Source organism: Leptosomus discolor, chromosome 8, assembly GCF_034619465.1.
Source record: "Leptosomus discolor isolate bLepDis1 chromosome 8, bLepDis1.hap2, whole genome shotgun sequence".
NCBI classification, from domain to species: Eukaryota; Metazoa; Chordata; class Aves; order Leptosomiformes; family Leptosomidae; genus Leptosomus; species Leptosomus discolor.
In genome coordinates, this window is record NC_141398.1 from 46,844,990 (window position 1) to 46,989,168 (window position 144,179).

The following is a 144,179-nucleotide window of genomic DNA, read 5'->3' on the forward strand; positions in this document are numbered from 1 at the left end:
GTAAAGATTTTGCACAACTGTCTAGATTGCCTGTACAAGTATAAATGGCACGATTCAAGAATGGATCATCTGATAACCTGAAAATGTTGACAGTTATGTTTAAAAATCTATTGTCAGCCTGCTTGCAGTACTTTTAGTACTGTCCCTGTTCCAAATAGAATTATTATTAATATATACCTCTCATATTTCGTGCATACATATTATATATATATATATATCTATATACAGTAATAAATGAAATGCCCTGGCACATGCAGGGTAGAATACAGTCGTCTTACCTGCTGATCTTTTCCCCTATAAATTACACAGACTTATCTGTCAAGGTCTACCGTGTATGCAACTGGATGGATAACTGACACTGTCAGGATTTTGTGAAGACCAGTAACCCTTGTGACAAAATTAGTAGTTCATGAGAAGTACACAGGGTGCACTCCTTCATTAATTCTTCCTCTTATCTGCTCTTAGGTTATAGATTAATCAGTTATAAGGTCTTAATTCAAACTGCTCCTTAATTGCTGACAGAGAACACTTCTTTATGAACATACTTAAGCTAAAAAAAAATTGTATTTGCACTCATTTAGTAATATGTATTTAATAATAAAATAACTAAATCTTTAGAAGTTGACCTGGAATATAACCATTAAGCAAATCTTGTCTGTAAGTAGATGCAGCTATAACTTCTTTTGTTTTACTGGAAGTGCCTAGATGGAAACTGAACTCTGCCTATGTAATTCAGTTTGTGGAGACAATTACATTGAGAATTATATTGCAAACTAAAATTAAGGTCTACAGGTTGCTTATTTATTACATGGCCTGACTGTATTGTATCTGTAGATATCTGCCCTAATGTCTTTTTGTTTTCGGGGAATATAATACTTTGTATCAAAAGCGTAATTTCTATGTTATGATATGATATAATCTCTATTGACTTCTTTAAAATTATACAAAGAATACATTTGAATATCCTTTGCTTCAGAAAATGCATGTCTCTTCTTGAAGCATGATCCATGTCATTAGCTACCACAATGGATCGTAAATAAGCAATTTATTCAGACCATTGTAGTACATTGAACCGCCTGAGAGGAGGTTGTAGTGAGGTGGGTGTCAGTCTCTTCTCCCAAGTAACAAGCGATAGGACAGGAGTTACTGGCCTTGCGTTGTGCCAGGGGAGGTTTAGATTGGACATGAGGAAAAATTTCTTTACTGAAAGAGTAACAAAGCATTGGACCAGGCTGCCCAGGGAGATAGTTGGGAGTCTTCATCCCTGGAGGCGTTCGAAAAACGGGTAGATGTGTGATGCTTCAGGGCATGATCTAGTGGGCATGGTGGTGTTGGGTTGACGGTTGGACTTGATGGTCTTAGAGGTCTTTTCCAACATAATGATTCTATGTATGGCCAAAATGATCTTTCAAGGGGATTTTAACATCTCAAAGCAAAGCAGCTGAATTTTTAGGCAGTTCTGAAGAAATGAGAGTGAAGTAGTCGTCTTAAAGCAGCAAAGCGAAGGGAATCCTCTGCATGCTTACGGTAAGATCATCAGGCTCTGATTAATGATTATTAATTTAATAGGAAAATTAATTGTGAAGTGGAAAAAGTTACCTACTCAGAGCTGGTTTGCATGTAGATGCTCAGTAATGACATTTGTTAGTTCTCTTGGCTAGTTTGTGCCTTCTGTATCATGTGATATAATGCTCCTGTTAATGTATCTCATACTATATTTTTTTTATCTTTGCAGTTGTTTATCTTGTTGTTTATAATAAAGTCCACATTGAGCCATGGCAGGATAATTGAATGTATCTTAAAGGGAGCTAGGATATTTTGCTCAATCACTTGTATTGTGCAATCTGATTCAAGGGAGAGAGGGGATTTTGTACTGACTGTGAACTTCATCAGTTGTAATCTTATGCATCATATCTAAGGAATTCCATAAAGTGAAAACTTAAAAGACCTTTCTTTGAGTGCTTCCTGTTAGTGCACAGATCTTTATTTACTGGGTTCTATATTGCAAACTGCAACATTGCTTTACTTTTTGCAGTTAATTGCTTATACAGACTTAAAAATATTGGGGTAGATATTTAGCATGGTGGCTAATTTTTTCAAGTCAAATGTGGCACATAGTGGCGTAAGAATGGTGAGTAAATTTTTCTTTTCAGTGACAGTGCAGCTGCTTTCTTCAGACATGGGTATTTTTGCTATACTTCAGTCTCTTCATAAATCTATGAAGAAAATGTAGCTCTGGTCTTTTTCAGGTCTTTCAGTTCTGCTGAATGCTTTGCAGGAAAATGATTGGCAAAACAATATATTTTATAAATAACAAGAAGTTATTTCAGGAGCTATTGTTTTAAAAACTGCTGCTGTAGGGAAATCAGTGTAAATTTACATACTGTTCAACAAAAATTCTTTACCCTAACCAGTAATCAACAAATGTGGTATTTAGAAAAATGTAACGCCAGCCATAAGAGTTCTGTTCTTAAAATCAAGGGTAAAACAAAACTACATGCAAAACTAAGTTTAAACAAACTTTACCTGTCTGTGGCAACATTTACCATTCCTAATTCCAGCCTGGTGTCTGAATGAAACCTCTAGTCATCCTTTCCAAGCTGAATAAGATTGGAAGGACAAGGGAAGAAGAAATAAGGAGGAGAGAAAGTGCTTATAAACTACGCTATTCATGAGTCCTTTGTGTGGCTTTGGCTATGGAAGATGTCATCCCTTGACCAGACTTGCATCAAGACTCAGATGGACTTTGTCTCTTTCTTTTCTCCTTCTGCCTTTTACTGTAATGGAAAAGCAACAGTGTGGCATCCTGCATGTTAATCCACTTCATAGACCGGTAAACATGAGAAGAGAACATGCATGCACAAGGCTTTAGTAATGCAATACTAATAGAGGAAGAATAATATTGATACTGATCAAGACTTAGCGCAGGTGTACGTGCCCAGGCAAATGAAAATTGTGATGTTATTTTTAGCTATATTTCTCTGTAATATTTTCACCTGTACAAACCTGGCAAAACAGTTTGGCATTGCCTGTAACAGGACTAACAGCTACAATCTAGAAAGAATAGTACAGCAAAAACATCGTAACTAAGTGGTTAAGGTGTCTCCATCTATAGTGAAGCATGACATTTTTTAATGTCTATATAAATCAGCTCTATGGTTTTTGTAGTGGTTTCAGTTGTTAAGGATGAGATCAGACGGTCTTGTCCCACACTTGAGGAATTTAAATATTGGTTGAAATATTTGGTTTTCTTCAGTGCATTCCATTGCGGAGCATCTTGGTTTGCTTTTGCCTCTCCCACTTCCTTTCAGAATTGTACCAGCAGCCTACAGGCTTGTTCAGCATTTCAAAGGGGCAATATGATTCACAGATCAGAATGGTGTCAACAGGAGACAGTCTGCCTAGTGTCATTTTTTTTTTTTGTAAGTTGTTTCTTTGTTTACACTGCGAAATAAGAAGGAGGGAAAAATCGAATTGCACACAATTGGCTCCAGTAAATACCAAATGACAGTAAATGCCTTGTTTATTGCCTGGGGCAGCCTGGTAACTTGCTGAATTTCCATCAAGGCTCCTTCGTAAAGGAACAGGGCTCAGATCTCCCTTGAAGCTGGTTATGCAATTGATGGGGCAGGGTTTTGGCTTCTGGAGCAGCAGGCTTGCATAACATGGTTTACAATCCAGCACTCCCTTCCCAGCCTGAAAGGACCTTTTTCATAAGGCATTTTCTGTAACAAGAACTGCTTCCAGATTTCTACACAATTACTGAAATAACGGTACCCTAACTCTTTCTTAAATCTTGTACAAGAGATTCTTGATCTGATCTTTATGTATATGGGGCACCTCTTTTTTTTTTTTTTTTTTTTTTTACTTTTTTCAGATAATGATTCTATTTATAAGGACTTTTTTTTTCCATACCACGAAGGAAACTTTGTCTTTTATTAGCAGAATTCTTGTTGATATAACACTGAAGAAATTGAATTACGCTGACTAAGAATTTCTTGGAAGCTTTAACACAAATAAGCTGGTTTCTGAGTGTTTAGTTTTTCTTGTATGACCTGTATATGAAAGCATAGGTGGCAAAACCTGCAACTAGAAGGTTTAGTCTATGTACTTGGGAGTGGAAGGCCTGAATAATAGCGTGATATTAATGCCACAAAGATGTTGTCTGCCGAGATGGCTGCAGTGGTTACTTAAGGACAATGGGAATTGGGATGTCTTGTTCTTTATTGCAGCCTAGGGGCATGCATTCTTCTTGCTTTAACAAGAAACTTCCATCTATTATTCTTCAACTCCCTTCATAACATATGCTACCCATCTCCAGATGTGTGATTACTCTCTGCATGTCCTTACAGAAATGTATGCGTCTCCCCGTTAGCTTTGTTGAAAATTCTAGAGCAGCCAATGAGTGGTATTTGTGTGTTGCAATCCGGGTCCTACACTGCTTTGTGGCCCATCTGTGCAAACTTGTATTTAGGGTCCTTAGGGTCAGTAGGAGGACTCATGCAGCATAAGGTGGCATAAATGTTTATATTACTATTTTATCTGCCAGTTGATCGAACAAAAGACAGAACTGTAGGAAAAAGGTGAAGATAAAGTCTCTTTGGGAACTGGAAGTAGGCAATCTAATATCCTTTCCTTGAACTGACTCACTGAATGCAAGAAAAATGTTCCCAGCTTGCTACAAATTTGGGGTTTCTCTGAGTACTCATCATTTAGGAGCCGGTGACTTGGAAAAAACTAAAGTTGCATATGCATCTCCTATAATTGTCAACTGTAACTGCAGACGATTGGTCTTTCTGAAAATAACTTTGGTGATGAAGAGGTGACACTCTCCTATTTCACAAGGCAGCAATCAGAACGACTTATGTGAGATCACATGAAATCTGGTATTATGATGTCTGTAGCAGTCATTACTTGCCTTCCTTTCTTGAAAGCAGATATGAAAGGTGAAACAAAGAAATGTATTTATTTAAATATTACTTTTTTAAATCATTGGAGAAAACTACTAAGAATTGTAAATGTGATTGCCAGAGCCCTCTTGTCATTCACAAATAGAACAGTATGGACAGCAGTACTGAAATCTTCGTAATGGTTGCACAAATATGAGTTGTCATATATTTACGCATTGTTAACACACTGTCTTCAGGAATTGGACTCTGTGCCAGCAACATTAACAAGGAAAGGTTTCTATCAGAAAGTGCCCACTATGTGCAAATTGTTTCTCAATTCTTATTCTCTTCATTGTTTCTCTGCTGCCACTAGCATTGTCGCTCTCATCTCCTCTGTTTCATCACACAAAATGTGGATGGCTTTTTGACTCCTTTACTGCGCCCAAATCTTGAGGTGATAATCAGAGGGACTGCTGTTTCTATCTAGTGGATTTTCTGACACCCAAGGAGATGATTATCGGATTAAACACAGTATCGTAATAATTCAATTTACGTGTCTCAGATTCACAAAGTGATGAAATTCGGTTTGGATTTCAATGATCACAAAATGACTGTCTGTCTGAATCAACTTCTTTTAACTCCCTATGGGTTGACAAAAATAGCACTAAACCTCTGGCAGGAATTGTTCAGATTCGTATTTTGAAAAGTCTAGTTTTGTTGTAGAAGAAAAATTCTGAGCAAAGTGAAGTAAATTCTCAAATTATTTTGGATTTTATTATTGAAATGCAAATGCATTATTAATATCAGCTGAATATAAATCAGGAAGTATTTTTAGAGGTTATTAACAACAGTTAATTTTTTATGAGAAACTGGACATCTTTGATTTGTGGCTACCTAAAAGGCAAAACAAATATGTATTACTGCACATAGTCTGCCTATTCTCCACTAAGCAGCCCTAGTGTTTCATCTATGAGAAACTGGAACTCAATCAAACATTCTGTTTATGCAATCTATGTTATTTAATGAACTACTAACTTTAGGGTTATTTGATCTTTGACAGTTTGGGGGCAGGGATGGGAGGTAAAGTTGCATCCGCACTGGCAAAATCCCCATTAATTTCAGAGTTTTTAGCTGAAAGAAGTGTAGGGTCCAGTCTGTTGTATAGCAATGCATTCACTAAATTGTGTATGATTGCTAGTCCAGTTCTTACACTAAAAACAGTTATAAGTAATGTGAATTCAATTTTAAATTCTGTCTTTCATGTTCTGAAAGAGTCTGCAATGAGTAATAATGAAACCAAAACATAAATTTGAAATTTTGAATTGCCAAGTAAATTTCCATGTACTCACTGGACAAGAAAACTCTCACTTTTACCTCTTTAAAAGCCATCAGCTCTGTTCGACTGTCTCTTTAAGCATAAAATTAAAAAAATTCCCCCCACCTCTCTTTGAAACTGTTCCACTGAGCTCAGGAGCAAGTCCAGGATAAGACAGCATGTGTACAGCTCTAGTGTTATGTTATTGATATAAGAATATCTATATGCTGTATTAGCATGCAGTATTTTTTATGGACACTGTAACATTGATGACTGCAAAGTATGTATTTTTTTCCCTTAGATATGGGGAAGAAGTCTTCACGTAGACCAAGTAAATATATCTATAAAAGTAATGTTAATCTAGAACAACTACACCCACTCAGTGAGCTTGCATCAGTGTGTCCCTGAGCGCTCAGCTGCCCTGCTACCAATGTGCCATGTCTGTGCTATAGATTTGTGTTAATGTAGCCCCCTGAGCATACACACCTCCTCTTTTCGTACCTAAGATACATTACTGTCATATAAATCAGTCAAAAGTGTAATGTATGTTTATTAAAAAAAAATCTCTGTACCCTCACTTTGCGTTCATCATTGTATGCAGAGGATGGTTTGAATGAAGGTTATTTGAAACAAACAAAATTTGTCTTATCACATTATCTAGTTATGTAGCAATCTGGGATAATTCATTGCAAGCAGAAAAGCCACATAATGATATATATAATGGGGAAACTTTTCTGTTTATTGGAAAAAATTGAATTAGCAGCTTCAGAAATAGCCCTGAGTCAGACAGCTAGCTCTGTTATTATGTTACTTAGAAGCTAATGTATTATGAACAAGTGCCAAATATTTCTGTGTAATACAGAGGAGATTAAATGGAAGCTTCTATTTTTAAGATCTGCTTTGTAGCGTACATGTAATCAACAGAAAGTCCTGCATAACTAGTAGTACACAGATAGTCCTGCTAATTATGAATAATTATGTATATGGCTATAATCTGAGCATTGTACTTATCTGAGGGATTAAGAATACATACATATCAACAGAAAAGTTTTCAAAATTAATTTACAAAAAGTCAATTATAAGTTTATTTTTAAATTATGATGATGTGGGAGCATAACTCAGCTATGTAGTTTTGTTTAAAGTCACATTCCTAGCATGAGGAAGGAGATAACTCCCTGGCAGGGATAGACTGCATAAGTATATCAGGTTTTGAATCTGGTCAAGTAACTTGCACAGTACTTGGTTGTCAGAGATGACAAAAATTGGAAGTTTCTGAATACATTTTGAGTGCAATTCTTGGCTAGTTTGGTATAGTTTTATATTTTCTGTATTATTTCTTTACTGGAAAGGTCAGTGTGTAGGGCTGAAGAGCTGGACATGGTAAGAGTAGTTTCCCCAGTTAATACATTTCAGTGGCAGCTCCAAAACTATTGTTCATGCAAATATTCTCATTTCTGAGACAAATGCCAAAATTGATTTCAAAATTCTCTGTGTTCTAGGAAAGTTCAGATCTAGTTAGCCCCATCCATAGCATTGTCAGGGTAGGTGTTTAAACTTACTTGCTTTATTTTTAAATAGGATCTTGTATGCACTTCTTACTGCTTAGAAATGTTTAGGACCGAATAGAAGTATCTAGGATAAATTTCACAGGAATGGGCTTATATAAAATATTCTTATCCAGAGCAAGTAGATGGTGTAGTTTTGAGGGAGAGAAAGCTGCAGCAGCAGTTGACTCACCCAAAATTGACCTACTGTCTTTCTAATTCTGTGCTTGTTGGGGCCAAGGCATAGAAGACATCAGGGAATTTATACTTCTAACACAGACTTACAGGCTCTGAATCTATTTGTCTTTTCTGACTAGTTATTAATAGTTTAGTCTTGGGTATGTGAAAATGTTGCTGAATTTACAGGTGATTGTTTATGCTTTTGTGGGTAGCAGTAGTTACTATCTTGCAGATTTTTAAAGTGCCCATTGAAGGCTCCAAAGAACTCGCTTAACTTAGTGTTAGCATTTTAGTTCCATATGGCACTGTCTGTAGAAGAAGATCCCACTCCACAACAGTCTTTAATGAAAATCAGCATGGATTGTTGTGGCCACTAGAGGAAGCAATAATTAAGGCCCTGGGAGAAGGAAGGGTACACTTCACAGCTACCTGGTAGAGCAGCAAGTGTGTTAGCACATTGCTGTTTTGAAGAGAACCCTAAAGGCAATTACTGCTACCTCATTAAAGGGATTAAAACCACCTTCTTTAACACTTAGAACCTTTTCTGTGTTGGCTTAGCAGACTTTCTGAAAGTGATTGAATAAGAAACCAAGGGGGGTTTTGGTTTGCTTTTTGTAAGGGTACCATTTTTAAAAAAACTGCTTCTAAATCAGAAACAGTCTTTTCAATAGGTATTTGTTGCTAATTCTTAAGAAGTAAAACTGAGAGACACCTTGTTCCTATTTGCTTTCAAATGTTTACATGCTATTTAAAAAAAAAATAAAATACTTGAGAGCCTAAGCTAGTTTGGTTACAGAGCCTTTGAAAGACTTTTCACAAAATGTATTTAATTTACTGGGAATTTTTTTTCCCTTATGCCTCCAAAGAAGTTGTTCTTACATAAAGACAGTTCTTTCTGGATTAAATTTTAAAACTTTGAGTGGGGCAAATTCAGTTTGGGTTTTAATGATGAAATGGCTTCAGTTTAGCTTTTTAAGTTTTGAAATTCAAAACACAACATATTAAATGATGAGTTGGTAGCAAATACAGGATAATAATTCTGCTATTTGTAAACGTTTTGATTTTGAAAGATTTTCCTTCTAACACGTAATCTTTATATTAGATATTAGTTCCCTGACATTATGCATTTACACATTTTTCTTGAAGCAGTACTCATTTTGAGTAATCATTAGCTCATATTAATGATACATAATTCTGTCTCTATGAAATTTTGTAAAGGTCAATATTAATTTTGATTTGGCTCTCAAATTCTTACCAGATGGTTGGATAAAGCTGATATTTATGACCAGCCTGTTTGTCACTAGAGAATACTCAAGTGATTGCTATGTGGTGAGATTTTGGTGTGTTTCTAGACTATGCCAGAATTTATCCATAGCATCCTACTGGGAGCTAAATAGTGTGTGGTAGGAACAGAGCATGTCTTAAAGGAGTTTATGAGTTAACACAAAATTAATGCAATGAGAAATAGTAACAGGCAGAAGAGGAGGATCCAAGGAAAGTCAGAGGTCACAGAAATTAAAAATTAATGCTAGGGAACTTTTTTTATATCCAAGTGCTTTGTTTAGGCAAATAGGGTGTTATTTATTGGTCAAAGTTTAGGAGGGTTTTTACTTCCTCGCTGAATGTAGTAGTCCTAGAGTGCAATTCTTGAGCTATTCTCATAGTTGAATGAGTCTTTGTTTCTGGTTATGAGGCTTTTTTTATAAAGGAACAGTAATAGAGATGCATATTCTGAAAATAAAGCTTTTTCTGTAGCCACCTCTTACTCATTTGTTTGGGGTTCTGGGAGGAGTTCCATTTCCGATGTCTCCCAGGAAGCCCCTACACTCATCCCAGCACATCTGCAAGAGGGTGTGATGATCTTTTTTTGACACTGATAATATCTGACATTTAACTGGCTCACTGAAATTCTCCAGGGAATTTCCAAATGGTGATAGACTCCCTTGGCTGCCTAGTTATCTTAAAACAATGACTGAGTTTTATCACTCCTGTCATTGAGGCAGCTACTGTGGTGTCAAGCCAAGCAGGACCATCTGGGATAACTTTGCAGATAAGTTCCACTGGTTTGCTTAGAGACTCATATTGGCCTTAAAGCAACATTCTTTGTTTAGGCTGTGAAGCACTGTGTAGAGGTATTTGCATCCGAACTCGTTGTTTCCAATTCTAACATACTTTATTATTTTAAGTTCAAACTGCTTGTGACATTGATTTCTCCCTTGTGACAGCTATACTGTTACAAACAGGAAGTTTGCCTCTTGTGTGGTTCCTATTTACCAGCATAATTTCCTTCTCAAGAGGGCTGTACACGCTAAGCGTATTCTCTTGATGTGTCTCCTGTCATCAGTCCTGTGCTTGAATTATTCATTATCATGTCTCTAACTCTTGTCTTATATAACTGATAGGGCTGTTCAGATTATTTCTAAAAAAAGTTCAGAACATCGTATATTGTGGCAGTCGCACTTAGTGAAATATGGGTTTCTCCAGTGGTAATGTTTGGCTAAACAATGATGCTGTTACACTGATTAAATTTACATAACTTATTGTCTTCCGAAGTTTTTCCATTAATTTGGTGACAAGACACAGTAGTTAATGGATCAAACCACAGCTACACTGAAGATGGAGTTTCAGTCTCTGAAATGGTAAGACAACAGCTGTGATCCCATGGGACAATGTAGATGGATAAAGTCCTGGATAAAGTTTTTTCATTTAAGTGGTTCTGGCTTAGAAACATGCTTCCAGGGCAGATTAAACCCAGGCACTGAACATCTTTGGCAACTTCTGCAAAATGATTGTCATGGAAAAAGCCGTCTTACTGTTGGAATTGCATATATAATCTGGATACCAGCTTCAGCCCAAGAAAACCCAGGCAGCACTAAATAATTATTTTGACCAAAAAACCCACCATTTGATATTTCTTAAGTAAAGTTGTCTCAAACATTTGCTTTCACAAAAAAGAGACATGACAAAGATTTTATTAAACTTTGAACTTCACTAATTTGTATATAGAAAGTATTCAGACACAATAATGGTAGGTGAAAGCATATGCAGATATGCTGATAGGTCCTAAGCAAATCATAGCTGTTCAGTTGTTTCAGGATCTGGTGCAGCAAAGATTGCAAACCATTGTGGAAATTGGAACTTTGAGATTTACGGTGAAATCAATCTGATATTCTTAATTTTCATCTAAGACGAAGGGTTCTTCTGAGTGGTAATGCTGATTTTCTGGTGGTATCAGCATGTTGTATTTAATTTGAATGCAAGTGTATGCCCAAATCTGCTATTTATTTATTTTTTTTTTAAATAACTACTTTGCTTTCCTTTCCTGGTTTCTGTGTAGTAATGAAAACACTGTTAGATGGTCTAACCTCCAGATATTTTTCCTTAGTGACAGCTGGAAAATATGTTCTCCAAGAAGTACTAGGCAAAAACATTAACCCCCGAAGAGCTCCAGCTAAAAGGAATGTAGCAGTTTAGAGCTATAAGCATGTTTTCAAATACAATCTAAGTAGGAGGCTCAAAACTGTTGCTTTTTTAGCAGTGCTATGACTTTTCCCAGGCATTTCACAGAAGTAAAATTCTATCACAGGAGGCGGATGTCTGGTCTAACTGCAAATTTCCTAAAATATGGAAAGGAAAAAGAGTTGTTTTCTGGTCTGTAGCAAATGAAGCCAGGCTAGGGCATAGATTCATATGCTGGCCCTTAGTCATCCATGCTGTTTAATTGTTTGCATGCTCGGGAGGTGGTTCTGGGTTTCCAGCAAGCACTCCCCCAGGCAGTGTGAAGGCATGGCTGGGGGGCAGCGCAGGGCAGGGCTGGACTGGGGCGGGGGGGCATACAAAATATGGCAGTTCAGCCCTCCCAGACGTAGGCTGGACCGTGTACCTCCTGTCCTCAGGGTCAGAGATTAGGTTCTGGCTTATCTTTCTTACTTGTGTATATGTAGCCACAGAGCCCAAGAGGGGAATAAAGGATTATTAAGATCCTAAAAGAGAAATAAAAAAATAAAAAGAAGCCGGAGAGAGAAGAATGGTACGAACAAAGGAAATATTTTAGATACTTTCTTTCTTTTTTTTTTTTATTTTTTTATTTAGAGGGACCAAGAACCTCTGAAGTGGTTAGGAATTTTATTTACTGTCTGTTCCTTATAGATTAATTTTAAACAATTTGTGCTTGTTTTGTTTAAGGACTACACGTGCTTGCCTGTAGTGAAAAGTTAAATCATGAACTCTCTTTACTTGGCTCCCTCAAGATTAAAGGTACCATGAATTAATGGTCACAATAAGATATTTTGGCCCAAAAAGATTAAGCTCTCTTTCCTACCAAAGCACCTGCATAAATACAGACAAATCCAGAATCAACAGAAGTTATGAATGTTATATGATGTGACTCAGCCAAAACACAGATATCAGATTGTTGGTGAATATTTTAACTACTTTTTGTCATTAATATAGGTATGAGTGCCATTACTAGCAAAGTCAGAAATTGCCTGCTTTCCCTTTCTTATTATTTATTATATATTTTCAGTCCAGTTTTGAGTAGCTGTAGAAATTTTTCATATGTGAAAGATCAGGTATGTTTGTGCTACAATCCTGTTAGTTTTGTTCTGTAGCTCTTGCAGGCCATAAATATAGTCAGTATCCTACTCCTTTGCAACTCTCATAATCTAAGTTTCAAAGTGAAACATTTCAAAGATGCTATAAATAATTTTCTGGAACTAAATGTGAATGAAGATTAATCAAACACCAAGGCTTGGCATGGACACCTTGTTCTCTAAGCTCTAAGCACCCTTCTTTTGATTGCATTACAGTGCGAAACTATCACCAAAAAAAAAAGGTAGGATAGATCCTGTTACTTTATTTGAAAGATACGACATTTGGAACAAGATTTTATCATTGGGAAGCAGGGAAGAGCTGCAATTTAAAAGGAGTGGTACTATCGGCCTCTGACTACAGTTTTGCAACAGGTCTAAAAGAACTAGCATCTGCCATGGAAATACATTGGTAACCTGAGTGCATAACCCCCTTCAACTGATAGGCTAGGATCCTCAAGGGAGGAGAGGGGCTGGGAAGGAACGAACTGTAATTCAATTTTTACAGATTTGTGTACTACAATTACCTCTGTAGTGTCTGAGTACATTACTGGAATCTGCTGCTTTTCTGTCAGCTAGTTAGTATCAAGACTCTGTCTTGAAAATAAAATGTAGACCTAAATCTTGTCCTCCAAATGGTATGAACATAGGATATTTTCAGCGACACCACTTGGTCTATGTAGAGGAGGGAAGAATCCACCCTGTGACATCTCTTCTGTATGTCAGTATAACACTGGACTCTTTTTTTTCAATTGACGTGCTTGGTATCTCATTTCAGTAACTGATATGAAATTCAAGTAAAGTAGAAGTGAAGGTAGTAGCCATGCGTATATCTATGGGTAAGCAGGTTTGTCAGCCTGTTACCCTGGTACAGTTCTGAAAGAAGTCCTCGGTAGCAAACCAAAAAGCAAGACCAGAAAGCCTACTTCTTGCATCGTTGTCTGTTTCGGTAGGCTTAACTGTTGTTGTTGTAAAGCAGATCGAGGAATTTGGATTCTTCTCATGCTTTTAGGTTGCAAAACTCATTTGATACCTTCTCCTGCCTTTGACACCAGATAGGGTCTGAAAAGGGCTTCACCATCTGTGTTTGTGTTGGCTTGGTCTTTGCATGTCTAGTGGGTAATTCCCACAAGTATTTCTGTGAATAGTACTGAAGCGTCTTAGCTGATGCATTTTTGCATTTTCCATTGTCTCTTCACATGACAAATGCACCAAAAGCTTTCAAGATGTCCCAGATACTTCTATGGTTTTGGTTTGTTTTTTTTTTTAGGGAAGTATAAAATAGGATGGTTAAACTCTCCAGTGTATCTGACATTGTTGAGCATTCTTTGAACTTAGTACTAATTCCTCACAGCATTTATGTATAAAGATGCTCTAGAAATGTCTATGCCTTACATAGAATTTTGACTCTTCTATCCATATATTGCATTTTAACAGACATGCAATGTAAATAGTTTTCCTGTTTACACGAATTCCTATTTCCACACATATTTTATCTTGAAGTCTCTGGGACACGTTCCTACTCATGATACAGCCATGTTTTACCACTCTGATGTCGTAAATATGTCTGGTAAATCAGGAGGCTAGAGACTCTTTGCATGCAAAATGGTGGCAACAGCTGGGGCAGGGAACGGGGGACAAGTTTTGTGAGAGAGTAGGAAGAAAGAAATTTGCTCCTGGATGGTCTTAGTAATGAGGGAGTTTTCCTGACTAAACACTTACTGGCACTTCAAGATAAGACTTCTGCATATGAAGAGAAATGGATGTCCTTAATCTTCAAGGACAAGAATCTGGCTTGTGTTTGGGGGGGGTGGGGGGTGGGGGTGTGTGATAGAAGCTGGTAAGCCCATTTAAGAAAGTGAAAGAAAAATAAATTTAAAAAACGTAAGAAAACATGGTATAAATTTTTAATTATTAAAATATTTTTAGTACTAAAATGGACCATAACTTCTTGCATATTGCAAGTTCCTAATAAAGCAATATTAGGCAAAACTACTCAAGAAGGAAGTTGAAATGTAAATGAGAATGTCACACCACCTTGCTGTATGCTTGAGCATACTGAAAATTAATATTAGTTTCATGACATACTATTGAGTCCTCACAGGTCAACTTCACACTGACTTCTCTAAAATCTAGAATTTAGATTTATACATGTACAACCTGCAGACACAAATAAATGTTTGTTTAGACAGTGTCAAGTAGTTTTCCCAAGAAATGTAAAGAAGAAATGTCTTTCCAGGAAATTCCTGTTAAATAATAGCTTCTCTATGAATTAATCTTCAAGAACTGGAGCACTGTTGAATAGTACTATATTGTTATAGGGACAAAATGGTGGGCTATTGTAGCAGGTTTAAAATATAAATACAGCTTTTATATCTAGATCTCTCTCTCTCAAAGATATCTGATTTGTGTTACAAAAATAAAACTACAAGTAACATGTTTATAGAAACAAAAAAAAATTGGAACCATATGTTTAGAACTAAGTTATTATGGCTTTCAGAAATGGTTTGTTGTACAGCTTTTTCAGAATTATCCCAGATAAGTATTTTGTTGATGACAAGCTGGAATTAAATGAGGATAATACACCCTGCATTATTAAAAAAATAAAGTAAAATAAACAAAAGTATCTTTCTGGGTAAAGGCTGGTTGTCACCCTAAAGAATTTTTGGTTTAGGTTATTAAAGCACTCGATAATGATTGGCTGCCCTTGGGATACATTTGTTAATATACTATTCCATGTAAACATCTGGATCCAATTTAGTCAAAGAATATTGTGAGTGAATAGTGGCCTCTCTCCAGTGCACTGCAATAGGTGTCTGGAGGTTTGAATACTTCATTTGCATTACTCTTCTGAGATAAAATTTACCATCAATCCAACTAATTGAGACCCAGTAAGTGCCCTTTAATACTAAGTATCTTAGAAAAAATAGAAAATTAAATTGAAGTTTACATGGAGAATGCTGCTGCAGTGTAATAATCGTAGGATTTGTAATAGAGGTGTACAAAAATATTTCAGGAGTCACTTTGAAAAGATATAGCAGTAAAATAACTTCTAACCCTGGGTAGTGGAAGTTTTCACTCTGAATTGATTTTTGTTGTTTGCCATTTGATGTCATAACAGAAATATAAGCTGCTTTGCTAGCCCTTGGCAAAATTCCAATTTATTTCCTCCAAGAGTAAATGAATTTGGACTTTTATGACCAAATTGAAGAAGTATCAAGCATCCCCCTTTGGGATACTGAATACAAGAAACAGTATGAATCCATGAAGAAAATATTCCTTGATGATCACTATATTTATGGGGTTTTCTATGAGCATTAGTAACCATGAAGGATGTCGATATTGTTGGTTAGTTAGTGAACAAATTTAATTCCTTAAATGTAGCTGTGACTTCAAAGTGATGGGCCTTCTTGATTGAATTTAAGTTTCATGATCAAGTTGTATTCATTTTGCAATTTACAAATAGCATAGGAAGCTGTTCCCATAAGTAATAAAAGCCTTTTGGGGAGTTAGGAGATGGGGAGAGGTCTAGCTGAACATATGCACTGCAGCCCATAGCTTCTCTGGCTTTGAGCATAAACCACTGTAGTGAATTTTCTAATCTGATTCTTTGCAATTTTGTAGTCCTTTGTGTCAAACAAATCAAATAATTGGATTTCGATTTGTAAAATGATGATATGCCAATATCTTACAGGTTACAAAGATTAATTTTGTAAAGTTTTCTGATTGTGGAAAGTGTTACCTAAGGTTTAATTAAGCACTGTTACATCCTCATAAAGTACGCAGTTAGTATTATGCAGCTGCTTAGACTTAGACACGAAAGATTGGGCACAAACCCTGCGTGCCCTATCCTACTTCCCCTGGTTTTGGGACTTCATTTTGGGACATGAGTCAGTTGCCAAAACGTAAGTGTCCATTGCCATCATAATGATCTAAGATATTTCACTTCTACTCTGACTGACAATTCATAAGGAAACAGATAACCTTTATGTTCTCTGTTGTATCTAAATACACGTTTTAAAAATAGTTTGAAGCAGTATATGTTTCACAAGCATTCTAAATATTAGACGCTACAGGTGTAATCGTAAGATCCTACACCCTAACTATCCCAGCAGTCCAGAGGGATTCTTCAGAGCTTGCTGGCGGATCAGGCCAACATCTGGCATATTTGCTCAGTTGTGCTGTCTCACTTTCACTTAAAAAGTTCCACTGTTGGGAGAAACTGTAGAATGTTTACTAACTGGCAGGAAAGAGAAAATATGAAAATAATAATGCTTAGAATCAAACAGTAAATATTAATGCAAAGGGCTCTATATTAGGTTTTTTACAATATCTTTAAAAATTATATGGTATAGCAATATGGGTGTGCAGAACATGGATACAGGATCCATTCTATGTGCATCAACTATGTGAATATCGCTTGTCATGGTTCTTACAAGGGTTTTTCTTACAAAAATAATCAGTCCAGATTTTTGAAGCATAGAAATGCATTCATTTTGTGAGTGTCCCTCCGCAATTTTCCTTGGCTTGATAGAAAACACAGCCATCAAAGGCCAGTGGAAAGGTTGTTCTTGGCCTCCTTCCCAGTTTGTAGTAGGTGAAAGTCCACATGACATGGGTATCCAGATCCCTGTAGGGGCTTGTGGGTGCATACATGGGCTACATCAACCATAATAAATCACTATTTCAAACATAGTTGATATTTTTTCTTGGCATCTAAATTATTTGAGACTGTGCTGTATTTACTTTGTCTGTTCTTAAATGTTGTACTGAAAAAGAACAGATTCTTCCCTGCCCGTTTCCTTCTATGACGCTCTTGAATTCATTTCAATATTTTTATTTCTAAACCCTTTTCAGGTTATTCAGAAGTATAATGGACTAAGGTTGCAAAGTGATGTAGTGAATTGGGCAAAACCAGAGATCAATTTTAACAGTATTGTGTCAAGTAGGCACATCTGTGTGCCCCTCAGATGTTTAGTTAAAATAAGAACAGGACAGTTCAAAATAGTGCGTTCTTTCTCTGTCAGTATCTCTTGAAAAAATCTCAACAAAACCAAATCAAACCAACAACAACAAAAGCCCCACCCCTTTCTGTGCTCTCATTTTTGTTGTTTTTACTAGTTGGATCATTATGGAGTTTCAGGTTTTACATTGTCCTTCAGAAAACTATTAATAACATTGGCACTGTTGATATTTCAGATATAAAAGTAATTTCTTTTCAAGTTCTAGGCATAGATTGTTTGGGTTTTTTCTCTTATTGGATTGCAGAGTTGGTTGGGGTTTCTTTTTCCTCCAAGGTATCTTAAAGTGTTTTGAATGAAAGCCCTCTTTTCAGTAATTTTCCCATGAGTATTTTATGTAAGAGCTCCACCAATTGTATCGATCAACATCCATAGATATGTCACTAATATCTTATTTCCCAAAAATTAAGAGTAGAAATGAGAATGCAAACAAGCACCAAATATGAGCTGAAGAAAACAACACCAACCGCTACAGCAAGTGAGATTTGAATGTGACGGGCTGACTGGCAATACCAGAGGGGGGAAAAAAAAAACCAAACCACAAACCAAAACAAAACTAAATCCTCTTGTGGTGAGAGAAAATCAGGAGAGCTGGTAGATGTTCTTGAACCACTACACATAACAGTGGAAGTCACAACCTTTCTGATTATTTACTTAAGTATAAATAAAAGCAGAATAAATTGACAGAGATTCTTTGCAAGTCAAGTCATTTCCAGCTATAGTGTTGCTTCCCTGTATTTTGTAAAGGTACTTGAATTCATCTGTTCAGGGGATTGCCCTAGTTATGCAAGTACTTGTTATGGAAAGACAACACTTCTGTTTACACTGGTATGACTTTCAACAAAGGTCAGATGCTTCTGTACAAGCTGTAGCTTTTTATGCAAGGAGTTTGCAGGAGGTCTCTAACTCTTGTCACTGTTAACTAGTAGCCTTTGCTATCTGCCAGGGGCTGAAAATCTTACACCTTTGGGGTTAAACTCTTTGGAGAATCCTACAAAACAAACATAATGAATTTTGTTGCCTGTAGACAGACTGAGGAGCTGACTGGATTAGTTCTAACTTCCTTCTCACTACACAAGCCACTGTCATTTTCAGTTTTTGTGGAACTTCCTGATTGCAGCACTCCCTCCCTGACGGTGAATAAAACAGCATTTAGCACATGATGTCTGACTATCTCAGTGTCTAATTTTAAATACGTTTTTGACTGCCGTCTTTGCGTGTCTGTTTTTGCAGTAGCTTAAATGAGGTCAAAGATTTTGTACCTGCAATGCAGGCTGATGTATCAGCAATTTAATATGGGTTTTGGGGGTCTTCAATCCCCATCTAGCCTCCAGGTGTCCACTGATTTAAAAAAAAAAAAAAAAAAAAAAAAAAGGTTTGAAAGCTGTATTATTGGCTGGGTGCATATTTTAGCAGGCTCCTGATTTATTTATTGTGTGTGACCTGCCTGTCTGTTAGAGCTGTGGAGATCCTCTGAGTGCTTCAGGAAACCAACTGGAGAAAATGTGAGGCATTCTGCTAGTATTAGGCAGATGCAGGTGCAGTATTACGCAGGGATCTATGCAGTATTTTCTTAGAAGGAAGCAGTGCTTGCTCCAGCACACTAGCCCAAGTGAGGTCATTGCCTTTCCTCTGCACATGCCCCGTTGGAACTATGCTTTGTGAGGTATACTGTGAGGAAGAGAAAGTTTGTTTGGCTTTTGTCAATATTAACCAAGAGAAAGCTGGTGCTTGCATCACCTTTCTTTTTGAAGCACAGAATTCTTGATTATCCTCTTATGTGTTTTTGAGGTGATGTAATCCCTGTGCTGTTATTTTTCTATATATTAATAGCACTTTAAAAAAAATCACAGTTTCTAAAAGTGGGATAAGGTATCACTTTAAGATCTTTGCAAGATCTCTCTATTTGGAGGTTTAAATTTAGAAACCTGTGCTGTCATTTAAAAAAAAAAAAAAAATTTGCTTTTCATCCACATTCCCTCTGGCTCCCAGGAGTGAGTCTCAATGTAGCAGACACTGCATTGCTATTTCCTTTTTAAATCTAGGACAGCAAAGCTATGACACTTTTCAAAGTCCTGATGTCCTTGTTAATATTTCTTTTTACTGTGAGTGAAGGTAAAGCTTACGTGGGAAGTGTCCTAGTTTCCAGTTCCTAATTCCAGCAGAAAAACTTTAGAAAACAGAAGTCTGACTGCTTCTTTTATTGGTACATATTAAATCATATATATTGTAGTGTGTAAAAGCTTTATGCAAGATGGAGGAGATAAAATGCAAAAGTATGACAGTTTGTGATCCACTTGTAAAATATTCTACTGCTGTTTTTGAAAGAATTTCAAACCTTTCACAGTCATTTAACTTGATACACGTCCGTCTGGTACAGAGGTGCTAGAATGGCTCTTAATGGCTCTCCAGTACCAGAAAGACATTGACATATTTGAGTTAATTCAGTAAAAAGGCCACTGAGATAAGCAGGGGGTTGAAGTACATGATACACAAGGAGAGAGGCTGAGAGAACTGGGTTATTTGAACCTGAAGAAGAGAAGGTGAAGGGGAAACCTTATTGTTCTCTGCATCTAATGGGAAGGTATTGAAAAGACAGAGGGTGACTCTTCCCAGGGGGTGTACAGCTATAGGATGAGAGACACTGGATGCAAACTGGAACACAGGAAGCTACAATTGCATATGAAGAGAAATGTTTTCACTGTGAGGGGTGATCAAATGCTGGAACAGATGACCAGAGAAATCATGGGATCTTCTTCCCTGGAGAACTGGACAGGACAAAGCCCTGTTCCACCAGATCTGCTTGCATCTGCTTTGACCAGGGGATTGGACCTAAGTTGGTCTGTCTTTCTATGACTGAGCAAAGCTACTACATTTGGTGCTGATTTTGTCACAAAAATAGGGCAGTATGTCTTTCATATAAAAAGCTTAATTATTTTTATAGTTTCTCTGAAAATGGGGGACTCCAGATATACCAGCTATGGATCATACTTTCTTGTCCTTTCCCTTCTTCCTTGCACTCATGCAGCATTAATAGAAATTGGACAAATAATACAGGAACAAATGATGGGCTAATACCATAATGCTTTTGCAAAGCATTTGACCTGGCCAGCAGAGCATGTTAAAAACCTTATTTGTGTGTGACTTTCGGTCCATGGTGAGGAACAGTAGCTCACCTATGGCAGTGTTTTGAATTCAGCAGAGGAAAGCCCGAATGAGATTGGAGTTTTTAACCACTGATGATAGGAATGTGTGCCTCACATGAATTTCTGCTTTCACCTGTTTCATATTACCCAGTGAAAATCTCTCACAAATATAAATATGCACATACAGGCTTCTAAATTTAATCTCAACAATGTTTTTAGCTGCTGCAGCAGCGGAGACTTAATTCAAAACATAAAAGTCAATACAAAGAAAATAAAATTCTACACCCTGATCCCTGTGCTCCTAGTTTTATCCACTGTCCAGTCAAAACTAGTTACCCCCACTACTGCTGTGAGAAGCAAAGCTAGGATAATGGTAGTCCTTCCTCAGTGACTGCAGTTCTTTATATGTTTACGACTTAGGCTAGAGGGAAAGTTTTGCAAGAGTCTATACCATTGCAACTATTGCTTTCTGAAATGAAATATTAATGGCTCTTGCTTTCTTACTGTAAATCACTCCTTCTAACTCTTGTCCAGTATAATAATTTTCTTCACCTTTTCTAGCACTTGGCAGTAGGGAAACTTTTGGACAGTCTGCAAGCCTTCTGGAGAATCAGCAAATCCTACAAAAATGTTCTTACTGGAAACTGAAAGTATAAAATGTTAAATGAACTTCTAAGGATCGTCCATGAAAACATACACATAATTGCCATGTAACTAAAAACATAAAAAAAAAAAAAAAAGGGTAGTGTTGTAATAAGTATCTGTTCTGCATTTGAAGAGGGGAATTTTCAACTCAAAAACTCTTTTTATTTGTTTTTTTTGTTAGATTGGGATCATGTTTTCAAAACTGGTTCACTAACACAGGATATTAAATCTGGAAATAGGAGCTAAGTAATTGGCAGACTAAATGTCACTTAAAAAAAAAAGGGTAATTTGAGGAAAACTGAGTGACTTGTGAAAGGAAGTTTGTTTATGTATAGTGGGGACCTTTTTATTATGGGACAAATGCTGTTTTCCTATGTGTTCACTGACCTCAGTGGGAGTGCAAGAGTGTGACTGAATTTCTCAGGAGATTATTTTATTGTTATATTGATGTTATCCATAAGTGGTATATATATAAAAGGTTAGATTCTAACATCTGTACTGTGATTATATTCTGTTCTTATCTATGCAAGTTAGAAAGTCAGTATGGGGGTAGAAACAGAGGAGGAAAGAGTAGTCATTTCAGAGTACAGCAGGTATTTAGAAGATGGCAATAGTATTAAAAAAGAGAGTGCAAGAAACAGAATGCCTGCCTTTGAAGGAATAGTATCTATGTGGTATGCTGCAGTTTTTAGTATTTTAAAACTAATATCTGCTGGAGTACTAGCAGTGGGGAAAAAAGAAATGGAGCTAATCAGGCAGTCTTGGGCTGGGCGGGGAGGTGTTGACTTTCTCTGGTACACTTTCAAAATACAGATGAAAACATCACTGAGTTCCACAAACCAAATACACCTCTATGCAATCCTACTAAATCAGCAGAATTGCATCATGATCTAGTCATCCCTGCAATTCGGACTACATAACACTGAGTTCAAGGTACTCATATATCAGGGGCATAGATATGTAAGCCTTGGAAGATACTGGCATGTCAGCTATTTTGCTTCAGGGTCACAAGTTGTCACAGGACGCTATCTGGAAGGCCTTCCTTTGGGAAACTCCCTCCTGAGTATGTGAGTTCAAGAGGAAATATTAATAAATGCATGTACTAGAGAGGGCAGGGCATACTCTGCCATTCTGCAAAATGAGAAATAAAGGGAGATCTATCAATTACTAAGAAAGCATGTTTTGGGAGACTTCACTTTTGATGTTTTTATTTCTGCACATATTAGGATACGAAGATTAATTCTAGATATCATGTCAAAATTACATATCTGTGCTTTAGAATACATGCTACTACAGAGGCTAATCGTAGTGTGTAACTCTGTGCAATGTTATATACCACTTATTAGGCATCATATAAATAACCCTTCTTTTAAGCAAACTTCACTGATATTCCTTGGAACATGTGCTGAGGACAAAGGAAGTGGCTGAAATAAAAATTTTAAGGTTCTGAAGGCAAAATGTATAGAGCAGGATCTATTCAGACAAGATGGTAAGTGGGATGGACAGAGCTTTTGCTGTGACTTGGGATAGAATTCAGCTTAAAGCAGGATGTAGCTTGGGTATATGGCCATGCTCACATAAGAGTGATCCCAATGCCCAGATCATCTCTGTTACTACACCATGTTGCTCTTGAAAGCAAAGAGGAGGGAGGAAGTAGAGTTCCAGCATCTTCTAATCAGTTTATTTCTCAGGATCAGCCAAACCACTGGCAGGGACTTCTGCTGTGTATGACCTCTCTCTGATACATAAACTGGAATTGCAAACTACTTCTGCAAACTTCCATCCCTGTGCACCTATATAACACTGCTGTCTGTGTCAATGGGCTTTGACCCACCCATACTCTGCATGCTGACCTTTTTCACAAGCTGACTATAAAGAAATTAAAATAGCCTGTGTATTTGCTGCTTCTGGCCCCTTGCATGGGTCAAGATAAGTTTAATGGCTGCAGTATGCTAAGCTCAGGTTCTGCAAAGGGGGTGTAATGCCAGCAGGGGAAGAATGGTGGAAAACATTTAGCAGCAATTGAACCACAGTTGGCTTATGCATTTCAAAATAAATTAAAGGTGTTCTGACAGCATCTGGAGGTCCTCTTAGGAGCTCCTAGAATCTCTGGAAAATAAATCTAAGTAAACCCGAGGCTTTAAGCTTTCTCTGCAGTGGATTGTAGAAGTGTAGTGTGTTAAAGACAGTAGACATTTTCATAGTTCTCTCTTATTTTTATCCTGCGTGTATTGCATTACACAGCTGTCTGCAGTTGGTGATATGAGCAGAATATACTGAGTATATTTTCTGAAGCATTTTATGTTAACATATTCTATCTCATCACTATCTTTTAACTTAATGTTTTCATGCTTGCTAGAAAGCATTTAATACTAATTTAATATGCAGATTTCTAAATATCATTGCTTTTAAATCCTGATTCACACTACAATATCTTGATGGTGTAATAACCTAGATTAGGATACTTCTAGCTGAGTATTTACTATATAAATACTGATATTTACTCTGCTTGTCTTTCCAATTAAATGAGTTTTATGAGATTCTGCCCTCTTTCAGCTGCTTTTCAAGTTGTCAGCTTTCACATCACTGTCCCAATTTCTACCAAAGTGATCAAGGTAGGGTTGCTTTCTTACTGTATTTGTGACAGGAAGTGATCAGATGCCACAAGTGCTCAAATTCCAGACAAGTCCAGAGCCTGGACTTGATTAGTTTCACTGCTTGCAGAGTGAATGTTTGTTAGTAATTATATTGTCTTCTCATACCAACGAGATACCTAATATAAACACAGTTGTACTAAGTGTGGAAGTATAGCTAATAAAACCTGCAAAATTATTACGTGGTATAACAGCTCAGCCTTTCTTTCTAATGGACCAAGCCTTGCCAGGACTGAATCTTCACTAATGATGTAACCTTTGCTAATGAGGCTTCAAAAAAATCCAAATAGTGCAAGATCTTACATTAATAACAGTAAATAATTTGAGGTAGCTAACGGTTCGTTATGGTGTGGCAGAAGCTTGATGGAGTGCTGACAAATGGGTAGCAAAAAAGACAGACAGTGTTTCCAGAAAATGTGAAGTGGTGACATTGTTTTCTGTTGTGGATTTGACTCAGAAGATTGGAACTTGACTTCTGACCTTCATATCCAACACTTGTTGGCAGCATATCGCTGTGGAAATAAATCTATTTAGTTCTTTTATTCTGGTTAGTTTCCCAGATCACGTCAAAGTACATAAAACACATGTTAAAAGGAAAATACCTTTTATCTTAACAATAAAAAATGCTTTAAATACTCTTCAGTCTGACATAAAATGAAGAAATAAGCATCTGATGTGGTTATATTTAGTTTAAACAAACACTTGTACTTTCTGTGGGAAATAATGGGAAAGGTTATCTGTATAACAACACAGCTGAGCATTTCTGCTTTGTGTGATGCTGTGAGATTAGGTGTTCTTCCCTGGAATACTTGAAGCTATCCTGGCTTACATTTTGAACCCTTGACATCCCCTCCCCCTTGTAAAAACAACGCTGGAAAAGTACCGAAGAAATACAAGTTTCAGATTCAGAGATTTCGATGACAGATGGGCAGATAAAGTTCATTTGTAGGCATTTTCTTGCACTATAAATTGTAATACAAACATTAGCAATCTCATAAATTTCTAGCATAGAGCGATATACTAATTACAGCATGGGAGCATGTTCACTTGTAACATGTCTGCTGACAGAGAGAGAGAGAGAGAAGGATGATGATTATAACAAATCAGTAGAGAGTTAAAATAAGATGATAGCAAATAACATAATGCTCACAAAGTCTTTGTTTTCATGGATGCTGCCTCCATGTTCCCTTGAAAGCTTAAGAGGGTATGCCTTTTGTTCCTGTATGTTCAAACTCTGACTTACATTTGAAGATATGTTATGGCCATCATGTGTGGGAGGAATTTGTTAGTATGACAAACGTGTTCTTTGGAACATCAGTGAGTTGTTACCCAAGAAGTTACTAACTTGTATTGTGAGCTGTTCCATTTGTAGGGGCTTTAAGTGCAACGTAGCCAGAAAACTCTGGATCTGTTAAACTGGAGAACACTATTCAATAGAGTGGGAAGTGATTACATTTATCATAATCTTATCTTTCTGTGTGAGCTATATGAAAACATTCCCTCCATCCTTCACTATTAATTTACAGATGTGCAGTATATTTTACTTCTCTAGTAATGAAATTATTTCAGATCTTACTGTGGATGAAATTAGATTGTGGTCACTGGAAAGGAGACCACATTCAGGTTATATGAAGTCCAAAATCTTATTATTTAATCATTTGTAAAGTCTTCAATTGTTTTTTTAAGAGTATTACTTTCCTATCTAAATTATGCTCTGGGCAAGAGGTGCAGATGCTACCATTGTTCTCTGTTTCTCAGGTCATGAACCTAATGCAGACTTGTATCATCTTGAACACAGGTTTTGGAATACAAGAGAGAGCATATATGGTCTATCCTGTACAATGTCTTGCCCTAGCTTAGGAAATCCTTTCTCACTGTGTAGACTCTTATACACTATACTCCAAATTGGAACTTGCCTGCAAAATCCCCACAGAAGGGTTAGCAGGATAAAGTGAAAACCTGGGTGTTGACTGCTGTGCCTATCCAGATATATGTGTCAGTGGTCCTTTCTATTTCTTCACAAGTTCCCCTTGTTTCCCTTTTATCTAGTTAGGCTTTTCAATAATATGAAGAGGAAAAGAGAAGCAAATATGAAGGATTATGCACACTTGATGGAGCTAATTCATGGCCACTTAAATGTATGGCTTTAAGATATATTATTCTCCTTCTTATCCTTTACCTCATTCCTGTAGAGAATTAAGGGTATGTGCACAGATAATTAAATTACAGGTAGCAATCTCCTTCCAGTTGAGAGATTCAAAGTCTTGAGCACTTAGTCTGCCTGTTAGGGTCAAATTACTACAGCCATGGAGATTCTAATGCAGGCTTTGTTAGAAATTCTCCTGAAAATGGCAAAGGTTTAAAGTAGTTCTCTTGCCCATATTTCAGTGAAATATAATATAATAATCTTTTCCTAAGGACTACGAATAAGTACTGGGGAGCTCCCTGAAGATCTGATGCCTGACAAATTGCATCTATGTTGATGGGGATCAAACAGGGTTAACGCCCAAAATTACTGATGAAAATTGTAAAATAGCTTAACACTTTCAGCTCTTCTCTACCAGCCATTGAAACCTGTAGAAGATTTTTCCATTAATTACAGGTCAGAATGTTGGCAGATATGTACAGCAGAATTATGACAGCAATTTTCATTCTCTCCATGCAACTGGAAGTAGGATGCCGAGTATCCATAGAGCTTTTTCTTCACCACTGCACCATCATCAGAGGGACAGAAACACTCATTTTAAATGCAATGTATGAATTAGCCTGGGAGATCCATTTGGCTATAGCTCAGCTATTCATGCTTGGACCCCAAATCTTTCTGTGTGTCTGCTGTGTAGACAGTGAAGGCCTGTGCTCCCATGGCATGAATAGGGTACAAATGTCTCCTGCCATCCACACAATTCTAACATCGTGGGAACTCCAAGGCCTTTTACGAGATTGAATCAGTCCTGTTCATGTTCATATATGTAACTCTGTTTACACAGAAGCATAAGCATGTGTAGATCTGCTTGTTTGGAAGATGAAACTCAGGCTAGACTTTCAGCAAATGGGGAAGGCCTAACACAACTTCTTCATGAGGCCAGAGATCTAACAGAAGAAATAACTTTATCTTTTCCTAAATCAGAGAGAAGTCTTCTGGCTAAAATGGATCTCTCCTAATGAAGGTCTTACACCAAGCATGAAAATTACTCCTTACAGCCAACAGAGGAATACAATGAAAGGCAGCAGATGCTCTTCTGTGCCTCGGGATATAAAGTAACAGAGAGGAAATGGTAGGGCCCAGAGGGAACAGAAGCCTTGTCTCACTAAAAAGCAGTGGAGAAAAATCAGTAACTCTTCTCTGTAAGTAATGTTATATGGCTGATGTGGGTACCTCATGACAAATATAGTGTGAATAAGTGAATCTGTGTGTAAGCCAGTGGTGATGCCAGGGGATTGTTTTGCTTAAATGAGTTGCTGGTGGATGTGAAATGCTTTCCAAAACCACATTGTGAGGATTGACTCTCAGTACCGTAATTTACTACTTCTCAACAAACACAGTATGTCAGTCAGTTACAAAAAAAAAAAAAGGCTATATTTCTAAGATTCTGTATCTGTCCTTCCTAATAAATGAGCGTATTCTGGTAGTTCTTTCTGCTGGTGTCTATCTTGCTAAAACATTTTTTTTCTAGGCAGCAACTTTGAGAATACAGTCCCTTTCTGGGGTCAGATTCTTCTTGTGTATTGCATCAAGCAAATAAACCATCCTTCTTAGATCCATTCACAGCCTCTACATTACTGTCTGTCACTTCTGAATGGTACTTAATAGTTAAATACTTCCTTCGATAACCTCAACCCAGTAAGATCTGTGCCTTTTTAGTTAGACACTCAATACAAATATTCACCTTCTTCTATGCCATTCCTCAGGCTTTGAGGAGGGTTTTCATTTAAATCCCAGTAAACTTTTTGCCACACACCCCCCCCTTTTTTTTTCTTTTTTGGTCATGCCTACAAAACAAAGGATAAATATCAGGATATCAACGTACTGTAACTACTTCCTATATCACTAGCTTTTATTGTCTTCAAATTTCTTTTCTCTCTCTCTCACCTTATACAAAAGTCTCTGTGGGGCAGGAAGTGTCCTTCTAACTTTATATTCATTGAACAACTGGCATACTGAAACCCTGGCATATGATTAGGATTTATAGGCATGGGTGCATTCAATAAAAGAAGCATTACCTCTGCAGCTTAGCCTGGTGCGAAACTGGACTTAAGGTTATGTAAAGGGATCTATTAGCCTGGTAACTTGTCTGTATGGGTAATATTATGTAGTTATAGCACTTGGTTTAAGCTAGTACCTGCCGGTGCACCAAAAAAAAAAAAAAAGCATGCAGCAACTGATCTGAAAGGCAGGAGAAACCAGCATTTCTTAGCCTACTGCTGAAGCTACTTAGTTGTATAGTGTTTTAACATTCTTAAGTCAGACCAAAATAATTGCATCTTGATGTCATTGCAACAGCAGTTCAAAACTCAAGATAAAAACATGATAAACTGGGAATGGCTTAGAAAAGTGCCTCACTTGGACCAAGAATTTTAGGGGCAAGATTCACTTTTTGCTTGCTTTTTCCCTCCATCAGCACAAGAGATTGGAATTTCTAACCTCCCTGCTTAATTTGCATTGATAATCTGTAGAAATTTATCTCCCTTCTAGGATACAGTCTTTTCAACGTCCTTTTTGGGGTAAGCCGGTTTTGGGGATAGTATTTTAAATATGGTTACAGGTTTGACATATGCAAGCTTAGACTGCTGAGACCGTGTATTTAGCAGTACTGACAGAAACAGGTATCCCCCCACCACCTAGTTCTCATTTGTGTTGGTTGTTAGTTTGTACTGTATAAAATCATCCTGAAAAAAGTTTTGCATAGTAAAAGGATTTTGTAATGGTTTCATTAAGCGCCACGTTATAACGAAGTTACAAAACTAGAAAGCTACAAAGATAAATGAAATTTGAAATAGTTTGTGAGGATTTATGGTAGGCATGTACACACTTCAGAAGAATGTTGGCAGTAATAAGCCCAGTGTCTATCCTCTAACTAGATTAAATTCATTTCCATTGGAATTCAGCAGATGCAGCTGAATTTTCATTCCCAAGGGGTACTTTCTCCTTGATAGAAACTCCAGACACCATTTTGCTTTTCAATGTCTAATTGTTAGACAGCAATCAGGAAGGTGATAATAAAATTGAGAGTTTATGGTATACACCAGTTAAAAAAGGAAGAAAAAGTTAAAATGTCCATGGCTTAAAGTAGTTTCTTAATGGACTTCCTACCTAAAGAGAAAAAGGAAGATATGCAACCCTGAAAAACACTGCACAGTTTGAAAAGTTGAAACTGAATAGTGGAATAAAACTTTTCAAGAGAGAGCAGTCGTTGTAAAAGGAAGCTGAATTGTCAAAATGAAATTGGAAATGAGGAAATGTTGCAGATTTAGTAGCTGGAATCAAGAAGTTCTTTCCTGTTTTCCAGGAATGCAATGAAATTTATCTCTGCCTAAAAAAACCCACAAAAACAAAACAAAAACCCCCCATACCACAACAACCAAAAAACCAAACAAAAACAACTTCACAACAAAAAACCCAAAACTTTGGATGCGGCTCCATAGGAACTGTACAGTCAGTGATGAGGAGAATTTTGATAGGGTAAATTAGTTGGACTTTTTCAATGAACTCTAATTCCTTGCTAAAAGCAGTTTTACAGCTGCTTTGATGTGCATTTGGGGAAGACTCTGCTTTGGTTAGTTACCAGGATAGGCCACATTCCAGGGCTTCCCATTGTAGCACACTTCTAAGGACCTTTTATTGGAAGCTCATGGATGAAATTTATTGATTATGAAAATTATTGTCTGTAATGTGATGACTAAAGGGACGGACATGTTTTTGGAAACTGTTGGAGTCAATTTATTTCAAATTGAGCCCAAATTAGTGTAGCTTAGGATACATACACAGATGATTGATTTTATTGTTAGGTCGGTAGTTTTCCTCACCACCCATACAAATTTTCTAAATGTGTACGATGCCCAACGGTAAGAATAGATCTGCAGCAAGAATTCCCATGTTCTAGAGCTTAAGTTCTTCTGAACAAGCTAGGGATTTTTTCCACTAGCACTCTTTTCATAATTTTTTAAGGAAGCATGTATTACAGTAACATATTATGAAATAGCAATTTGAGACTGTGGCAGGCCTCTGCTTGATATACCTTCAATTGCAAGTTATTTAAAATAAGAAGATGGTGAGTACTGTAGGTTTCCCTAATACTGCATATAAGGCCATGCAGGCAGGCAGGGTTATAGTGTTGTATCATGTCTTGAAGTGCCTCCCTGGGGTGTGCCTGTTGGAATTCAACCCTGTCTGCAGGATCCCTGTGGTAGCAGATGCACTATGCAATGCTTCTCCTTATCCCCGCTGGGCCAGCCAGCGCAGGATTTGCTCCATAATTATCAAAAAGGATGTATCTCTCACTGTGCAGATGTTCAGATGGTGAGCTTGCTTGCTTTCATTTAGAGAAATAAACTTTTTAGCAGTATCACAGTGAACACAGGCACAGCTTGCAAATTTTGCAGATTTCTGTTTAACATCTTATTGTATGTTGTTACTATGTCACCCAAAAATACTTTGGAAGATGATATCTTTATGCAGCTGACAAGCTATAAATTTTCTTTTAGGCAGCTCTGTAAATGTGTGATCTTCCCAAGAGCTATTCATTTTAAGCAAATGCACAAAATAAAACACGTATGGATCTATTTATAACTACCTAAGAGATTGTATGTTTCATTTTGGGCTTCCTTTGCTGTATATGCTTGATCTTTAATGAATCAAGTCTAAAAGATTCATTTTAAAACTCTCTTTTTAAAAAGAGAGTCTTTCACCTTAGCCAGGGAGCTGTTGTCTCCACACAACTGAGAGAAACAGGAAAAAAAAACAGACCCAACCCCCAAAATCAAACCAACAAACAATAACCGGAATTAAAACCCCAGCATCTTTAGTAGGGAAAATTATGGTCACATTATGGATGGTCAGTTCACCAACTGGGATGGTGAACCTATTCTTGTCATATTACATTCTTTGAATTATCCTCTTGCAACGCAGGCTGCATTTTAATTTTTCTTTTCTCTTGAGACCAGGGGTAACAGTGTTATAATGACCTCACTGAATAAAAGGAAGCCTGGGACTCAAAAGCTTTCCTGTGCAGCACTGGCAATCTAGGGGGAGGGCTGGAAACAAGAGGTGCTACAATGGTAAATGATATTACAGTAAGAAGGAAAAAAAGACATATGCAGTATGAAATAGGCATTCTTATCACAGAATATTATAATGCCTCAAGCTTTTTCTGGACTCAGGTGTGAAAAACAGAATGTTGTCTTATGTAATTTTCCCTCTTCTTGGTAAATCAGGTGTCAGGGATAATGAATGTAATCAGATTTCTTTGTGGCTGACAACTTCTTCAGTGAGGTGCCCCTTCTGATTTTATAATCCTCGTTACACTTTGTGGTGCCGGCTCAGACTAACTTCCAGTAAAATTAACAAGAATGCTGCATGACAAAGGATACCTGATAATAAATATCCTTACTTTGTACAGTTTCCAGAACACTTAATAGAAGGTGTTGTATTAGCCAGTATGTGATTTGCTGATGTATTTCTGGTGACAAAGCTTTGTTGACAATGATAATGATTTAAAAATACATTTTAAACATAAATAGGAATGTGAATAAACTGGGTCCTTACTGTACTGTATGATCTTGCTGCATTTATATCTTGGAGATTGCCAGAACTCTGATGAAAAATTGTGAACAAGAAGAAAAATCAAAACTGCCCAATCACCCTCCATTTAAAGCTGAATGCAAACCTGGCTGCTTTGTCCAGTTTCCCCACAGTAGTGCTCTCATTCTTACTGATTCACGCAGAAAATGAAAACCAGGAGACTTTTTGTCCCTGTTTGTATGGATAGAGGAAGAAGAGAGGAAAAAAAAAAGGGTGGAAGCATGACCGTTTTCTTTGGAAGTGTTCTCAAAATGCTCTTTCTCTGGCAAACGTTTGTGACTGTGCTCAGTCACGGGCCTGAGAACAGTCAATAAGTAAAGGCTGAACAGGAGAACAATGAAACATTGATTCATACTGAGAGAGCTAGAACAGTAGGAACTGGTAGACACGGGAGGATCTGAGCAAGGTGTTAATCATGTGTCTCAGGAAATTGTTGCAAGAATAGAAATGGGGATTAGCGTGTGTTTTCTCATCAGAAATCTTGAAGAGCAGCCATGAGCCTCTGTCAGAGGTATTTCACAAAAGCAAAAAAGAGATCTGTAAGCAAGGAAAGTGATGCCACTCTCCTTATCCCTCCAATCAAGGCAAATCTTTCATAAACAAATATGCTTATGCCAAAGACATACCTAAATCATATATAAGTCTCCTCCTGACTGAAACATTTTAGGAAGGCTCAAGATGTTGGCTGTTTGCCTAAACCGGGAGTAACAACGTAATGAAACAAACCATAAGAATTTATGTAGGAACTACCTATAATGTGCTTGATTTGGGACTACGTTTGTATACCTCTTGGAAAACTAACTTACCTGCTCCAGCTACAGGTGTTTGCATACACTCTTTGCTGTTTGTTTCTGTATTAAACTAAAGATGTGTTGAGTTTGGTTAAGAAACTATATGTAATGTTTAGGCTTTAGTTGGCACCTGATTATTTGTGTATATGGATTACCTATCAAACTAATTCAGATCTGGTAATAGTTTCTGACTTTAAAAAAAAAACCAACCACCCAAAAAAACCCCCAAAACGACGACCACCAAAAAAATATCCAAAGCTAAAACAACAAAAAAACCCCAACCAAAGAAACCTCAACCTCTTTAATGGATGACTTATTACTTGATATTTTTTCTAATTACCTATCACTGTCCTGTTATCCTATTAAGCTGTTCTTCAGGGCATGGTGTAAGACTCATTTCTCCCAAAAACCTTGCCAAAAGAAAACCCTCAAAACTACCTTCTGATCTTGTTCAACCTTGCAGACCTGCAAATTTCAAAACTGGAAAAGTTACTATGTATGTTTCACACTATTTTAAGTCAGTTTTTCATCTTGTAATTGACTTACTGAATTGCCAAGGAGCTATGATTTTATTGCTGTACAGTATCATCTGCTACATGTCCACAGAATTTTTCCAAAGTTATACCATTTTAAATGTTATATAATTACACATCTCATTTTTTACTCAGAAGGAGGTGAATGAAGATTGCATATTTACATAGTAAGAACTGGGTGTTTCAGGAGGTTTTAATTGGTTTTAAAGGTTTTTAAATTTGGTTAGTTGGAATCTAAAACAGGTTGGTGTTGACTGGAATTTTATTTTGTCTAATGACTAGTTATGGATTTTTGCAAAATAACTTCATGGTCTTAAGTCTCCCTTCAGATTCATACTGATCCTCAGGAAGACAGTGCTTGTGCTGGCTCTTTCTGTTGCTAATAACTGTACTACTTCTGCCTTCAAAATCAAAGCTTGTTCTAAAACAGAATTTACATTAATTATTTCAGCCAGCTTGGCAGAGGAGCCACTTGCTTCCCTTCTAAAATGACAAGGTAATAATTGTCTAGATATACGCCAATCATCAATATTTCTATGGAGTTCCATGCCCTATCAGATTTGCTAGATAGCCTACGGTTGGTTGACAGATTAAAATGTCTTTTTTAAGTAGTTGCTACATAAAGGAAAAATATGTGCAACCTAATCCTATGATTCCCATGTGCTGGGATATCTACAAAACGTCAAGATGTTGGCTGTTATCAGGAGGGATGAAGCTGGGGAAGAAGGCAAGTGTTATATTAACTTTTGTAGTGCTTCTGAAGAGTTAGTAGATTGGGTATTGCCTAAAATCTCCAGTTCTGAAAATGATTTTGTAATGTACTTTAATATGTCTATATGATTTAAATTGAAGGGTAACAAGGCACTTTTCCTGCCCAGAATAACTTTTTAAAAATAATTTAGTATCTTTTTCATTTTAAAAATATTTTTGTCTCCCCAACACTGTCTCCATTGTTAAACTAAAAATCCCTGTTTTCCTAATCTTTCTATAAAACCTGTCTTCCACCTCTTCGCTCAATTTCAGCTTCTTATAAATCCTGAAAAAGGATACAAGTGGTAAATAAATCAAATGCATGGAATTCAAACAAACAAACAAAAAAGAAAATGCTTCTTTACGAAAAAACTGAGATCAGTTAAATTATTCAATTACGATAATTATGAAATGCAGAATATTGGTCTGATATTTTTTCAGGCTGTCTGTCTTCTGTTTGAAGACTTAGTACGTAGCTGCACTGTAATTAATAATAGACCATAACATATAGTTTCTATGAGTATATCCAATGAAGTCAGCTGGTACAGCAGGATCATCAAATCCAACTAGTCTAACGTAACATTAGCTTAAAAATGAAATATTTATTATCTTAAATACTAAGTTTTGGATTTTATTTATTTGCTTTCTGAAACTTTAGCTTTAACTTTTGAAGGTTTTGTTTGTTCACTGTTTTTAGTGGAAACCAAATTCGAGGGAATCACTTGAATGCTGCAGATGTTAGAGGCAGCATTGCAGGAAAAAAATCCCCAAGCCTTTTGTCATGTAAAGTATTTATCAATAAAATTACTGGAGTCAGCAATCCTGTATATGTATGAGGCTTTGCAGGTTAAGAGCGGGATATCGCACATATTTCAGAGAATCTCATTAGTTTCTTACAAACTAGATTTAGTTTAACAGTTTATATAAGAAGGTCTTCAGCGTATCCCAAAATTGCTTTCTTGTGGAGTTCTTGTTAGCTCAGAATTTTGTTACTATACAAAATGTGTGGTCCAAACATGTGACACAGCTGTCGATGTTTCCCTGGAAAAGTAGGATTATTTTTTAATCAACCACTTTAAGTAATTGTGCTATTCTTTCAAGTTCTTGCTGTCAGAAAGTCCGTAAATAAATGTTTCAGAATAGAGATGTTTAGCAGCCTAGGCAGGGACGAATATAAATTAAATAAAACCAAACTCATCCTACTGCAGAATGAAGAGATCAGTAACTGATCTTCCATCTTAATCAATATCATTGTCTTTAAGAGCCCTCCTGGATGTTTGAGACAAACTTTGAAAGTTTGTCATCTTCCTTTCTGTAATATTGAGAACTTGTGGATGGCAAAAATCATTAGTAACGCATCCAAAGTGCTAATATGTATGGGAAAGAAATTAACTGGCTAGAAAAAATAAGGTTAAAAATATTTTTATTTTTGTAGATAGTTTGTGTAATTTTGCATATGAAGAACAGCCTTTTTCTTGTAAAGTCATACTGTATTTAGTACTTTGAGGAACGATTATCTTAGATGTCCTTTTGTAATTTGTGTAATCGCTGATTGTACTTCGTATACTATGTATGTTACCTTCAGGTACTTTGTTTTACATGAGTCCCAAAATAAGTGTGCTTTGTTGGACACTACGTACTCAATTTTCTTAAGGACTTGATGTTTTCATTCTGATACAAAAAAGTAGTATCCTAACTACTAAGGATACTCAAAACTGGGTAAAAATGAATTCCTCATTACTTTAGAGACTTTAAAATGCTGTAAGTAGAAAATTAACTTAAGCGTGTATATTTTTGCTAGCTTCAGTGTTGTTACAGACAAACTTAGAAACGAGTTTATGTTTGGGTGCCTTGCTTAGGACATAGGCGCTTAGCTACCAGGATGGAGCATTGCTTTGAATGATCAGAAGTGTGTCCAAGAAACCAGGTCCAGCCACAAAATTTGAATATCCAGTTCATCCATGGGTAAACATCTTTCTACATTGTAAGAGAATGCTGCCATGTGTTGCTAATACTCTCTTCATTCTTGAAACAAAGAATGTGTTCTACAGAAACTTAAAATATCACAAATGACTCTTCACTGAAAATTTTGTGTATACTATAATTATATATATGAATTTTGTAAAATATTACAGCAATTCCCATAAACAGTGTGAACTAATTTATCCCTTTTTACTGAGTATGAAATAATAGTACTTTTAAGAACAAGAATACTGTCTAAAGTTTAGAGGAGAAAAAAGTATTTTATTACATCTTAATATGAAACTGAAGACTTGCAGGTATTATTGTCTAGTAAGGAAACACAGTAATCCCATTAAACTATAGGCCTACATACATATATAACTTCATCAACAACATTGGTACTATGAACTTTCATAATAACAGTAAGGACTTTTCCTACTAAACAATGCAGACAAAAGTGATGTCAATAAATTAATAATCAGTAAAACTTGATGTTAAAAAGAATTTAACTTCATTTGCAATTATTATATTGACAGATACTGCTAATTTAATGGCATCCCTATAGAGTCAGCCTTTATTACTCAGCATTTACAAGGGTCTCTGTTGCAGTGCTGTGTCCAGGTCCCAGAACTATAATCAAAAAAGAATAAAAGAAGCAGTTGCAGAGTATGCAGAGAAAAGACAAGAATGGTCAGAGGCCTTGCAAGTGGTGACCTATAGATGGAAAGGAACCGATGTAATTTAGTGAAGATTAAAGTCTTCAAAAACAGAGAAGGGAACAAATGTTTCTTTGTTCACTGGTGTTTCAAGAATGGGGTAAAATTATATTGTGAGATTTAGGTTATATATCATGGGGAGAAACAATGTAATGGTAAGGACAGACAAACACTACAATGGGTTTTAGAGGATGGTTTAAGTTTTTCTACTGCAGGAGAATCTTTATAAGCTGTTTTTAGACAAACATCTATTAGTAACAACGAAGGCGTAGCTGGTTCTGCCTTGGAGTGGGAAGATGGGTTAGATGACCTCTAAACATGTCTTTGAGACTTTTTAACACTCCTTTTCTACAGTAATGAAGCTTGTGCGATCGTGCCATAAGGGTTATTCCAGTCAGCCCTCTCTACTAGCTTTTGAACCTGTGGGTGAATTTCACCCCAGTTTGAGGAATGACTCTCAAAGACACTGAAGTTCCCGTAACTTTCTTGAAAAGTGTAACAATGGATAGTGGAGGAAAACTGAGGTAAGTGGTCCTATTGCGGGAAGGAGGGAAACGTGAATGCTTTGGTCTGCCCCTGGAGAGCTCAAAGATGTGAACTGTGTGGTGGAGAGCAGCGGGCATATGCACACCGCTGGGAAGCAGCTGCGTTGGGTGCTGCCTCTGGGCAGTTACAGGCGTGAGTGTGCTGGGGTGCTACAAAGGGTTAAGGCATGCAGGCAAGCTGGAGGCATTTCAGAGGTGAAGTTAGCAGGAACATGGGAGTGAAGTGGCAGGTTCCTGTGGTGAGAAGAGAAAAAAACATCAGAAACTAGGCTTAATTACTTTCACTGCCCAAGGAACTAGTTTCTATGCAGTGAAAGGCAAAGGCTTAGTAATGCTGACCACCTAGCAATGCATCGATCTGATATAGGACTCTGTCAACTTGCCTTTTTTTAGCAAGGTTAGCATGTGTTCGCAGGATCAAAGCCTTAACCACAGAGATACTTTGTATGAAATCACAGACTACTGGGACTGATAAGCGTTCTGGTTCTTCTATCTAAAAATATTAACTGCTACTATTATAGAAGATTTTTCCCCTGTTGTCTATAGGAGACTACCTTTTTTTGAAGTTTCCACTACTGAATAGACTTCCATATGTTTAAAAATACATCAAATGGTTTGCCCTACTCTGTACTAAAACCAAAGAAGGAAAAAACCCCTCCAATATTGATAACATGTTGCTTCAGGATTGTGTCCTTCCTATCCAGGACAAAAATAATACTTAATCATAATGTATTTCTTTAAGTATTCAGTAAGTCAACCCACCTCTGGCTTGGCAGTCATTTCCATGCATATCGCTCCTTGTGAATACTTAAAGGCTTAATAACCACTGCGTAGCTACAAGGTGTGAGGGAAAAATTCTGTGCAAAGAAGTTACACTCCTATAGTTGCCATCCTTTGACAATAAATTATTGGTATCAGGAGGATTCTTAAATAGTGGGTTTGGTACATATGGTACTGCATCACTACAAAGATGTATTTTTGAGAAGCTGCCTTAAAACTAATCCTAAAAACCTCTGGATGTGAGCAGACTTGGCAGATTCAACGTAAGAATGTTACATAAAAATAAGTGCTTTCTGGTCATCAAAAGGAACAAGAAGGATATTGAGAACCATCTGGATGACCAATTAAACTAGTCAAAAAAATGTTTCAGTCATTTGAAAATTAAGATAGCAAATATGTATTTTTAAATATTTTACTGAAAATAAAATAGACAGCGGCTCTCCTCTGGCGAACCTCTGAACAGCTTCAGTGGATGAGCATGGTCCTAATCCAACAAAGCGTATGTAAGCGCACTGGTAATTACATTCATTTCATCCAGTTCATGTGCTGAGAGTTACGTCTGTATTGAGGGCATTGCTGGACGGGGGCCCAACCTGAAAGTCTTTGAAGAGACTGGAGGAGGGGTTTGTTGTAGCAGTCCCTTAAAATCGCCAGAATGCTCCTCTGCCGGCCGTTACCGGCCTCTGTAAGTAAGGCCGCCTCGAGGGCTCTGTCACTTTGTTACAACAGAACTAGCAGCCCTGGTGCCAGACCCCCGTTGGGCCTTTGAGGCCTTGACCCCGCAGATGCTGGTGTGCCGAAACGCTCGCTCTCAGCGCGGGAGTGCTCCCGCTGACCTGGAAAGGGCTGCCGCCACGATCCACCGGGCGCAGGAGGGCGAGGGCCGGGCCTGCGGCCTCTTCCCTTCCCCGGGACGCGGCGCCGCCCCGGGCTCGCTCGCTCTCAGGGCCGCGGGGACGCCGGGTGGCCCTGACGGGGCTCAACGGCAGCGCAGGTAAGAGGCGGCCGCGGCCCCGACAACGGATGAAAGCGCGGCGGGGCCTGGAGGCCGCCGGCAGCCGGGCGCCAGCCGCGCCGGGTCCCCGCGGTGCGGCGCAGAGCGGCCTTTGTTCCCAGCGCCGCCGGCCCGCGCCGCGCCGGCAGCCGGGCGGCCCGGCCCGCGCGCCGCTGCCGGGTGCGCGTGCGCGGGGGCGCTGCCGGCCGCGCGCTGCCGCCCGCCCGCCTCGGGAGCGCGCCTGGCAGGCAGGAGAGCTCCGCCGCAGCTGGCGCGCCCCCGTGGCGGTGTTTCCTCGGCCGGCAGCGAGAGCGAGGGAGCGCGCGGTCGGTTCGGGCAGTCGGGCCGGGCACCGAGCGTCTCGGCGAGAGCGGCGCAGCCAGTCGCCCCGCAGCCCGCACGATCGGGGGAGCCAGGCCGCCTCAGCGGGGTCCCGCCCAGCCCAGCGCCCACAGGTGAGCGCGCCGCGGAGGGTGGCCGAACGGCCGCGGAGGGGCCCTCTCCCCACCCGGCCCCTGCGCGGGGCTGCCGCCCGCGGAAGGCCCCGGCGCGGCCGCGGGGCCGGCGCGGCGGCCACGGAGGAGAGTCGGGACAAGGCCCCGCCGCGGCCTAAACGCAGCCCGGGCGTCCGGTTTCCTGCCGGCGCCCGGGCCCCGCGCCGCCGCCCGCGACGGGGGCCGAGGCAGCCTGGGCCGAGGGACGAGGCGCGGCGGGCCCTTTTACCCGGCCGGGCCTGCGGGGCCCGAGGGGAGGAGGGAAGCAGCGGCGGGCGGCTCCGAGCACTTCTACGGGGCTATTGTGCGCCAGGCTCAGGCGGCGGCCCGGTTGCTGCGGAGGGCCCGCCGTGCTCGGGCCTGCACCGCCTGGGCCGCGGGGCTGCCCCTTTGTGGGCTCGGCCTCGGCCGCGCCGCGCGGTTCGCTTTGTGCTCGCGGGAGCGGAGCGGGGCCCGGCGCCGGCTGCCGGCGCGGCGAAGGTCAGCTGGGCCGCGGTGGCGGGCCAGGCGGGGGCGGCCTGCTGCTCCGCGCGCCCGGCGGCGCCCCTCTCTGCGTGCGTCCCGGTGGGCCCAGCTGCCGCGGGACACAGGTTGCCGGAGTAAATGGGCCGCTGGGTGCTCGTCTGTGACGCTTTCTGGGAAGGCTGCTGCCTCCCTCTGCTCTGACCCGGTGAGAGCAGAGAGCGGGGGAGATTTTTGCTCGGCCCACGGTTTCCCCTGCGAAATTAAAGGGCTGAAGATCTTCGTTCTTTCCCCATCTCAGCGGTTTTAAAAAGACAGGAAACAATAGCGTTTGTAGTGAAAGGCAAAGTATCCTAAGTATTTCTGCAGGAGAAGAACCAAGTTTCTTTTCCGGTGGTGAACTGGTGGCACTTTTATTATAAGCTCACGTTTCGTTTGTAACTGTAAACATACAATATTTCTCTAATAATCTCTCTTCAGTCTCTATTTCAACCTATCTAGGTGAATACTACCTTTTCTCTGTAATAAGCAGGTTACTCCTGCTAAATAAATAGATAAAGTGACTTAATTTTTTTAACGTGGCAGATGAGTGGATGTTAGGAAGCTGATAGCTAATTGGACTAGGTCATGAAGGACATGGGATATTCCACGCATGGGACATAGTTTCAGTTGTCTGTTTATCTTCCTTCTAAACTCGGAGGCTGGTGCATTTCGGAGGGGGAGAAAAAATGGAAGGGGCTTTTCTCAACCCTGAGCTGTTCAAGCTAGTCTTCAAGATTTGAGGTATTGGAACACAGGTAGACTAATACAGAGGCTTTTAGGGTAAAACTTGTATCTCTGGACTAGTAATCTGTTGGAGAAAATAGCTTCGGGGAGTATACCTAAAGAATGAATTGATTAGTTCTAGTTTTATTGTTTGTTCTACACTCTAACATTTATGTAAAAATTGAGTGCTAAAATGATAATTGCATTAATTTGAGTAGAAACTAATGTTCTTAAATAACTTCAGCACTTTTCACAGCAGTGAAAAATTATACAGGAAAGCATAAGGGTAAGAGTCATCCATCAATGGTGTAGTGTTAGGAACCTGTTGTGACCCAAAAATTCTGAAACTGATGAAACAATGAGCATTTTGGTCCTGAAAGTGCATGTCGTGACAAAGTATCTTGTCCATTAATCTTGTTATTTCCATTGGTAAGGTTTTAATGCTATAGTCTAATTAAACTGTACTAGAGGACTTAGCTCAGAAATTCAGTGGCTCCGGCTAAGTAGGTGTGAACTAAGGAAAGTAAATATTTTAAATAACACAAGTACTTTCCATACTTAGGTTTGAGCATAGTTGCTGCTGTCTGCTTAGTGTGAATTGAGAAAGAGGTACTGCTCGGATTTCAGACACCTGCCTCTAATGCGGAAGAGGGTGGTGCATGAGCATGTTCATGTAAGAAGCAACTCTCTTTGGTCTGAAAACTCTAAGGAATCAAATAGGACAGTTTTATGAACTTTGGTCTTCATATGAAATGTCCTGGAAGACTATACATGCAACTCCTCTGAGAAACATGATGTTCTTAATTTTAAGTTAGAATCACCTTGCTTTATTTCTCTGCTGGTAATAGTGTTTTTAATCTTGTAACTGTCAGCTTTATAAGTTGGACTGAGTTTTGCCAAATAGATTATCAGTGTGTGTTTTGCTTTAATGGTTGTCTCATTTTCAGGAGCTGAGCCTAACCAGAATAGTCAAGGTAAATCAATGGTATCTGACATTCTGGGCATGTATAAGGAACTCTGTTCTGCAGTTGTGATGCATGTACCCAGTCAAGAAGGCCAAAGTGAAAACTGTGTTTCCAGCTGCTTACTGTAGTTATCTGAATCGCTGGTTGGTGCTGTTAAGTGCTGCCTGCTGCAGAGAACACGAACAGTGAAGTCAGGATGCTGGCAAGCTCTAGTTCATGTCAGCCATCACTGAGGGCCTAAAGCTTAGGATCTCTTCTCTGAAGTTTACAGCTGTAAACATCAGGAGTGTCATAGAGGCAGGAGATAATTCTTCCTGGATTTTTTTTCTTTTTTGTTGCTTTGGTTTTTGAAGGAAAGTCAGCATTAAGAAAAGTGAAAACTAGTTGTGATTAAAAAAGAATAGTGAGAGATACCTCTTTTGACTCTAACAAATACATGACAGGTAGAGACATGTTATCTTAAAATGTTTCATTAGTAAGAGAATTTGTTGTAAGTAATTTACTCTTTTTCAAAGTGTGCGTGCTGTTCATGTCTTAATGTACAATGTCGTGGTAAAAATGCTTTTTTATTGTGTGTCTTCTGTGTATGGTATTACATCGTGGCCTAGAAATTAAGAGATATATGTAAATACTGTGTTACTGCAGGTTTACTCTAGTTTTTCCTGGTAGCACTTAATTGCATATAACAAAAATCTTCCCAAGTCACTGGCTTGGGGTTATTTTATACCATGCTCTGGTGTGTTTAGCTGTTAACTCTGCTAGGTAAAAAAAGAAGACAAAACCTAGCATTAATGCCCCATTAATACTCTTAAGTTTTATGCCACACTTCATATATACATGTATATCCAGTTCTAGTCCAGACTACGTACTATGTTTCTGTAATGCCCAGGACAACTATTTTAAATACATGCCTGTTTGAGTTAATCTATAAAATGGTGATTCTTTGCGTTATCACAGGAATAATGAGAGATTTGGTTACTAATTCCACAGTACTTTAATCAGATAAAGTGGTAGATAAATACAGTTAACCAAATGGTGCGCTTCAGATTTTGACTTATTTCTCTTTGTAGAAGCTGAATACGGAAGCAGAGGTTGGATGTGTTTTCAGTGGGGATGTACAATATTACTTGAATGGTGAAGATTGTATTGTCCCTTTGCATCTGGAAATGCATTTTAAAAAATCACTGTGGATCTATTCCTACACGGAATTTGATGTAAAAAGAGCAGCAAATTCATCTACAGGCAGTTGTTGATAATTTTCTTTTTTGTTTGTCTTATCTAGAAACAGGTTTGTACCTTTTCTTGTAACAATTGATGACCTTGCTGAGACATGAAGAAAAATAAGGAGAGTGTAATGGTAACTTCTGCTTCTTAAAGAATTAGTCATAAGCTCCCTTAAAGTAAAACAGCAGTTCTTTGAACTTTGGTTTGTGTGGCTTGAAGTCTTAAGTTAATATTTTAAAGTTCTTTCCTACAGTTCTTGCATATAGTACTAAACAGAGCAAAACCTCATTTAGTCATTGATGAAAGACCACCGTGGCTTTTCAGTGTTTGTTGGTTTTGAATACTGTCAAAGAGGAGCATTTAGAATACTGCACTTTTTTAAGAGTTATTTTCAAACACATATTCAGATGAAATATGTCAAGGGAAAACTATGTATGAAGGGAAATTATGTGTTAAATTTTGGTAATATACAGAGTGTCAAAAGGTTGAAAAGGTTTTAACTGGAGTAGGAGCATTTTAAAACAACTTAGTGTTAAATTAGAGGAGGGAAAGCTTGAAAATAAATTCTTTTAGGTAAAAATTGCTAGAGCTGGTGTCTAGCTTAGAAGTGGAGGTGTATTAAAAGGCTTATCTTTGTTGTTTCTGTTTACTGTGTATTACAGATCTTTTGTGAGGGAAGGTTCTGTGTCTTCTGTATTTTGCAAGGGGATTACAACTGAAATACGAGGCTTCCAATTTCTGTTTTGTAAATCTTAGTACATGTTGCTTTATGCTAAAATGCGATGTAGGTACTAGTTCAAAGTGAGGTTTAAAAGTTAGTTTTTCCTATGATTTTTCTAAAGTCAGTTAACATTATTTATAAAATATGCAGTTAGTTGCTTTTAACACATCAGTGTTAGGAAAGAAGAAATAATAGAAGATGTAGCATTGCACAAGCTGTAGCACATCCAGGGTACAGTTCTGCAGTAGCTAAAGACAGTTTCTGTTCAGGCTGCCAGAGATAACTGGCATTGTTGCTGTCACCAATGTCAATGTGAAATGGGAAAGGTTTAGTCCGGAGTTCAGTTGAAAACTAATCGCCTGTGAGGAATGGGTAACTATTATCTGGTTCACTTCCCAGAGCAGCTTGCTGCATAGTAACACAAGAGCCAGTGCTGCTGCAAGAGATGTCATCCTCTGCCGTTGTGGGTGCGCTTGGGATCAGTGTAAGTGCAGGCTTACTTACAGCTGAGAGAGAATGGTCTTGCCCTCTGCTGCCAGCTTGATTTTGATGTCTTCCTGGTGTGCCAGTGTAAGCACTCATGTGGTAGTGCAAGATTGATCTTGCTGAATACATTACCTTAAAGAGAAAGAAAACTAATGGGTAAAAGCAGGCAGTACAACCGTTCATTTTGGTGGCAGCTTGCTTTTGTTTGTTGTAGAAATGGTGGAATTGCACTGTGACATAGTCTGTGTGCATGCCTGGAGTCGTGGAGCCGTATTTGGTGGACTGTTAGTTGCGCTATAGGTGAACTCTTTTCTTCAGTTGTTTGTAATGGTATCTGAAAGCTCTGAAGAAATGCTGTAACTGAGCAGCTCTTAAAAGTGCTATTGAAGTATATAAGAACCTTCAAACCATGTAAGGTTGCTACTTTCTCTTTGAAAGATAATGACTGTAACTCCATATATCAGCTTAGAACCAAGACCTTAATCCTGTCCTCAGCTCTGTGCAAATGGACTTTCTGGTTTTAGGTTGGTGGGTTTTTTTTTTTTTTTGAAGCCTCACAACCTCCTGTCTTTTTTTTTTTTTTTTTTTTGACCAGACATAGGACTCAGAATTTGCTACAGTCTTATGACCAGATATTTTAATCTTAAATTAGCTAATGATGTTTTGGAAATCATGTTCAAAATGTGCTTCGGTATGCATTTGTGTGTTGACACGTGTATAACCCCACTTTAAGGTGTAGAAGATAAACTTGTGATGTTTAACTAAAGCTAGTTTTTAAATTCCTCTAAAGTTGTTCGCTTTTGCCTATATGGGAGCCTTAAGTCTTGTTCTTTTCCTTCTTCTTATGTGCATGTGCGGTTGCTCAGCTAATCTTTTGAATTCTGAATAACTTTATTTTGAAATATACATGCACATATATATGTGTTATATATATACATGTAAAATCATTAAAGTCCCAAATTACATTCATTTGCAGGATTTTTTTTTCCCTTTTTTATGTACAAAGATGTCAACGCAGCTGAGAGTTAATTTGTGGAGGGTTCATCTCTACACGGCCGGTATCTGTGTGATTACGCAAGTACATTAAGGATGTAATTTGAAGACTGGTTGTACTGGTGTGACTAGGGAATAATTTGGCTAGCAGATGTTGATGGTGTACTATAAAATTTTAGTCTGGCTTTGTGCTAGGTCAAATATAATCATTAAAAAGGAAATTTTACAAATAAAAAGTATGCATTCCATAATAGAAGTTGAGACTGACATTCTTCTAAAACAGCACCTGTAAAGCAGTAGTTTTAAGAGCACTCTTATGCATGTTAAAACCGGCTGCTGCCTTAAACAGCTGTATCTTAAATTCAGGTGTTCCATTTAAGGAAAAATTGTTGTTCCTTGTACAATCATAACTTTTCCATGGATGTACAGGTGCTTATCTACTAAAGGAGTACAGTGTGGGGGAAAAAGATTATTTCATGAAGGCTGTTCCTTAATATGCATATAAGGAAATAGATTTAGGGTTGCCTGTGAAACTTTAAATTTTTTATTTCCTCACTTTTGAATGCTTGATCTTACTCTTGTAAAAGAAAAAGGATAAAAAGTACTGAAGTTTACAGTTGCGCTCGAGATAGTTGAGTCGCCAGGATTTGATGTTTGAGATTCAGCACTGCAACATAGACTCAAGTTTTGATTCAACTACCTAACAGAAGAGAGGACAGTATTTTGCAGAGAAGGACGTAGCAATAGGTGTTGAATTTAGAAAGTATGGGTAAAGAGAGCGTGAAGTAGCAGAAAGATACTTCTACTCCTGTTATTTCCAAACCCTTTATAGTATCTTATGTTTTATTTTCTGATGCAAACTCAGGCCTGACTTCAAAGTGATTATGGTTGAATTTTAATTTTGTGTGCCATGAAGCATTTCCCAAGCAATACAAGTAAGTGAAATAGTGAGTGCATTTTACTTGGCATTTGAGATATACCTGATCAGAATTTAATGGCAATGAAAGAACATCTAATTCTCCTACCCAAGACCTCTTTTTCTGCTGAATTTGAATCACTTGCTTCAAAAACTGGGTAGCTGGATCTTCACAAAGTAAGGTGAGGGAATATTTTGGTAATACAAGGATCCCTCTAAAGAAAGGTTTCTTTATTTGCTTTTCATAAAATGTCAGTATGGAGTTGATGTCTCGAGGCCTTCAGATTAGATACAATAGAATTCGAGAGAAGGGTGTTGCCAATGTCTCGCTAATTTATCTCTTTGATGTATAAAGTATTGGAATGAATAGAGGGCAGTTTTCCGTATGTGAGCAGGAGTTGGAAAGTAAACAGTGATTGAAGTTTGACTATTGCTGACTGTAAAAATGGAGATGTTAAATAATTTAACATGTCCTTTAGTGTATAGTGATATTTAGTTATGACTAACCTGAAGTAAATTTGAGTAGGGTCTACAGAGTTAATTTGGTATCCTTATCAAGTTAAGTCATTCCCTTTTGCATTAATGTCTGAGACTCACAGCTACTTATGGTATTTTAAAACCTGTGAAAGGCAGGGAAGTACTTGTCTGTGGTGACTCAGAAACTTGTGACAGAGCAGGAACTAAACCCAGGTCTCCCATGCCACAAACTGCTGCTCTAGCATTATTGGGGGGGTGGGGCAGGGCTCCTTTGGGTTTTTTGTTAAGATTTCAAGGAATGCTCAATCTTGTAACATGGTGGTCTGTGGAGTTAGCAGTTCAACCCATTTCTGTTTGCTGTGCCTCAGGTTGATAGTACTTGCTGGAAGAGTGCTTTTATTTGTAAGAGAAAGCCACATTCTAAAACTGATGTTTTCATTAAAAGTTTTTTTAGTAATATCTAATGTCCTTTCTCTGTGCACAGAGCACACTGAACTGAGCTGCATCAGGATCATCGTCCAACAGTAATTCAGCCCAATAATTTCTGTTTTGTTGCTCTGTGCAGGAGTTTGACCATGGTAGACTTGTCAGCAGTAGCCAAGTGTGAGAATCTGAGTGACACTATGATAACGATTTAAAGAAGGTGGTTTTTTGGTTTTTTTTTTAATGGTGGCAGTTGAATCTTGTGCAGCAATACTACAGAAACAGTTCAGAATTGATGAGCAGGGAAAACTTAAGTCACTTAAATAAACCGTATTGGTTTTAATGGAGGCACATGTACTTCAAAGAACGGATGCTAGAAATACAAGACATGTAAAAGATGAGAGTTTAAAGAAATGAAGTACTGAAAAGTTTGGAACCGTCAGATGTGAAAATGCCACTGTGTTTTTGCTCCTCTTTTACTAAGGTCTTAGATTTTTACAATGTAAGTAATTTCAGTGCTCTTTATTTTCTACCTGCAGTAGAACACAAAATTCAAAAACCTGTGTCCCGTCTTAGATTTCCATAGCTTTCCTTTTGAATTAGGTATCCAGAGTAGGAAAGCCTTAATTCCAAAATGTAGTAATATCCATTTTAACAATACGGACTTAAACCTTTACGTTTAAAATGTTGTGCATTTTATTCTCTTCGTGTCTGTGTGATAAAATAAAGACATCATCTTAAATTCTTCTAAATGTTCTTGCTTCTGAAGACTAAATACCTGGATAAAAACGAAACAAAACAAAACAACTCCTAACTTGTAAAAGCTTTCTCTCAAAATGACTAGAGATTCTGTGTAGGTCAGTATTAGAAATTCTGAAAAATTAGTAATTTTTGATGAGTTAGAAGTTAGGCTTCCAGTGTCACTACTCTGTGCTGTGATGCCTTATGTGTAGATTTCATGTTTGACATACCCTGAGGCACCAAGATTTGTACTCTGGAATCAGTATCTCAGTTCTCCAAGCCTTCCCCTACATGTTTGCCCTCCACAGGTCAGGTTGCCTTCTTCACAGGGCTCCGCTGTCAGCTGGGCTGCATAAAGGAGTACAGAACAACGAAGTAAGGATCTCCAGAAATTATTATTTAAGATGGAAATATGTATGAGCCTAAGCAATGCACAAGATGGAGAGATCTTTATAAAAATAGTCAATGTATGTAATGCTGTCTTGGCTCTTTCTACAGAGCAGCTTTCTGTGTCATGATCAGCCTCTTTTGTAGGCCAGGTCCTCCTTGACCAGGTCTGGTTATTTTGATGGTCTGCTCCCTAGTGCTATTTAGTTATGCAGGAAAAATATTGAGCATAAAATAGGTCTTGAATTTGAACTGCAATAGTTATCGCAGAAAGACTTTCTATGTGAAGACACACCAAAGTACAGGAACCTCTTTTAGTTTAGCCTCGCTGAATTAAGGTAGGCACTTCCATGCCACACCCTCTTCCCTGTGTCTGCCACAGACACAGGAGTGGTGATGCAATATTGCGTGGCAATTACAGTATGCAGGGAAGAGTATAGTTTTTGCAAAATCAGACTGAGGAAAGAAACACAGCCCCCAAAGTGTCACACTTGGTAGGATTTGCTGTTAGCACTTAGTGAGGGTGGGGTGTTGTCGTCCCCCCCTTTTTTTTTTTTTTTTTTTTTTACTAATAGAGTGTAGCTGTATACGAAGCCCATCTATGATACCTAATAGAACAGAATTAAGGGTTTCCTGCTTTATATACTTCTAAATGGTAGTATATGTTACAGCATGAATAAACTTGCTTTTTTTTCTGGTGCTGTTACTAATTCACTTTGTAGCTGATCCTTCTGTATGCCTGCCTTACTTTTTATTGCAACAGGCTACATCTGGAACTGTTTAAGAGGTAGCTTGTCTACCTGTGTTTATAGAAATTATTGGGCTGAATTACTGTTGGACGATGATCCTGATGCAGCTCAGTTCAGTGTGCTCTGTGCACAGAGAAAGGACATTAGATATTACTAAAAAATAAAACTGTTTTCCCGGATATTTGTTGTTTTCATAGAGTTGTCTGTATCTTCATATCAGGTCGGTCTTTATTTTGTTAGATTCTGTGGTTTCTGCCATCTTTGTTTTGAAACCTGTAGTTCTGCTTTATCTCAATTAGCTTTTCTGTGCTCGAACTATGGCAGGCTGCGGAAAGACACGTTTGGTTTGGTATCTGAGGCGGCGAGTGTGGGACAGCTGCTGTTTTGAGTTCGTACCATGTTTTTTCATACTGTAGGTTCTGTGCGTGGGCATACTAGAGGGTCAGGGTCCTATGCCAAGGAAGGCTCTGGCCCCTGGCTGCCTACCGATACTGGCACTGAGGATACAGAGCTAGTGAACGGAGAAAAGAGAAGGCTGTTGTCACAGAGCACCACTTCAGGTGCAGCGCCAGAGTGTGCAGTGTACAGCTGCAAGTGGTATTTCCGTATCGCCTTCTTCATGCCTCTGTAGTAGGTGGGATTCGGCAGTGTCAGTGAGATAAATTATTTGCTTGTTTTTAAAAAGGAGAAATATGGTAAATTCCGATTTGGAAGTGGTCTGTGATCTTTTTAATGCAAGTGTTTGGTTTTGATTGTATTTAAAGAATGATCCTTTGTCTCTCTAATTTTGTTTATATATAATGGGAAAGGTTGTTTCACTAGCTGGTTTGTGGGTTAAATTTCTTTTATTACAGTAGATTACCAAATATTAATAATTTTTTTTATTGTTGTTTATATCACTTTAATGTATTGCTGTATTTTTTTTCTAGTGGTGGCATTTGATAAATTGTTTTTAGTATAACTTGAATTTTCAGGAACTTCCTTTATAGTTCCCCTAGCTTTTGCTTTCTGTCCTACTTCCTCCTTCCAAGCTCAAAAGGTGGGGGAGATAAACAGCCTATTTTGCTTTATAATTTGTTGATTGTCTGAATTTACAAAGAAATCTGTTTTCTTATTTAATACTATGTATAATTAGAAGATGTATGAAAGCTGGGATGTTCTATACGACATAGTACAGAGTGGTGCAACTCAGGTTTTTGCTATTGATCGGACGATTCTAGTTTTCATTCCAGAATGAAGTTTGGAGTTTTATCAGTTAGTCGTTTTTTCTCTGAACTTTGTTCCTCAGCTTATCTTTCTTTACAAGGCTGGACTATCATAGCAGTATGGTCTCCAGTATTCCAAGCTAACCTGGACCTTGATTCTCGAGAATATGGACTAGAGTGCAGGTTGTTCCCTTTTTTAAATTGATGTTCTTTTGTAGTCATGGTGGTGGTTGCTTGCTAATAGGATCTTTATGTGGTTGTTCTATGTCTTCTGTAGGACACTGTTCCTTCTTAATTTTATGTTATAAAGTTGTTGGAAAGAAAATCTTTGATAACTAAAAAAAAGAATACCTCCTGGGTTGATGTTTAGTGTTCTGGCATAGATAGGCAGGGGAAATTGTTAGTGACAGTGATGAAGCAGAAGTCAAACAGTGCTTGCCAAGGCTCAGGTTTTTGTATTGGATTAGAAACAGGTCACTGTAATTTGATGGGCGTAATAATACTGTTTGTGTTTCCATAGTGCTGTTTGGTTCTGCATCTGCCACATAGTATGCATTGAATTTGGATAATATCTGGATGGCCCAGGAGCAGTGACTCAATTTGTGATCATACTGTATACAAGAGAACATACATGACAGCATCAGAAACATTGAGTGTTAAGGTCTGGTGGTTCACTGCAGAGGTAGCCACAAGGATGGTGACTGATTCCACGGTTATATAAATCCATTGGGATTTCCTTTGCTGATGATTGGAAAGAGGGGTTGGGAGGGAGTGTCTTGAGGTGCGAGAAAAAAATCTACCTGTCATTTCAGACAGGCTGGGTCACTACAAGGTGGTAGAAATTATTGTAGTTTTGTATGAAAAGGAGATGAACTGGACAAACGACCTTTTAGAAAAGGAAATCAATGTGAGACTGGCCTCAGTTTTGTAAAATTTGTTTTGTTTTATAACATTCTGTTGCATTGGATTGCTCTGGCTTTTTGTTATTATGCAGGAAAACAGAAGCCCTGAGGTGTCTGAAGTAACAAATAGCCTATAGTTAAGGGCACTAAAGAAAACAGTGTCTGGAAGGATTAAAAACATTCATAATTCATGAATCAAAAACAATGTATAGAGACTAAATTCTGTTATGTAGTTGATTAATAATTTATGTCACAAACTGTCTTCTAAAAGTTTTGAAGTAGGCCAATAGGCACAGAGACTGTGCATAAGCAGGGATGCGTCCGATGTCAGATTTGCAGGAGCAGGCATGCCTTTGGTATTAACCGTGCCAGGCCTTTGTGATCTAACCTCTCCCAAGGGCTGTGAGAGATGAATTGAGAGACTTCAAAATGGAAAAACTTTGGGCCCTAAAATGTCTTTTAAAATTTAACTAGAAATTTGAAATATTAATTAAAAAAAAAAAATATTTACAAGCTATTCTGCAAGACATTTGTGCGTAGTACACTCCAGGTTATGTATGTTTGATTGCGGAAGTGCAGTTTTGGTGGCAGTGAGGGCGATATATTGTATTTTCACTATAGCCTGCTGCAACCTTTTTCCCTTCTCTTTTGCTGTACATGGATGCTTATGAGCGCAGGAGGGGACAGAGGAAAGGTAGATTTCTTGGAAAATTATTTTCAGAAATACTGAGTACACGCAGCTGAAAAGCTGGCTTTTCTGTAATGCTGTAGATGTTGTCCTCAGCAGCTATGGTGTGAAAATAGAGTATCCTAAGAATCTTTAATATCAAACTAACCTAATGCTACTTTAAAAATTGCGAGAAAGTTCCCTACTTAAAATACACTTGTGTGCCTTTTTAATTGGAACAAAGTGTGCTTTTTAATTACGTTCATTCTCAAGACAACGTTCACTTAGGACTTCTGTATCGGTCACACTTGCGGTTTCTTGGGCATGACACTGTGTGTGCGCTTTGTGTATGCTCGTGTGTGCACACGCACCCCCATTCTTATTTCTAAATATACACACACAGTTCTCTGTTGCGTTCATAAAACCTTCCTTCTGCTGCTAAAGAAATATTAGTGACTCTTTAATCTTTTCCACATATTGTTTATAGTATTTTGCAAAATGTTAATTGTTTGTGATGTTTTATAGAAGTTGTCAATATCAAATTGTACAAATACCTGATGGTATTGGCTAATCTTCCTGTATCTTCTTTTAAGTTCTTCTTTACATCTGTTTAACGAGTATTTTGAACAGTTTGTTTAGCTTTTGGGTTTTGACTTTCTTTGGCCTACATTGCATCTTGAAATAAGTAACCAGTCAGCATTCTTTGCAACTTTGAACACTATCATAAAATGTTCTCATTTCCAGTGCTCTGTAAGAGAGTACTGTTTTAAAAAAAGTGTTATTTTCAAATACGATTGTACAGTTAGAAAAGTTGAAAGATTTTGTATTACTTGGTTGATGGCTGTAATGCATTAAGAAGGCATTTTGAATGGAAGTCTCCGAATTCAGTTAGTTCTGAAATGTGATTGAAAAAAAAATTTATTGCATCACATATAGGCATTTGTGATAATCACTCCTCAGCATGATTATATAATGAGATCTTTTTTTGCCTTCCAGCTATTAAGATGGCTATACAGAAGTGTTGTGGTTTTTTTCCAAAACTAGTATTCAGTTACCCTCTTAAAAGCAAATTAAAATACTAAACCCAAGTCTAACCTATTTGATATGAGCAAAGATTTTGGAGAAGTGGATGGTGTGAACTTGAGTTTGTCAAAGGTGCCCCATATTTCAGTGAAATGCAGGAGTTGTGATGTCTCGAATGAATGGTGGCTGAAGTGAACACCTTTGAAAGATGGGAAGCTGCCAGTTTATCAGTCTGTTCCTATATACAGTTGTTAATTCCACAGCATGAGGTACATCATCTTTTTGAACTTCTCTTGAAACTGCTTTCCTTATATCTGCACCTCGGCTGAGCTTTTTAAACAGCGTGTTGGTTGCATCGTCCTGTTCTCACTGTAACTTTGTTTTACCCGTCTGGGGTTTCAAAGGCTTTCCCTCTTCAGGCAGGGTACCTTGTGTCACAGCGCTGCAAAGGGCATGCGGTGTTAGCCAGGTGTTAGCTGTCCGAGGGCTCCTGGGTTTGTTTCGGGGCCAGCTGCTTTGCTGCAGGAGAGCAAGCCCTGGGCCATGCTTCAGGCACTTCAGAACATGCTCTTAGTTTCTCAAAAGCCATTTCTGTGCTGGTCGTCTTCAGCTTTTCTGTTTTGCTCGAGAACTTTCTTGACTCGTAGCTGGTGGGGATGTTGTATGTTGGACAGCTGGGGCTGAAGCTGAAGTGTACCTTGTGTCGAGTTAGTGGGTTTTTGTTAGTGGTAACTGGGCGTTATTTGCACGTGTTATAGTGGTCTTCCTTGAACAGGCCTGAGAATTTCAAACAGTAGGAAAGCATTTTTAAAGATAATTTTCTTTGCTCAGATACTATAGCCTTACTTTTTATGCAACCAAACCAATTTATTGCAGTGTGTTCTTCGGTTGCCTCCGCTGAAACTTGTACTGCCATGATCTTGTCATTGTTACACCCATATTCCGTAACACCTGAGCTTTGCTGGGCCCAGTGTGTGCATCATGCAAGCATGTTGACTTGGTTTCCAGCTCCTTTATCCTCAAATGGTTCTAATTCTTTTCATAGTCCCTGTGGATATTCAAATATGCCACCGTGTTCTGAGTTTGTGGGACGTTTCTGTTCCTTGAGATGGTGATGGTTTTGCTTCGCTGAATAGCTTTTATACAGGCGGAGAACAGCCCTGTGGAGTGGGCACGTCGTAGCTCCGCGGTGGAAATGCTCACTCGAAGGGGCAGGGACAGGGGGCGACATCCACGTATCGAAGCGTTTTGGCGGGACCTGTAGCTTTGAAGAGCAGTTCGGGGGGGTGGGGTGTGGTGTTACTGGCCCGTCCATCTGCCGGCGCCCGGTAGAGCCCGGCTGTGACACGTGTGAAGCACGCGCCGAGGAGCACGTATCGTGCTGTGCCACCTGACTCTGGGGTGAAGGAGCTGCGCGCGCGAGCACTGCGGGCGGGGAGCGGAGGCGGCGCGGGGTCGGGAGGCCCTGGCGGCCGGGAGGGGCCGGCTGAGCCGCGGGCAGGCCGGGCCGGGCCGGGCCGGGCCCTCCCCTCCCCTCCCCTCCCCTCGACTGGCAGCGGCGGGGCGGGGCTTGCGCCGCCCGGGAGTGGGGCCCAGCCCGGGGCAGCCAATGGCACGGCGCCTCGCGCGGGGCGGGGCCGGGCCGGGCCGGCACAGCCGCTGGCCGGCGGGCGGGCGCGGGGCAGTGCCGGCGGGGAGGAGGAGCAGGAGCCGGCCCGGCCCGGCGCGGCGCGGAGGTTCGGGGAACCATTTTGGGGCGTCGGGCCGGAGCGTGGCTGTAGCCTGTGTGTGCGGCCGTAAATGGCGGGGGTCTGGCCCGCAGCGGTGACAGCAACGCGCGGAGCGGCGCGGGGTCCCGCTGGGATCGCGGGGGTGTTCGCCGGGGGCAGCGCCCGGCCCGCGGCCCCCAGCCGCCCCGTGGCCGTCCGCTCTGCGCGGAAACGCGATGAGCTCCATCTCTCCCTATGACGGGGAGATCTGCCTCCAGCTTCCTGCATCCGTGGAAGGGAGCCTTGTGTGCCTGCTTGCCGGGAAGTAGAGCCAGCAGGGGGAAAGGTAGCGGCTTCGCACGGCGTGAAGCTGGTTTTGTAGGAGCTGAGAAATCGTGTTCCTCGGGAGAGCCGGTAGCGTGCGCATTTCTCCCTTCGCCGGAACGGTGTGGGAAATACTTCCGTCAACGGGTCCGTGCGTTCTGATGTCATCACAGACAGAGTTTTTCTTGGTCTAGAACTAGGAAACCTTAAAATAGGTTTTTCCCTTTTCACTCTTTCGGTTGGTGGAACTTTTCCAAATTTGTACAATCTTTTGAATAATTTGTGGTGTAGGAACCTAACGCTTTTGCAGATGACACCTAGTGTACCTTAGTTTGTCACGCTTGCTTAGAGACTTATTCCAGTGTGTACGAACAGAGATAACATAGTAACAGGTATTGCATATAGGGGGTTTTTAGCTGTAGTAAAGTTTTTTGTAACTAAAAAATAGCTTTAAACTTAGTTTTCAGTCCTGTAGTTGTTTTTACCTGGTTTGCAATTGTACGGTTTTGATAGTTTGGTGGGTTAAATGTATTGCACTGTTAACACTTTCGCTTGTGATTAACTTGTAGTTTTAAAGATAGCTATAAAAAATAAACTTGTCTGATTTTCCAGTCATGATGTATTATTCATCTTTGTGTGAACAAGCGTGATGGAAATGTAGGCTTTGAGCAGGTTTAAGCTTGGTAAATTACAGTTTATAGCTTTATCCATTTTTTTCCTTACGTGCTAATCTCAGTGGTCTGGTTCACAGACTCCTGATTATTTTCATTCCCTGCTCATTTGGGTGGTCCTCGGTTGTGGAAGGTGTATGTGCAGGCTGGTACATACAGAAGCAGTGATAAAACAGGGCTGTACGGGTCTTCCCTCTAGTAAGTACTTCCATAGCTTAGAAAGCTTAAGTGGGAAGTATGGCTGTGCATAAGGGCTTTTGCAAAGTTTGTAGGTTGCTTAATTTAACTGTTGCACCTCTGAGAGGTGTAATTAAGGAAACCAGAGCTCACCCAGCTTGTTAGGCTGCCTAGGGAACCGGTCTGACGCAGTGGTTTTCACCAGCATTATCTGTGGGTTACTGGGGATCCCTGGATCGGGATGTATAGGTTCAGGTACGATGAAGCACACACAAACTTTTCTGAAATGTGTGTGTTTACGATATTAGAAGGGAAACACTTTTAGAATTTTACATACAAACATGCCTGTGATTCCCGGGCTTTTCCCAAGTGAGCAGTGTGATCAGTATTTGTTCTCCCGTGTACAGTTATTCTCTGTGTATAATTTGTTCTAGGGTGTAGAACTGCAATGTGCCATCGTCAGCCTCCCACCTGTGGATGTTGGGGAAGAGGAGCAGCAGTGCTCAGTTGTCACAGAGGCCTTATCATTTGAATCCCCTTGCAACAAGCTGGTGTGGCATCGCTTCCCCAAACATACACTTGGTTTGTCACAGATACGTTAAACTTTTCATTGAAGCTGGAATGCCTTACAGTAGCAAAATAAGGCCAAAAGATACAAACATTCCTGTCGTATCTCTGCAGTGCCAGCACTGAAAACCACTGTATGTTTGGTTGTTTGTTTGTTTTTTCTGACGATAGGAACTGGGTATTTCTAGTCCAACAAACCTGAGATGAAAAAAGACTTTGGCGGGGTGAGGTGATGCTGTTACTGGTCATGTAGGACTCCTAAAATAGGTGACTGAATCTTAGACACTTTTGTTTTGCTAGCTCTGGACTGGGGAGAGGTGCTTCTGTAGAAGAATTTGCAATTGCCTGTCTATGATTACTGTTTGGTCAAGGGATAAGTTATTTTGCATGTGGGAACCTCTTAGTTGCTTTGTGTCCTGAACAGAGCATGTCTTGAAAAGCATGCACAGTATGTATATGCTGCTTTGAGGTGCCTAGTCCAAGTATGAGTAAGTTTGTGGGTGAAATGATGCTAAATATGGGGCAACTTGCATATTGCCTAATATTCCCGTGTCAAATAGCAAGGAGATTAAAGATGAGGTTTATTTTGAGAGCTTCTTAGATACGTGACAGATACAGAGCTGGTGTACTTGCAGAGAAGCACTTAAGGTGGTTGAGAATTTTACTGTGTAGTGGAAGCCAATTTTGGATAGCATTTTACTTTCCTTAACCTACAAAGGTAAGGTTTGTTTATTCAAAACGGAGTGTTTTTTTTTCTAGTAGCACTAGTAGTTCCTTTTGCAAGGAGGAGCATTAGGGGGGTGCAGGAAAAAGTGTAGCATCCATAACATGTTAAGAAATACGGTATTTTTACCACATCTGTGGAATGCTTGAGCAAGCTGTTTGGTCAGACAGCTGTTAACTTTTGTCTGGGGCCATTTGAAAGAACAGCGTAAACTCCACTGAATGTGAAACTTCATCAACAGTGCCTTTTCAAGTTACTGGAAATGCTTGAGGACTTGTACACTAAAATTAATTCTCAAATTTAATCTTTTCAATTTTTTATTTGGGAAACTCAATAAAATAATTGCTTTGTTTTTCTTTTATGGTATCTTCACAAATGGTTTCGTTCAGGAAGGTGAAGGATGTGCTTTACAAGCTGTGGGCCTTAGTAACCCAGTAATGAAAATGAAGAGTCACTGTCCTGTCCTGGGAGAAAAGCAGTGTAGTCATCTTCTCAACTGTGTCCTTCCTTGCTGTCCTTTCTCAAATTTTTTAAAAAAAGTGTACAGTAAACATGATTACTGAGAAAGTCATGTCCAGAAGATAATTTTTTTTCATTAAAAATGGCTAGTTTCTCAGTAAGTACATGGCAACTTAAAATTCAGCCTTAGAATTGTTCCGTAATGCTCCTAGTTGTTGCCCACAGGTGATCTGCTTGGAGTATTTAATAAAAAAACCCAAACAATACAATGAATTTCTCTGAGGATTTCAGTTACCTTTTAGCATATCTTTACTCATCTCCCTTGCAGCTTCCAATAAGTAATTTCCACTTTGGAATAATTAGTAGAACTTGTTAAATTTGCATGTCATACAAGTGTCTCTGTTGGATGCAGCAGAATTGATACTCTACATGTAACACATCCACAGTTGGCATTACAGGGTTTTTTCCTCTCATTTGTATCTGTTTTCTTTCGAAGCTTCTTTGTAAATCAGGAAGTACTGCATGCAGAGGGACACGAAATGTGTTTAGATAACTCACTGTTTTTTCTCTCTTTTGTTACAGCAATGAGCCGTCAGACTGCTACAGCACTACCTACAGGTACCTCAAAGTGTACGCCGTCACAGAGGGTGCCTGCACTGACTGGCACCACAGCTTCCAATAATGACTTGGCTAGTCTCTTTGAGTGTCCTGTGTGTTTTGACTATGTGCTGCCACCAATTCTTCAGTGTCAGAGTGGCCATCTCGTTTGTAGCAACTGTCGCCCCAAACTTACGTGCTGTCCAACTTGCCGAGGCCCGCTGGGCTCCATTCGTAACCTGGCTATGGAGAAAGTTGCCAATTCTGTACTATTCCCATGTAAATATGCCTCTTCCGGATGTGAGATAACTTTGCCACACACAGAAAAAGCAGACCATGAGGAGCTGTGTGAGTTTAGGCCTTACTCCTGTCCATGTCCCGGTGCTTCATGTAAATGGCAAGGTTCTCTGGATGCTGTAATGCCACACCTGATGCATCAACATAAGTCAATTACAACACTTCAGGGAGAAGATATAGTGTTCCTTGCTACAGACATTAATCTTCCTGGTGCTGTTGACTGGGTTATGATGCAGTCTTGTTTTGGCTTTCATTTCATGTTAGTATTGGAGAAACAGGAAAAATATGATGGTCACCAGCAGTTCTTTGCAATTGTACAGCTGATAGGAACACGCAAGCAAGCAGAAAACTTTGCTTATCGACTTGAGTTAAATGGCCATAGGCGGCGATTGACTTGGGAAGCAACTCCTCGATCTATTCATGAGGGAATTGCAACAGCCATTATGAATAGTGACTGTCTAGTCTTTGACACCAGCATTGCACAGCTCTTTGCAGAAAATGGCAATTTAGGCATCAACGTAACTATATCCATGTGTTGAAATGGCAATCCAACCTCTTCAGGCCAGTGTTTAAATCCGTTGCATTTAATTTAGCAGAAACTAGGGTAACCATCTTTGACTGTCAGACAAATTATTTGGTAGATGGAGGGTAGACATATATGAAGGTAAATAAAAGGAAAGGCTGTTAAATTACAGGAAGCAGTTGCATGTAGTAACACTAATATATTTAAAAGAAGTCCACAGTAAACCACTGAAAAATATATATACACCCAAAATGGGCATCTTTTGTATTAAGAATTGATTCTACAGGAAATGTTGTAAAATAATTCTAAAAACTTGTTTGTAGATTGATTGTACTGTTGAAAAGGATACTGTTTCGTGTTTTTGTTTGTGTTCTTTTCCTCCCCCCTTTGACTGACAAGCCATGTTGAGCGGTCTGGTCTCTGGCCGCTGCTTCCCCTCCCCCCCCCCCCCCCTTCCCCCTTTGTAAGTCACTACATAGTATTGCTGCTGTTTGTGTATATTTTTTGTGTATTTGCTAATTTTTATTAACTTCTAGTTTTTCATTAAATAAATATGACTTTCTTTTCTGTAATTCAGGTTTTTCTCTTTTTTTGTATCTTTTAAAAATTAATTACAGGTGTCATCTTTTGATATGCATAATTGCTATGGTAAAACTTACGTTTCTGTATGTTTGGTAACTTTTGTCTCTTTCCAGTAGTCAATTCATTGGTGATACTGTTCTTAATTGAGCTATTTTGTGAATGTACTGAACTCAAGAGGAGTACTTATGTTCAAAGATGTATCAGGAAAGAAAGCTCCTTTAAAAACAGGTCTAGATGTTGTTGTACTTTGAGTTATCTTCTAACAAAAATGAACAGTTACTAAGAATTTTCCGAATTAAAAAAAAAAAACAATTCGCGTTTCAAATTTAGAGATGCTTAGAAACGTGATTGCATCCTTGTATTTGTTGGTTTTGCAGTACAAAGAAGGTATTGTCTTACACAGTATTTGTAATTAAAAAGAGACCATTTGTTTTTTAAAAAAAAAAAAAGGCAGTCAGAATGAGATGTTTTCAGTCTTTTCTATTTGTCATTAAAAGAATACCTGGCAAATTAAAAAACCCCAACTTTTGCTTTTTGCTTTAGCTCAAAGTTTGACACACCAGTACTTTTGCTCAATTTCTTGTCTTTGCAGCTCTTGGTTGTTACTGAAGTACCTGTCCTGAGCCGCTTTTTGTGTAGCGTTTCAGTGACACGACACCCAGTGTGGTGCCGCTCGTCTCCCACAGGTGTGAATCGCCAGCCATAAAGGCTGCTGAAGGATACTGGGCTTGCTGCAGACTGCCTGTATGTGAAAACCGGACCCTGAATGTGTATGGTATTCGTGTTACGAGACAGAGACAGAAAAAAAAAAAAAAGTAAAGTGAAAAGCTGTTTCATCTCCAGCTATTTGAAAGAAGTCTTTGTTGACCTAGTAGAAGTGGACATCTGTTTAGGGAGGTACTCTGCCTATTAACTACTTTTGTAACATTAAAATAGAGTTTATTTACTGTGCACTGTGGTAACTTTCTTATCAGAAGCTGATCTATTAAGACAACTCTTGTTCTTACTATTTTGATGCATGATGAGGTAAGTAGTTCTACAGGTAAGGAGCATAAAATCCGTCAGGTTGGATTAATAAAATATTACAGAAATAGTTGGCTTACGTAGTCAAAAGTTTCACTTCTTAAAATTTGATATTTAGGCTGTTTGAATTGTGCGCAGATTTCCTTTAAAAGATGTTCTGCTGCCTTGTGACAGTGGATAAATGCTTCAAAAAGTCCTGCAATCTAGCATTTTTTTCTTTAGGAATACACAACTAATTGTTTGCAGTGTTCTAAATTCAGTAGTTATTCTCACCTAATTAAGCTTGTCTACATTTGCCTCAGGTTTGTCTTGTGGTCTTTGACAGAAACTTGGCTAAATACTTGACATGTTTTTAGAGGAATACACTGAGTCACCATGTCACTTACTCACCGGTAACCGGCTGGCTGGGACTGAAGTTCACCTGCCCCGGTGATCCCGGTCTCAGCTCTGCAGGGTTAAGAAAATCTAGCGGAGACCCCCGCTGCCGTCCAGTACTTGCGATCAGAGTGACAGGGCTGCGTAAGAACACAAGGTGTCTAAGACTGTTCTCTGCCACTGCGTGTACCTGGAATGGTTCGAGTTGTGTTGCATCCCCAAAAGAACTGTGACCCTTAGAACCTTGTTGCACTGATGGGCAGTGATTTCAGGGAGGCTAGAATGGGCTGGAGGTGCAGGCCACACTTTTGAAGGGGACTTCAAAAATCGCATTTGTAGTGAGCTTTAGAAGCCAGCTGGTATGGCAGCCAGTTTTCATGTTTTACAGATGACAAATGCTATAGCATAACTATGTATGCTGACTTCCTGTAATGTAAACTAGTTATTACTCCATTTGCTGTTAAAATAAATCTGTAGAAAACATTTGATATCCATCAGCAGGTGGAATGATTAAACAAATTATACTTAGGCCCAGATCCTCAGAAGTATTAGAAGCCTAATGCAGCAGATCTCCTCTGAAGAGTCTGAGGATCATCTAAGTCAATGACACTGTTCTATGTGAAAAAGGAAACCATACCAGGAATCTGTAGTTTACTACCTTACCTAAAATAAATGGTGTAGTAAAGCCTGGCATTGTCTTAACATTAGCTATTTATTTGATTAGGAAGTACTATTTTACTTTGCTGTGTTGGGAAAGAGTATTTGAATTTGTCTAATAGATGAGAGGCAGTAGATCTTGCATTTGTCTGCTAGCACTACCTCCATTGTTTCTCGTTGCCCTTTAAAAAAAAAGCCTTAAAAGGAAAATGTTTGATAAACATGGATGTTAATGTTTGGGTTCTGTTTTGACATTTTTTGCTAGTTTTTGTTTGCATTCGTGCTTTAAAATTAAAGCAGGTGAGCTGTTTTGTATTGCTGCCTGTACTGGTGTATTATCCCGTACCTTTTCAAAGCTATTGTGATTAAAACATGAATTGCACCAGTGGGACAGTTAGTTACTATCTGTAGCAACTTAGTGTGGACAGAGGAAAGGCGCTACTACTGCTTTCTTTCAGCCTTTGCTAAGCTTTAGCTATCTTACAGTCTATTATATTCCGAGGGACACATGCTTTGTTTACTGTCAGCTGTAAAGCGGAATAATCCCTAGTGCGTTGGAACGAAAGGTTCTGTTCTGCCTTGCTGCTGCACAGGTGGTGACCTGTCTCAACAGCATTCAGTGAAAGCAAAAGGAAAGGCACTGAAGTGTGTCTGTAGTGTCTGCTGTAATGGGTAATGCTGAGCTTGTATTTTAAAAATCTCAACAAAGTAGCACAAGCAAGGCTGCTCTGCAAGCAGGAGCATGAAAAGCTGTAAGTAAAGGCCTCAGAACAGTTTCAGGGAGGTGTTAAGCTCACCTCTTGGATAAAGTCCATGTGGATGAGACGTGCCACTTGGAGTGGTGTGGCAGCCAGGGATTGCTTAGCTGTTCTTGTGAGCAGCTCCCTCTCCTTCTGGAGTGAAACTGCTGTGGGAACTTTTTTTTTTTTACAGTACATGCTATCTTTTTTCAAAAAAGTGCAGTTTTTTTCTACGTGTATAAACAGCCTGCACTGGCATTCCGTGCATGTCTGTGTTCTCACTGGTGCAAAGCAGTGCAGGATTGTTATTTGAGCTGCATTAAGTTTGGTAAAGAATTTTTTTTCCCCCTGCTTGTTTTGATTAAAGGCAAAGCAGCACATCAGTTATTGTACGTTTCTGGTGTTTTACTGATTGTCTGGTTTCTTTGTACTTTTTGTGTTCAAGTATTTTGTAAGGCCCAAAGGATCCTGAGACTCTGTGTTTGTTGCCTCTTAGCCTTGGAACTTGGCTAGTGAGTGACCAAGAGTAGAATTCTTAAAATAGTGAAACAAAAGGCGTTTTAATTTTTATCATTTTATTAGAGGAAGTCTTCTGTGAAAGTTGTAAAATCTTAAAAGCTGTAAATCAGGTGCAGAAAATACCCACTGAATTTATTACTATCACCAGTGCTATTAATGTTCCAGGTAAATCAGCTTTCTATCTATGGAAATGAAAACAAAACAATTACATTTGATTTATAGGCTGCTTCTGTAATAGGCTTTTGTCACCGAGACAATTTGCATTTCATAAGCACACTTGAGTTTGTTTCAGAAATAATGAGCCAGAAGAGAATGTAACATACTGGGTTTTCTCTTGTGGTTGACCCTAGTATAAAAGCAATGGAAAACTCAAGGATCTTACATGATGTGAGTTTGAGTTTAATTTCTATCTTCACTAACGCTCAAGGGAAGAGACACAGCTAGCAGCTGAGACTGGGATACCTGAAATTATTCACAGTATGCAGTCCCCAATGCAGTTTAATGATCCAGTATTTTCTTGGGATTGTTTAAATGGATTTCATTTTCATGGGCTAAACTCCAAATATAGGCATCCCAGAACCAAGTTAATTTGTATCAGGTGAGAGCAGAAGGACACATACTTTGTCCCTGCACAACAGTACCAGGCTTTTTCATAGTCTCCCAGTATGCCTCGCCCGCTTCTGGTGCGGTGAGTCCGTGAAGGCTGGGGCGTGACCTCCCTCCCTGCGCGCGCACGGACGGGCGCCCTTCAGGTCTGGAGTCGCTTCCCGCGTTCGGGTTTGAAAAACTGTTCGCGTTGACCTTGCCACGAACTAGCACTGAGTGCCCAAGGGGCTCTCCCACCTAATCGAGACCTTGTTGCTTCTGTCCCATCCCTTGAGCGCACGTTTTCCATTGCTAAACCTTATTTTTCCTGGGACGCTACTGCTGCCCAGCATGCTGCGTGGTGCCTCCCAACTAGGTAAAAACTCCTGGGCTAAATCACTTTGCCCTTCGGTAACAGCCCCATCTATGAGACCCCCTCGCTGTGCTGCACTTGCTGCCATTCACAATCCCCTATTCTGCCCGCTTTAAAGGTGTAATCAGCTGCTGACGTACATGCGTATATGCCAGATAAGCTAAGGAATTCTTCTCGACAGCTTCAGCTTTCTCATGCTTGAATCTATCAGGAAATAAGTACTTTTTCCAAGATTCTCAGCTCATGATAGTAAAAAGCAGCAACTGCCTGGGTTTCAGGTCATTAACTGCTATTCTGATTGCATTTACACCCACATTTAAACAATTACATTTAGCTCATAGTTATACCTGATACATACTGAGCTGACACTGATCTCTGTCAGATTTAATACAGAAGTAATCTCAGCCTGTCTGCTTAAAGTTTACTGTTCAAACGCTCAACTCTCGGCTTAACTGCAAATCCTCCATCAAAAGCTGCATTAAGAACTTCATCTAGACAGCTTGCCATAACAAAAGTCACATCTTGCCGTACATTCACTGCAATTTCTTCAAGATCTTTTTCATTTCTTCGAGGAATGATAATTCTCTTCAGTCCAGCTCGGTGGGCTGCCAGGACTTTGTCTTTAATTCCCCCAACCTAGTAAGGAGAAGAAATATGTATTTTTAAAAAATCTATGACACTAATCTAATAAAGTAATTATTGTAAGGAATCACATCAGGAGTTAAATTTTAATGAAAGGCTCTCCCTCCCCCATTTAGGAAAGCAATTAAAAATGCAGCAGTTGTTTTAGCTCATTATATGCTTAATGAGGGAAATACGTTAATATGCTACAGTACCCTTTCTGTAACAGTTCATAACGAGAGGAAAAAAACAAAAACTTGATCTAGGAATGCAGGTATAAGAGTATCAGTAGTGGAAAAGGTGGCACTTTTCAGGAATTTTTTTTTTTCTTGAGAAAGAGGGCCTGAACTCTGTTTTTTCTTATGGCATGCTGGAATCCTCCAGCATTAGAACAGACTTGCAAGATAAAGGCAGTATGAAGTTTAGTTCTAAGGCTGCAATGCCACACAACAAAGAACTTGAGTTGTACAACAGAAAACGCACAGAGAGGCAAACCCGCAAAGATGGCTTTGTGCTGGAGAAACAGCAGCGCTTCAATAAGCCACCTGTCTGAGTTGGTGATGAGATGTAAAGGGAGGGGGGTTTAAATCAGGTTTTCTTTGGGTCACAGCTGTAGCTTCTTCCCCTTGAACTCTTTTCTAATCCTATTTAAAGACCATCTTACAGAGGAAAGCTGTGATTTTATCATGCTTTAGAGGAAAGGAAAGCCTTGTATTGCAGCACAAAGGGCAAAATTTAGGCTGCTCTAAACCAAGGTGGGGGTGAAACGCGTGTCCTCGTGGTGACAGCTCCAGCCTGGACAATGCTACACGCTTCCCGCCTTGCTTGCTTTCAGGCAGCAGAAGCAGTTAATGACATGCTCATATGAATTAAGTTAGCAACAACAGATTCTAGACAACATTCAGAAAGAAGCCAAACCTGCTTCAGTGTTTACAGATACCTCATTTTTGCACCCACCTTAACCAGCAGGCAACCTTTAGTCCCTGGTGCAATGACAGCAATAGTTTTGGAAAGCCAAGCAAACGGACACCCGATCAGAGTTAATGCAGTGTTTATTTTTCACTAGAGCCTTGACCAACAGGCACTCGTGTCAGTCTCACTGCCACCAGAATGCGTTTTCAGAGATCCTTCTAGTCTGCTACCGTACTGTGTTACCTCTGGTTTACTCTCTGCTGCCTGAAACAAGGTATGTTTTTCAGCTTCTTTCTTTGTCCGTCACTTGGTATGAGACGATAGCTCCCACATCTGCTTCATCACTACTGCCAGGCTCCATCTGATACTTAAAACTAAAACGGTATTTCTTTGAAGACCTTCCTTTGCCCTCCTGCTTTGAAAAAGCCTTAGGGGAACACCATGCAGCTGAACTATATACAAGGAACAAAATTTAAGAAGAGTCTAAAAATGCATCTCTTGAGGTGGTTTCAAGAGTAACGTACATGCAATTACTGTAAGAGCTTTAGGAAACAACTTTTTGAAGAAAGCGGACCTACTTCTGTAGTAATTGTTTGAGGAAGCATGTTTAGAAAATGCAATACATAGTTTGGAACCATCTTGAATTTTAAGATTTGTAGGTTTCCTTTCTCCATCACAGAACGGACTGGGTTGGAAAGGACTTTAAAGATCATCTAGTCCAACCCCCACACCACGGGCATGGACATCCTTCACTCACTCAGGTTGCTGGATTCACAAAACTGACGTCCCTTGTTTGTTCAACAGCCAGTTCAGAACACAGCATGTACAGTCCTTGCTCAGCAGAAAAAACTCAAAAAATTCCAGTGTAACAACTTCATCTATGCCTTTTGTCTTGAACTATTATACTTACACAGGGCTCTGCCCTCTTTGTTGGATGATATATTTCTAAGGTGTCTTGACCAACATCCAGTAGCAAAAAAATTCCTCAAAGATGAAATTATTAGGCATTTTCAGAAATACCTACAGGTGTGATACACTCTTCAGGAAGGGCTATAAACCTCACACTTTTGAATGCAATATAGTCAAAAGTCATCAAGACTAACATGTTCAGGTGCTTTCCCTGAAAACGGCAGCAAGGCCAGCTTTAACATCGCATGCAAAGCAGAGCAGTGGTACAGTGCTACCGCAGGCTGGCTCCATCAGCCTCTTACAGCTGCACCAGAAGAGACTGGATTGGTGCTCACGGTCCAGCAAGGCTTTGCTTCTGTAAATGGCTATAAACAGATTTTATATCCAGAAGAGGGAGAATTTATACAACTTAGCTCTTTTCTCAGCTGATGCTTACTGGAAGAACAAGGCCTCTTAGTGTAATTTCTCCTGTCATGGCTACATCGGAACACACCAGCCGCCCGCTGAAGAGTGAAGCAAGACAGGTTACTATGGTAACACCAGCAGATGGTCCATCCTTTGTGACAGCTCCAGCTGGGAAGTGCAGATGGATGTCAGTGTTGTCAAGGAGATCAAAACTTCCAGAAGCTTAAGGGAAAAAAGGACTGGTTTGAATGTGAGAAATCTAAACCCATTTTGTTCCTGGTCTTTATTCTAAAAGCCCACCAGAGAATTAAAAGTCTTAGCACTATTTTTAACAGTAGGCTGAAAAAATGACACTATATTGCAGAGGCCCTAGAAACAACAAACCAAAAGAAAACCCAACAAGCTCTCCTACATGCAGATTCCTAGACAGAACCACAATGAGTTTAATGCATACGCTCAGCAGTTGCATGTGTTGGGAAATTCAGAGTAGGGATTAATGTAGAAACCAAGCCTACATAGAATTTTCAGGGTTTTTTTTTTATGTCCCAAACCATAAATGTCAATTTTCAGAGGATGTACCACGCAATCGGCACTCTACAGCCACCCGGCATTAACCAATATTATAAAGAAAGTCTCTCATTTACATCTTTTCACCTTACGTAACCTATAGGGCATAACAGTATAAACTAGAGAGGTAAACATGTATACAGTTAATGCCAGCAGCATTTCATACACACATTCAATTTACATTTTAAACCTATCTAACTGTCCATGATAGTGACAGATACTGGACAATTACTTGACTATTCAGCAGATGATCAAACTAGAAAGCATATTTCTAAAACTCTTGGGAGGTTTCAAACAAAAATCAAAAGCTTCTTGACTGAAGTCCCGTTGCGCTGCAATTCAACAGCTGCCCTACAAACCAACTAATTCTCAAAATATTAAAATTTAGACTACAAAAACCTACTTTTATCAGAAACCTGTGTCTTAATTTTAGAGGAAAAATATGTACAGTACGAAGTACTGCTGCAAAGCTTGCAGGTAAAAATGAGTAAGAGGCAGTGTCTGGCACAGCTGAGGAGCACCCTGGCACAGAGGCTGGCCACAGCCATCCAGAGTCTTGCAGGGAGGGACCAGCCAGGGTGGGAGAATGTGCAGTGATGGCTCACGTTCTGCCCAGACTGACCTGTAGGCCAGGCCCCTCACACCTCAGCTTGGCCAGAATCAGGAAAACAACTACAAAAAAGGAACTCTAGAGCCGGTTCCATCTGCAGCGTACCACCGATTGCTGGAAAACCCGTTCTCGGTTAAGGCAACACTTGATACAGTTCCACAGCGAGTACAATGTTACAAATCTGCTGAATTATTGAAAAATATCAAGTTTTAGGACATTTAATTTCCATGCATTATTAACGCTTCCTTTATGTGCACCCCTGCAGTAAGAGGCCAACGGATGCATTCAGTCTCTGTGATGCACCACAGCTACGGTTAGTTGTCGTTTCCCGCCAACCTACCGTTGGTTAGCTGGTATCTCTTGGCGTTGCTGCGCAACCAGCTGATCGCGAGGTGTGCCGACTCCTTCATAACGTCTCCGAGTTGGCCAGTCAGAGTGAGCTGACCCTCCCCCTCCATGCGACTTGCTTCTACAAACATGATCTCTCCCCCTAAGGGAGTCCAAGCCAAGCCTATGGCTACGCCTGGCTGACTTAAGCGTTCGGACACCTGGAGGAAAACAACACAGGAAACAGTTTAGAAAACAGCCGTAACCAAACTACTGCAAAACCAATTCAATAGTTGCCGTCAAAACAACTGTACCCATTAAAACACAAAGGTCAAGCCCAAGTATCTGATAGTTTGGGTTTTTTTTTTAACCCAGCAGCAATTCTGCCTCGTGTGTGCACATTGATTACAGAGTATGAGCTGTGTGTGGCTGCTGAGCTGAAGGACATGGCAAACAGCTGGGCACATCGTTCATGAAATCTTCTCCACCCCCAAAAGCTCAATGAGAATCTTTCTCTTCAAAGGACGTCAAGTATTTAATCAATCCTGACTGAATGCTGATATGACTTAAGCCATCTGCTAGAGGTATATTTGTTGGTTACTTATATGAAAAAGCCAGTTTTGCTCCCAAATGTTACCTAAAAGCCTTTTTAAAGGTGGTTGCATTGCCCAACCTACTGTCAGACAAGAGACTGACTTTGTTCATTGCAAACATTTATAAATAATTCTGGATAATGAAAACACGAGTCTGCTAGCAGGCTAGATAGGAAAGAGGACGGGAAATCTGACCAGCTCCTGTCGGTAATGACAAGTAGTTAAGCAAGCTCTACCTGCCCCAGCCCCTGTTCTACTTATTGAAAAGCCAGCCTATGCCCAGGTACTGACGAGAGTAATGACGGTGTCTGTATCCCAGTCTCCTGTGTTAAGCGAAGGAGAGAGAGGCAGGATGTTTCCCATGAAAGTTCCAGGTTTTGATTTTTTTTCCCCTTTGTCCAAGTATACAGAAAGTCCTTTTGTTTTCCTGAGCTTCAAGGAGGTGAAGAAACCCTGATGCAAGATCATACAGCTGTTCAGCATGTTCTGAACTACTAAGCTATGTATTTATTACAAGGCAGAAAAGAAACTGGATGAATTTTTACTGTGTCAGGCAGTGACTAGAGCAAAAGACAAATACTCCTTTGTAAAATAAAGTGACAGGCCCATTTTGAAATAATTTTCTCTCTTACTGAAATGCAGAATTGAAAGTTAATTTGATTCATTCATGAAAGGGATGAATTCTTCATTACACTGTTTAGCAAATTTAAAGAAATGTTTTCTATCCGAGAAATGAAACAAGTCAAAGGAGCCTCACAACAGAACCATAGTAAAAGAATTTCAATTCTCAAATCTGCATTTCTAGTTACATTAAAATTTCTCAAACTATTTTTGTCCCGTCTAAGCACATTTAACATGCTATTTTATATTACTTGCAAATCCAGAGTAATAGACCAGTTTTTTTCCTCTAGCATCAACTCAGTCTGCACTGCACAACTTCACATAATCTTAATGCTTTCATTTTACATCCTGCCAAGAGTTAGCAGAGAAGTAAACTAATCAGACTTTGTACAGACACTGAAAAGGCAAAGCTCTGTATACACAAAGTTGACTTGTTTTTAACCATCAGCCCAGCTGCAAGATCAGAGCAGTCTGTACAGAAGCCTGTACAGCCGAGTTCCTTGGGTCCAGAGGCAGAAAGACTTGCACGGCCCTGCTGTGCGCTGGCTGTATTAGAAATACGTTGATTTGTGAGCTCCACAGATAGTAAGTTATTAAGTATTCTAGTCCCTTACTAAAATGCCTCTCTGTAAGCCCATAGAACTGCTGCTGCGAGCCCCCAAGTAGTACACGGGCCTGAGGTTTTTTAAGTCAAACAGCAGCAGTGGATCACCTAAGCAGAACAAAACAGCCTTCCATGAGACTGTCAGAACAAGGCCTCTCTTTCTAAATGGGAGCCAAACGTTAACATTTCAGTATTAGGCTGAAATCCATCCCCACCATAAAACCAGAATCAAATTCAAGACCGTAAAATTCTTAATCCCAGTTTCTCTTTCCTGTTTCACAAACAGAAAATGGCTTCCTTTAGGCAATAACAGTGAACAACTATTCACTCCATAGCTGGTACCTCTGGTTACTGGCCAAAAGGAGATGCGCATTTAAAAACATAAACTCATTTATACATTACATATTACACAAGTTGTGCTACTTGTAGCTGTAGCCAACTCAGATACATGGCAGGAACAACTTCCTCATGCAAGAGAATCAGTGAAGCAATAAAAAAAGCATTTGAAGTCCTACAAAATGAAATCAAACCTACATGCTTCTTGTTAGAATTTCTAATTTTGTATTATATGCTTTGCCAAATGCTATACTGAACTAAGTGCTGTCTTCTTCTAAGTTTGATGCTAAGATTTGAAATGTGACCCTTGCTCCGGATCGCTGTTTCTTGGTTGGAGGGAAATCAGCGCAGCACAGTAGTGCCAATCTGACTCTAGCAAAGCTGTGCTGGCACAGGAGCTCCTGGTGCAAACGAGACGCCAGCTGTCAGGAGAGACAAGCAGCAGAGGCCACTGGGACTGGCGTTACGCTCCTGGACAACCAGGTAAGTTAGTAACTATACTTACGTCACACTAAAGCGAAGGAAGCCGCACAGCCCCTCTCCTTGGTTTTCTTGTGTCTCTCTTATCTACATATTTTGGGTGACATCATGTCGTTTGCTTTTATCAGCATAATTTAGCTAGAATGGCTGTTTCTTTTCTAGAAAATTGTTCATAATAGGGTGTTTCACTTTCATGGTATCGAAATACCTCATCTTCTCATGCATTTTCATTGTTGTTAACATAAGTTTCTATATCCATTCCCTGTATTTTATTAGTTATGGTGACTTACTCTGATTAGCTTAGTAATTACTTAGTAACTCAGGTTAACAAAATCAATTCATCCTGGTTACACTGAAATCCAGCAACACTGAAACTGTCCTTTACACTTGAGATAATAATGTATTTTGGCAACCCGTCAGGGTTTCAAACATTTCAGGTACAATGAACAAAAGTAACTGTCCGTACCCCCTCCCATCCCAAAGCAGCCGTCAACAAGGTTTGTTGATTTGGAGTTTTTTGTTTTCTTTTCCTTTTTTTTTTTTTCCCCAGACTGGATGTTAAGTGCATACCGATTCAAAACAGTTTACAGACTTAATTCAACTGTAAGGTTGAGAGCTCAGGGGCAGAAAATAGCAAGCATGACTAAAGATCAAAACCCCAATGGTTCTAAAGACTTATCATTTATCTCACCTCAGTACAAACTCCTTCCTCTGTCTTCAGACTAGGTGGGTATCTCCTCCGACTTTCACAAGTAAGTTGAGATCCAGTAAGAGAAACTAGGTGTGTAGTAAGTGTTAATCACTTTTCAACCATCATTCTTCTCACTAACTGGTAGACTCAGAGACCAGCAACTTCTCTTGCTGTACTACCAGACACTGTACTACCTCTACTGCAGCCTCCTCGCCTGAACGTTAACTGATGCACATTGACAGGCATATGTATAGAAAAATGCCCTGGCAGCTTTGATAACCGCCCTCAGAAAAGACCCTTGAAAATCCCTAAAAACCAACAAACGCACACACACACAGACACAACCCCACACAACCATATAATACTTAGAGGAAAGTACGTCATGTTACACTAAATATACCTAAGGAGTGTTACAGTGAGCTCCACAAGACTCAGTCACTCCTGGCACCTCTGAATAATTTCTTCTCACAAAAAGTCAGAGGAATTTAAATTAGAAAAAATCCTTACTTACACTTTTTAAACAACTTCAATTAAAAATGACCATTAGAATCAGCTGATGACTGATCATGTCTGTCAGATAATGGAAGAAGAGCTTACTGACCTTCATAAACAGTCTTGGTTTTGAAAGTTTTTGTAGAGGAGACCCACCCAGCTATGGTTTAGCTGTAATCTGAGTAGATGAACATCTTTTCAGATACATTTTAGCTGCCTGGACACTGCAAAATTAAAGTCTTAACATTTAGTGCAGTTATCTATTTTAAAATATTTAAGGTTATTCCAAGATACAGGAAAAGAGGTATCACCTGCAAGCCTGCTGTTTTGGAGTTACTTTGTAAGTCAGCATAACTGACAAAAAGCTATTAAGCCACTGATTCATAATGGGAAGAAAAGAACCAGTCTAAAGTAACTTGCTGGCCATTAGTGTCTTTGTTATCCTTCCACAGGTTCTCCCAACTTGACTGTACAAACCTTTTTTCTAGGCTACTCTTCTGATTCATTCCCTAGCAAACCACTGCAGGCAAAACAGTTAACAGCAGCTTCCCTTTAAGGGAGGAGGACTTCCCAGAAATATCACCAGGACTGATACCTCTTAGATAAACCTGTGCTTTGTACAGGTTTTGCTTCTGAAAGATAACCAAATTTGTTCCTTAATTAGAATTGTGTATGTCCCATGAAACAGCTATTCTTCTATGGCATCTGCACTTTCATTTCCTAGAATAGGTAATTGCACTTCAACCTCACTCACATTATGAAGATACAGACTAATTTTGATGGGCCTTTCAGTGGTGCCAGTAATGTTTTGCTAACATTAATGCTGTGCTGAAACATTTCATTAAATCTTTTACACTTTAAACTACTGTCAAGATTAGTCTTCCAAAGCCTTACTATGTGATTTAATCCACATAAGATTATTTATTTGTGATTAATTAATCCTCCAAGCATGAGCTGAGTATTCTGTCGTGCCTTTCTGCTGGGAGACCTCTGCAGAAAATATACAAGCAACGCAGTGAAAAGGTGAAAGCTGAATCACTTACTTTACAGTATTCCCTGAAGGACAACAGATCAATTAAGTCATGTCATGTTTTCAGTTCTATTTGCTCAGTCTCCTCCAAGTACTGACACGGTGGCTGCCCTCCATTGTGTCTTTATTTCAACTAATTATAAATGGCAAAATGCAGGTCAAAGGTGAAGCTTTAAAGGCTAGATATAGAAAGGAGACAGACATACTGCAGGCTACAAACCAGAAAGACCACCAGTAGCCAGTCTGAGATGCCTGTCATTGAGACAGGAGCTACGCTCTTCACTTGAAAGAATACTGGGGCTACTTGAGAAAATTCAAAGGAATAATAGGTTAGTTGGGAAAATTCATTAAAACAGGAGTTGTGTGGCTATCTGAGCAATTTACATCGAAAAAATCATAAAGCATGTACTGAAAAATATTTGCTCATTAATAAATACAGCAAATGGTACAGGGAAATAAATCCCGAGCTGCTCAGGGAATTGATGCTGTGTGGATTCATCTCTAGTTCTACTTAAGCACTACTTAATTTGCCTGCTAAATATGGAATTTTAAATTAATCAAAATTAAACCTTTAATCAAAGGTTTTTAAAAAAACCCTTGAAACACAGGTCAAAAGCTTCAGCCAGTTTTATTTCAGCTTATACAGGCCAGCGTATCCATGAAATACTTATACGCACATTCATCGCAACTGCTCGTGTAAAAGAAAACCCCATCCAGCACACACATATATTTGGAATTAAGAACCACACTTTAAAAATTTTACTTGCACTGCTTAGTCCTGTAGAAAAAGGACAAAATAGCAGAAATTATTTGCCAACACAGCCACTCTGCCAAATTTAAATGAACAATCAACTCCAGAAAAAGTTCAAAACAAGGCAGAACACCTAAAGAAAGTCACATGTTAGCATATTTCTTTGCCTACAATCTAATTTTTAAAAAGTTTGGTAAGTTCATATTTATTTGAATTAATTCTACTCTTGACTAGGAAGCAGGAGTAGAGTTGCAAGTGACCAGAATTTTTGTACAAATTTACAAAATCCCATTTATTTTTTTAGCACCTTTATGAAACTAATACACGCTGTCGTAGAAATCAGAGTACTGGCTTGAATATTAAGTTCAATTTACTACAATGGCCTTATGTGCATCTGCAATTCAAGCACTAAAAAGCCAAACAATCCTGCAGCGCTTTAGCTCTAAAGATCAGATGTCTGAAGTACCTAATATACTTCAGAATGAAAATTCAGACAGAATGTTATTTCCCTGAAAAAAACCCACAGGCTACTTTTCAGTAATTGTTTCTAAAAGTCAGTTAGTGAGAAAAAGGTAGACAGACTAGTACAAATTTCCACAGGAGTATTACAAATGGACTGATGGCTACAGTCATTCCAAATCAAGCTAATGTATATCCACACTACTTTCTTAATTTAAATGGCCTTGAACTACCTTGTGTGATTTTATTTTTGGGTATTGTGGCTTCTGAGGGACAAAAAGAAAGAACGTGAGTCGCTTACAATAAAGCATTTGCCTAAAAAGCAATCTCTTCTAATTTCTAAAAGTAAAAAAAAAAATAAATAAAATAATCAGAAGACAAATGACCAATGTAAAAAAATTCAGCCAAGAGAGTTATAAGGTACTGGTCTATTGATCACTTGACCTTCCTTGCCTCCTCTTCTCCCCAGCTTCCATTGCTCTAACACAATCAATAGCGCTGTCTTCTTTCAACTTGTTTCCTCATTTCTGTCTCTTCATTAAGAATCTCTTCCACAATGAAATCTTCGTATCCAAAACCCTCAGTTTGGGTCTAAAAACTGACTCATTCCTTAACAATTATTCATTTTGTCCTGCTTCCCCTGCATATCTTGTCCACTTTTCATCCTCCAAATCCCACTGGAGTTTGGTTCTCTCATCTAGGAGAGAATTATCATCACAGAAAGTTCTTACAAGTTTTAATTTTATCTCTTTTGAAAGCCTTCCCTTCATTTCTATTTTCTCCACAGCTTACTGGTTTTCTGATCTTTTCTCCAGGATAAAGGCAGAAAACTTCAGCATTCCACCAGCAACTGTTTTCCTGTCATAGTGTTATATATAGTACTTACACTTGGTCAGTTCACCTGGACCTCAAGTAAAGCAGAGGATAACTGCAATGTAAACGGTGAAAAGAGAATCCCAAACTAGCAAACTACTTTAATTGATGGCATTTTCATAGAATGTAGCAAAATACAGATGGGGAAAAGAAAAAATTTTGGAATATGCCTACGGAGGAACAGAGCTGGTACTCGGAAGCTGGAGGTGCCTAGCTGATCATAAAACATTTTTAATAGCTGAGTCACATTAATCTAAAGAATGTCTGAGAACTTCTGGTGCAAACTGAAGTCGTTTTAATACCCAAAAACGCTGACTGGCTTTAGGAGGTATGTCGGACAGTCCTTAACACAGCTGCCTCAGAGACATGATTCCTGGGTTCTACTTCTGGCTTCTTTCCCGAGTCCAGCAAACATCCCCCAAACAAAACCAAAGTTGTTATAAACTGAAAAAACACCACCACATTCTTAAGCTCTGCTGCAGGCATCTTTGCTAACAGAAAGTCATGCTGTTATGTTACTTATGCACCCTAAATTAAAACAAAATAAAATAAAAACTTCGAGGTGAAAAAACACTTGGTGGAACTCAAGAAACACAGTTCTGTTACTAGTACTTTTCTAAAAAGTTAATATTGTATAAATGCAGTCAATAGCAATAAAATAGACAACCAGTCAAACCAGACAGAAACAGCAGTCAAGAAGAAACAAATGAGGATGTTACCTCCATTTCATACATGGGTGGCCCCAGGATATCTTTCAAAGCATGGAAATCAATTAAAATTGGCATTTCAGGTGGCAAAGCCAGGTCAGCTGTGTCACTGATGGATTCTGCTTTTGCATCTTCTGTGACATGCTCTTTGCAATCTAAGGGAAGAAAAACTAATTTAGGATTTGTAGCAGTCTTTTTTGACACAGGAATTAAAAAAATCACGACAGAGAAAAATAAAATATTCAAAGAAATGCTCAGAAAGTTCATGAAAGTGTGCTTAAACCATCTTCCACAAAAATCTTGTCAAATTAAAGATAATATGGCATCGAATTTAATTATTAAGCCTAAACATGTTTTAACTGTTCAGCAAAGAGAATATTAAACCTAGAGCACTGACAGAGATACAATTCACTTGCTGAAATGCATTTTAAGCTAGGTCAAATAGCAAAACACATTAAGTTCATTCAGGACTTTGCACTCTTCATCAGATTTGTGCATAAAACCAGTATTTGTAGACGATCATGTTTCATGCAGCGTAATACAGAATATGGAGCTGAATGCGGAAATACTGAAAGTTCTTTTTACATACATTTACAACTGTGCTCTCTGTGGTCTCTATCTGCAAGGATTTAACTTCTGACACTAATAATTAAGTTCTGTCAAACAAAGCAGGAGCATTTTGGCCAGATTTACGTACATCGCTTGGCCACATGGCTGCATGACTAATAGCTAGCCTGCACTACATTCAGTAACATCTCATGTCACAGTATCCAACAAGGACAGCGTAACTTACTGCTCTGTAACTCTGCCTTCCTCTCTCCGCACCCCAGTCCTCACACGCAGACACTCAACACCAGCTGACCTGGCACAGAAGAAGCTGCTACATGTAGATCACAAGGAAACCAGCTCCACTGGAAGCCCAACTCATCCAGCCCTGCTGTGCTGCCTCCTTCCAGGCTGTCAGATGGAACCACTACCCCAACATAGCACAGCCCACCTTTATTGCAGCCTGTGCACGTTCTGACATTATACTTTTTTACTTTGATTTTTGTCTCTCATGACTATCATGGCATTACTCAGTCATAGAACGGACTGGGTTGGAAAGGACTTTAAAGATCATCTAGTCCAACCCCCACACCACGGGCATGGACATCCTTCACTCACTCAGGTTGCTGGATTCACAAAACTGACGTCCCTTGTTTGTTCAACAGCCAGTTCAGAACACAGCATGTACAGTCCTTGCTCAGCAGAAAAAACTCAAAAAATTCCAGTGTAACAACTTCATCTATGCCTTTTGTCTTGAACTATTATACTTACACAGGGCTCTGCCCTCTTTGTTGGATGATATATTTCTAAGGTGTCTTGACCAACATCCAGTAGCAAAAAAATTCCTCAAAGATGAAATTATTAGGCATTTTCAGAAATACCTACAGGTGTGATACACTCTTCAGGAAGGGCTATAAACCTCACACTTTTGAATGCAATATAATCAAAAGTCATCAAGAAGGGACCAACTATTAAAGCAATAGTTATGGATTCAAAAGTGCGCTCTTTGCTTCTTCCATGTATAGTACAACTGTATTTCTTACCTATGCAATCTTCCTTAGCAGAATTTCCTTAAAATTTCTGTTTTCTCTACAAATCTGTTTTCTATACGAAAGCGAACTGTAATGGGGACCATATAAATATCAAAGCCTCAAAACTGTTTTAAACCAGGCCACACAGCCTGTCGTTTGCATGAATAAGCTCAACACCATTTGTACTAGGCCTACACTGCGCATTCACTTAAGCAACTGTATACAGAAGGAGAATATAAGCAGGGATTCATTTCCTCACAGAATTTGATCCAGATGCAAAAGGCTCATTACTATTTTCTTGAGAGCCCTAAACAATATGATTTCTCATCAGAAAAATGAAAAATACTTGAACAATCCAGATGTTTCTAAGGACCTGTGGCAGTTTTATGGCAGTGCCGCCCTGCCCTGAGGCTGCCATTAAGGAAAGCATCATACACATACATATAGTGACGATATTTCTTCTCACTCCAAAAACCACAAGCCTAAGACACAGTTAAAGTGATAGTCTATATTATGCAGGAATCTATACTGAGCATCAAGACTTCTGCACCATATTTTGGGAAATTACCCACCTGTTGCTTCCTTTCATTGAATTCTTTTTTACTTTCAATGAAGAAACTGTCTTGCTTTGCAAATTAATGTATGCACCATAATTGAGGATACAGGAATTTAAACAATTACAGAAAACACACAAATTACAGATCCAATCTATTTAATATAACATTATGAGGCGTTCTGTGCTGCAAAAGTATTTCTCAGAATGAAGAAAGACCTTTCACAAGATACAAACTATCCTTTTCTTAATCCCGATATATAAAGGCCTTTTTACAGTCAATTTTGTTGCACTGCAATTCTCACGAATGCCTTCATACAGTATCAAGGAAAACATTCTACATCGCTATTACCATAATAAACAGCCACTCAGCTTTCACTCGCGACTCAAATCTAAGTATTATCCAACAGCCACTAATCTTTCCATTGTACAACTCATTGCTCCATGCATAAATCCCACTCCTTTACTGTAAACAATGCCTCAGTCAGATGTCCTGTTGTTCCAGCATGTCTCTATATTTTTGTTGAGCTACTATTTCTGTACACAATAAATTCAAATATATAAATACTAGCAAATCTAGGAAACATAACCCTGCATGCCATTCTTGCAGCTCAGACTGCAATTTCAATACAATGGATCTTCAAAATGTGAGTAATTTGATATGACAATTCATATTTTAAAATAAAACTGAGTGTAAAAACAACTGCTTTTGTCTATACCAAGATTTTACTGCCTAACAAGCACAATTTTCCATTTCTGCTTGCTCTTATTTCACCTAGTTCTACGTATACAGCTGAAGGAGACAGACTTCTTGTAAACAAATCAGTAGGTAATTTTTGAGGCCATCTGCCCTATTAAAAGAATCAGAAACTCTTCCTTTGAGTTTGTATAATCTAATTAGTAGACCTCATTTTATAATCTGTAACAATAACAAACACCAGACTTTTTTCTAAAAATATTAACCTAAATTCTGATGTTATCTCATTTTCTACAAAAGCATACAGTGATGTTCCAAAATATAATTACAAGACTAACTTTTTCTTTGAAGGAAAACCCATCTTCTTTCAACACCGTTATAAAGTACTGGCTATGAAGAATCTATAATGATGCAAGTAATTGAGATTTCCATTAATGAAAAATACATGTTCCCTTCTTAGCCCAGATGAATGGCCATAAACCACAGTACAAGTTAAATGACACATTTATCTAAAACAAGACAGCTAATTTAAGTTTCCAGAAACAGAACTTTTGGTTAGGACAACAGCTTAATCATCTTACATTTTAAGTTAAGTTGGAGATACAAGCCAAAAAGTCACAGAAGTGCCCTTAACAGAGCTCCATGCTGCACTGGAGGAACCACCTGATCTACTATTACATTACTGCCTAAAACAAAGAAGCATGGTACTGGGTTGTTTTAAACGTTAAAAATTGGAAAAACTAAACCAAACAAACTAACAAATACAACCAACAACAAACACCCCTCCCCAAAACAAAATAAACAAAAATCCAAAACACAACCAACTGACCAAAAAAAGACTATGTTCATAAAATTTTCAGAGAAGAATCTGCAGCTACTCAGCAAAGATCACAACAATGTTCCTCAGGAATCTGCCTTTGCAAGTTCTGAAAACAAAGCAAAATCTTGCATGTAAATACTGGATTTGTAAGAAAATGGACTCCTAAGAAAACATACTGACAATCAACTACTATATATAATTCAGGATTTAACTTTAGAAGAAATTCATGGCACTAAGACAAAGATTTAGGAATTTAAGACTCCTCCTTTCTGCTAGAGATATAATGGAAATGAGGGAATAGAAGAGCCTAAAACTTCCTCAACATCTAGCGACTTCTCAGTTCCTCATAAAACGTATTTAAATTAAGCACTAGTAATACCTAAGTCTTAAACCCAAAGATTTCTAACCATACTTACTGGCCAAGATAGAATAACATAATAGAAACATAAATTTTTTAAAATGCTTTTAACATAACATATTCTGATTTGCTTTGAAGAGGTATAAGGAAGAACATAAGCATGAAAGAAAAGGTTTCAAGTTTATGGGCAATTAAATGGAAAATAGCATGTTCTTTTTTTCCCTCAGCTGATTACTAGCAGATGCTTCAGCACATGACAGACAGACCGACCCAGAATTCTTTTAGCCCCTCTAAACTAATAAACTCCACAAAACTACATTTAGGTAGGAAAGGATGGGATTGCCCTTGTTGACAGCAGTCCACCTTCAAAGCCAGGCATAACATGAAACCACGTCTTAAAAGCAACTTCCCATTGCCCAACTTAAATCTCATGCACTACATATTTGGGAAGTGTTACCTCCGAAAGATTTTCTTTTGGAAAGGAAACGCTTCCTAGAACCCCAATCCTACTAACACTTACTTGTATACTTACACTCAATGCTATGTGTGTTTTTCCCCACAGGATCAGAAAATTTCCCTCTTCACAAAATAAATACATTCCCTCAATTCTGATCTAGAATAACAACGTGTACTTGAAGCACTTGAATTTGAGGTTTTCATGCAGTAATATTTAGATAAATTGACATGGTAAAAAACCAGTTTGTTTATAACCTCAACTTTTCAAAACATTTATGCCTCTGTGGCCCGCACCAGAAAAGACATTCCAAGCAATTTTTAGAAAGAATCACATATTACAGTCTGCAGAGCTGGTAAGTGTACTAACGCCGACACAGCTGAGCTCAAACTTGAGTGCCTACAGTCATACCACCGTGGGATTTGTGCCGATCAGATTTCATAAATTCATTTCCCAGTGCTATGGGAGATCCCGTGCTGCCGGGAGGGCTCAGTTTTGGCTAGAACTTAGAACAGGTCACTTTTTGCAAGAGCAGTGATGTTAGCCCAGCTGTATTAAGGCCCTTATACACAGTAAAAACAAGCAAACACACCCCCCTGCCCCCCATCATGCATAATAATGTTTTGTGAATAAAATGCATTGTGCCCAAGTTGAGCGAGGGAGAATAAAGGCCACATGTTTTAGTTCACGTTGACCATTTCAGTCAAACTTGCATTTAAACTCAAAAGCAAGTGTTGTTTTATCCACAAGGAGTAGAACAAACTGTATTGTGTTAATAGGTTACGGAAATATTTAAATATTTTCAAAGCCTTGGTTTCAACATAGATAGAATCCTCATTTAATCACTTTTAGTTATTAAATATGACCTGCCCTAAGCCTTCAAGTCTGAATTAGACAAATTTTTCACTCTGCATTTCAACTGCTGTAATGATATGATGCCTTAGCGCACAGTGCTGCATTGTATTCTCCAGGCAGTTGCACTAAAATAGGAACAAGAGTTTCACATATTTTTGACTCCTAGAATTTCTTCTAGTGTCATAGACTAGATAGAGCATCACATAAATCCTAAACAGTGTTTCAGTAAAATCTCAGATAGTGTTACAGTACACAAGGATGGCTCCCTGGAGAGGTCTGAAAAATGACTCCATTTGCTTCTGCCGAAGTTCACTGTACAAATTCAACAACTGACGCAAACACTCCTCCACTTGCCAACTTCATCATAAAGCTCAGGAGTCAAAGGAGAGAGGAAGGCAATACAAAGCTGCCAGTGTATTTCAGTCATGCATTTTTGGCAAGTGCTAAACACAGCTTGACAGCTTATCTCCTAGCATCAGCTCTGCTATGGCAGGTATCCTCCATTTTTAGAGCGCGCTATCAGTGTCAAAAGCCTGATGTTTACAAAGCCTTCAAAACAGATGGTCCACTCTCAGTTAATAATCTGATTTTATCAGTATAACGATGGAAATTTTGTAGTTCTACCACCTAATGTCTTTTAACTTTTATTACAAACCCACAAACCAGAAGGCATTCAGCTGAATAAACACAATAGGCACCATATTACTATTCCGACATGCCACATGTTACTATTCCGATAGGCTACGCATCATATACAAATCATGCTTTAGCAAGTTAGAAGGCAAGCCTGAAGCTTGCTCTCTCACCTTCACAACTCATGACATATGAATGCACTAACTGTAGAGTCTCAATCCCACATCAGCAACAGACAAATGTGTAAAGCAAAAAAAGTTATAGGTCTTTTTATACAGATAAAGAAAAAAAAAAAAAAAGAAATAATTCTAACCTATTAGGAGACAACTTGATTAACTATTCTACCACAGTCATTCATCATAGGAAATAAAAATTCATCATCACTATGCACAACTAATTGCACAAATGCCCACTAATTAACAGGCAAAAAAAATCCCCCAAAAATAAATTTAGGCTACAAATCACATTATTTGCACCAACTTGCAAGTATTTGAGGGTATTCCTGAGTTTTGTTTTAAACACTTGTTTGTTTCCAACAGGCAGAATGAAAACTAAACAAAAATATTTTTAAGAAGTGTCCTGCTCTCCCACACTCCCAATAAGTGACATTATTAAGGGTATAAGCACATTATTAGCACAAAATAAAACACATTTTGCAGACTGCACCATTCTGTGTCTTCGCAATACCAAAGTTTAACTATAGAGCCACCTGTCCCCTGGATTCCCTTTTATTAATACAGCTTTTTCTTATGGACAGTTTCAATTTCAGAAGTACAAAGGCAACTCTTCACAGCTCATTTCTTCTGCGCTTACCTCAAATTGTGCGTCAACCAAAAATGCTAGCATTTTGCCCTCTTTTGAAGCACTTAGCTTGCTGTTTTCACTTAGCTTTGGCAAGCTGCAATCCCAGTACTAATTTTAACAGGGTATAATCTTAACAGTGTAAATACTGAAGTTGCAATTCCAGTGCTAATTTCAGCACTGTAAATACCTCTCTCACTGGACTGAAATGTCTAATACGGTTCCTTTTTGTTCTTTGCTTTAATAGTAAAATGTTTCTTCTTACAGGAGTTGTGCTCTGAGTCTACTTTTTGTTTATTTTATCAGAAGGCTTGAAGAGCAGAATGACGCTTCTTTTATTTGGCAATCAGATTAGACCTTTTAAGCACAGCTACCCATTGGTGCAACGAAACACTTTAAAAATATGACTCGTCAAATTATCAAAAAAAGTGACAGTAGCAGAGACACCTGATTCTGCATACTAGATTTTACTGAGACTAAGGACACTCCACATTTTAGAAGTTCAACTTCAGGTTTGGATTCTGTCCTTTCACATTTCTCATCTACCTTGAGCTGTGGGCTCCTGCAGACATCTAGCACTGCAATGAGCACTCTGAAGCCTCCAACAGAAAATTGCTGTGTACAGCGAGAACCTCCATCAGCAACTGGCTGGAATAAAAGCAGAAGTGTCTATGATCTGCATGGTATGTTTGACCAAACATAGTATGGATGTTCATTTTTATTAAAGATAACATTAACTCGGGGATGAAAAAGGGAGCAGTCACCAGTTGCATGTTGCACATAAACTGGGTCATGGGCCTGATTTCTTCCTTACCCTCCTTCTATTTCAAGACTAGAAAGAGGTCTACCTTTACTGCTAAAGCAATTACCTGAGTATTTTTGCTGCTCAAGAATTTTATATCTAGTGTTCATTCAGTTGGATGACTGGGAATGATAAATCACTGTTGTCTGTAGATGTGGGAAACAAGAACAGACTGAAGTTGATGAGTTACCTAAGCTCCAAGACACTTAGAATAAGTGCAGTCTTAAAAGGCACATAAAAAGAGCTCCCAAACCTTTCTAATTTCAAAGCTCTTTAAGTAGACATTTACTTTAGAGTACAACAAAATAATTGGATTGAGTTCTGAGGTTCTGAGCTGGTAAAGCATGTACAGCACAATTAAAGAACCTCTTTAAATACAGTAACTAAAGCCATGCTTAGTATTTTATTAAAGAAAAAAAAAGCGTAAGATTTGCGTAAAAAGCCTAGGAAGACCTGAAATCATACACAAATCATAATTGCATACCTAAGATATGAAACAGATCCATTGCACTTCTCAATTACCAACCTGGCAGGCTGAAATTACTCTACTTCTGTCCCAACCTGTAATTCAGCACTACTTGAATCATGCATAATGAGAATGTAATTCTATTTTCAAAGCTTTTAAAAACAGAGCCCTTAAAGAAGCATAAAAAAGGAGAAAGGGTTGATAAATCAGCTTCCTAGCAACTACGTTAGAAGTTTCCTTTTTAATAAAACATGCAAAAGATACACACCTTCTCCTTCACTCACTTCAGCACGATCTGGCTTTGTTTCTTTGTGCTGTCCTTCTGCCACTTTCACTGCCACTGCTCTGCAAATAGCTCCCAGCTTCCGATCCAGAGAGCGGACTCCTGCCTCTCTCGTGTACCTAGTGTAAAGACAATTGTTTTACTGGTGGATATTCTTTGTAAGAGAGATTTCTTTCGAAAGCAAACACACTTTCTTTTTAAAAATAACATTCAAATAAAATGAGATGTGAAAGGCACTGAGACCTTGGGCTACACTAATAAACAGGGAAAAAATGTCATGTGCTTTTATCAAAACAGTGGTTTGCTGATAACATTGTAAAGAAAGACAAACTACTGAGTGGGAAGAAGACAAGGCTAATACCTGGTGTCAAACCGTAGTGAAATGCCAAACAACGCTCCAATAACATTGAGCTCTTCTCAGATGCATAAAAATAAAAAGGAAGAGCTATTTTAAAACTCAAAATACAGTTCGCTGAAAGTTGAAGAACTGACTGTAAAAGAACATTTTCTTTTAGTCTATGAATTAAAAATAAACACCAGACAGTAACACTCACTAAATGCCAAAATGCTGTTCCTGATCATAATATACTTCAATTCATTGAACGCTGACACAATTTTTCCATTGGAAATGAGCTAGTTTCGAGTCGAAAAATTTTCTGATCAATATCTTTGCTCTCATGCCCAACAAAATAGTAGTTCTAATTAATACAAGCCATTTACAACCCCCACATTTTAATTTCTTTAATCTAATTCAAATTTTTAGACAAATGTGGCCCATCAAGTCACAAGATACAAAATGGTAATTTCAATTTTTTCTATGAAAATGACAGAAATAAAAATTCTTTAAAATAAAGGTTGTTTGCTGCCACGACTGGCTTCACACACTGAACAGTGCAGCAATCCTAGCTTCAAGTATTTCTGTTTATTCACAGTGCCTTGCCAATTGTGTCAACACAACTGATTGAGAGCCACACTCTGACAGCCAGAGCAAGGAATTCTCTAGAGAAGGAAGGATGATTTGGTTTAGACAGCAGTCAGACAGAGCTCAGGAAAGAGCAATTCCGTAAATTACCGATTAAATTACCACTTTATAAATCACAGACTCATAGAACGTTAGGGGTTGGAAGGGACCTCGAAAGTTCATCTAGTCCAGCCTCCCTGCCAGAGCAGGACTACCTAGAGTAGGTCACCAGAAAAAGAAATTATTGAAACTTACAGCAATGAATAAGTTTCAACTACCAGATTTACCTGGTAATTATGTCCAAAGTGGTTACTTGTGGAATCTGTATTTGCTGTGGAGTCAGTCCATGTTGTTCAAGCTGTTTGGGAATCAAGTGTCTATGTGCAATTTCAATTTTTTCTTCTTGTGTGTATCCTTCAAGAGAAAAAAAGGCATATGTTTACTAATCTTTTTGCTTATACACTACAATATAATAAAATTTCTTACCATTTCTAATTGTACCTGATTGAATTTAACAAAAAACACCCCCAGCTATAATTTAAAAGGCTGTCGGTATGATACCTTGAGGTTATTTGTAACTTCATGTGAACAAGAATAGAATTTTAGTGTTTCAAAGATCCCTTTCTTGATTGGAATCTTAAAAAAGATGCATCAGCCAACTGCCAGTTAGAATACAAACACATCAATCAGTGAAAACATTGCTACAGAATGTATTAATGTTATCTCCATATATCTGGAACTGAATTTTCCTAAGTGCAATGCTGAATTTCATTCTCATGACAGAGGTCATTAACAGAGGCACCCTGACTAGTCTCTTTTAAGGATTCTGGCCATTTAGTCTAGATTCCTGGCAGGCTTACCTTAAGGAACTGCTTTTCCTTTCAGGAAAAATACCCCCACACTGTTTAAGGACTCACAATAGCCACTTCAATGAAAACACTGTAGTGTTACCTGGAACTTGAATAATTTCCATTCTGTCCAGCAGAGCAGGTGGGATAGTAGCTGTAGTGTTGGCTGTAGCTATAAAAAGGACTTGGGACAGATCAAACGCTACATTTAAGTAGTGATCGGTGAAACTGTGATTTTGTTCTGGATCCAAGACCTTAACAAGAGTGAAGACAAAATTGATGCAGTTGCTCAATTAGAAGTAAATAAAATATGCACATTTTTATTATATTCCATTTGGGTCTGTCAAATTTCCAAGGATTTTGATACAGTTCCCCACAGCCTCCCCCTAGAGAAACTGATGTGTTAGGGTCTAGACAAGTGGTCTGTGCAGTGGGTGGGTAACTGGCTAACAGGCCGCACCCAGAGGGTAGTGGTAAATAAGCCACAAAGACGATCAAAGAACTGGGAAGCCTGCCATATGCCTAAAGGCTGAGAGAATTTGATTTGTTCAGCCTTGAGAAAAGAAGGCTTTGGGGAGGCCTTACTACCATGTTCTAACATTTAAAGGGTGACTACAATGAAGATGGAGACTCTCTTTTCACAAGGAGTCACATGGAAAAGAGGAGGGGTAAGGGGCACAAGTTACACCTGGGGAGATTCTGATTGGACCCAAGAGGAAAATATTTCACAGTAAGAACAATCAGCCATGGAATAATCTCCCCAAATCTGACTTCACATTTAAAAATATGTTATAATATATATATGCTATAAGCCTGACCCTCAATATGCTGCCTCACTCTGATTACTCTGCAACTACATTCCACACCACATGCAAAAAGAAAAAGTCATTCCCCTATTAGTTCTTTTAACCTGTTTCTAAAGATGGCTGCAGCATTTCTCCAATCATCAAGCACCTCCTGTAAGCTATCACCATGACCTTTCACAGATGGTAGAGAGTGGCCTTTAAAGTACTCTCAGCACCCTCAGAAAAGCAGCGCATGTGGTCCCATGGACTTGTATGAGTAGAATTCTCTCAAGTAATCCCTGACTCCAATCCTCATCTGCTGCTGGTAGCTCTTCTTACTCTTAAGCACACCAGCCTGAGACATCTCACTATGAAGGCCAAAGGAAAGAACACAGATTATCTCAGCCTTATCTACTGTCACTAAGTCACCTGCCCCACTCATTCAGCTTTGTCCAGTCTTTTACTACTAATGTAGCAGCAGAAGCTCTTCTTATTGCCCATGATATCCCATGCAAGTCTTGACTCTAGGTCAGCCCTGGACTTCCTAACGCAAACTTCGCATTTTTCCTTTTTTTCCCCAAATTTTATGATTAAAAAATGGAGAAAAAATTAAACAAGCACTGAAGAATAACAACATGTAGTCTGAACAACCTCAAAAATTTACTGCACAAGTAGAACTATGACTTAAATAAGTGTTGTCTTCCTGTTTCTTTTAGTACTACTTACGTGTGCTAATGCAACACTTGCATATTTTTAAAGGTATTACTTGAATAAGCTGGTTTTCTGCATTAGGTGATAAATACTTGTCCTGGGTTACAGTGTAAAATGTGCCAAAAGAAAAAAAATATATTCTATTATCATCTTCAGGAGCTGTTGAGACCAGGTGGGGCGGTGCTCCCTGCCTACCCCCTCTGGACTATCTCCTGTCAATGGGCACAACAATGCCTTATCGCCTGACCCATCGGTAACTCGCTCCTGGGCTATCTCCTGTTAATGGCCCATCAAGGAACTGCCTCACGACTCCCCATCCCATTGTGAGATGCTCCGCCCGGGGAGGGGGGGGAAGGAGCCAAGCAGTCCATGCCAAATAAAAACGGAGATTTTGAACACCCTAGCAGCCTTTCTTCCACTGGATTCCCAGAGGAGCTTTTCCCCCCACTGGAGTTCCAGAGGACAAGAGCTACCTACCTACCACTGGACCTTCGGAGGAAGACCAGACTCTTTCACCTGATCGCTGCTTCAACAGAACTACACCCATCGCTTCAGGAGGACTGCAGCCAGCATCTTATCGGACTGCTACTGCCACCCTAACAGGGTGTCAGGTTGTATTCCTGACTCTTGTCAGTGTAAACCAGTGGGTTGTTTGTTTTTCCCTGCCTTGTGTTATATACATATATATATTAGTAAAGAACTGTTATTCCTATTCCCCATATCTTTGCCTGAAGGCCCGTTAATTTCAAAATTATAATAGTTTGGAGGGAAGGGGGTTGCACTCTCCATTTCAAGGGAGGCTCCTGCCTTCCTCCACAGACACCTGTCTTTTCAAACCAAGACAATACTCTATATATGTGGATCATAAGTGTACTAAGGTGATCTCTTGTAGTTTTTTTAACAGTGATGAAAATTGGAAGTTCATTGTATATAGCAATCTACACTTGGCTTCAATATCACCACCTATGAACCACCTTCATTCCACCTCCCTTGAAAGTACTGCCACGCTTTTCCTTCCCAAATGATGAATTATCAATGCTACACCAACATGAGTAATTCTCACATTATAAATAATGCGACCTACGCATCTCCTGAGAAATAGCACACTGCTGTCAAAATAATTTGAGCACTTCTTAGCTGGTTATGAAAGAAACAGCTCCGAATTTTCATTACTCTTAAATTCTGTTCAGTCTTTGAAAAGTTAAAAAAAATCTTTAGAACAGAAATGTTCCATGATCACACAAACCAGTAAAATACTTCTTTTACAGAATGCCAGAAACACAGCAGAACTTTTTTAAAAACAGAACAATTTCTGATTTTATTTTGAAGTACTGCACAGATTGAAGATTAATATTTGGAAATGTATTGTGATTGCAATAAAATACAATTCCCCTTAATAGTGAAATCTTAAAACATACTGAAGTATATGTCTAAATTCTAAAACTAAGGTTGGAACTCAGTGAATGCTATCATTCATTGGCTATAAGCTATGCAAAAGCTTCTTTTCTCACTCTCTTCAGCAGGCAGCTGCTATCACCTACTCCTTTACTGGTGAAGGCAAAGGCCTTGAAGTTTCCTTACTAGCCAAGTACACGGATGCATAATTCAATCAAGAGTTATAGATGTCTCCTATCTCAACTGGTCCTACAATCTAGCCCTAAAATGTAGGGGACACAACAATAGGCTGTGTAACCAAGCACAGCATCTACAGTCTTCAAAGCAAGTAGATCTATACCAATTAGTCTCCCATCCAAATTCTATTGGTGCAAATTTTTTTTGAAATGGATTTAAACAGCAAATCCTAATTCAACTTACCCCTTTTATTTTTTTTAACTGATGACATAGACTGGAATTTTGTGGACAATGTATTGTGACAGACCAAGTTGGTCCTTTTTTAACATTTATCTACACACATGTTTATCTCTTTCTCCTTCTAGTCTACAAGTGGAAATCCTTATGATTCCTACTAAGTACTAAGCTGGTAATGATAACATTATTTACAAAGATATACAAAATATTGACGTTGTACTCATGTGCAAACAATACTATCTAATAAAAGTAAAGGAAACTAATCAAAACTGACTCAGATTATATCTAAAAATGCAAATTACCTGAAATTTGCTACAAGGGCTGGTTTCTCCGGACTAATAATTCTTTGTCATCGTAACTATTTCTTAGAATAAGACATAAAACAATATCATGCTTATGCATCTAAAACAGATTTTCCAAAGCAAATAGAACTGTTCTTCAACTAGGTATCTGTGCTAAAGTTCAAGTTCAAAAGTTTTCAAAGGTATTCAACTAATACAAAAATATTAAGTACAAAAAGAACATTCAGTGAACAAAACATCTTGGTTAATTTATGTCTGACAGCTCACATGCATACAAAGGCTTCTCTGTAGCAGCTTTTTATTAACAAAAATCCAGAGTAAGTTCCATGAACATTTAATTGCCTGGCTATGCTCCTGGTCTAATTTCCCTGCATACAAATACTCACTATCAGGCTCTTGGATCCATTTCTGTTTTCTTCTGTTTTAAACAGAGGTCATCTAAATATAGACTAATACATTCCCTTGTTGATGACCAGTAACTGGAAATAGGAAGACATTCTGTTTTGCTTAAGCAACAACTCCGCAGAAGCACTAGAACTAAACACATATTTGGCAATTATAAAACATCAAGCTTCCAAAGGGTATGCCATTTTTCTTCTTGAATATATCCCATTGTAGAGAGTCACTTGGAATTTAACACACCTACACATTAAGGACAAAAGGATGTGCCTTTTATACTTAATAATGGCAATTACCAACCAAGAAGCAGCAGCCTAAGAAACAAATGTGCCAGTTAGGTGACCACTTACTATTGTTTGTTCTCCTATGTAACAGCCACCTTTGCTCATTGCAGATGGACTTTCCAACAATATAAACCACAAAAAGCTGATGAAAATTAAGCTGTTATGTCCAGGCACAATTTCCCTATTAGAAGAGGTAAAGCACCTGCTTCAGGATGTTTAGAGAGCCATAGAGGGATATACAGATCTCACATGGGAGCAGCCCAGGCATGGCTAATAGAGCAATTACTTCTCCAGATGCAACTAATGGTCAATTAGCAATGACTTACATAAAGACTGCAGCCCAAGCAGACAGTTGGAAGCTAACCTGACAAGCCCCAGATAGAATAATCCATGGCAGTAGTTGAGCTGAATATCACTGAGAACATGGTCTTAAAATATGGAAACCAGAAACATCCCAAAGCAGCAAAGTATCAAAAATTCAAACACAGATAATTAAAAAATAAATTAATTTCATTTGCCCTCACACACTTGACACGATAGAAGAACAGAAACGCTAATTCTCTACTGCAAGACAAGCAATGAAAAATAAATTAAAAGAAACAGCAAAGGTTGAATAAACTTAACAATATTAATGTACAGATCTGGATTCATGACTGGAACACTTCCAAAAAAAGTTATTCTCTTTCCAAGAAATGCCAAATCATTGCTTCATTACTGATTTTGACTGCCTAGCAAACAACAGGTAGCTAGCTAACAAAATTTGATTTTCAGGTATTTTTTATCCATGCATTGACTAGTTTTAGGCCAGCTTAGTTCAACATCTAAAGGACAAATAACAGAAGAAATATGAGCAAACTCAGAAACAGAGCTCATTATCATTAACAACAAAGACTAAATAAAATCCTGCAAGTGAAAAGTCCAAAGAAAATACATTTGAATGTTTGTTATGCTCCCCTGCTTGTTTTCCTTGCACTTAGGAGGCTTTTCATGCACCCTAGAAATGTGTACTACACACTTGAGAAATACACAGGTAAAGGACCACAACTGTAATTTTTAAAAGCTAAAGAAGTGAAGCCATGGTATTTTCTAGCACATTTAAATTATTACTAGTTCATGTTAACATGCAAAGATCAAAACAGAGCTCTCAAACCATAGCCTGTTCATACACTGATTTTCAAAGAACTAGTTGGCCTTGTCAAAACAGTAATTTTACACTATCTAGCAGAAAGAAAATAATGACATTTGTAGAATGTCAACTGACATTTCGTTTGCAGAAAGTCACACAGCATACAGATGAGCTCATGACACCTTAAGTCACATTTTTCATATTCAAATCACTGTATTAAGCACTGTCAGTCAAAAAGAGTCATTAGAACGACTCTGTAGGCAAATATTACCAGAACCACTTTCATCCGCACCTACAACCACCCAGTTACAGAAGCTGCCACACCTTAAGTCTGACAACTGAGATGCTTCTAGGACTATGCCCTAAATCATTTCAGTGAAAGTCAGCCAGGCTAGCTCAAAAAATTTGGATAAATATCTTTTACTAACCCAACTCCTTTTGACTGAAACAGGTAAAGAACAATCACAGAAACAGCTCAGCCGACAGAATGATAGCCCCTACAGCCAGTGAGAACACAAAAGAAAGGTAGCCAGTGTAAAAATACAGCAGTATAAGGAAATTCTAAATGTGCACAACACCAAAACCATTAAGTGCACCAGTGCTACATCAGCTCTGGACAGCCTCAAGCATATCAGCCTAGCCCAGCCTTGCTGTGCCATTACCTTCCTCATTCCCTCCTTTCCTCATCATCAGTGCTAGCACAGGAAAATGTACTCAGCCTTCTGCACTAAGCAGCTGGGGAAGGGCAGTACTCTTTGTCTCTTCCCCACACCTGAGGAGACTCTCTTTCCTCTCTCCAGCAAACTGCTAGAATAAAACTGCTGAATATGTAAATCAGTGGAAGAAGGAATTGTACTGCGAGATATCATTGTGTATAATACTCCAGGGAAAAAAAAAGGCAAAAAGAAGGTTCTGGCAACTCATTATTGCTCTCTGCCACAGACTCCTCTGACATATGAAGCCTGTAAGGCGTAGGTCTCAATCAATTTTCTTCATAATCACTTAAGTTTTAGTCTCCTGAAATCCCAACAACTAACCTAATTAATAACATCTCAACAGTTGATAGATGTACAAAATATTCCAACAGTACCTCGTTCACCAAAGTACTTACTTGTATCTCCTGGATTTTACTTGTATGTTTAAGCAGGTCAACTTTTAACATCTCTTTGTGATAAAATAACTACACCCTGTACTTCAAAGTTAGGTTCTTTATATCTTGATCCAAGTCCCAGAATTTCAGAAAAAACATACTTAATAGCTGACTCTCATGGAAAGCAAACACTCACTGCATCATAATCAATCAAAGAGTGAGGATCTGTGACTTAAATGAAAAACTTCAGTTCAGAAAGATAATGACAACACTAATTAAAGAAATGCTGCTCAGAGAACATGTAATGAGTCCATAGTACATGCTAAGTAAAATGCTTAGCTCAAATATAAGCTTGTATCATCGAAAGCTTCAGAAACATATTAATATTGTTCCAAGAAAGAAAGGGAAAACTTGAAACAAGTCCAGCTACTGTCTGGCTGCTCGACAGTTCTTCCTTAGAGCTAACAGCATTTGGTCATTAAAAACCAATGTCTTGAAGTCCCCCAAATAAGTAATATTTAAGGCTTGAACAGTCTTTAAATATACAAAATACTTAGCACAAAATACATCCTTGTGTTTAAGCATAGATCACTGAGAATACAGGTATCTTTCTTAGCATACTATGTAACAGCATTTGCATTGTGCACAAGTAATTGACAGAAATCCAACAATGTCAAAAGATAGTAGCTGGTATTTGAATAAAAAAGCTGACACTGTCATGCTATCTCTTGTCCAGTGAATCTTCCTTTTTGAGTCCAATATTTTAATTGTTTTTAATTACAAATGAAACAGTGCTTGTAGTTTAACGTCTCTTACCTCAAGCAATGCTGCTGCAGGATCCCCTTGCAAGCTCTTCCCCAGTTTATCAACCTCATCTAACAGGAATACTGGATTGTTAACTCCAACAGTCTTCAGTCCGTTGATTATTCTGCCAGGCATACTGCCAACATAGGTGCGCCTGTGAGAAATAAATGTATATGGGGAAAGAGGGACCAGACGCATATACCATGACTAGAAACATCAAAAACAAAACTGAAAGGAAAATATAAGAATAAGCAGCATTGTAACAATTCCTACTTTTTTGCAAAACTTTTTGGGAGTAGTTGATAAAAATATGGGATATGCATCTGAACTATTATAAGCAATTATATCAGCAGACGAAAACTCCAGTTCCATGGTGCACCAGCTGGCCTGGAAAGATAGACATATGCATTAAAGTACATCCAAACTTTATGTTTGCAGGCATTTTACATGACTTATTACATACAAGCATCCTTGTACTGTATGAACAAGCAGAAGCAGATTGGGAACCTCATTAATACTAAAATTTTAATAATGATGATACTGGGGTTTTGTCATCACAACAGAGTTCACACAGCATGTTACAAATTACGCCAAAATTCCAAATATACTAAACTGTCAATGTCCCCTGTATACACAGCATGCTTAAATTAATACAAAAAAATAATGGTATTTACTATGTCATTTCAACATGAAATAAAAAACTATAACAGAGCAATAGAACAAAAAAGTCATGAATTTGCATTTATTCAGCAAAGGTAGTTAAATTTTTTTTTTCACAATGCACAGGGCAACTGCCTTTTACATGCATATACATCCCTTGTTTGCTGCATTTATCACAGCCTTTTCTGCTTGTGCCATAACTAAACAAAATACTGTAATTAAAAGTATGAAATGCTGGCCACTCAAGAAGAAAGAGATACATTAAGTGCTGAATTATAATACCTATCTCATGACCCTCGCAAAGTAGACATGAAGAACAGGCCTGCTTTGCCATATGATCTGTTTTAATACAGTTCCAAATAAACAGGATGACATTTAGAAAGACGAAACCAAAAATACCATGGGAATAATTTCAAAGGATACTAGAGAAGACTTTAAATATTAAAAAAAACGAACTCCAACCACACAACAATGGTGTTAGTTCCATCTAGTATTTAACCACTGAGGGAACAAACTGCAGTTACTGTATGTAATTCTAGATCTGAGCAAAAATAAAAGTTTTTAAGATCTTCTACACAGCCAGAAATGCAACAGCATTTCAGTTTGCCTATAACCACCGTCATGAGACAGCTGCTAAAGACTGGAGCAGCCAGCATGCAACAGGTTATCACCTCACTGCTTCTGTCTAGAGTGCAGTGAGTGAGTGGATTCCTCTCCACTGAGGATCTCGCTATACAACCCTTATTACAGATCAAGAATCTGCGTGGGGGAGCTATTATACTAGCATGCCACTTCATTCTCCATCTGCACACAGTCAAAACCTTGCCAAAAGAATGAAAGAGTTCTATAAAATACAAACAGAAAATTACAGGACTGAAGCAGAACTGAACTTCACGGAAGTGAATCATTTACCAGTGCAACCAAATTAATCACTGCAGCAATCTGGGGGTTTCTTTGTTATTATTTTTTTCATTGCATTTTGGGGTTTGTTTGTTTGGTGGTGTGGTTTTTTGTTGGTTGGTTGGTTGGTTTGTTTGTTTTAAAAAACAGAAAGGTGCTGACTGCACTAGTAAATAATTTTATATGCTTCAGAGACAATGCAGCCTGACTGGTTTTAATACTCTATTTATACCAGTAATAGGATAACATAATCAATTAAACATTAAATATTCTTTCTTGCTTGGTACATTATAGTCAAGCGCGTGCTTAAAGACACTACACTTTTTTAATGCATGTTTTTGTTTTTATATACACAATGTTTTATCTAATCCTTTTAAATTCTATAAAATTTTGAGATATCTACGTTCCATCTAGTTTTAAGAAACAGCTTTAGTTTATAAACTAAATGAAGGTAAACTGGATTTCTCTAGTCAAGGGAATGCACTGTGAAAAAATCACTCTCTCCCTGTACCACCCAATTGCAACAACACAGGTCAAAGGATAGTAAGTGTTTGGTACCAAACAGTTTTCTGAATAATAAATCTTGGGTTTGTTTATACCCATGCACACACACATATCACTTTTAAAAACTTTTTTTTGAGTTTTTCCAAATAGAAGCACTTAAAAAAACCAACCCCCAAACAAAACAGGAAGAGGTTTTTCTTTGAGATACAAAGAAGCTGTTGTTATTAATAGGTTGAAATACTTGATAGTTGATTGAAAATGGACTTCAAGTCACAGTCATTTTAAATTCAAGTAAGTTTGGATATTTAATGACATATTTACACTTGTGGAAGATTCTCACAGATACAGCACCTTTCAGTAAGACTTAACTGTTGTACACAATCAAGTTTCTTAACGTTTTAAAATAAAACATACACTAGGTAGGCTGAAGCACAATGTATTAAGGATCTGTGCTGAAGAACAAGCAGAAAAAAGCAAATATACTCAAGACAACTTATGATAAGCAAGATGAATACCTTGGAGAAATACAATTTTAAGAGCACAAAAATTAAGTGGCTTCTAAAGCAAATGATAAGAAAAACATTCTAACGGTGACAAAAAATCATTAATTTTTTTTTTGTATGTATTCTGTCCAAAGTAAGCCCTGGATCATAAGCCACCATATAAAAAACTTAAACAGAAACCACAGTCCACCTGAAATGGATCCAATGTTACGAAAAGGATGATACGGTTCCCTATACAACCCAAGAGTTCTTCAGGAAACTCAAAGGTCAAAATTAAAGGAACCACTGTTGGATATATGGAGTAGTTCTGCAAAATACTCAGTCTCCGCAGAATTTGAGTTAACAGATGAGAAAATCATGCAGTGGCTAGAAACATTCTGCTCTTCCTTTCACTACTTGACAATTGACTATTCTTGCTCTTCTTCCCTTGTACTGTCATCTTCTCATTTGTATTTTCAATCATCTCTAAACATGGTAAATCTAAACAACTAACTCCAATATAAATGTTCAATTGATGCACTGAATTTCAAATAAAAGCATGCAAAATAGAAACTCAGACTATAAATTTTAGGATATCAAATACCTAGGTATCAATTCACTCTTCCCATGTGTAACAGTCTAAATCTGTGATACATCTTCATTTATAGACATGGACCAATACCTATTTTATTATACTTACATATATTATATAATACTTAAATATTATATATTTTATGTAATCAAAGACTCGAGATCTCCAAGGCAAGTAGAGAATGCTTATGCAAATGTCATATGTAGGATGACAAAGAACAATAATGTAATATTTTTACCTTGAAAATACAAACACAGGTAGCTTGGTTTTATTTCTAAACGGTTATTACGGAACACATCTGAACACAAATGTCCTCGGTAAGACAGATCCTGCAGATATTTACACATAAAACCACCAGAATATATTAAAATTACAAGCAGATATGGCCATTTATCTGTCTGGACATGAACCTTTGCTTTGTGGCTTGTGAACCTGAATACTGTTTGCAAACAGTAGCCGCTGAATGTTGATGTTATGCTTTATTGTCATTATTTTAGCTAGGATTCAAGGGAGGAAAACCAATATTCTACATTAGCATTTTTTTTCTGATATAATCTGGCTTTGCTCATTTTCTGATGCACTGTTTCTCCCCATGCATTAAACCTAGAAAGAGAATCAGCTGCTTTCCATTCAAAACAGGAAGTACAGATCAAGTTTCCTGGTTATCTCACTTGCATAGTAACAACTAAAGAAAACATGTTAAGAACTCATGCTACAGAAGGTCTGTAATTTAATAATTTTATTTATTTTTTTATCAGTGAAAATGTACCTTTAAAAAAACCACTAGAGTTGTACAGCATGTCATTAGGAGCCATGTACCCTAGAAATGCAAGAAAGACAGCTGGGAAATCTAACCTTGTCAGCTCTCCCAGTGTAAACTGGGAATGCGTATGAATCGGAACCTTTAAAGCAATACTAGTACTATTGATGAAACCATCACTCACTTTCTTCATACTGTTCTAAAGATGAAAAGTTTTAAATTGGTTTTAAATACAGTGCTTTTCAAACTGCATAGGTAGGAAAAGATAACAAAATTAATCCCACTGAAGAAACTGTTTCTGAACCTAGTTACACAAGGCCACAACTCATTTTGTTGAAAAGACAGAGGTTGTGTCTATTTAAGTGCTTTACAAATGCTTTGTACTCGTATAACAAAGCTATTCCTCTCACAGGTGAAACTGTTTGAGGTTTGTTTTTTTTTCCCTAGTGCAACAAGGCCTGTGCTGTGAACTTCTGCTAGCATAGCTGTATCGGTGAGGATTCACACCTTTTCTCAAAAAGATGCACCTGAACAAGTCTTCAGCACAGACCTAAGCCAGAATTAAACTATCAGAACTTCTAAAAACTGAAAAGCAATGGTAGTAATACATGAAAGAGTGCTTCATATGGGGTGAGAGAAAAAAAAAGAGCTTCACGGTGATCTCACCAGCACCACTATAAATAAACGGTGTGATTACATCTTTCCTTTTTAAAAATAGAAAAACACACACACATGCAACAGAGAAGATCATATAGTTCCCGTATGAAACAAAATATCAGCACTGAGATCCTAAATGCAGTATGCTGCTTAGGAAAAAAAATCTAAGCCATCCTTCAGGGTGTCTTTTTTTTTTTAAATTTTTTAATACAAATTAACAGCAAATGTACACCAGCAAACTTTAACTTATGGTACAGATGAGTGGTAAATGCAAACAACAGCTGGAAGATGTCTGATAAAGCAGTTCTGGTTTTGTACCAAGATGATGATTTCATTTTGGGAATGCAGAAGAGTAGTTGCTACTCTTCACCCAGTCAAAAAAGGACTCACAAACCCCAGCTGCAGGCACATGATCCACATCAAAATGGCAAAAAACGGGCATTTCTAATTGCTCTAGCTACACATCACATGGAACAGCACACTTACTGCAACGCCACTCCTCATCTGCTGCTATCTAATATATTTTATTTTGCTTGCTGAACCTATCAGTCTGCCTCTTTCACTTACAACAGTAATAAGCAGCCGACATGAATGCTCTTTCAGGCAATATTTGCTTGCAAGTGAAACTAAGACACTTTCTTCTTTAATGTTCTAGCACACTTAGTACATTTGAATGAAGCCAAACTTAAAAACCAGTATGCAACAGTTGGTTTTGATTTTACCTACAAAAAACTTGCAAAAACAGTCAGTTACAAGGGACTCCTTATAACTAACTGCTCCAAAGTTTGTTTTTTAAACTATACACTTGTTTGTTGAAGAGTAACGACATGTTACTCCTGCTAATTCTAGACAGCATTTTCCTTTGCTGATGAAAAATAAACTGTCTTATTAAATACTTCCCATCAGCTAATTTCAAGTAAATTTTTTAATATGAAATTTATAATGATTAGCTTCTAACACAAACACACATCAATAATTTAAGAATGCCTTCAAAAATACTACAGTGACAGCCACAAACACCTGAATTTATTTTTTTTAAAAGCCTCATTACCACATGACTCTAGCTGTCTTTATTCTTTATTAGATCTAAGCACAAGATAGAAAGCCAAACAAAACAAAACAACAACAAAAAAGAAAAACAGTAAGGAATTACTGTCAATTGAGTAAGAGTTGATGACAGTTTTACTTTTATTCATACTGTCAATTTCACAGACGTGGTTTCCCTGTTATAAAGGCTTCAGTCCTGCTCCGCCCTGAAAAAGTTACTTATGTTTATAATGCTTAGTATTCAACAGCCTCTAGTGGCTTCAGTTCGAATAGCAATACGTTGCTGAATCCCATTTTAAATTGTTTTTAGGATCCATACCACAAGTAATTTAAAACGTCAGAATTCTGACTTATTAAACAGTGATTAACAACACAGCTTACAGGAATAAGCATAGTGAAGGAGGAGGACAGAGTTTTGCTGCTTTTTCCATCAGTGTGCAAGTAAACGGGTAAAAAGGCCAGCTCTTACGAAGGCTTACAAAACAGTCACAGGCATATGCACAGAGTGCTGCGATGCAGTAATAACCTACGTGTTAAAATAAATGTATCTACAAACACCCAGTGGCTGCTGGGTATGCTGACCAAACCTACACTAAGAAAAAACTTACAGATGATTGTTTCAAGCTACAAACTCTAGGTAAGTGTCAAACACTTTGGAAAACGGAACTCATGCAAATTTGCCACAGAAGAACGCACACAGGAATAAACGCATGTTGCTCATTTTATCAAGGTTTATGAAACAACTCCGAATTTTGAAGCTGTCAAGTACAAAAATCACTGTTTTGTTGCTTTTTCATCTCTCATGTTCCGGTCTAAGAAGTGATCAGTAGCATATTATACTCTAGATTCCTTGAAAAACATTATATTCCAGATTCCTAGAAGTTTATGCATATGTTCAGCACAAGATTTCCCAGTGAGTCTCCTGCATTCCTTCCACTTGGGACTGCGTGCTTCCACTGCTCTAATGTATTCACACATGCAACTAGCTTACACAGTCACAAGTCTGAAGTCTGATACCTCAAAATTAACCTTTATTAGGGCATTTCTTTTAACCGATAGCTTTAATTCTCAATAATTTACCTACTGTTGTAAGGAGAAATTTTATTCAATAATGTCACTTTTAAAAAAACCAAACCCAAATGGTTTTATAGATCTTTAGAACACTAACAAATTCATTATTCCGAATTTCCTATGCTGCATGCAATAAGCATAAAATACGTTAACGGAACCAAAAATGCTGCACTGATGTTTGGCAGTTACTTATCTACATTACCCGTTCATTATGCTTCCAGTTGCAAAGAATGGGGAATGGACTATTATAAACAAATGGTTTAAAATGCTAAGAAATAGATACATAAAGAGATACAAGATCAAAAAAAAAAATCCTAAGGAAAGTCACCCAAAAATCTCCTTTGAAATCTTCCAGCTTAAGTGTCCTTGTAGAAATTTCCTTTTGAAATGGGAGAGTAGTAACACTAACAAGTTTGAGATACTAAGTAACTCAGGTGCTATCCTCCAGCAACTTTTAAGCATCACTCTCAGTTTCTCCTCCTGTTTTAGCAACAAACACGGTTATAAAGTAATGCATTGCTATTCATAGGCTATTTTGTATAACTAAATCTTTACACTCTTCTAAAGAAAAATCAGGTCCCTATTTAAGAGTTCGCATTAGACTTTCTACTGAATTTTACTTCCAAGTTCCAAAATGACTGAAGATGAAATTCCATTCTCCTGTATGACAATAAAGGGCAGCAGCAGAAGGAAAGACTAAGGCTGTATCTCGACACTAAACATCCATTCCCATTACTAAAATTCTCTCCTGAATAATACCACTGAATACCAAAAAAAAATCAATTAGTAACTACCATTGTTTGAAATAAGCAAAATTTCTATGTGTTAGCTAAATAATGAAAATAATCAACATATTCTGTAACAAACAAAAGAAACAATTGCAATTATGAAAGGAAGAAGTAGTTACCTGTGGCCTCGAATATCAGACTGATCACAGACTCCTCCTAGAGCAATTCTGTGGAATTCTCGACCCAAAGTCTTTGCAATTGATCTTCCAACACTAGTTTTACCAACTCCTGGGGGCCCGACAAAACAAAGAATGGGTCCCTTGAGATTGTTTTTAAGCTGTCGGACAGCTAAGTACTCCAAAACTCTCTTCTTCAACTTCTCCATAGCATAATGATCATTATCCAGAAGAATTCGAGCTGCACGAATTTCCAGGCGATCTATCAATCATTGATAACAGAAAAGATATCAGCACATTTACCTTTAAAAAGGGAAACAATTCATTCTACAACACAATAGAAGCAAACACATTCTCAAACATGTTCATCAATGCAATCCTCCTGACACACACATATTTCAGACAATGTTTTCCTAAAACAAAGCTACTATAATTCTCCTTTAATAAGGAAATTAGACATAAGCTAGACGGATCACAGTACTGACAATGAAATTTTTAAAAACCCGCCTTTTCACTGGGTCACAGACAGAAATCTGGTTCAAACGTTCTATACTAGAACAGTGATTCAATGATAGGCAAATTTTTCAGCACTTGCTTTCTCACAGAAATAACTCTGATCCTGTAAGGTCTTCTCAAAAGACAAATTCATCCCTATGTTTTCATCACCTACTTAGAGTAAGAGCCTGTAACTATCTTGCAAACAGAGCAAGACCTTATTGGCTTGAAGGGTAGGCTTTACTTGCTATGCAACACTTAAAAGTGATTTGGCACTGTAAAACACACCCATGTGATACTAGGACTGTAAAAATTAGTTTTTTGCAGTTTCCACAATTTGAGATAAATGCTCAGGCCTCACCAATGGACATTAACTAATGCTCTACAGAGAGCAGGGATTTCTGGCACAAAGCCGCTGTCTTCTTTGCACTACAACGTAAAGAGAGTAGCAGGGAGCAGTGAAGTCTATCCACTCTGCACACCCCTATCCTTCAAACTCTATGCATTCCAGATGCAGACCCCTCATACCCGTAAGTGTGCATATTTCACATACAGTCAATGGTGATTCAATTCTCAGCATCAACCCTGTACATTTTTGTAACGAACCACTGAACAAAAAATTCAATAATGATCATAATTTTCTAATAGATTTTCTATTTTTATATTCACGTATATTTTTATTCACTGTAGCTACGGAGTCCAAAGCATCACACACACTAATGTAAATACAAACTCTGCAACTTTTCTTAAAGTAAAAACTTCAAACTACATTGATAAGATAATTTTACAATATTCAAGAGCAACTTTCACCAAAAAAACATCCTGCTAGGACATGAGTGTCAATGAATACTTTACTCATTTTGTGATTCTGTATGCAAATCTTTTTACAATTTAATGATTAGAGAAAATATTTACAAGATTTGTAAAGAGCCAAGGCTCTAGTTCAAAACAGCCAAGATTTATTGCCACACATAATAAGAAGACAAAAGACTTTTCTGCTGGTGTGGTTTGTTAATTTTCTTTTTAAAATTGGACTGCTTTAAATGCCATTCAAAAGCCTCGTTCTTCAGTAGCCGCTAGAAGGAATTAAAATCCTTTTCTCCAGCAACACACCTTCTGGAAAGTGATGTTGCCCACTTAATTTACTTTTCATGTTTGGCTTTCTCCTCTTTCCTTGCTCTACATTTATGCATACTGTTCCCATATTAATAGTATCACTCTCTACTCACAACTTTTGAAAACTGTGGTACAAATCTGACACAACACTCAGTTTTCCTATTGTACCTTAAGTTGTAATCATTAGAATTAACTACAATGTGCTTTTTCATCCTTTTGCTCCTTATCAAACTTGACTAACCTAAGACATATCGGAACCTTCTTCAGGAAGATTAATGCTACAGAAATGTACAAAAGCTTTTTTGTCTGACATATAAAAAGTAATCAGATGCTCTTTTTTTCATTATTTTAGGTACACATTAGCACAAATTGTAAGTAATAATACGTTTGTTTTCTGTGTAAATATTGCTAATACTTTTAAAATTCACATTTTTAGATGTGCAACTGCGCTACACTGGCTATTCAGCATACAGATCTTATTGAAACCAAGTAGACTTCAGTAACATATTGATGACATTTTTACGATCAGCCCATGAGACAAACATTTGCAAGACAGAACTAAGTACACAGTGTTTACATGATGATCACTTGTCCTAAAATGTCTGTGCAAGAGACGATTAACAATAATAGACGGGTTTACCTTTTGTACTCTTGTTCCATGGCAATTCTACCATCAGTTCCAAGTAATTTCTTGTCAAAGCATATTCTGGCATTGACTGAGGCATCTTCTTTAATCTGGAAATATATGCACAGAATTCATAGGCTAACCAGGAATTAACTGTGAAGTAAGACTATCCTGCACCACAAGATAGATATTTAGCAAACTTGAGGTCATCAGCATACCCTCTTACTTTCTGACAATCATTATACTAAAAAACCGAGTCACTACTCCATCAACTAGGAGATTGCCTTTACATAATAATAATTATTTATAGGATACAAACAGAAAGAAAAATAAAAAGAGTCAGTTCCCTACACATATACTGCATACTCAATGTACGCAACACTCCATGTGCATCCTCACTGAAAAAGAGGTTGTTAGCCATCATCTCACCATGGATAGCACAGTTCTCATCTCACCAAAGGAAAACAGAGGAAAAAAGACTCAATAACTGGGTCAGTTTATTCATTAATTATTAAAAACTGTGGCATTATTGAGCTTTTTTTTTTTTTAGATCTTCATAACATAGAAGCTTAGAGCTTACAGTTTAATGCTATACTAATATATAAACTGTATCTAGAAGATTTATATTTGTCATCACCTTTAATGTTCCAAAAAGATGAAATGATGGAATTCATAAGGAAAAATGTACTCTCCTAAATTTAAAAAAAATTTAAAACACAACCAACACAAACATATCATCAAATCTACCTCTTTATTTCCTTGAGGCAAACTTTAAGAGCTTGTTCTGACATACTGGATGTTCTAATCTTTTTTTCCAGCATGACAACGTCATCATGATCTTCTTCTTCCTCCTCATCTTCTGTAGTGCTTGGAATGTGATTGATTCTTCTATTAGGACGAATAGCTACAACCTGCGAAATGGAAAACAGCCAGAATAGTATCAGGTTTTGGTTTTTTAAATAAGGTGTGTACTTTGGCTTTGAATGGAAACCATGGAATGAAAACCAAACAAGGTGCTAGAAGAGCCTCCTTCATAGAAAAATTCAGAAAATTCGAATCCAATAAATAATTTCACAAAGTGTTATCGGTACTACTTTAAAAAGTTACAGTTCTTATTTTACTGTATGTATTTCCTAAGTGCATTTATCACCTACCCTAAACCAGCACAGATAGAGATAGTTAGAGAACAAGAACAAAACTGAAAAGAGTTATTCATGATTTTTCGGGCGTTGCAGCCCATTATATTAAGAAGAATAAGTCTAACCTTTACAAAATGGGTAAGCCTTCTCTCTAATCTTTTTTCATTTCTCAATTACCTCCTGTTTACTAAACTGGCAAGTAGAGTTAGATGCAGCACAGCAAAAGTCTAAGATGCCCTAGTTTAGCAAGCTACATTTTACAACACACTTTCCTTACCTGTGTTTCAAAAGCTACCATGCATCTGTAATGCCATTAGTAAAAGGTACACCTATTACTGCACAGACCAAAACCCAGTGTGTGCATACCATGCAAGTGAACGAGGCATTAAATGACTCTCTAAAGGAACCAGAGTGTTTATGCAAGGCCAGAAAGTGCTCAGATTTAAATTAATTAATTAATTAATAAATAATAATAATAAAAACCTAGGCCATTTTAAAAGAATATTTTATCTTTTAGGTAGCCAAACAGCCAAAGTTGCCAGCTGGGTGTTCTCTGCAGCCCCAGACTGACCATGAAACATTATGGCTATAGATTAAAACTTTGCACAGATTAAAATCTTGCATGTTTATCAGCCTGTTTAAAAGTGCATCTTTATACTTATTTAGGTTCTTTAACTATCTCACATTTAAAGGTCCATACCCTTTTATCATCATCCTGTTTGGGCTTCCTTGTTTTCTGAAGCAGCTTCAGGCCTTCAATCTGTCTAACAAGCAACGGTATAGTCATCTTGAACCGTTCTTCCAGCCTAACAGCATCTAAAATCTAAGAGCAAGGAGTTACAAGTAGCCAACAAGTTCATGCTGATGGATCATCAGTTTGCAGGAGGGGAACACAGAGGGTGCTGTTACTGTCTTTTGACCAGAGTTATAGAATAGATGGTTTAGGAAAAAACGCAGAAAGAAAAGCAATGAGAATACAGGACACAAAATCTAGCCTCAAAGGCCTGGATGCCAGAACTACAAAGCACTCCAAAACATAAAAAAAAAAGTCTTTTATCCTGTCTGTTTTAAAGTGTCTTAGTATTTCAGTTGCATTTTTTGCAGCACATACCTATCAGCATTCTATTCTTCCATTACTGAGCTAGCCCTCTGAGAAAGCTACAGCATGATCTACTTGGTTTGGGGATTTTTGTATATTTTGTCTGTCTTTTTAAGATTTTATACACTATTCTATTTTCATGTTTAATAAAGCTGATATGTGGAAATGGTCAGAATTTGGCTCTTCTGTATTTCCACAGCTTCCACTGGCTGGTCTTTTCTTTAGCACTTCTAATTAAAAAAAAAAACACAAAACATGGTAAATTTAATCACTAGTGCACCTTCCTTCGGCAGGATATTCAGCTACAGTACATGCCTTCATTTCAAATTACTGCATTAATTTCTATTCGTTGTGCTTTGAAAGAACCTAAATTATGCTTTCAATTCAAGGTTGAATGTGCAGCACTGGCAGTGACAAAAGAAAAGGAACAACAAAACTTCCAAATGCAGCAAGCAAATATAAAAATCAGACTAGTAAGCATCAAGCCATAAGCATCATTTTCACATAAAGTTATTCTGACATATGATGCAAATTTAACCAGTGTCTCAGTATTTAAAAACCCACGCACTTCAAGATATCTTTAGAAAGATTAAAAAAGCTGTAATTCTGAAGCTGTTGATATTAAGAGATGTATAAAGATCTGTCAACTGCAATACGTAAGCAAAATTTCAACACAATTTGAAGAAAGATTTATCATCTTTACCACAGAAAGGGGAAGTCTGTGTTATATTTACCGTTTAATAAAATGGTTTTAATGCTAACTAGATTAATTTTCCTATAAGGTGAGTTCTGACATATATATAAATATATAAACGTATTTAACAACAGCATAAAATTTATGTACAAGTATTCATGCTCAGTTACAACACAAATACTTTCTGGCACAACATGATCACTTCACAGTCTCAAGAGTAAGCAATTTCAAAATTATCTAAAAGCAATTAACTGTAAAAAAAAAGTAAAGCAAACACCTAACTCCCCTTAAAGTTTAAGAACGTAATACCTGAAGCTTCTCTTGGTTGGATGTACGGATGATAGAAGTCAGTATATCTGGCAAAGCTTCTCTAGGAAGATTGTCCAAAAGACGTCTCAGCTTTGCAACTGCAGGAACGGACATATCCAGCATCTCAACCAACTGTAAGGAACACACAATGAACTATATTCATGGTTGCTATGTTTCTTTTAAAATTATTTTAAAAGTATCTGACCTAAAAATGATTACATCTTTCAGTATGAAACATGTCTAGGTACTTTGCCAGAAAGCTACTGAAATAAATAAATAAATAAGCTCACAGAAGAGGCAAGAAGAGACACAAACTCAGCATAGGGCAATCAAGACTGGGCTTTCTGCTTGTTCGAGAAGTTCAAAAATATCACTGTTTGCATCACCTTTTTCAATGCCTACATCTCTTATTTCCCTCACGCACCCAGATTAAAAAATTTCCTAGTCATCTTAACACTGTGATGACTCTTTTTCTATACATTCTTTAAACTCAAATTCATTATACCTGGGGACATCTGTTTATAATCTAGATATCTAGAGAGATTTTTTTCCCTTTACTATTTAAAAAAAAAAAAAAAGAAAAAACCAATCCATTGTATATATTTATATATATATATATAATCCTGTAAAAAAATTATCAAAAGCATTCCTTTTACTGGAGTGTATTTGTAGTATTGCTATCTACAAAAGAATATCAACTTAGAGCCCTAACACACAGTTTCGTGTGCAATGAGATGTATATACAACCTGGAACTTGACACAGAAACCTTAAACTATAACAAAAATAGTTATTTTGCAGCAGAAGAACTGCAACTGTACTAGTCACTGAAAAATATAGGAACAATAGAAAGAGAAGGACAGATAGGAAACAAACCAACCTCCCAAACATATGCATAAATACATCAATACATAGGATTAAAACAATTTACCTGCACTGCATACTTATAGAATTGTTCTGACAACTCTCCGAGTTCCTCCTCAGATTTATGCTGATTAGTAAACTGCTCAAGTCGATCTAACTGTTCAACTTCAGCAACAGGATACGGCTTCTCTTTCAGCAACTGCAGGATCTGGAACCGGCAAAGGCCCGTAACCAGCAACGTATAATGTGGCTTGGGCCAGTTGCTACCAACCACCTGAACTGCCAAGGCAGCAGTGCCAATCCTAAAAGCAGATCAAATCTTCGTATTATTTGTCACTTTCCGCAGAACATTTTGTGTGCCCCTTACCAAGAAGCAATTGAGCTATAGGTTGCAAGAAGCTTCTGAGTCAGTTATCATGAAAAGCAACCAAATTATACAATTTCCTTTGTAACACAGACTACAAAACCAAAATCCAAGAATGAAAGAGCTAACTGAAAAAATAAGTAAAATAATTGAATACAATCACTTAATTTAAAAACATATATAATTTTTGTTCATAAATAATTCAGTGGATCTTGCTGTAGACAAGAACACTTACATTTCTGCTTAAATTATATGCATTGGAAAACAGAGTGTTTGTAATTTAACAGTTTTTCAGTGAAACTGTCGGCCTCATTCTGAACAGTTCTAAACCTGACCTGTTTTAGACCACATGTACCTGTTTAAGCAGATTTAAAACAGAAATTATTTTCTTACAAAACCTTACGAAGTCCTCTGATACGATGAAGTTTCGAGAATAAGGATTACAGCATGTTAGTTTTACTCATGCTTTATCCCACCAAAACGCAATTCGTTTTCACCTTACGTGCACCAGGTCACTACCCATGCTACTTACTAATCGCAAAATATCACCGCTAACGACTGCGACAGCTGGACTGCTCCTGGCCTGCGTTCTTCGGTCGCATTTCCTCTCCCACCCTGGTCTCCTGTCCCAACCCTCCCTCCAGACGTCACTCGCACAGCCCGACACCACACGCCCCCCTCGGACGCTCGCCCCGTGCAGCGAGGGAAGTTTCTCCGCCGGGAGAAGCGGTTCCCGCGCGGCGGCGGAGCAGAAGAGCCTCGTCCTCTCCTCCGCGGCCCGGCCCGCCGCCGCGGAGGTGACAACATGGCGAGTTCGCCCCGGGGCAGCACTGTCCCGGCCGGGCCGGCAGGGTCGGGTCCAGCGCGCCGCGGCACAGCCGCAGCTCGGGCAGGCGCGCCAACCGAGGCCGCGAGGGAGACCCGGGCCGGGCCGGGCAGCACCTGTGCAGGGAAGGCAGGTCGTCGCAGTCGGAGGTGGGGTCGCTGGTGTTGGGGATGACGCCGATGATGGTGCTCCTGAGCGAGGTGCCCTTCAGGAGCCGGCTGCGCACCAGCTGCATGTTGCGCGGCGAGTCCACGCTCGTCCGCATAGTCGAGCCGGGCAGCAGGACGCCCTCATGGGTGAGCAGCAGCGGGAGGCGGCTGGGGATCTGGATGGCGCTGCCCGCCGCCATGGCCGCCCGCTCCGCTCCGCCGCGCACCGCCCCCACACCGTTGCCACCGGGCAGCCTCGGCGCGCGGCTCCGCCTCGCTACGGGCGCCGGGAAGGGACAGCCCGCGCTGCAACCCGCTCCTGCCGGGCCGAGGGACGGGCTGCCGCGGGACCGGCTGCCGAGGGCGCTGCCGCGGCCTGGCCCCCGCGGGGGTCCCTCGCAGGCCCGCGGGCCTTGAACGGGAACGTCTTTCTCTCGCGGTTTTCCCCCTCTTTTCCCAGACAAAGCCCGCCGCGGGCCGAGAGGCGGGCGAGGCCGGTTCCCCCGCCGCAGCCGGCAGGGGTCAGGCTGGCACCGCCGGTCCGTGCAGGCTTTAACAGCCCGGGAAGGAAAAGTGCTACAGAGGCGGGCGGAGGAGAGTGAGCGTGTCACAAATCTGCCGTATGTTAAAGGGGTTGGTTACTAAGCGAAACCCACTTTTTTGTTTGTTTGTTTTTACAAAAATCTGCTGTCCTGCATCTGTGCTCATGGCCAAAGAGCTCAGGACCGCTTCTTCAAGCGCAGGTTAACGCAGGTGCTCCTCCGAGTGCTCCGGGCAGCCCTAAACCGAAGGAAGGGAACGCAGGACACGACATCTCTTCTGCAGGGCGGCCTCCCCCAGGGGCTGGGGCGCAACGGGGAGCAAAGCACCCACTGGTGCTGCAATGCAGTTATTTTCAGCAGACCTGGAGGTGGTGGCCGAGGGGACAGCTCACTGTGACCAGTAACATGCCTTTGCTCAGTCCTGCAAAACCCTGCCCCGGTGAAGGGGCTCTGAGCACTCAGACCCCACGGAGAGTTCAGACAAAAACTTTCCTTTGTTTTTTTTTCACTGGTGAAAAGAGGTGTAATGTCAACATTGCATAACGTAATGAAGTACATCAGCCCATCCCTCGTTAATCAATGACTTGCACAATACGTTTTGAACAAAGGTAATCCTGTACAGAGGGGAAATCTCAGCAGCAACAAACTGACAATTTGAAATGCACAAGTAAAGCTACAGTAAAAAACTTGCTTAATCGTGCAGTTTATTAATATCTTAATCTGTTGGCCTACTGGAAATGGCAAAGTAACAGGATATATGGAAATACTAATAATATATTTAAATGCAAGAAGTTATTACAGCTGAGAAAAATATCTTCTAAAGCAGCCAGCTCAGGTACCTTAGAAAGAGGCTGGAATTTAATATAGTATTCAACATGACATTTCAAAAACATTAATACAAAAGGCCACATAACACAGGAATTTGGAAAGTGTTTTGTGAACTTCCTGATGTTAAATAAATATAATTACTCTGTAAACACATGTTCAACACTCACAAATGTTTAAGCATCTCTATATTGGTTTGGAATGTGAACATAAATCAAACCTAAAGGTTAAACATTTATTGATGAATTTTCTCAGTCTGAGTCTTTTCATTAAAAAGAATCTACCAATCTGATGTTTACTCTCCAGGCTACCATTTTTCACCTTCCTCAGAGATTACCAGTCCCTGTGGTCTTTAAAAATAGTTTCTGAATTCATTCTGGAGCTGTATCAAAAAAATCTGAACAATTGCTTTAAAGTTCCTTTCAATTTCTATTGAACAACTCTTTAATACTCAGGGCCATATTTTACTGCATGTAGTGAGTGCAATACTATAGGGCCACATCCTTATTACGATATGTCTAGGTACTACCTGATCTCCCAATTTGTTTTTTTGCTTAAATACAAACAGATCACATTTGAGAATGGCCTTTCAGAACTTTGTTCTGGACTAGTCGAACATTTCTTGAGACACAGAGAAACAGTCTAGCACTAAGAAAAAGATTTCTGTGCCTCCAACTTGGAGGATTTAAGATCAGAAGGGACAATTGCCATGTGGTCTGACCTCCTGTGACTCTCACCAGCAACTTCTGCATCAAGGCCACAGTACCTGAGTTACACTGTATCTCTTAAAGGCATTCAGCCTTGATTTAAAACTGTGACAAAGAATCTACCGCCTCTATAGGTATGTTTTTCAAAAGTTGATTACATTGTTAAAAGTTGCACATTACTGGTAATTTCAGTTTCCAGAGACTGGTTTCTGTTGTATCTAAGAGATTAAAGAGTTGCCTACTATGATAAAAATCACTCCTCAGTGAACACGACCAATACTCCATGATCAACTCACGGCTTAACTTTGAGCTTCTCTACTAGCTATATTTCTCATTTTTTAAATAAAAACTTATCCTCCTTAAAATGTGAGTAGCCTATAGCTAGTATTCCGGTGTGGTCTTGCAGGTGTCATATAAAGGGAGTAATACCCTCTTTGTGTTTCCATTTTATATTTTCATCTCATGAAATCAAGCCTGAGGTTTGTAGTCCTGCGTATAGCACCACTTGCACAGATTAAGTACAAGTACTTTGGTACGGATGCAGCACAAACCTGACTGATGGAGACAGGTATCAATGCAGTATGGTACAAGACAATGAATACTATACCAGATGGTCTAGTGCACCTATGAGTCCCACCTAATAATTCTGTGCCCTGCAGAGTCTCCTGCTTCCACTCTCTGAAGCTGGACTCACACAGCACCTGGACCTCATAGAATTTTCATTGACTAAAACAAACAGGGACTGTTTTAGATCCCAGTTCAGCAAGGTACAAAACCACCTCCTTCACACTAAGCACATAGGTAGTCTCATTCACTTCATGTCCTTCAAAGACTGAAAGGATAGCAATGGTCTTCCTGAGCTTGTTGACCAGATCATACTAATCATTTCGCAATAATGATCTCCTGCAAGACATATTTCTTCAAAAAATAATGCAATTCACAGATGTGTGTATTTTACACCTGTAAAACACACACAACTTTTTTCTCTCGTTCCCACCTCTGCTCTATTTCTTCCATTTACACAACCATCAGAGAATTTGGTATCTCCAAAAACCAAGACCAAGGTACCTCACAATGAAGATCTGAGATTAATATGTGTTGCTGAAGTACTATACCCCAAGCATACAGTGTATCAGAACAACCATGAAAAAACATCAGGATTCTTAATCCAGAATTTTCTACTTTAAATACATCTAATAATTTCCCTCACATCATACATACACCTCATTCTATGTAGTGTTCCCAACTGTAGGCCTTAGGAATCCACACCATAGTGATTTTTAAACTGAAGAACAAAAGGTTAGATAAACACAAATTTTAGCCTCTCACAATTCTTGCTATCAGCTGTCATAAACACTATATTGACTTTCATGTAAATGAAGACATTTTAGTTCATATTAATGTTGCAGCTGGGAATTGCACAAAATGTCTAAATTAACCTAACAACCTAACCTTTAAAATAATTATACAAAGAAATTACACTAAAACCATATATGAAAGCATTTGCCTCAATATTTATGGCCAATGGAAAAAATATTTTAGTACAGTAAGTTAACTACTTGAAACTCACATGGTATTTGAAGTTTCACACCATACAGTCATTATTGTACTATAAATGAAAACATATTTAAATTGAAATAGAGTATTTTGAAATACAGTCTACAGTATATCCAAAATTAAAACTGAAATTAAATTGAAACAGTTCTATCCAAATTCAGCTGCTTTTCTCCAGGATCATTATTCTTTGAGTTTAAATAGGCAGGTATAGATGCATATGCCTTCCTGTTAAGTATTCCTGGATTCTTCTCTCAGTTCTTATCTAGGTTGTTTGACACCTAGCAAAGAACAGCACAAGAGAGGGCAGCTCAACTGGAGCACCAAGCAGGCTAATTCAGTAGCTGGTTGACATCAAATACAACTGATCAGGGCTCAGTTGTCTCTACTTTTTCCCAGTAGGAGAGTCCACAGGATCTCTCTCAGCTGTCTGGCCAATGCTTCTGCCCATATTCATATCAGTGTAATGCCTTTGATAGCTTCAACACTGTTAAATGTTGTAGAAGAGCTTCAAAATTTATTAAGACATGAGGGTTGGGAAGATTTGACAGATAACGTAACATATGGTAGCTGATAGCTTCTTTCTCCATATTAATCTACTTTTGTACTTCTGGAAATTTACATTGTCAAGTACTAAAATCTTTCGACTGAAACATCATATACTTGCTGTATATTTACCTATTTTCATGTGAAGTACATTCCTACTATTTTGCACCCACTGTTATTGTTGGGAAATAATATTATCATTACTTTAAAGTGGAAATCACATCACCTGGCTCCAAATCCAACAAACCACTTATGCTTTAAGATTCTATGAAAAGATGCTTTGAACTGATTCCAGGTGTATTTCTATACATCAGTTAATATTAGACATCCAATAATAAACATGCAAGACTGGTGTAATATAGACTACTTACTGTCAGGATTTTGCAACACATGTAATGATAAAACATGCATTTTGCAGTCCTCTAAGGTGAGAGATTATGTGGAGGCATGGTCAATCCCCTGTGCACAAGATGGACTACATAAATTATCTGTTCATTAGATCAGTTTGCTCAATAATTCTTCCTCTTCCCCAAGCGCTGAAGGTACTCTGCTGCTTCCTACCATCTTGGCATGCATCATGAACACCTCAAAAATCTTAAAATATCATAACTAGGAAGAAAGTTTATGTAAAGCTACTCAAAGGATATCATAATATAAAACAAACTGCATTTTAAAGTTCATTTATTTTAATGTCAGCTTCTTTACTCACTGTAAGTTTGCAGTGTAAATTTTAAAACCTGTTTTTTAATGTAGTCTTTGAATTACACATCCTCAATCATTCTTATTGCACACAGAAGAACCTCAGTTTTTTCACATCCAGCTTAAGTAAAAGGCTACCAGTTGGTTATGTAAGCACAGCACACTGAACACAAGCCAAGTATTGCTGGCAGCACGTTACTGACTAGAAGAGTGCGAGACCTTTCAGAAATTTCTAAAGCTGTGTGTAGGATTCTTTCATGGCAACTGTAAAATGCATTTTAGGAGTAAGTGCTAACAGACCTCACAACTGAACTTAAAGACTTAACCTTTTATTCAAAAGTGTGAGAGAGCTCCAAGAAAAGGGGACAGGGAGGAAGGTGGACAGAAAATGAAATTCAAACTTACCGTTCAAATTTGAAACTTTAGCTAGAATAGCATGAGCAGAAAGAGTTCTTGCCTGTCCTGCCTAGCCAGAAAGGATTTTCACACCAGATACATACCACAAAAATAATAAAGATTTGGAGGAACTTCTGAAGGACAGGAAATATCCATGGGAAACTAAAGAAATGCCATGAGCAGAGCTGTGCTGATTAACACTCAGATGAAGATACAGCCATAAGGAACTGAAAGAGAACTCACTCAACTTTAGTTTTGCTGCACACAACGTCATACTACCTGGAGTACATTTTTTTTCTCTCTTTAATCTACATACTGCCAAATCAGCCTTTTTACAGGAACGGCCAGTAAGAGATAAAAATATCTTTCCTTAGTATAATGTAACTGAATGAAAGAGCTGAATGGGCCAGGTGTGAGGCTCATATATCTTTGGTATGGTTTTGTAAGCTTCACCCTTTTTTTTAACCTCATAAATAGGAAAAAATTGAGCTTGTAACTAAGAAGAGTAAATTTTCTCCTCAAACCAAGAACATAGCCACCGAAGAAAAGAAACATGTGAAAAATAATGAAATTACTGCCACAGCTTATTGAAGTAAATACTCTCCTGAGTCAAACTCAATCATATTTCTAGTCCATGTTTTAATGAAGCAACAGTTTGAAGGAGCTGTACAATCACATTTTTATGTTGTTATTACCAGAGGGAGCATTTTGTTTTCCATAGTTCAAGCGAAATTTGCTGACTGCAACCTAAAAATGGTACGCTACTGTTCTGGAGTAAAAGAAAGTCCACCCAGTCTTGTGGGACAGAGTCCTCAGGCCTGTTTTCAAAATTATTACATAGACAAAACTGCAGTTAAATTTTGGGATGAATGTGAGTTTTGCCTTTGCTTCTTCGCAACTACTTAATACTCTACTATGGAAGAAGACCTGAACATCTCCCTGGCTCCCAGAACAGCAGCTAAAATACATGCTCTCAGGCTAGGTTTGCTACCTTCTTTTGTAACACACAAGGAATCAATCTCATGCTAATGATATAAGATGCTACTAACAAAGTTGTCTTTCTGTGTTTTTGCACATGTTTTCTCCGGAGGAGTTCAGCTCAGATTGAGGAACTGTATCTTCCCAAATTGATGTGTCTTACCACAAAAGAGGGTGTTTGGCTGTGTCATGTAGCTAATTTGCTTTTTCAGCATAAAAATCAAGTTCTCTCTGGCTTTTGCTTCCAGTAATGGGGATAGTGTATCTTTAACAGGATAGAAGGGACACCGTTGCAAGCTCCTTGCAAGTTGAAAGTGGCAATTGAGTACGCTGCTGGAGAGCAAGAGGACAGTATCATGTACAGCAAAAAAGCTGGAAGAATGGAAACTGGCAGGTGATAAGGGAAATGATCATCAGGAGAAATAAGCAGAGAGACAGAGTAAATAGTAAGTCAAGGATGAAAAGACAGCATTGAAGGAGAAAGAACAGATAGGAAACAGAAGTGCCTTATGTTGCGCCTCTTACAGACTGTCAAATTCTGCGGCTGTTTTCTGAGCACCTGCTTATTCCACTGTCTCAGGCTGGGGACATGCAGCAATTCTGAAGCCTGGATATTATATTTTTACATGTCTATAATGAGAACAGAAATGTTATCTTTTAACTGATTAATCTAAAAATATTTTCATTGATTTTTAATACAAAAAAAAAAAAAAAGAGAGAGATGTGCAACTTCTAACTTTGATATCAAAAAGTGAGTAAAAAGACTCTGATTAAAGCTAGATGCTAGGATAAAAAGAAACCATTAATGCTCCATTTCGCTAGTCTCATTTAATGATAAACCTAAAGCACGCCCCATTGGTTTGTGGGGTAGCTACGCTCCAGTGATCCTGTAAACCTTGGAATCATGTTCCTTTTAAAGAATAGGAGAAAAAATGAGATTACATTAACATTAATATTATCTAATAGTTATAATCACAAAGCACCATTCTAACAACCCGAAATTATCTATGCGCTAGGGGGCATTTCGTTTTTCATAGGAAGCAGGGAAGTAACGCACAACCTGTATGCTGCTGATGGCCTGCTTGGTTTGGCTCTGCATGGTAGCAGCACAGAGTAAGGCAGCCTTGCCTTCATGTGTTGGGCTAGCCCATCCTTGTTTTACTAACGCTTCCGCATTCACAGTCTAATCGCATTTTCAAATTCAAGTCACTTAATGGAAACATTTTTGATTGCTATTATTTGTACATAGTCCATTTTAACTTTATTAAAGAGAAGAGAGTCCAGTGGACTGCTACGAAGACAATTAGGGGCCTGGAGCATCTCTCCTACAAGGAAAGGCTGAGTGACCTGGGGCTCTTTACCCTGGAGAACGGAAGACTGAAAGCAGACCTTATCAACACTTATAAATATCTAAAGGGCATGTGTCAAGAGGACAGGGCCAGGCTCTTTTTGCTGGTGCCCAGCGACAGGACAAGGGGCAATGGGCACAAACTGGAGCACAGGAAGTTCCGCTTGAACATGAGGAGGAACTTCTTCACTGTGAGGGTGACAGAGCACTGGAACAGGCTGCCCAGGGAGGTTGTGGAGTCTCCTTCTCCAGAGATATTCAAAACATGTCTGGACGCGTTCCTGTGTGACTTGCTCTAGGCTAACCTGCTTTGGTGGGGGAGTTGGACCAGATGATCTCTAAAGGTCCCTTCCAACTCCTACCATTCTGTGATTCTGTAATTCAGTGCAGTATTCATAGGGGTTGCATCAACACTAAACCAATGTTAACTTGGTGCTTACATGAAACTCACTGTGATAAGCTACCAGGATAGTATTTTCTTGATTTCCAACCTTATTTCAGTATAAAATCTCCTTCAACTTTACTTATTATTACTCCTTAAGTCACTCTTGCAGTATTTTTGTTCAAATACTACTCCACTCACATGTATTGACTAGATTTTCTTTCACCCTAATCATTTGGTTGCAGAGGTACTGCTGAACACCTACAACTTCCAAGGAAGAACTTCAGCAATCTTTATTTAAGACTTGTTCAGTCCTTCCTTGTATTTTGCCTTGATCATTTATTTCCCCTCTTCTCTTGGGCTCACATTGTATTTTTGCTTTTTCTCCCTCTGTATTTGCTTCTCTTCATTTTGTAACATAATGTACTTTCTACCATCTGTTCAGACAAGAATGCTCAATAGACTGCATGGTTTGGGTTTAGTCACTCTGCTCCGTTTTCAACAGTTTGATTGACCTACAGTGTGCAGTTAATGTGCTATCAACTCAAGATGTTTTCCCTACCTGATCCTTTTCAAATTTGCAGGATAATGATTCCCCACATGAAGCATGACCTACTCTGCTTTCAGTTATTCAACCATTTTTTTTCCTACATTATTCAATCTTCCAGAGGCAAAAACCTTCAAAAATAAAGTTGAACAGAAGTTACCTAGCTCTGAATTGGCAAAATAACCCTTTTCACAATGGTCATTCCTTGTTATTGTACTGCACATTGCCATTTGGCAGAATCCGTGCTACATAAACATGCAGCTCTTCATTACTGGTTCTGATCATGATACAAACTGAATGGAGTTATTAGGCAAAATGTTATTCATAATTTCACATTTTAAAATATTTTTAAGCTGCCAAATATTACAAATACTGTTCCAGCTACACTGATTTAAAGCCACTAAGTAAACATAACTGTGTACTCCCTGAGGATGTTTCAGGAAATTATATACTAGAACCAATTTCCTCTCTCATATAGTTGTCTACATTCAGGTCAGATAGCCACTGACCTCATTGTCTGAAATTCTGAAATCTCCATAGCAGAAACACATCACACGTATATGGCAACAACACTGCTACTGCATGCTGATTTCTCTAACATACATAAGTTAAAACCCTCTCGTTTTTCATAGAAATGATTGTATTGGCTAAACACAACAGCATCTACAGTTTTACATTTTTACCCAGTTGGCCCTCTGGTAGACTATTATGGTAGAGGATATACAAAACATAGAAGATAAAGATATTTTTACCTATTGCCTTTTTGTAAAACTTCTGTGCATATAAACTTTTTTTCAGTATCTATTACAAAAATTGAAAATGCTTATCAGTGCTCAAAAATTCCTGTGAGTCTTGCAAAAAACTGCTGGAAACAAGAGAGTACCATTAGAGATTATAAAGTGTACATTAAATAGCTGAGAATTTTCTGATTTACAAATATGAGATTAACCAAGTCACTGTGATATACGTCAACTCTTAAATTGGACATACATTGCCCTACTCAGCTTCATGATTAAACATGAAGCGTACAGCACGCTTACCACAACTGTGCTGAGTAAAGAGTCTTCCATTTAGTCAGCAGCTTTTCTGATAACATCCAAGTAAACAGCAAGTCATATTACCAAAATTACTTCTATCTATAATTCAGTCACCCATTTTGGGATTAATTCTTCAGGCTAGGAAAAAAAAATACAATCCTGAAACAGTGCCAAAATGGACTACAAATTAACAGAAGCAAAAGCAAGCTTGATTTCCCACACATCTCTGCATAAATCTTGAAATTTTACTCTACTCTTCTCATATTCCTTTTATGCCCGCTTTTACTAGAGAGGCAAAAAATCTCATTGACGTATCTAGTTATGTCTGGAAAACATTTGCTTGATATAGTAAAAACATGCAATGCAGGTTCCTTTTAACATAAGTGCTTTTCTCCTAAATTATGGAAATGCTGAACAAGAGAAGAAAGAAGTTGATTTTTTTCAATATTTATTTATATGCTATTTGGGAAGGGAGGATCATATTTTTCTGTCAATTGCATTAGACAAAGCCTATTAGGTTCAATTCTGGCATGCGAGTATTAATGGCAGCAGTTTGTCCTTATCCATTAATTAAATCTCAGAAATATTAAATTGCTATGCACTTGTCCATTCTGGCATAATCCGTGCGCATAGCCATAAGAGGTTGCCCAGTAAGAACAGTCTCACTGAGCTCTTTGCTTGGTCTGCAGCTCTATGCAAACTATATGGCTACTGATGGCCAAGTCTGTTGCTAAACAAACGTGTAACTGTACTTTCACTTATCTTTCTTTTAATTTAGACACTAATTAAGATGTTTGTTTACTACCTGTTTTCACTAAACATGTACAATTTATATCTGAATTTTTTAAAAGTAGTTTCCACATAGAAACAGATGGAAAGCCTGACTGCTTTACTCCAAATGCAGGGAGTGTTCTCCTTTAGCCTCACCTGTTTCATCTGTTTATACAATGTAGTTTAATAGAGTTTTCATACCAAACAAAGTGTCCAACACTAGGTGGCACATGTATTATTTGCAGTATGATTATTTCACCATCTTTCTTCCTGATTTAATTCTGTAGTAGTTTTAAAACCATTTATACAATTGTTGAACAGCAAATATCTTGACATAATTTAAAGCGATAATTATTTTTAATTGCTATGTTAAAAAAGAAGGGAAGAAACAGCTTTTCAGGAAATACTAAGCTATAGGAAATTAACTGACAAAACATGGTGACAGCACATAAATTACAAAAGTACCATTTAAAAATCAACAGAAACTTACATATTCTGATTCTTTTTAGCCTCATTTTTTGTCAGATCAGCTATTTCAAATCAGTAGCTGCGCTAGGCTGATGATTATCATTTCAGGCTCCACAATTTCAAGTGGAATAGAATTTTCATATGGGAACAAAAATGTGGCCAGAAATAAAAGCTACTAAAACTGGGTCCTATGAATACCAACACAAAAAACCCCAGGCTTTCCCTGTTTCTTTTAAGATATGCTTGATATAGGGATATTGAGGACTCAGGATAGGATATTCAAATATCTTTTGATATTTGAAAGTCTCAGACCTGGTTCACCAAAAAAGAGCTCACATTTATTTATTGCATATTTAGTATTTCAGCCTGTTGTATCAAGTGCTTTGTTCGAATTTGCCTGTGACATCTAGTCTGTTCCATGAAAAATAAATGGTTTCAGATACGCTGGATTTCTAGGTTTCAGGTACACTTTATCACTTTAAACTGGAAGAAAAAGATAAGCGGCAGAATTTCATATCAGACACTATGCTTCTAATGCTTCCAGGAACTATGCGAGTTCTTTATACTTATGAATGCTGTTTTAGTGAAAATAATCTAAGATAGGTTTCTAGCATATTTGCAAATTGGTGAAATATGTGAAAATTATAAACAGTTCAAACAAAATTAAACAGAGTAAATAGAGGGAAAAGTAAACAGTTATAGGCATTAATAACCTGTCTTTTTCCATGCTATCATCATTTACATATTCTAGTAAATTGTCAGTTTTGCACTAAAAATATCAACTCCTGTGACATTCATCGTATGGAGTATATAATCACAGAACAGTTGAAGTTAGAAGGGATCCCTAGAGACTACCTAGTCCAAACTTCCAACTCAAAGCAGGGTCAGCTAGAGGAGGTTGTTTGAGTTTGACTACCTCCAAGAATGGAGTCTCTGCAACCGCTCTATGCAACCTGTTCCAGTGTTTGGTCAACCTCATAGTAAAATTTATTTTCTTTTTTCCTTCTGCTTAAACAGAATCTCTGTTACTTCAGTTTCACCCACTGTCTCTCCCCCTTTCACATGATATCACCATGAGGACACTGGCTCCATCTTTCTATTCTCCCATAAAGTATTTATACATATCGATAACATTCCCCCCAAGCCTTCTCTTCTCCAGGCTGAACAATGTCAGCACCTCTGCTCTTACGTCAGATGCTCCAAACCCTCAGTAACCTTTGTGTCCATTTGTTAGACTCAATCCAGCATGTCCATGTCTATCTTGTACTGGTGAGCCCAGGATTAGGACACAGAACCCCAGATGTACTCTCACCAGTGCAGAGAGGAAGAATCACCTGTCTTGATCTGATAGCAACTCCCTTCCTATCGGAGCCCAGTCTTCCTACTGCAACCTGACTACAGTATGAAATGAAGGTAAGTAACATTAAAATCTTTGGAGTATTGAATGCTCTCCCTTCTCACAATTAGCAGCTATTTTTCCTTACTGAAAAGCTGAACAAGAGATTCTCACAGAAAAAACAGATTGACAGTTATTACAGAGTGGGAAGCTGGAACCTGGAAACAACTTGGAAACAGGAATTTCTTCTGCCCCAGTTGGTTTACAGCTCGAATTCCCCCAGTAATCAACCTTTTGCAGAAAAGATACAAAAAATACTGTTACAGAAAACATGCAGCAAATTCAAGGAACCTAGCTGGTTTGGGGTTTTTTTAAGGCTTCTGAAGTTATATTTTAAATTCATGTTAATTCACACTAGAAATTTAGCTTTAATGTTGATTTAGTAAGATAATAGAACTGTCAAGGTACCAGCAATACAACTGAACATACGAGACCAGGTGACACGCCTTCAGGATTTTTTCAGTAGAAAACAGAGAAAGATCAGTAGTCCTTTATACAACACTGAATACTCTTAGAGTAAGAGTTGTAAGCTCAGATATGCTAAAAACATAATATCCACTAGTCAAATAAAACGACAAACCTCCAGCACAAATTGGCTTTTCCATTGTGAGAATTCCAAGAGTAGAAAGCACAATCAGGAAAAAGTGTAAAGACATAATGCTTTTTTTTTTCCCCTCCCACTGATGATTAAAGTACAGCATTCCTTCACTCCATTCTAAACTACTCAAAGACCAAGTCACAAGGCCAGTAGCCTTTGAACTGGGGAGCAAGCGTCAACTTTGATCAGCATACTTCTCAGATCTTGTACTACAACTGCCATCCCCAAATTGGAAATTTATTGCTAAAATTGTATCAGTGGTTTCAATACAGCTCAACACATCTATTTTAAGGAGAAAGAATGATGTGACTGGAACATGAATATAGCAGTTTGCAATACATAATTGGCTGCTGAAGCATTATCATAATAATTATAAATGGCACAACATTAACTAGGAGATAATTTCTGGATATCTGCTCTCAGAGTCACCAACACTAGATCTCATTCAATAAATATTTAATATTTTAATTTTAATTACGATTTACTATTTGATTTAATATTTAATTAATATAATTAATATTGATGAAGAATGGAAAGAGCTGTATTGCGCCTTGATCAAATATGCAGGTGATCTAAAACTCTGTAGAGGAAAAAGATATAGCACTTCATACAACAGAATTATAGTGACAGAGAAACACTAGCATCCAAGTAGGAAACAGCAGGATTTCTGTAGTGTTTGTAAATATATGTGTGTAAACACGTAGATATATATTATAAAAACATGAACTATATTAGTGAATATATATACACATATGTGCACACCCACATACCTATCTGCATACGCACTTTAGTTATAAGCCAGCTTTGGCACAAGCTGACTCTAGTTACAGTTTGAAGACTCAAGCAGAAAAAACACATGAAGAAATCCACACAAGTAAGTGAGATAATGTAACCCAAACAAAAAGACTGGGCCTTAATTCTAAACCGCTATCGGGGAAAAAAAATCCCACTGATTCCAATCAAAGTCTACACAATTCAGACACTGAGGTGATGTTTTGGGGCATGATGTGGGTGTAACAACACAGAAAGACAACAGAGACAAGAAATAAGAAGCAGTAAGATGAAAAAAAGCTGTGGCATTTTTTTATGTCTAGTAAATATCAAATAACAAAATATAAAGATCACAAAACATAGAAGAAGCAAAAGGCAGACTTTTCAGAAGTTTCCTTCATTTTTATCGGACCAATGAGAAATTGGATTAGGGTCAACAACATCACTGGAAATGTTAACCACACAGACAGACTAAATTATCTCAAATCAAAAGTTCCTAAATTTAAGGTGCTCTGCTCTCAGGTGGACCCACAAGTAGCAAGTTTTCAAGAACCATGATGGTAACGAGAAGTATATTACAGCTCAGCTAAAAAAAAAAAAAAAAAAAGTAATTGTACTGAAGATCAAAATGCAAAGGGAAAGCACACCCTTTATGTTCCTTTACATACTTCTCTAATTGTTATCACTATGATACTATCATAATGGCATATTCTAGGGAGAAAATAAAAGCGATGATGGAGAGACTTTCGTAACCAAGGCAGAGGCCTGATGCATCCCTAGAGCAGAAGCAGACTAAGATTTAATTAATATTTGTCCGAAATCTAGACCTAAGAACACTAAACCAGCATAACCACTGAGAGCACATAAGGATTTTGTAACATTTTAACTACATGAATAACAAAACCAAGCAAAAACCATTTTTGTAACACAGCTAAGCATATACATTTATACGTATGTATATATATACTGCAAAGGGGCATACAGAGATTTGTGGTACAGCTGCAGAAACAGGGTAGAGGAAAACATCAGCAAGCAATAAAATCTGCATGAAAGACAAAGCATGTAAAACAGGCAGGAAAGATGTCCAGGGAAACCAAAATTATTCTGCATAAAAAGTAGAAAGCATCTCACAAAACCAGAGCAATCCTGCAGAATAAGCAAGACACATGCCTGACAAAAGCCAGAATTCCAGGACCCGAAACCAAACAGAAATATGACAGGATCGTGTGCAAAGCATAAAACACTATGGACACAGGAAAGACTACAGGTCCAAAAAAGCCTCCTTTGCTTCCATCTTTCCTTGTTGAGGAGCGCTCAACTCTGATCACCTTGTTTTCTGCAACTAAGACCATCAAGGACTATAACCATCAGTGCTAACCGTACACTATCAGGTCCATATTGTTTGGTGTTTTTTTTGTTTTTTTTGTTTGTTTGTTTTGGTTTTACAGTCAGCTAGTTTACAAGATGGTTAAGGAGTAATATTTTGAACATGTGTTGATAATGATTGACAGTGACTAAGAACTAACCATTGGCAACATGTACTATTACTGAATATCAGCCTAATAAAACGTTGCTTTGAAGGTGGCCTTATTTATTGGCCCTCTAAAAATGTTCCCATCACTGTGATTTCTAATTCTCCAGCACACGCAAAGAAACACACATGTAACATATATACGCATACATGTATATATTCAATTGGAACACTTTCCATGTGTATCTCCAATGACAACATTCTGTCATGACTGGAAAAGTCCCAGGGAGTTTGCCACCAGGTTTAAATAGTTACTTTTCACATTTTTGTTCCAAAGAAAAATCTGAACAGGGATAAGAAACTCTAGCAATGGAATATTGCCATAATGACTAATTCAGCACCACATGAGGCAGATGGACAAGTAAATAAAAGCTCTGTTCTTCAGAAATATGAATCCAGTTTAAAAACAATAATTGGTATCCACATCAAAGCAAAGTAGGTCACATCTGTTTGTAAGTGAAAAATAGAAATGCAGAAACATACAGGATAGTTAAAATTTCATTAGCTATATTATTATGAAATAGTGGGGTTTCTTTTTTAACTTGTCAATACATTGTCAAGATAATGTTTAGTCCCAATCTGAGCCGAGTTAAACTCACAGAATATGCCATTTTCAGCATTGTTGAAAGGTAACGTGAACATATACCCTAACACTCTCCGCACACCCTGTAGCGGTGTGAGGAGGATATCAGTTACGTGAAGCAAATACCATTTTTCTTCAAGGGGATTCTCCTTTGGCACAGAAACAGAGCAGACAGCATTCACTGGAAAGGGCGCCTTCGTTCTTAGCCCATGAATGTGACCTAGTCTTATCATTAATTAGTAAGTGGTATATTCAGGTTGTCTTTCATGTTCGTAAAAAATGCATGGTAATCTCTGTCTACAAGTGTCACAAGATCTTTATATGCTTCAGAACACATAATTTTCTGCAGTTAACATTTGTAAGGTCAGTCTGACAACCATAAAATGAACTTGGTGAATACATAATAATATCTTCTATTTTCCCTTGGGTTGGCTGGTAATCCAAACGGATGATGCAAGGCTGTTCTCATCTGCTACCTATTCCTCACTTTCACCCTTTCATTAAGGATATAGATATAGCTCTTAGCTGAAGAGAGTTTTGTGCTGTTCCCATTGGTTTAACTTGGTATATGATTCTCAGGAAATAATAAAATAAAAAAAGGTGTGAGGAACATAACATATCTTAAATATAAAAGAAAAGGACAAGTAGGAGTTGTGTACAATAAATATAGAAAAACAGAGAAACATAAAAGCAAAATTTAAAAAGGCATGCTGCACCCCTCCTTAAACATTATGCAAGAAGATCTAGCCTCTATCCATAAAATGAAAAAGGCTGTGAAAAATTATTCTCAAAATTCATCAGTCTGCATGTCTCTCCAGCCAAATTAGCATATGGTCCTACCCAAAAGCAGCAGGAGCTGCAAATCATTTTTGTGTAAGTTGAATCTGATCCAAATGTCCTGCTCATGATTGGCATGAATACTTAAGAATACTGTAAAATCTATTTATATCCTTAAATTCATGTTCATAGCACCATAGGGTGGGGTCAGAAGGCTCAGAATTTTATAGTATCAAGTTCAAAACTTTGTGAAAAGAAACGACGGAGTTTTACATTTGGTGTTAACAACCCCATGAAACTTCAGTTTCTAGTGCCAGAAGCTGACATTCATTTCAACTTAACATTAGCACTCTATGACTTCACTCCAGGGGTCGAAAAACCCAATGATTTTATCCTACTCCCCTGTGGTCTACATTTAGCTCAAAAATTAAGACTGTCTGTCCTCATGAAAAATTCTCAATTAAAGCTTCATTTTAATGATTTCCTAGAGGAGTCATTTTGCATAATACATTTGTTTCACGAGACATTGATCTGTGGAAATGTGCTCTGTATGTTACTTCTAAAGATGTCTTCAAGTAAACTGATTGACAGTGCATGAAGATGAATTTTATTACTTAAGCAGTTTCCTACAGAATTATCCAACATATTTTTGGGACTGGAAAAAAATCATCAAATATCTCACTTTTTAAATGAGGGAAATTTACTAATTTATTTACAGATTTCAACACTTTCGGGAAGTACAACTTGCAAATGTTGGGCCTGAAAAAGCTTGGGCAAAATAGTATGAAAATTCCAAAGAAAAAGACTTTTGGTGGATATCATAGCACATTTAGTTAGCATTATATTTGCTGCTTTAATACCTGTAAGTTCTACTTCATATTTATGAATGATTTTACTAATATTCTTATTACACTTTATTACCACAAAAATACTTGAAATTAAAATATTGAAAACATTTAAAATACAGACTGGTTTTGGAAGTGTAGACTATATAGTCTAAGAATTAATATACTACCAATCCTTTTTTGTGTGTAGATGAATGTTATCCTCAGCTACAATTCAGGGTTTGCTTATGCAATAGCAAGATGAACAACACAGGAGATTAATATATCATGCTTGCGATGAATAAGTAACGGCACAATGGGAAATGTTGTCCCATCAGATGTTCTCCAGCGTCCGTTCATTTTTCAATCATTTTGCCTTCATTTTTCTACAGATGTATTTGCAGAATTGAGTTAATTTTCTGTGTTTTCATGCTCTTAGAATCTGACCAATTAACATAACCTCAAATCACTAAATACAAAACCATTTGCTCTATAGTTTCTCTTAGCCATATGCCCATCTCCTCTCAAGTGTGAACAGAGACATTACAGGGACTACAGAAGACTGTGTACACTCCGATTTCCTCAACTATATGAACACAAAATACTTGTGCTCAACAAAGAAAGTGCATCTGAGCCTGCTTGCTTTACACCACATCATACCACCTTCACTAAACAGATATTAAAAAAGCCCCCAATGTATTTAAATTGATGCAAAGGCCCTACTGTTCAATCTCTCTCTCGCTCTCAGCATCTGCTTTCCACCATTTGATGCTGACTTAAGAAAACGCTGATGTTACCTTTCTCTCTACAACATTTCTGTTCTGATGCTCTGCTTCTGTAATGGGGAGAAGATGGCAAAGAATAACAGCAGCAGACCATTTTTCCTCCTCTTTTCAAAAAGGTCAGTCCCCATTTGCATCTTACAGTTTCCACATGTCTTAGTACACACAGATCTGATCTTCAAAAGCAGGGATACGCTGTTCCTGCATTCTCTCTTTTTTTGCCTACAACTGGTTCCATTGGAAGATGCCATGATCAAGAGAAGAGCAAGTTTTACTGCTACAATGGAATAATTTCAGTATGATGAAATTAACTGTACCTTTTCAACAACAACAACAAAAAATTAAAAACCCAACAACCTTTGTTCCATATTCACTGAAGAGCTTTTCAAAAATTTAAAAAGGCTTCAAGACTATTCTCCCCACCTTTATGGCATGTGGAGAGGAGCCTGGGATTGCCCTGAGCAAAATAAATCTATTTCTCCACATTTTCCATAAAGTGACACCTCATTGTAAATTACAAAAGTAATTTTTTATCTTATGATATAGAAGCCATGAATGAAAGCTGGTGCTTTAATCCAAATCTAAGGAAGATTTCTAACAACAAAGAACATGAGCTTTTAATAGTCTGATTGAAGACCAGTGAGAACTTCAGTCATCCAGAATCTCTGTATTCTCTGTGTGACCAAGGAGTGTGAATTAAAAGTAATTTTTAACGTTAAAGCACAGTTTTGACAAAGACTCTAGCAGTAGTTTTTCTTTATTCTAAAAAAGGGCCTGAGTCCTTCTCATGTTGCTACAGTATCTGATGTCCAGCTCTTCAAAGGCACTCAAGCATTACGTGCTATAGAAATCAGTAGCAGCAGGCAACTAAGTATAGGGTTTACATTCCATCTCTTTTATGAGTTAATACAGATTTGGAAAGTGCTCAAGTTCAAGAGAATGCAATTCAAAAATGCTAGAAAATAAAAGATTAGTAAAACATTCTACTACATATAACTTCTAAATTTTTTTTCTGAATTTATTAAAAAACATATTTAATATTTATTGTACTTATGTATGTGTTCATGTGATTCTTTTATAAAAGACATTTAGCATTTTTATTCAAGTTACTCTCAAACATTTGTATGCATAGTAATAATTATTAAATCAGGAATAACTCCTATTCAGCTATTTGCTTATGGTGCCACAGGAACCCTCCTCTAAACTGTAGTCCAGTATTTCTACTTGAAAGTCAGTGGTTTTGTCTCCATCTATTTCATCAAGTAAGAACAGCAAATTTGCTCCTAATAACTGGTTTTAGCAGAATGATTGTGCACCAGCTCACAACCAGGCAAATATAAGCATGGTTCATAGGGATAACTGCCTCGTGTTGTCTTGGGAAGAGAATGTGTACATCAAATATGACTTAATTACTTGATACCGCCAGCCAGTGTCACTAATTAATGAGCAAGAAGAGGCAAAGCCATCACGTGCCTCCTCTGCCACGAACAAAACTTCAGTACCTGCATTTCCCAGAGTTCAGTTATAACTCTCCTTCAACATCCTTTCATCGATCTATTCCTCCCTACAACATCTGAAAGAATCTAAATGAAAACATCTTTCAAAGAAACAAATGGCCTTTTCATACTAAAGTGAACAATGTTTAATACTCAGCTACTGCAACTAGGGACAATTCTGTAAGGAGTAAACCAACAGATTTCCACTAACATCCACTTTGGAATGGATAATTTGAAGAAAAGATGTTGGCCAGATCTCAGGTACAATGGTCAGAGGAAAATAATGCTTCAGCTTTGTATCATTGCAAAAGTTTTATGTAGGAGCATGAAACAAGAAATTCTTAAGATACTAAGCTATCTTCCGATGCTTACATTTTTTCATTTAAAGAACACTATCTATTATCGTATCAAACCTTGCAGCAGAACGGAACTTCTCTGTTATTTAATATGAATATATCTCCTTTATTTTTACTGAGAAAAGAGGCCCTAACATGTTTTGTTAATCAAACATTCTTTTGCTCACCTAAGCATTTACATGCGCTTTGCAGCATTTCTAAACCTTCCACTTGATCCACAATGACTGCATCAGCTAAACCAAAGGAATCCTGTTCCAGGACTCAAAAATTTGCACAGTATTAAAAGATAGGCTGTATCATACGATTTGAATACAATTATTTGCCAGACTATTTATCAAATGCCCACATGTCTGTCAAACCAACTAATCCCATGTTGGCCATTCTTAAGGTGACAACAAAGATGATGCCGATTTGGTTCTGGACAACGAAGTCATCTGCATCATAAAAGCTGTTGGAGCCAGTTACGTCAACTATCTAGACAATCCCTTCAGCTAAAAATAAAATGCAGGATAAAATCCTAAGAAATTTCTGGAACACACAGAAGAACTTCATGTGCAAAGAATCACTTCATCTTTCAGAAGTTCAACGTTTTCTTTATGTTTGTAAACCATACATATCACTATCATATATCTCTCTATGTATCTGATATATCATATATATGTTCCTAATGAAGCAGTTATTAACATGGAGCTCTTGCATTAAAGATTTTTTTTTAAAGTTTTTTTTTTCCCCATGTTTGCTATCATACAGTGATGCATATAAAAAGAGAACCTTGACTAATGTTCTTGGTGAGCAACAGAATACTGTAATAAGAAATAAAATGTAACAGAAGTCACAGAAATAAATAAATATTCATTAGGGAATGTGGAAGCATATATGCATAAAAAGAGACAATAAATCACTTTAAAGTGTAGCACATGGTTTGTAACATTTCTCTTTATAACACATGTTCAATTATCTCCGCTTATCTTAAATTTTTGTCAGATATTTTAGTATTAAGGAAATGTTTTAACAAGATTTTTACAGCTTGATTACAGATGAAGATGGCTAAATTCACATCTGAATTTCAACAAGCAGCAATTTCAGTATCTGACAAGTGTATGCAAATAAAAAAAATGAGATTTTGACATGCATTAAATTGCCTGGAATTAACCATTGGGAAATAGCTTTTGCAACAACCACCCAAGGCACAGAAAATCGTGATTTCAAAGTAGCAAACACAATTGTAATTGAGGTTTTCTTTCCGAAGTCAGGAGTTCACAGAAACAATATGCATTATTGTAGTTTCTAAAATATTTTATCTGAAAGGATCTTTATATGTTCCTCTTCTGAGTCCACTCTCCTAATAACAGGCAAAGAGAACAAAATATCAGAAATTACCTCAACAGAGTAGTATTTTTTCACTCCAGCTCAGAGGAACAAGAGTCCTCTGCATCAGTAAAAAAGAATCTCCTAGTATGTGAAAAGCCAATAGTAACAGACCTAGAGATTCAAGAACTACAGATTTCACAGTTCCATTCATCTGAATTTCATTTTCTAAATCACTGGGGGCTTTTAAAAATTTTATTCCTAGTGTAAAAAAAAAAAAGAAAAAAAAACCCCAACAAACCCAAACACCAAACTCATTTATGCTAATGCTTTCCCAACGCATGCTTTTCTCCTAACATGTTATCTAGTACTTGATTCACTTCCAATTCAAACGTTCCAGGCACTTAGACTAATTATACTCATAACTCCAACCATTTTAAAACTCAAAATTCTGTCTTAAAAACCATGACAGATAATGAAATGTAATAAGTCTCAAACTGCCATGATCCTTTAGAGACATTTTCATTTCGTGACCCTGATCTCAGAGTGTTACATAGAATCATAGAATTGTTTGGGTTGGAAGGGACATCAAAGATTATCCAGTTTGAACCCCCTGCCATGGCAGGGACACCTCCCACTGGACCAGGTTGCTCAAAGCTCCATCCAACTAGTCTTGAACACTGCCAGGGATGGAGCATCCACAACTTCCTTAGGCAACCTGTTCCAGTCTCTCACCACCCTCAGGGTGAAGAACTTCTTCCTTCTAGTCTAAATCTGCCCTCTCCCAGCTTCCATCCATTACCCCTCATCCTGTTGCTGCAGACCCTTGTAAAAAGTCCCTTCCCCAGCCTTTTTGTAGGCCCCCTTCAGGTACTGAAGGTCACACGTGCTGGCCCAAAAGACTTCATTTTTTATATCATTAATTTTCCTCCAATTTTCAGATGGTATTTAAAAAACCAAGTTTATTTCCTTATTCTAGTCAGATGACTGAGTCCCTTAAAAATTCCACTCACACTCTCCTTGCTCTTTATGTCTGTTAAATATCTGTAGACCTTTACAAACAACACAGGAGTTTCTTTAACTAAGGCATGCATATTTGACTCAATCTTTTCTCATAATTTATTCCCTTACTCTCCAAATAACTTTCCATGCGGTTTCCTAAACTCACTCCAATTTCCCTAATAAGCATCAATCTTGAAATGTTGGCAGACAGGGAGCAACTCAGTCTTGTCAGAATTGACTTCTAAATTATAGGAAGATAGCAAGTATTGGATGTATGGTTCTTAAGGAGTAAATACAAAGCCTCAAAATTTTGCTTATAAAACCAGTCTGTATTAATTTGTATTCACTTGTGAATGTGAACACTTACACTGAAATTGGATGGAGCGCCAAATACTCAGTGGAATCATAAAGAACAATACATAATAGGGAATATGCAGGAAAATATGGTATTAACACTTTTCCCATTTTTAAGTTATTAATTCATAAAGCAGAACTAGTAGTATATACACAGACAGAACAGAATATTCATATACATGTACCTGAAAGTTAAAAATATGACAGAAAACAGTAGAGAGCTATTCACCTTGGAATAAAAATGGAGCACGCCATATGCAAGAAAATAAAGGGGAATTTGTAGAATGGGCAACCATACCCATACTGGCTTAAGATAACTAGCAAAGGTAATGGTGTCTGTGAAAATGCAATGGAACAGGCAAATAATCAATCTGGTAAATTTGTACCCTGCCTGTTAAGGCAAACTGGCCTATTACAGGACAAAATCCTGTGCACTGGATATCCTCAATAAAATCTTATGTCAAGTCCGTAACTTGTTAGTTTCTAAGTGCTCAAAATTTCAATTCAATCCAATGCTTCTTGTCCAAAATCTAAGTTAGAAAGTGCAACAATTTATTTCTTCTCATAAAAAATATCATATAAGAACTAAAGAGAATACCACAGGTCTCAGCATGAAACAGCTGCAACTTTACAGAGAGAAAATATGAGAGCTAGATGAAGGACTGAATTTTTATATTAGTCATATATCTGTACAGTTCAAAGCACTGTTTCAGAGCACAGATGCCACAATTAATAAAAATACATGAGATTTTATTCAGACAATGAAAACCAAGAAATGCTGAACTCTTCTTTTCAGATACAATTATATAGTCAGTGTATGCAGCCTGGAGTCAGGTATGGAAATTCTTCATCATAGAGATATGACTGAAATAAGTATTATGAGTCATACTAAAATGTAAGCAATTATACTGCCATTTAAGAAAAAGGCAGAAAGAATAAAGGAGAAAGACTAGATTTTAAAATGCTTACAATTTTTTAAGTGAAGAAAACCCAAAACTGTACTGTATAAGTAATCTTACTATAGCAAGCTTATTAATACAATTAACCCTAAGAACTGTTACTCAGAAGAAAAGGCTTTAAAAACAGTCACTCACTTTTCTATCCCAGGATTTCTTTTCTCAGAAATTCAGTTTCTCAGAAATTCTGCGCAGCGGCAGCACATGTTCAATTACACCAAAGCCTCATTCAGACATAACTGACTCTAGCTTGTCAGACATCTGGCCATGTTCGTATGCCTTAGTATTCAACATGCTTTTTGTGTGCATGCATGTATTATCCCAAGCACAGACCATCTTCGTGAGATTTTTTTCCTTATATTGGTGTGTTTGCCTCAAAGAACCTCAAATCAACTATTCAGTATCTATGCCTTTTGGAGGTAATACTGCATATAAAGAGCTACAAGCTTTACATCTTTTAATATTTTTCGAATACACTTGTAAATAAAGTTACATCACATCCTATCAGATTAAGAAATCAAGATGGTAACACAATGAAATATGGAGAGGTTCACTGAGTGTCTTTATAACAAGAGACACTCATTACCAGACTCAGGAGAATGATGATATTCTCTTCTGCCATTTCAGTGCGCTTACTGTCTGTGAGTCATTTATAGTCCATTAACAAGGGCCAGTGTCTCAGCAGGGGTAAATTGAACTGAATGAAGCCATACTATATTACAACTGCTAAGCATCTACTACTGAAAGTTTAAGTCAGTTATTTCCAAACGGTGAATTAACTACTGAATTTTGTCTTTTTTTTTTTTTCTGATCTTGCACCTAAGAACAAACATTCTCAAATGTTTTTAAGTTAGTCATATTTTTTTTAAAAGTGACTAATCTGATCTGCATTTAGGGATTCGAAGTGAAGATGAAAATTTTTACAGTATAAAATTATACTATAACTGATTAAGCTATTTCAACTAATCCAGAGACATGCATTTCAAATTATATAGTTGTTCCTAATAATCAGAGCAAATGCTAATGTGATCAGTCACAAAAGTGGTGCAATCAGAGCACCCTGTTACACAGTCACTTTTTTCCCCTTAAGATTTCATCCTCCTTTTTCAAAAAGTTTGGAATGAGAATGACCCACTTCCAAACTTCAGAAGTGGAGATGTCTCTACGCCAGCTTATTATAATAGATCAGCTATTCACTGACATGACCTGTTCTGAGAAAGGTCTTTTTTCTCTTCCTTGGCTAGAGAAGTAGCTGTCAGAAGGATATATTTAAACAGAAGTTTTATAAATTTATACCCCTCGAGTCCCCATTTAAGCTCATAAACTAATTTATTCAGGTGTACATTGTGGTTAAAGAGTTGATATCTGCAATCTTATTTCAGATTTGGGAAAGACAGGATGAAATTCTTCAGAAAAAATTGGAATCAAATGCTGCACTGTAGCAAGAAAAATGTTAAATTTAGAGCGCAGCTGATATCATGAAGAACTTTGCTACCTAATTTCTTTCTGCTCCTTTTACCACCGGGTGATCATCGCTGAAAAGTACCAATTGACTTACCCATTTTGAAAACTGAAAGAAAAACTCATGTGATTCAGCTGAAACAGATCCAAGAACAATATGCAGAATTTTAGTAAATATATAGCAGTTTGCCTGAGCAATAGCCATTTTGTAGAATGCTTTGAAGTAATTTTACATGCAAATTACTACTGTACACAAGAATCCATACTACCTTTTTTTTCCTCCTGCTAAGACGGGCCTTTCATAGCTTTAGAAAAAAAATACCAAAATTATCAAAGATCAGGAGACAATGACGGTGCTCTTTTATGACCGTGTGGAAGCCAGCAACTGCAACACTTAACACAAAAGACACTGAGTCACAGAATCAAGCCTCACAAAATTTGAATGTGATTTGATGCTTTTGCTCCATGGAAGGCTAAAACTACATTAGGTAAGTAAATCATCATCTGATCACTTGTAATTATGAATGCAGAGCTATCTTCTATAATACCATGTTTTGTCTAGGTGTCTGTCCTCCAATTCATGTTGTTCTCTTTTCCTTTTACATAGATGAAAGCGCTCTCTATCTTTCTGGTGATCAGAAACAAAGGATCATCTGTGTGCATGTTGTTAATACCAACAGAGATACTTATCTGTTGGATGATCCCCTATCAGCAGTTAATGCACATGTTGGAATGCATATTTTTGAACAAGCTATAGAAGAGACCCTTAAAGGAAGGAAAAAACCCCAAACAATACTGTTAGTAATGCATCAACTATAGGAGGTAAATAGAGGTGTTTTTCTGTCACTTATGAATATTGCGGTATAAAAAGTGTACATGTATTTTTACAAAATAGTAATAATTCTCTAAACACCATATGCAAATAAGTATCAGAGGACACTGCTTTCTTTTAAGAAATAGAACAGAAAAGGAGCAATACATCTGAAGATTACTGTAGGTACATTGGGGGTAGAAAGGAGGGAATAATAGGTAAATACAAACCAATTACATTTTCAGGGGAAGAGACACCTATTTTTTGTGGCAAATCTGCTATGAAGATCAGTAATAAGATAATGTTGACACTAAAAAGTAATTTTTAACTTCACATTTAGTATCTATTGAGATGAACAAAGCTCACAAGTTTTGTCAGTCTCATCTCAAAAAAAAGACCAGCCTGCATGGCTTTAAATTAGTTTCTTTTGAGTTTTCTTTATGGCCTTAAGGACTGCAAACATGTTTGTTTGTCTGTGAAGAGCAAGTGCCTCTCAGGAAATATAAGGAGTGGCCATAAAAACAATTAGATGATGTATAAATGTCTAAGTGCCCAGCTGTTTTGAAAGGTAAATAATTAAATAAGAAAAACCTTTTTTTTTTTTTTTTTTTTTGCAAGCTAACTATCTTGTATCAACAAGGTAAAATAAGGACTCTAAATGAGAGCAAATATTTACCAGTTGCACCACCTGTGTGAGTTCTGCCCACTGATCATTCCAGAAGAATTTAAGCAAAGGCTTAAGCTAGAGGTCTTCACTAACAGCTGTTTTCTTTTGAATTTGTATACCAGCTTGACCCAATTCCTCCTTTGCCTCCAACACAATCCTGGACTCTGAAATTCCTACAGCCTCAATGGACAGGAAATAACAATGGAGCTCAGACATATCTTTAAAAACTCAGTAGAATTATCCTCTGTAACTTAACTTTATACTGCCTGTGAAAAAACTTCACTCTGTTTACTGGAGGAAATGCTACAACTTTCAAAGCTATCCAGAAACCTAAAACAAAAGGCTGAAAGCGTAACAAAAAGGAAAGTTGACAGTTATATCAAAGTGAAAGTGAGGTATTAAAAGAAGACGACAGTATGATTTGTGTCAAAATGCAGTTTCTAGATGGTGAAACTAAACACTGTAAAAACTTATAGAAAGCACTTAATTAATATATCAGTAAAATTATTGTAAACATTTCATAACTCAATACAATAAACATGTGGCATCTGCATGATGCGAGACCCTTGTATAAAGCCTATAGAACCAAGGCTTTTTCTACATAAAGTAGAAGAAGGATTTACTACGCATGAGAAGTCCTAAAACTGCTTTATACAACATTAGTCTTCCTCAGACCCATTTTCCAATCTTAAAAAAAAAAGAAAAAGAAAAAAAAAGATAAAGCAGTGTAGAAGAGGTACCTTCTATTTCAGCTGCCCTATCTTTGTCCACTCCTATCTATCACTATATCAGTGAAGATCAATGAAGATTTAGATCATGGTTCTGTTTCTGTATTTTTAAAAGGAAAAATACAACATTTTGGATAACAAAACAAAAATTGTTGTGCTGGAAAGTATCTCGGACTACCCTAGAACATCCTTTTGTCTATTAAGTCTATGGAATCAACATGGTGACCATGATCATATTAAGCATCACTAAAGGATTTATTTTTCACAAAGGCAACGTTAAAGGCTCCTTCTATGTTACCTGACAATTTATTTTATAAGGTAAAGCAACTATTTTGTTCTTTACAGTTAGTAGAGTACACTTATTTAATATTTATCTAGACTTCCTTAATAATTGAAGGAGAAAAACAGCAACTTAAGTGAGAATCATCCTGTCCTGAGAAAAAAATGCTTGAAACATGTCAGATGAACAGTCCTCTAGAAGCATATACTTATTTCCACTGATTGTAAAGAGAGCTTAGCTAACAGGCTTGAATGCAGACATTACACTATAGGTACCTGAAGCAGATTATATGAATCTCCGTTGTTCGCATCAGGTTTCCTGTTATATTACAAGAAGTACTACCTATAAAACCTCTTACTCAGTTAATCTTCATAAAATGCCTAAAACCCTCTGACAAGGTCTCCAAGTAAAAACTATCATTCTGTGTGACCTAAATCTATAACAGCACTTTTAATCTGCTTTAAGTTGCTAATATTCATGTACAAGTCACAGAGCTCAGTGGAGGTAGGTTGTGCTATGAAATCATCAAATCCTTGATATCCTGACTCATGCATTTATTTTGTTTTTTGCTTTACTTATGAAAACAACAGAAAGACTTGAAGAAATTTCACTTTCAAAAGCATTACTTTTAAAAGCTGCTTTGTAAGTGCTGTTGTTGCAAAAGCTGTAATAAAATTGTTTGCTACACCTATAACTTTAATTTATCCAAGATTAAAGCTATTGTATGCATTACTACATAAACCCTAACGACAGAAAAGACAAAGATTACCATATGATTCTTCTCTTTCCCTTTATCAACAGATTTTAGAGAAAGAGTCCAACGAGTTTCTTTGATACAGCTCCCACTGGCAGGCTAATGAACCTTTTTTTCTAATAATATGGATGAATTGGATGTGAGTCTTCCATTTCATGCTGAGAATTTTTTGCAGCAGTTTCAAGTCGTCTTTATTCTAGTCAAAAAACCTCTTGTTTTTTTCTTTTCTGCTATTCACAGTTGCTATCACAGCTATTATTTTTTGGTGTTTTTTTTTCTTTTTAACTAAGTTGATATACGATTCCTCCAAGATATTTCAAGTGATTTGAATTATCCTGTTTGACCTACAGAAACTTATAGTGTATGCTTTTGCATTTTATTCTTAAACTTCGATTCTGCAGATTCTTTTGTAAAGGTTTATCAGAAGCTGAGAACTATAGAACCAAGTATTTTAAATAGCAAGCACATCCAGCATAGTAAGCTGTCAATTATTCTCTGCTTTTTCTATAAAGGGCTGCATTCAGGCTTTGGTTAAACCATTTTTTCTATATGCAGCCAAGTCTCTCAATCTGTGCAGAGTGTGATTACAGAGGTACATGTCAGCCACTACCGCCTTTTCACCCAGAGTCCCACAGCTAGCAACAAAGATCCAGAAATAGGCCAGGTTAGCAGGATCACTGCTGTAGCACATGATAGAAAGCATCCAGCAATGAAAGAATTTAGAAAATTCAAAGATACTTTCCTCACACTGAACCACTGCTCCAGAGAACCCAGCATTTTTTTGGAAGGGCACATGCTTAATTAGATGTGTTGCTATTCCAAGCTTCCCTCCCCTTCTGACAACAGCAAAACATTTTCATTGGTTTTATTAATGTTTTGTCATACTTCAGTATTCATAATACATCACTAATGAAAGGACACAAAATAACGTAAGAGATTTTGCAAGGGTGAGGATTTTGCATTATTTTCTTACTAATGTATTATGAGTACTGAAACATGACAGGAGATTCTGAATATGAAAAATGTATTAGTAACACTTTCCTATGCTAAAACCTTCAGGGAGGACCTGAGGAGAAAGTAAGTACAGAAATAGCAAGTGAGGCCAGAGTCTTCAGCTGACTACTGACCTGAAATAACTGGAAGGGAATCAATTCATATACTGGTAGCTACTCCCACAAACAGGCTTTTAAAGATGTCCTAAGCTAGACACTTAAAACAGGTATTTGTTGAAACTGCAAGCCAGAAGGCCGTCTTAACTTTCTCCTACTCCGACAAACCTAAATAAAATTGTTGTCACTCTGCTTGGGAAACATAGGGAGCACATAGGGACCACATTCTTGTAGGTTTCTGAGGGTGAAAAATATTTTAAAAGTTGAGATAAGGCCATAGTCTCAATTTTCTCTAAATTGAAAGCAGAACTCAGCTGATAAGAAAAAGCAAAGCAGAGGCTGGAAGAATTCCAGAGTTCTGGATTCTTGAGCCATTCAGGCAAAATTATACAGCACAAATCATCTGAGAGAGTTGTCACTCTACGCACATGACAAAGTTTCAGTTCAAATCACCTGCATGAGGCAGTATCATTACCAAATTATCAGCTGCGGTTTACACCCAGGGGTTTTACTGGCACACAAAATTAGCACATTGTGTTGTGGGTTTTTTCTGAGAACTATCCAAGAACTAAAGAATGAAAATCAGCAGATCACCACTGCTGTCTCATATAGCGTCCTCTGTGCAAGGTCTCAGTGTAATTCATGCTTACGACAAAAGACAACTCCAATCGAACAGTATTTGTTTCATTTTTGCTCTAATTTTGATAGGAAACACTGCCTTTAAATTCAGCTGACTTGTGGATACTGTAGGTTGATATGCCCACTGACTTTGATGAAACCTCCACAGGGTGATAAAAGAATGTTGCCATCAAAGTCATCATGCTACACAAGCAGCAAAGACCCCAGAGCTTTTCATATTTAGAAAACGAACACCCACAGGAATGCTACCAGTTTCCACTACAGACTCTCAAGAGGATTTAACAAACTATTAAATCCAATTTCGCTGTGGCAATTTTTAAACATAGCACATACTTTTACCTTTGAGTTTTAAGCAATCTCTAGAAGACTTTTAAAGAGATAAGGTTCAATGACGCTGATTAGTGGGCTCTTAAAACAACAGAATGCTATATGTGTCCTCAGGGAAGCTGTCTCAAAGAGGATAGGACCCAGCATATAAGGGAGTACAGAATGCATTGCATGGCATTTGTTTAAACCAGTAACCACTGATCCACTAGGCTAATTAAAATATACTGATCTAACAGGATTCTAAACACTGAGATATCAATATAGTCAAGGTATGCTGTGCAGACAAGAAGTGCTCTCATTGTCTGACAGACATGCTAAATAGGACAGTTCACATCCATGCAGAGGTTTGATTCTCAGGAACAATGAAATGCCCCTAAACTGTACAATTAGTTACATTTAGTTGTAGTCCCTTTACACTTGTAAAATCTCAAATTTGTACATACTTTGCCCCTTTGAGAACTGTGGATCCTATCCAAGTGAAGAGATCATACTCACTTTTGTCAATATAAGTGAAATTCGTAGATGCCTATCACAATTTCAGGAAGACAGGATTGTTCTCCTCAAACTTATCATCTTCAGACTTCCTTGGTTAACGTCTTATCTAATCTGTAGAGAAAGACAGAAATAAGTTACATACATAATTCTCTTTACTGCTCTTGAACAGAGTTTAGTTTCAATTTCCATGCTTGCATAGAATTTATGTTTCCATGTGTGCACTGAAGTAAAATTCATGCACCAATCTTCCAGACTTAGTAAACAATGGATTTATTACCTTATGAAATATTAGTCCTTTCACATGTGCATTTCTGTTCAGTAAAAAAAGAAAAGATCAAGAATGCCCAAGAAGAAGTTGCTTCTCAAACTGATAGGTTTTGGCTGGGAACATAGAGGATCTTTTAGAACATATACTCCCCAAGCAACACATACCAATCCAAGTATCTTCATCATATAGGAGCATAGTAGTAAGAACACTTGACCTGCCAGGTTCTCTTCAGAACTCAGTACTTCCCTTAGAAAGTGTGGCAATCTAAACTGATTCTTTGTAAGTTCATGATCTGCTTCAGTAAATGGTGGTTGCACAGTATTTTGAGTGAAAATATTCATGAAGCTTATGTTTAAAAAATCAGCACTTCAACATTTGACATGAAATTTCTGCTTAAGTTAAAATCTGTTTTAAATAAAACAATGTTAATTTTCGCTTTCACTTCAGGTTTAAAAAGTTAACTAAAGAAAATGCCAAACATATGCTGTTATTCAACTGTACATTATTCTGGTTTGCAGTTAGAACAGATATCCTTGTGAACTTTGTGACTGATTGTGGCATTATTTGCTGTTTTGAGCTCTCCTTCAGTAAGTGCTACATCAAAATACTTGACATTACCTTACATCATCCAGGTAAAACAAATTATTCACAGGTTAACCTTGTTGTTAAATTATGGTGTTACCTGCAATTTTCTTATTCTAGCCACTGTTCATAACCACACAGTTCAAGACTTAAATTCTCTTGGGCCGCTTTCTATCCTACTTATATGCAAGACAGCATTTTGCAGGCATGCCAAGGTACAGCAACAAAAAGGAGAGAGGTAGAAGTCCATACTTTGCAAAGAGCTCTTGTGCAACAGAGTTATGTACGTAGCTAATCTATATGCCATTGTTACTGAATAAGTATTTCATTTCACATTAATGCCCTTCTATAGCTTGTTAAACTCACTTGTAATATCTTCTTAAAATGAGACTGGAAGCATTTCACTGGGGGCAAAGCAGACACTGTATTTTCTTTCTGTATCTGTATCACATTTAGTACAGTATGCCCCAAATCCAATTACTTTCTTTGCATACTGTTAAAAAAAGTAACTGTTCTAAACTTCGGTGTTCAGAATATGTAAACATAACACATTTTTTTTTAGAATGTATAAGAAAAAACGAATCTCTGTTTGCTTCATTGCATAAAAGGAATTATAATGGCTTCCTTCATAATAAATAGAAGTGTGTTATTTTTGTCTTAATCATCATTATTGCACAATCTCAGGTTAGTGCTTCAGCTGGGTTTGGTTTTGGTTTTTTTTATTTTAAAATAATTTTTCAGTCTGCAAACACTTTAAATCATAATAAAACCCTAAGATACAATAAACATTTTTTCTACTTTAGCCTTTTTTCACATAAGTCTTACTTCTATTTATGTTTAAAATTCAAACATCTACTAAAAATTAGCACAGAGAAATGAACACACTAGAGTAGCATTACTACTTGGTTGTTAGTGTTGTTCACAGAATCACAGGATGTTAGGGGTTGGAAGGGACCTCGAAAGATCATCTAGTCCAACCCCCCTGCCAGAGCAGGACCACCCAGAATAGATCACACAGGAACACGTCCAGGTGGGTTTTGAATTATTACTATATATATTTAGTTAAAATTTCACACTAAATATACTGTATATTGTCTTTTAGTAACTACTCAATATCTCCCTAAAGTAAGAGGAGAGGCCAGAAAAATACAGGACTTCACATCAAACTGTGAAAGATATTTTTCTAGCTACTGCAGCTTGGCAGTCTCCACAGGCAGATCTAATAGCCTAGAAATTGCCTCAGGGTCTATCACTGAATTCTGTTGTTGATGAGCTTTTATATTGCTTTATTCTTAAGCAGCCTTTTACTTTGATCAGTCACTTTTCTTTCCTCAACAGAGCTATTACAGATAAAAATGAACAAAAGTGATTTTCCAATAATTATATCAGGGTGGGTTTTTTTTTTTCCTGATTAAATTATAGCTGAGTAGACTTCTCCAGGTGTGTGTGAGAACACGAACTGAGACAAACTCAAAATTTACTTCAGTTGAAGAGTATGCCTTAGTAAGACCTACCCGTAAGCATGGCAGCAAGACTATAGTTTAAATAGACATTTTAAATCCTGTTAAGAAATAATTTAAAGACACTGTGCATGCATTAAATAATATACTTCTCTCCCCTATTTCCAAGAAATATTTGGGAAACCCCAAAACACTGAGTCACTGAAGTCTCCCAAAGGCTGGCCAAGTCAAGAAGAAATTATATTTAAAGATTATCAAATGAAATTCAGAGAACATAGTCCAATGGTTCTCACAGGCCTAAGTATTCAATTTAATGGTCAAGAAACTATTGGTATTGTCAGAAGAATACATTGTGATAACATATACACCTTCTTTTTTGTTGGGTATGCTTTTTCTTGTGCCACCTAATGGCATATTTCTCACAGATCTCCATTTCTAAGTAGATTTAACTGTTTTTTTTTTTTTTTTTAATACTATAAAGATCCACACTACATATTGCAGGGCTATAAAATGACATCCTAAGACAATTCTAAATGAATTAGCTTAAGCAGAAAAGGAAAAAAAAAAAAAGGTGATGTTAAGTGTAGTATACTCCATACACATCAATAAATGATGTTCAGAAACAGCTATTATTAACATATGTGAAACAGTACGTAAATATGGCAGCATTACTATTAGTATCTCAGTTCACACAATCTGATCTAACTTTGTTACCGACATGCAACATTTCATTATGCCATGTAAACATATCCAGAGGGAGGGCAGTCTAGAAGCTACATCTTTAAATGACACACAAACCATGAAGAATGTTGCCTACTCAGCAAGTAATGAAAAGACTATCCTAGCACATGGTTTGTCCATTTACAGTTGAACGAATATCACAGGTTAAATCAGGTTTTATTATCTTTTGTTAATAAAAAAGTTTAAAAGCTTGTGCATTTTCATGGACATTTCTAAACTCCTTATATGAGTTGTGAAACTGTCTAATCCAACAGATTGCTCAGTCTGCTGTACATTAACTTAATCTTGTAAATTGTCTTATAACAGCAGAATTAAATTCGTAGGCTCAATTTTTACATTGTTCTTCTAATATATTAATGCTTGTTTCTTATAATTAGAAACCTTCTGAGCAGCTTTCAGCAAAATTTCAAAGAAAGCCCTTATTTTAAACCATTTTTAGTATTACTGATGCACTTATTAACATGTTCAACAGAGAGCCCAAAAGGAGTAAGTACCATGAACAAATCTCACAAACCTTAAAAAAAATTAAAAAAAAAAAAAAAGAAAAAAAATCACACAGTTCTGTCTCACACACCCCAAATGATGGACATGTCATAACAATAGGATGGCAAAGAAACATAACTGTTAACATCTGGCAGTCATGCCAATTACAGTCTACTTTATTTGTAAGAAACAGAGCACAGATATTCAGTCAGAAATCTGCCAGTCTAGACACCCTCCAACTATGGGCAGTATCCACTATAAATATTTAAAACATCATCACATGTTTAATTTCCTGCAGACAAATCTTCAGTATGTGTAGCACTGTTTTGACTAGTAGAACCAACTGGTAACACTATCCTAATAGACAACATGAACATCTGTACAACTAGTTTGCAAGACCTAAGAACAAAATTTTCTGTCATTGTTCAAGATATCATTCTGTTCCTAGGTACAATAAAGTAGTTGTTTTTATGACTAAACACTCACAGTTTTTCCCAAAGGAATACAAAAAATCTTAATATAATATTTTCATCTTATGCTAAAGTTTCCACTGCTATTATACAAGCTTAAAGCTCTGAGATCCGAATACTGTTTTGTTTCTCATAATATCTCAGCTAACACTGAGATCCAAATGCCACTACATGGTTCTAAGATGAAGAGTGTACGCGGCAAACAATCAAAGCAAATAGAAGGTTGGAGAAGGGAAGCACTAAGTCTCATTACAGATTTGAAACTGGGACAGATCAAGTGACTTGGTCAAGACAAAGCTGGAAACCAGATTCAAATCTCATGATAACTTGCCTAGGCATCCACAATGAATTAAGTTTTTGAGAACTATATAAAGCACAAACTATTTCAAAATATTTGAAATATCTTCCTGTTTATAGTAACATCATTTTTTAATTATGGATAAGTGAAAAATTAAAAAAAAAAATCTCTGTCTTTGGTAGGAAGTGTGCCACCATGTACTACAAAAAATTGGGTTGTATAGATGTTATTTCAAATTGAGTTCTTAAATCTTCCGTAGCAGCCTTTTTTCCCATTATGATGGATGCTCACTCTTCTACTGTAGTGGCCTATCCAAAATGTTACTCTAGCACAATCTCTGGCTTTTCTTTAAGTAACGAATGCCCGGTCTCCACCTTTTTTTTTTTTCCCCCTTAAACTCTTCACCTACTCTCAGTACCCACTTCATTTTCACAAGACAAACAGTGTCATCTTTCATACTGTCACGTAGTCTTGGAATACCTTGTTCAATTTGTTGACAAAACTACCATTACGACCTCTGTAAATCTACTTCCATAATATGCCATCTTTTTAGGAAAGGTAAGTGCAGTCATTCTTAGAAGTGAGGCAGGAATTAATAATGTAAGATTGCTTACAGAAAGCTAGTGTACTTTACAAAAATATAGCTGTTTCTTTAGAATAGTAATGATTCCTGAAGTGTTAATACTTACACACTGGGAAAACAGGAACCTCTGTTAGGTTCTGTAAGGTCTTGAGTATAGAAAAATTTGAAGCAGAAAAATACTAATGAAAATACTGTATTACAGAAGTTAAAGTGCATGGTTAAAGATAATTGGTAGCAATCTGGCTCTACTATCTTGCATTTTGCCTTTTTTAAAGGCTACCTCTTCCAGCTACAATTTAGATCTTTTCATCAACTGTACAGATGATCAGATCTGGCGAGCACTTGAAAGAACTTCTATGAAATATATAGTATGCATTTTGGGTTTTCTGTCAGTTTATTTTCTGATAAAAGTACTAAAATTAATTATGGCATAAAATTATTCAAGAAGGCTGTAACAAAAAATATTGAAGGAGT

General features: G+C 37.9%; 2 protein-coding genes across 5 annotated transcripts; one reads left to right on the forward strand and one right to left on the reverse strand.

The window, feature by feature from the left end:
* The first annotated feature begins 39,263 nt into the window (after window positions 1-39,263).
* SIAH1 (siah E3 ubiquitin protein ligase 1) lies at window positions 39,264-58,935 on the forward strand. Of its 3 annotated transcripts, none has more exons than XM_086469039.1 (2): window positions 39,264-39,307; window positions 57,666-58,935. In XM_086469039.1, the coding sequence occupies exon 2, from the start codon at window positions 57,668-57,670 to the stop codon at window positions 58,514-58,516; it is 849 nt and encodes a 282-aa protein (XP_086325165.1). In that variant the 5' UTR covers window positions 39,264-39,307; window positions 57,666-57,667; the 3' UTR covers window positions 58,517-58,935. The 3 variants fall into 3 exon arrangements, with proteins under 3 accessions (XP_086325165.1, XP_086325164.1, XP_086325166.1); XM_086469038.1 differs by lacking the exon at window positions 39,264-39,307 and adding an exon at window positions 54,417-54,507; XM_086469040.1 differs by lacking the exon at window positions 39,264-39,307 and adding an exon at window positions 54,612-54,632.
* A 3,567-nt stretch (window positions 58,936-62,502) lies between these two features.
* Window positions 62,503-108,215, reverse strand: LONP2 (lon peptidase 2, peroxisomal). 2 transcript variants are annotated; one of them, XM_086469150.1, is made up of 15 exons: window positions 107,983-108,215; window positions 106,744-106,978; window positions 105,815-105,946; window positions 104,413-104,535; window positions 103,321-103,484; window positions 102,589-102,683; window positions 100,341-100,599; window positions 92,773-92,914; window positions 85,554-85,704; window positions 84,890-85,016; window positions 83,627-83,760; window positions 75,355-75,497; window positions 67,719-67,926; window positions 66,233-66,423; window positions 62,503-63,990 (listed from the first exon to the last, which is right to left on the reverse strand). In XM_086469150.1, the coding sequence occupies exons 1-15, from the start codon at window positions 108,213-108,215 to the stop codon at window positions 63,769-63,771; spliced, it is 2,559 nt and encodes an 852-aa protein (XP_086325276.1). In that variant the 3' UTR covers window positions 62,503-63,768. The 2 variants fall into 2 exon arrangements, with proteins under 2 accessions (XP_086325276.1, XP_086325277.1); XM_086469151.1 differs by lacking the exon at window positions 105,815-105,946.
* Between the last annotated feature and the right edge of the window lie 35,964 nt (window positions 108,216-144,179).

Excerpts from the sequence above, each read along its gene's own strand:
- SIAH1 (XM_086469038.1), top strand. The coding sequence starts at position 54,417 with ATGACGGGGAGATCTGCCTCCAGCTTCCTGCATCCGTGGAAGGGAGCC. Across the intron at positions 54,508-57,665 it reads TAGAGCCAGCAGGGGGAAAG|CAATGAGCCGTCAGACTGCT; the intron begins GTAGCGGCTTCG and ends CTTTTGTTACAG.
- LONP2 (XM_086469150.1), bottom strand. The coding sequence starts at position 108,215 with ATGGCGGCGGGCAGCGCCATCCAGATCCCCAGCCGCCTCCCGCTGCTG. Across the intron at positions 66,424-67,718 it reads GAGATACCAGCTAACCAACG|CTTCTGGAAGTTTTGATCTC; the intron begins GTAGGTTGGCGG and ends TTTTCCCTTAAG. Across the intron at positions 63,991-66,232 it reads TAAGAGGCCTTGTTCTTCCA|GTTGGGGGAATTAAAGACAA; the intron begins GTAAGCATCAGC and ends TCTCCTTACTAG.